Source organism: Mytilus trossulus, chromosome 1 (assembly GCF_036588685.1).
Source record: "Mytilus trossulus isolate FHL-02 chromosome 1, PNRI_Mtr1.1.1.hap1, whole genome shotgun sequence".
NCBI classification, from domain to species: domain Eukaryota; kingdom Metazoa; phylum Mollusca; class Bivalvia; order Mytilida; family Mytilidae; genus Mytilus; species Mytilus trossulus.
Genome location: NC_086373.1, coordinates 108,678,919 through 108,823,097, shown reverse-complemented (window position 1 = coordinate 108,823,097; position 144,179 = coordinate 108,678,919). Strand labels below are relative to the sequence as shown.

The following is a 144,179-nucleotide window of genomic DNA, read 5'->3' as shown; positions in this document are numbered from 1 at the left end:
GTCCCTTTTTTCAAATAAACTCCACACTTCCGGTTAATCACGGGAACCACCATCGTATAAGGTGTCATACCACCAATTAAAAGTCCCTATCTGTTCAACCAAATTTTACAATTTTCATAGCTTTCTAAATATTTTACCTTAAGTTTAACTTCATAGAAACCAGGTATATCCTGAATCACACATGTATCAGCTTTCTACATGCCAATTTTCAACAGGTGTTTAAAATCATATAAAAAAGAAAAGGTCTTCCGAAAAGAGGTACCGCTAAAAATAACCCCTGGTTTTCTGGAAATCTTAAATTAGTATACTATGGAGTGCATTAATCCTCAATTTTGAATGCAAACTCATAAACAAGTAAATTTTAGCTCAAAATGGTCTTAGCATATTTCTCTTTCACCAAAAGTTTCTTTTCTGCCAATTTGTTGGTTAGTTTAGGTAAACAATGACATCAAATGCACTATTTTTTGTCCAAGTAGGCCTACTTTCACATACGTTCTAAATTTGTAGGAGTAATTGGTGGTATGACACCTATAATAGAAAAGCACCATCGTATAATAAAAAAGCACCTTATAATAAAAAACCACCTTATAATAAAAAACCACCATCTTATAATAGAAAAGCACCTTCGTATAATAGAAAACCACCATCTTATAATGGAAAACCACCATCTTATAATAGAAAACCACCATCTTATGATAGAAAACCACCATCTTATAATAGAAAACCACCTTCGTATAATAAAACCACCATCTTATAATAGAAAAGCACCTTCGTATAATAGAAAACCACCATCTTATGATAGAAAACCACCATCTTATAATAGAAAACCACCATCTTTTAATAGAAAACCACCATCTTATAATAGAAAACCACCATCTTTTAATAGAATACCACCATCTTATAATAGAAAAGCAATAAAAACGACATATAAGACAGCTATGGCGTTCCATAGTTATATATATATTTTAAAAGTTTATATGTTGCAGTTCTCATTTTGTTATACTACTACTAGATTTCCCTCTCAATAAATGTATACGAATACGACAGTTTTATTTTTGATTCGGTTAACATATAACAAGTGAAAGAGACAACAACAGCTATGTAGCTCTACAATGGGCACCTGAGAGAGGAAGGCCAAAAACTACATGGAGAAGAACAACAGAGAGAGAAAGGAACCAACAAGGATGGACAAGTTGGAACGTAGCCAGAACAGCGGCAAAAGATAGAAAAGGGTGGAAAAGCAGCGTGGAGGCCTTATGCGACTTCTGGCGCGGAGAGAATTAAGGTTAAGGTTAAGGTAACATATAACAATACACACATAAGTTCTTGCGAGCTGTTTACCAAATATAAATAACATATACATAACATTAAAACACAGAACATGCAGATAAGATATATAAGTTGAAAAACCGGCAAAGCATTACTAAGCTATACATATATACCAAAACTGTAGCATAACTAAAACTTGAAGCACAACTAAAGTTGAAATTGAATACAAATAAAAATATAGCACACGTGTTAAAATTAAGGCATACTACAAACATTTAGACCAATGACTAAAAATATGAAATAAAATTGAGAATGGAAATGGGGAATGTGTCAAAGAGACAACAACCCGACCAAATAAAAAACAACAGCAACACATTTTAACCTGTACTATAGATAATTAAGCTGATCTGTAACAATAACATCTCCATGCCTTATATATCATGTACTGTAACTACGACGCTAGATTAAAACTGACGAGGAAAGGTAACACACGACCACCGAAAGCTTTATTTCTGTAGAGCCCAGGTGGTCGTGTGGTCTAGCGGGACCATCAGAGTTGTATATACATGTATATATGTACAACTCGTCTAAACATCCACCCAACAATGTTAGATCTGTAAATTTGCTATATATACGAGTCTAAATTGAAAACTACCTTCAAACCTATGATTGCGTTGGATAAAAACCGCAATTTTTATACGTGTGCATGTATAACAAATTTCGTTGTAGAAGGGTCTAAAAACAGCACTAACAACATTTTCCAAAAGACCAAAAAAGTGAAAAAGTATATTTAAACAAAACGCATTTGACTAACAGGTCGAACAACTGATGTTCTTTAACCCTGTTGACTGCCATTGGCAATTGCCAAATAAAATTGACCACAAGATGTAACAAAATGGATCTTAATATAAATTTAATACTAAACAGAAAGATTTTTACTTGTGGCCACGATGTTATGCCACAAACATAAGGTGTCAATATATTTTTAGTACACCAGATCCGGATTTCGACAATAAATATATATATTATTTTCTAGATGTTTCTGTCGTTTTTTTTTAATTTTGAACATAACTGTTTTTGATGCAGATAGTGAAAGCGTTCCGGAAAACAACTTTCAACCAGTCAGCGGAATTATATATCTATTTTTGATGTATATATTTGCAGATTTAAATGGAAATTGTAGTAAACTAGAATGCTTGAAGTAGATATACAACAGGGATTAAGATTTGACTCGAGGTTCTGTGTATCCACATTATTTGTTCATAGTTATCAAAGGTAACAGGCTTATAATTTGATACGCCTCTCCTTACTCTCGTGAATTTTGGAGGGATTTTGCGACCTAAATGGTTTCATCTGAACCAAAATTGATATTTTGGATTACAGTATAATAATGGTAACTATTTGATAAAACTCCTGTACAGCAATCATTTTTATATTAATCAAACACTTTTTTTAATTTGCAAATATCTTTCACCACTAACCACTGCGTGGTTTTTAATGCGTGTGATTGAACAGCTTAAAACCACATATCAGTTTAAAAATTTAATGACACCTACGGACTAGAAAAAAAATGTATGCACTAATATTGTGTCTGAAAATCGATATTAATTAATAAAGGTGAATACATTTTGAAACATAAATTTAAATGTATTTTTTAAAAATAGGTATATAACCATATGGTTATCTCGTGACAAAACAAATTCACAAACATTGTTAAATTTTTGAAATATATATACTTTATAATTTAGCTGTTTTAGCTTTTGACACCAATGAATTGTGTAAATTGAAGTTGTATGTTTAATAGTGAGTAATAAATGCATTATTGAACAATAAATTTGATAGCTTTACAACTTCAAAACAAATATGATGTATTATTCACGATGTTTAATAAATCATAGAAACTCCTACACTTTAATATTAATTTTTATTTTAAATAAATATTCTGATTGTTTGATAAAAAATGTCTTATACAAATTATTTGTAACTGCTACGCCTTTAATAGTATCTGTGTAGGTTAATTGGTATTACAGGTTATTACAGACAATATACAAGACTATTGTAAGTAATTGATTAGTGTCCGTGTTTTTATCCTCCCCTTGTTAATTTGGTGATTTGTTTTACTTCAATATGTTTGTTTCTTGTCAGCATATATTTTTTGAATAAATGTACAATAATTAATTCATCAATTTAGAAAAGGTTAAGGTTTAGCAAATATTGTAACACCTAACTTAAAAGGATCAACTATCAGACACTGCCAAAGAAAAGTAAACAGCGTAAACAAATGATAATTTGTCAGCTTTAAATCTAACACGGTGCATAGTAGCAACAGTCCTTTGTTATTGGGAATATAATGCATTCACAATAAATAACAAGTAAATTGAAAATAGCGCAGAGTAATAATGCATACCCCCAAAAAATATGAAAGAAACTGATAGCGGAAAAAGTAAGGAAATATAAAAAGCCAGATCTCAGTATTACTGAAAAGAGAAAAACAGGAAATATCAGTAAACACAAATGATCCCAAATCAAACAAACGGAATGAAATCTTTCATATACAGTGCGGGTTCATTACACTAGCATTTTATGCGACTATTATACAAGTGAGAGGTTCAGCTAGCTATACAACCGGGTTTAATTTCATTTTTTCTACAAAAGAAAATGCCTGTCACAAGTCAGGAATATGACAGTTGTCCCTTCGTTTGATGATATTTGACCTTTGATTAGGGACTCTCCGTTTTGAATTTGCCTCGGAGTTCAGTATTTTTCTAATTTTACTATTTAATAAATATTTTCGCTATATGATATTAAGTTACAGTTGGATCTCATAAAACATGTAACATAACACAAATAATTATTATAAGCCTTCCATATAGTTATCAAAGGTATCACAGACTTATAATTTGTTTATAAAGATTTGGTTTTCGGTATTGATTTAAAACCGAAACATCGAATTTGACAAATGAAATAAATATTGGTAACACTCGGCTAATTAAAAAAGGAAAATTACAACACTTGAACAAGATTTTTGTCTAATTTAGTTATTCTTTTAACTTTGTGCCTGCAGCATAAAACCCCGAACATACTAAAACAAGCAGGTTCATTTGTTTCTATTGTATACAATTATGTAACAGCAGTGGCGTAGACAAAACATTTCCCATTGCGGCGCTGCAATACACTCACAAATGGGACAACATCCTGTCTCCAGAACGAGGCTAATCCGGATCTGTAAGCTAGCAGTTGCGTCTTCATTGCCTGAATATTAACTTACGCAACAAACGAAAAAGGAAATCGCACGGATATTTGTTGAAGCGTAAATAAAAGTGAACATACCTGTAAACTTGCCGGCGAATGAACGATGATCTTAGTATATTAATTTTGTAAATGACCTCAATAACATTAAAACAGAATAATTAACTTGCTGAATTTACAATGATAAAGGGTAAGTCAAATATTAATTTTGATTTTGATATTTTCTTTATATTCATTATTACCTTTTAATGCCATCGTTCTTAAGTCATTTTTTATTGTTTCTTTGACATGAATGTTGGTTTCATATCCAGTTAATATATGTATCTATACAGTGTATTTAAGCTATTAAATAAAAAAAATAAAAAATATTACTAATAAATTGAATTAAATTAAATGCCTGTACCAAGTCAGGAATATGACAGTTCTTGTCCATTCGTTTTTGATGCGTTTTGTTTTTTGATTTTGCCATGTGATTATGGACTTTCCAAATTGATTTTCCTCTGAGTTCAGTATTTTTGTGATTTTACTTTTTGAGAGAGAAGGGAAATATATAAATAGACTTGAGAATGTTAACATAATCTACATGTGACAAGATACATGTTTTGTGTGATATGTTTATAGGTACATTCTGCATGACATGTTAACGCAGTCAATCGGATGTACGTTATGTTCATAAAAAAATCCAAGCTTAAAAAACAGTCAAATTATAAGGAACTTGATCGAGTGCTTACTAAGGCTGTAGTTCTACTATACTCCTTCATATACACGTTCAGTCCGACAGTTTAAACAAATGATATTGCAACAACTTGTTAAATAATCACTAACGAATAAAGCAAGAAAAATGGCAGCGCCCTTTATATTCCTTATATAGAAATGAAGGTCAACAGGTTATGTACATGACACTATTAATTATACCTTTACAGAAAATAATAGTAAGTCGGTCTCGACATATTTCTGTCATATCTGTCCTTTGTATTCGTTTTCTTCTTCAGTTTGAAGGCGTTGTCTACAGTTTAGTTATTATAATGCTTATGCTTTTTGAAAAGTAAATTCTGAATTAAGTATTAAAACAAACCAAGGCTTCACGTCACATCTCATCTGTCTACGCACAGAACAGATAGACATGATAGAGTGTAGATATTATCTAATTCAAATGAAATTATTGATGATATAATAATATTTTTATGACAACAATAACAAAAAAGTGTTATTATAATTATTATTATTATTTTTCATTATTACTATTATTATTTAATTATTTTCATTATTTTTATTATTATTATTATTATTATTATTATTATTATTATTATTATTATTATTATTAATTATTATTATTATTATTATTATTATTATTATTATTATCAATTATGGAAAATCCTACTTTCTTAATGATAAGCATTTTTCTCATTCCAGTGCTTGAAGGTTAATATTGATGTTACCCATGTCAATAATGACATATTTTATTTTCTACTTTATGTGTTTTCTTACATTCTGATATAGTCAGCCAACACCTACTAATTTTCATTGTAGATATTTGTCCTAAAAATAGACATATTAAATTACCGCCTTTGTTTTTATCAAAAAAGAATTTCGTCTAAAACAAGCCCCCCCCCCCCCCTTTTTCGTGTTAACAAATAATATGCGTTACCAACGATTTTTTTAAATCATAAGAAGACAGAAAAATATGTCCTTTTATTTCATATTATGATTACTCTTTTTTATTACTTGAGATGGGAATGGACTTCCTTGACGAATACCTTTCATGTAAAGTAATTAATTTTTATAATAAAAATTGTGAGTACTATGAAGTCAGGGTTATAATTTCATCACATACAGCATGGTTTTTTTTCTCGTTTACTTGATTGTTAATACAAATCTTTGTTTGATTAAATATTATTCAGTCTGTACAAGAAAAAAACCTTCTTCTGATTGACAAGTAGTAGACAAAATTCATGTAGATATGTCAAAATCTGAATATAATTATACCACGTGATACCAAATATTACCTTTTATATTGTTATGGTGTCTTTCAGAATAGAAGAACAGAAAAGATAATTAAGAATGATAGACGTACGTGTAATTGTGATCCTTGTTCTCCTTACCTGTCCGCTAGTTAGTATGTCACCCTTAAGAGGGGAAGGTGAAAATGGTGAACAGTGTCCGGGTAATTATTGCTCAATGTTTGAAGGAATTTGTAAAAATGGTGGTACTTGTATAAGTATTGGATGTAAAGGTGAATGTGAGTGTACAAAAGACTTTACTGGACATAATTGTGAAGTTCCAATCACCGCTTTAACAACATTAGCTCCAAAAAAGGAGACTGAAGCTCCTAAAAAGAAGGAAACAAAACCGACTACTGACAATACAAATGAAAAAATGAGTGTCATATTATCGTTATTCCGTATGATGTCTCATCCAAGACCAAAAGTAACGAATCATATCGTGAAGAAAAAAATTGTCATTAAAGTGAGCAACAAAAAAGATAGTGATAAGGATTCACATTCAATTGATCGCACACGAGAAAATTTCCCATCCAGGTTTGAGCCACTATCAGAGAAGAAGCAAGACGAGTCATCAAACGACAAAGATTCTTCAGATCGTCAAAAGGAAAGCCAAAGGACGAAACAAATAAACAAAAGTAACACCCAGGATAATGGAGGTGAATCCGAAAGCAAATCGCTTATCACAGAAAAGGTCGACAAAACAATAGTTTCTACAAGTGAATCTGTTGTAAAGAATGACATTTTTACGGTAGCAAAGAAAATATCTGATAAGCATACACCAGAACTATCTTTAACGACGTCGAATACATTAAAAATCATAAACACTACCCCAACAACAACGACGCAATCAACTTTTGCTGCAATACAAGAACAAACTGTTGCGCAAGTCAGCCCGCTTTTATCAACAACAAATTCAGGCTCAATAACAACAATTCAAAGTACCCCTTCATCAATAATTACAACTCCTGATAAGGTCGTGATAGAAAAACGTGTTAATGAAGACACGCTGACATTTAGTGGAAAGACAAGAAAAGTTGTGCCAAAAGTATTCCATGCACCGCAATGGCGATCTCTCTCACAGGAAACAACAACAGTTAATCCAGATGTTCTACTAGATGGAAAAATAAACGAACAACAAAATCATTCGTCTTTGAATAATTCAGACATTCTGGCACACTTGGCAAATGCTGGAGATAAAGTTTTGAGCTCGACAACCTTATCGAATATGTATCTTACTCATACACTTCTGAGTAAATCACGAATTTTTGTTTCGACTGTTCCAAATAAGACAATAAGACCGGAAAGCACTAAGAAACCTTCGGTAGACAATGCAAGTACACAAAGTCAAGTTCAAATTAATGGTGGGGAAAATAAACAATCAGCAGTAAAGGAGAGAAGTACTTCTATTGATCTGGCTAAAGAAGAAATTGCATTGGCTGCTAAAAGAATTGTAATTGCAAATAGTTTTGTGGTGACCACAACGTCATTACCAACAAAATCGATAAAAGCGGGAAATTTAGGAAATTTAGTCACTAGAACACAACCCCCTTACGTCAAATCAACGTCACATATGTTAAAACAAGGCACACAAAATATGTCAACTAAAACAAGTACAATATTACCAATAACGAATAATTTATCAACAACGACAAATATTGGTATTTTAGGCAACTCGCCAACAACAGTCATGATGTCCACAACGAAATCTCCGTCAAAACTAAGATTAAGAAAATCTCTTCTTTCGCACAATTCTGGGGATATTCAAAATCATAAACGGATAAACTACTAGAAAAAATGTGATTTAATGGATCAAAGAAATCGATTTCCATATGAATGACTGGTTGATGGAGACCAGAACAATAAACGTTATTTGTAATCTGTGATATAACAAAATGACAAATGTGACGGAAATCATTTAGTATGCAGCTAACTTTAGACAATGCTCGTTTATCTTCTGCATGTCTAGCGGGCCTAGACTTCGTAGATATATATATACATCTTTTTTCCATCACATTCCACATTTATGAATCCAAATATGTTTTGTGCAATCATAATAGTATTGTAATTGAGTTTTAAGACTTTTTTGCCAGGTATGTAATCATATTAAAACAGAAAACATTTATTATGCTCATGGCATTTGTTACACCACTTTTTTTAATATAGTAGTAATCAGTAATCCAAAATGCGTCTACTTTATTGTATATTAGGTTAAGTAGCTGTTCCTCTAACTGCGATTTAATTTTATTATCTTTTTAATATGTGAGCTCATTCCTGTTCAGGAATTGTCGAACAACTTTTTTTAATCTATAATAAGACACAAATGTAGCTTCGGACTAAATAGTTAGGTGTGGTATTTGTTTTTATTGGAGTCCTTTCCTTACATCATTGATAAGAGGCTAACTATTGAAGAAAGCCTTAATTCTTTGTAATGTGTATGATATATTATTATGATACATACTTGTCATACATGTTTTGCTAGCTATGAAACCAGGTTTAACCTTTTTTAAACCAAGCTACACTCTTATAGCCAAAATTGTACACGTATGTGAGATAGTAAAATGTCTTTACCAATTTAGGAATATGACTGTTTGATTTTGTCGGGATAATGGACTCCTCCTTATTTATTTACCTTAGACTTCGTATGGATCGGTCTGTTTGTTTCGTGAACACATTGTTGTCAATACAATGGAATTTTATGCAACTGACATACAAATGAGAGCTTTGGCTATCTATAGAACCAGGTATAATTCACCATTTTCTACATAAGGAAATGCCTGTACCAAATCAGGAATATGACAGTTGATTTCCGTTCGTTAGATTAATGTTTCTTCCAAATTTAAATTTACCTTGAAGTTTTTTACATTTAGAGGATTTTAAATTGTTAAATGAGTTCCATTATTTTTTATAAAAGATGACTCCTTAGCATGTTGGCAGTAAATTACGATTCCTAGATGAATATTCCCAACATACAGTATCCTTGTTAATTACAAGACTGCATTCGCATTTTGCTAACAAACGATGTGTGATTATAAATGAGTGTAGCATTCAATATTTATATAAACATATATATTGTAAGACATACATACAGTGCTATTTAGACGTAGATGGGATTGTACTCTATTGTAAGACATACATACAGTGCTATTTAGACGTAGATGGGATTGTTCTTTTTGTTCATTGTTGCTGGCAGCAATATAAATACATTTCATAAAATGTGTCATTATTTCTGATGTTAGTTATTTTTACTTGGCTATTTCCGAGTGTTGTAGTTTTTTCATGGTAATTCCACTGATTGTGTATATGAAGACGACAGTTAAGAGCAGTTTGGTAACTAAATGGACCATGGAGACGATACTTACCCTTCCGGAGCACCTGAGATCACCCCTAGTTTTTGGTGGGGTTCGTGTTTATTCTTTAGTTTTCTATGTTGTGTCATGTGAACTATTGTTTTTTTTTTTTTGTCTTTTTCATTTTTAGCCATGGCGTTGTCAGTTTGTTTTAGATTTATGAGTTTGACTGTCCCTTTGGTATCTTTCGTCCCTCTTTTAGTAAGACCAACAAACATCATCCAAATAGACCTCAGTACAAAACAAGAAAAATCACAAGCACCAACATTTCTACTTTAACCATAGAAAAATATCAGCTTTTGTCAGTAGTATATTATAGTACTACAGAAGGGTGAACACCCAGATATGATCTTAACGTTAAAAAACTTCAGTAAAAAACTTAAAAAATCATTATGATCACTGTCAATATTCCAGTGTTGTCGTGGAAACTATATAAAAAACAACAACAAAAATACCAACCTATAATAATTTTCATTTCTAATTAAGAATTACATCAAACTATATTGAAAACTACGATATTGAAGGGCGTCTGAAGGACAACCTTGTCGCAGTCAGCCTTTTATTAAAAGAAACAGAAAAGGCATGTGTAGTGCATAATAATTGGTTGATGAAAAAATCATGGTATACTGTATTTTCTTGCATTTGTAGTGTATTTATGTATTTTCATGTCTTAATCCTGTACATTTGACAGCCCATTGTATATTAAAAAAAAGAGAAAGCATGGGAGCATTATGTCTCTGGAAAATAGAAAACGGTTATGAAAAATGAAAACAACACGTTCAATAATTTATTGCGTTCGAAGCGCTTTTCTGGATTTACCTTATTCAGGAACGCTCAAAGCCCAACATTATGAATTAAGGCGACAAAAGTTAACGCATGTTCAAATTACTTCCATCGATTATAAAGAAAATAATCCAGGTAACATACAAAAAATGAGGAAAATGCTCATAAAAAATAATTCAATAACAATCAACCGAATAAACAATTTAGTAGGTAAAACATATAAATAAGAACCTGAACACAATATTCCACATGAACTATAAACCAGACACCATGGAATTTAAGGACACGAGAGAGTTAGTTTCAGTCAGAATACTTTTGAATTAAAAAAAAGGCAACAGTAGTAACCTCCAGCTTTATGACAATGATAACAAATATCGCTAAAACACTACATGACAGAAATACAACACAAACACACGCAAGAACTTTTATAACAGAGAAACGCACAAACAAATAATAACATAGTCAACAATACCAAAACACTGAATGACTCGTGTATAAAAATTTAACTAAATTATAGCACACATGTATTGATATTTATGTAGAGGCGAACATTAATTGGTATAATACCAAATCAGCTTCATGAAACAATAGTGTTTTATGCATAAACACATTAAAAGTTTGCTAGAACTAAAAGTTGGAAAACCAAGGGCATCTATAACAATTATATGAAATAATGATCAAATGTACATGATAGAAAACTGGTATTCCATTTATCAAAGTAAACAACAAGGTTCACAGTTTCTATAAATACTTGGCGATGATATGGACTCATGAATATTTTTGGAATTACTATATGATATTATACTTTACATCGTGTGTATTCATATACAGAATATCTATGCGAATATTGACCGAGTCATATCCTCTGCATAATCGGAAAGGTGAAAAGATAAAAAAAAAATGTATGTTTAAGAAGTTGCAAAGTGAAATTAATAAACAAGAGTGGTCAACAGAATTTCATTCAGCAGGCTCTCATTGAAACCAAACAGTATTTGATTTCATAACTTACAACCAACATGCTATTTACACAATAGTTTGATTACAATGATACATGTATGTCAAAGGTAAATTAATTATTTTTTATCTATCTTGTTTTAAACTATACAGTCGTTTGTGCCTGTTTTAGGGGAATTAATGATAACTTGGTTTACCTCGCACGATGTTTTGACAGTTAGGCCACGAACAAAGATGATTACCATTTTTGAGATGCATTTGTCATTGCATGATTTAGCATTAAGATGTCAATTGAAACTTGCATTGATTGACTACTAATCAGTTTTATCTTTGATCTTAGTTTATTAAATCTAAATTAACGAGAATGTCTTAATAAATAATTGATTTATATTACTGTGTATATTCATAAATATAGTTTGTATATTTAAGGGTGAAAAAGCTGCATATGATAGAATCGTTTTGTAATTTTCTTAGGTGAAAAACTGAAATTGATAATATGATTGTATGAATGCCAGCTTTTCCCATCAATAGATTTTTACATAAAAATACAAAAGTTTTGTTCAGTAACAAGTTATCCTGATTGTTTTACTCGACTACTGCTAAATCAGAATAAGCGAAAGACTTTACCTTACTTTAGTATTACTTCAACAATTTCATTTTATAGTCCCTAGGATTTCTAAAATAGTTATACAGTTTTTATTGTATTTTTTTAACATCACAGTAAAATAGGGTAACCTATTTTTAAAATGTCAAATTTCCTAAGTATAATGTGTGACCAGAACAAATAAATGTCAGTGTATTGGGTTCTACAAGTTGATTATGAGAAACCGGTATAACTATATCACAACCAGACATTTTTTAAGCACTTCTACTGTTCGAAAAAGAAAGGCGAAAGTGAATCAAACTAATAGGTTGAAAATAAGCTCACAACGCTATGGAAAAGAAAAAGAACACAACAGTTTAAAACATTGTAGAAAACTTGATATGATCAACACGAATCCTACCTAAAAGGTGTGATCTCAGGTGCCGAACATGGGGAAACAAATCCTGTTTTACCAGTGAGTAAGTAAATTATTTATTATATTGACATGTATAAATATGCCAAATTATAAAAAAATAATATATTATCATCCGGCCAATTGGACCTGCAAGTCACCTCAAATGAAATTAAATAATTATAAAACAATTATATCACATTTTAATCTTTTATATACGTAAGATGATTTCAAAAATATATAAACATTCAAATATTTGTACACAAAAATGTGGGCCTTCAATACGAAAATAATTTAAGTATTATACAGAAACTAACGTCTTGTATTAAATGCACGAACTACATATATTTTGGTAATTTTCTTATGTGGAGAGTTATTAAAAAGTTCAACTTTTCAGCATGATCCAAATCTGTGACATTCTACATGTGACACCAGTCGTGTTTCTCATATCAGTACAGTTACAAGTCTAAATCGAGAAAAAATGGACGGGATTGTGATTACAACAAATTGAAAATATCTGTCGTCAAATTTGCAACAGATATTCTATAACGGTCAACCAACTCGTGGTGGCGTCCTTTGAAGTTGACATTTATGTATCCAAAAAAAAATAAAAAAATTAAGCGAATATATATATACAAGTCTAAATTGAAAACTACGTTCAAACCTATGATTGCGTTGGATACAAACCGCAATTTTTATACGTGTGCATGTAAAAAAAAAATCGTTGTAGAAGGGTCTAAATACAGCACAAACAACATTTTCCCAAAAGACCAAAACAGGGAAAAATCATATTTAAACAAAACGCATTTGACTAACAGGTCGAACAACTAATGTTATTTAACCCTGCTAACTGCCATTGGCGATTTCCAAATAAAATTGATCACAACATGTAACAAAATGGATCTTAATATAAATTTAATACTAAACAGAAAACAATTAACTTGTGGTCACGATGTTATGCTACAAACAATAAATAATATATATATATATACAATGATACAAGTCCAAATTGAAAACTACGTTCAAACCTCTGATATATATATAAATATATGTATATATTGAAACCCAATTATTTGAATTAGACGTCAAATTTTCACTTAATCTTACTCCTTTGGTGGAAAAGGGAGATTGATTTCAAAATTCCTCAGGTATTTGGATTAGAATAGATTTTTTTTTTTAGATATTTGGGATTGATGAAGACAATAACAATCAAAACCAAGGAGTAAATAAAGACTCACAAAACCAAAGGACATTTACATCAATAGTTATAAATAATAATTAAGAAACAACACTGTCATGTTACCAGAACATTTTATTAATATACTTATTTTTGATAATTCAAATTTCCCGCATTTTTGCACGTGCTTTTACTGTGTAAAACACGTGTTATTTCTTATCAGTTTCATTGAGATTCCCACATGGCATTGTGAAGAAAGATTGTGTTTCGCTTTCGATATTTTCGATTTTCGTGCAATCTTTGGTAAACTACAGTGTAAGTTAATTTTTATATTATTCTATTTTATAACTTTAAGTAAATATTTCATATTTTTAATAAGTTTAAGCAATTAATTATCTACGTTTTCTTTGTTTGAACTGCCGATTAACGTGCACACAGGTCATGTTTGTTTACATCAGTATTTTGTATGTTTTGCACTATGTACACCGTTTATTTTAGAATAATTAATTATTTTAACGTTAAAGATAAAATATTATTCTTGCAATTGTATTTTTCTTATTTAATTTAAGCTAATTAACTTTTAGTAGTACAGAGTTGCTATCGGGTAAAAAATCTATGGAACGCCATTCGTGCCATCTTTACACCTGTATTTCTATTTTTATAATTTTTCACTTTATGGAATGCAATTAATGCCAAAGTTGTTTTACGTTAATTTCGCTATACAGTTCATGTTTGTTTATGTTTTGAACTTATAATTATTCAAAGGAATTTTTATACTTAAAAATAAATGTATGGAGGTCAATGAGTGTCATTTTGACAATTGTTTATTTTCTTGTAATTTTTTGGTGAATTACGGCATTTGAGTTTATGATTTTTATTTTTTCTATTTGTAGCTTTTTACTATTTGTATTATGAGTTTATCTGCAACGATGAAGCATATTAATAAAGAATTTGAAACTAACGTAGTTTGAAGACTTTACAGTAAAAAGACTGCATCCTTTACCACAGGATGAGCACAGAAACAGTAATACGTAAGATGGAAAAGGTTCAAGGCAAACTTTTTATCGAAACTGAAGAAGATGTAATAAACGCTGACGGTCAAGGCAACCTACCATTTATTATTGATGATTTAGTCAAAACACAATCACCAGAGGACGCAAGGTCAAAACGGGTGAGAAAGTTAACGTCTGGTGGGCAGGAAATGTATGAAAAAGACGTTGGAAAATACACTGCGGAGCTTATCCACTATAGGAAGAACTTGGATATTTTAAACAAAAGTTACTACTCAGGAGAACTAGAAATATCCGATGTTAAACTGTTACCAGACAGAATTAGAAAGGAACTGTCAAAATATCAACAAATTTCAGAAAAATTCATCGGCTTTCTGAACAGATACAGAACTGAAGAGAGCGCCCGGGAAGAGGCAACACAAAAATTAATCTACAAAAGTATTATGTCAAAGGCTAAAACCATGTTAAATGAGATCGACATTAAATTGCATCAGTCACACTCCGTCAAATCTATCGCTACTGGTAGACAATCTAAATCCTCTAGATCCTCCTCCGCAAGTTCAATACTAATTAAACAAAGAGCAAAAATGGATGCCGCTAAGACAAATCTACGCTTTGTTAGTCAAGAGGCAGAACTTGAAAGATTACAATTCGAGCTTGAAGAGGAAGAACTTAAAACAAAAGCAGAACTATTAAAGAAAAAAGTCGAAGCAAAGTTGAAAATGAATATTTTAAAATCAGAAAAAGAAGTTGCAATTGCTGAAGCTGAGTTTAATGCCGTCCGTGAAGAGATGGAGATGGAGGGATCACGTTCTAGTGGAAGATCTATGGCATCAGTTGTCGATCCTCGTCAGCACGTCGAGAGATATCTTCAGGAACAAAGGGAACTAATGAAATCCGGATATACAAACCCTCAACAAATGCACCCTCCAGAGCTCAACATTCACGCCACACCTTTTGAACCAAAGACCGAAGATATTAGACAAACAAATTATGAAATTAACAACGTTTCCGTGGCAAACGAACTCTCAAAGTTCTTATTAAAGAAGGATTTGTTAATGTCTCGTTTTATGAAATTTAACGACCAAGCAGAGTCTTATCACGTTTGGAAAGCTTCGTTTTCCAATATAACTGAAGAACTTAGCGTCAACGCGCGAGAAGAACTTGATTTATTGATGAAATGGCTTGGGCCAGAATCCTCAAAACATGCAGAAAGTCTGAGGATAGCCAATGCAAAAGACCCAGTAAAATGTCTAAAGCGAGTATGGGAGAGACTTGAAGAGAGATATGGCGGACCAGAAATGGTTGAAACGAATGTAAAATCAAAATTGAACAAATTTCCAATAATTACCAACAAAGATCACAAGAAGTTATATGAACTTAGCGACATTTTAACAGAAATTGAATCCCTGAAGGAGGACGACAGATACGCACAGTTATTGTCTTACTTTGATACTTCGTTAGGCGTTAACACCGTGATAACTAAATTACCATATGGAATTCAGAACAAATGGATCGATAGAGCAATGCGATACAAGCAAAACCATAACGTACTGTATCCGCCATTTCCGTTTTTCGTCAGTTTCATCAGAGAAATGTGCAAACAATTCAATGACCCAGGATTTGCCTTTAAAGAAGACACAAAACCTCAACAAACAAAATCGTATCCTAACAACAATAGATATAACAACAAAGTCACAGCTAGAAAGACTGATGTATCACAAGAAAAACAGTTTAAAACTACTGGTCCGACTGATAAACTTACAGAATGTCCTATTCACCATTCAAAACACTCTTTGAACAACTGTAGAGGATTCAGACAAAAAAGTATGAATGACCGAAAGAAAATTCTCCGTGAAAATAACATCTGTTATAAATGTTGCGAGTCAGCAACGCACATATCTCGAGATTGCAAGGAGTCCGTCACATGCAAAGATTGCGGAAGTAACCGTCATTCTTCAGCTATGCATATAGATAGATATGATAAAACAACAAGAGAAATAGAACCCGTGTCCTCTCATGGCGGGGAGGAACCATTGATTCAAACAGTAGAAACGAAGTGTACGGCAATTTGCGGAGAAGGATTTTCTGGAAAATCATGCTCAAAGGTGGTACTTGTCAAAGTTTATAAGAAAGACGAACCTGAGAAATACATAAATCTTTATGCTTTGATGGACGATCAAAGTAATCGTACGCTAGGCCGTACAGAGCTATTCGATGCACTGAATATAGACTCAGCTGTTCAACCTTACACTTTATCGTCCTGTGCAGGAAGTGTCCAGAAACAAGGCCGTCTTGCTAGCGGGTTAGTAGTAGAACCTATAGACGGGCGAGTAAGAATGGATTTACCTACTGTAATTGAATGCAACGACATTCCAGAAACAAGAGAAGAAATTCCAGTGCCAGAAATCACAAAATATTACGAACACTTGAAGCGTATTACATTACCGCCTATAGATCCTGAGGCACATATTCTCTTATTGATCGGCAGAGACTTGGCCGATGCACACCACGTCTATGAGCAAAAAACAGGAGCTCAAAACACGCCATTTGCACAACGACTCAGTTTGGGATGGGTCATTATCGGTGAAGTATGCTTAGGCCAAACGCACAAACCTAATTCGAAAGTAAACGTGTGTAAAACAAACATTCTAAACAATGGGAGGCCGACATCCTTTGAAGTATGTAAAAACGTCTTTAACATTAAAGAAACTGTCAACACACGCAATCACCAAGATACCGTGGAAGATCAGATTTTCCACAGAACAAAGGACGATAATAAGATTGGCATGTCCGTAGAAGACCATATATTTATAGACATCATGGACAAAGAATTTGTCAAAAGTGAAACAGGCAATTGGAGTGCTCCTCTACCGTTCCGGAAGAATAGACCTCGATTACCTGACAACAGATCTCAAGCATTAAGAAGGGCTAGAATGCTCGATCAATCTCTTCAGAAAAGTACGAGTAAGCGTCAGCATTTCATAGAATTCATGGGCAACATGTTTCGTAATGGTCATGCCGAAGAAGCTCCAACCTTAGAACAAAACGAGGAATGTTGGTATCTGCCTTTATTTGGAGTGTACCACCCTAAGAAAAAAGATAAGATAAGAGTTGTTTTCGATTCTTCGGCTAAACAGGATGGCATATCCTTAAATAATGTTCTACTCTCTGGACCGGATTTTACAAATAGTTTGGTTGGAGTATTGCTTAGATTCAGAAAAGAGAGAATCGCTGTAATGGCCGACATAGAGCAAATGTTTTACTGTTTTAAGGTAAACAGTTCACACCGTAACTATTTGCGATTCTTTTGGTACAAGAACAACATTCCTGGAGAGCAACTTATCGAATACAGAATGTGTGTTCACGTCTTTGGAAACACACCGTCTCCAGCAATTGCCACCTACGGTCTACGGAAGTGTGTTGAAAAAGAACCAACAGAGAACGATGTCAAAGAATACGTAAATAGGAACTTTTATGTGGATGACGGACTCGTTAATTTCACGAATGAGGAAGAAGCTGTCAGTGTCCTTAAGAGGACTCAACAATCTCTACTTGAAAACGGAAAATTGAAACTTCATAAAATTGCATCGAACAGTGAAAAAGTAATGAACGCCTTCAGTCCAGATGAGTTGGCTAAAGAGCTGAAAACCTTAGATCTAAACAAAGATGAGCTACCTATTCAGCACAGTCTTGGTATGAGTTGGGACTTGCAACAGGACTCGTTTACTTACAAATTATCAAATGAAGAGAAACCCATAACACGTAGAGGTGTGTTATCATCAATAAATAGCTTGTTCGACCCATTAGGGTTTATCTCCCCTGTCATTCTACAAGGTAGAATTCTTATGAGAGACATCATTGCCGAAACAACTGACTGGGACTTACCACTATCTAATGATATTCAGCAAAAATGGATCGAATGGAGAGACTCTTTAAGGCCAATAGAACAATTTTCGATACGAAGAACATTTGTAGAATCGTCATTCTGTTCAAGCTTGGACAAACAGTTACATATTTTCTCGGACGCCTCAGAACAGGCAATAGCAAGTGTAGCTTTTTTGAGAACATCTGACGCAGAGTTTTCTATCAACACCGGTTTCGTATTTGGGAAATGCAAAGTGGCGCCCAAACATGGCCATACAATACCACGATTAGAACTATGTGCCGCAGTTATGGCTGTTGAAATAGGAGAAATAATCTGTGAACATCTAGATATGAACTCGGCTGAGATAAAGTACTATACAGATAGTAAGGTAGTGTTAGGTTACATTAACAACCAGGTTAGACGTTTTCAAGTCTATGTTGCAAACCGAGTTGGTAAAATTAGGAAAGCTTCAAAACCGGAACAATGGACGTATGTGAATACTGATCATAATCCGGCCGATATTGGAACAAGACTTATATTCGCGGATCAGCTACAAACTAGTTCTTGGCTTACAGGACCCGCATTTTTACAGGAATCTGACACGCTTAGTCATAGTATAGCTACTCCGTTTCCTCTCATTAATCCTAACACTGACAAAGAATTGAAAACAGAAATACAAGTCATCAAATCTGTCTTAAAATGTGACAACCTTGGGTCACAAAGATTCAACCGTTTCTCCAATTGGTGGAAATTAGTTCGTACCATTTCACGCTTACAGCGACTTGCTAGTAGTTACTCACACAACAAATTAAAGGACAATTTGGAGTCAAACGAGCTTGAAGCTCATCGAAAAGCCGAAATTTTTATCATTAAAGAAGTTCAAAAGGAGGACTTTGGAAGAGAAATCGAGTGTCTCAGGAATAAAAGGCCTCTGCCTAACAACAGTTCCGTCTTATCGTTGAGTCCCGTCTTGGACGAAAATGGAATTTTGAGAGTAGGTGGAAGACTTCGTAATGCTAAAATCACATCAAAAGAAAAAACACCGATCCTTATTTCTGGAAAACATCATATTGCTACTTTGCTTGTCCGTCACTACCATAACGATGTACAACATCAAGGGAGACATCTTACTGAAGGTACTATTCGATCTGCTGGGTGGTGGATTACAGGCTGCAAACGACTGGTCTCATCTATAATTTTTAAATGCGTAAAATGTCGACGACTTCGAGGTTCGTTGAGTGAACAGAAAATGGCCGATTTACCAGACGTAAGATTATCGCCATGCGCACCGTTCAGTTTTGTTGGTGTAGATGTATTTGGACCATGGAACATAGTAACAAGACGCACTAGAGGAGGCGCAGCAAATTCCAAAAGATGGGCAGTGCTATTTACATGCTTGGCATCTAGAGCTGTCCATATAGAGGTGATAGAAGAAATGAGCTCCTCTTCTTTCGTCAACGCTCTACGCAGATTCTATGCACTTCGAGGCAAAGTGCAAGAGTTCCGTTCCGATAGAGGTTCAAACTTTGTTGGATGTACCGACGCCCTGCAAATCGATGCTTTAAACGTTGAAGATGGCGAAGTAAGAACACTTCTCAACAAGAATAGAACAATATGGAGGTTTAATACACCTCACTCTTCTCACATGGGTGGTTCATGGGAGCGAATGATTGGAATAGCTCGTAAAATTCTAAATAACATGCTTTTTGACGTGAGATACAAGAATTTGACTCATGAAGTTTTAACAACATTTATGGCAGAGGTAACAGCCATTATGAACGCCCGACCGATTGTACCAGTCTCAACTGATTCTGACAATCCTACAATTCTGACACCTTCTCTTTTATTAACTCAGAAAACATCTGATCAGGAAGATAGCTTTGAAAATATTACATCAACTGCATGTATGTACCAATCACAATGGAAATATGTTCAGACATTAGCTGAGATATTTTGGAAACGTTGGAGTAGGGAATATCTGCAAACACTACAAAAGAGACAAAAGTGGAAAAAGGAAGTGACAAATTTGAAACAAGGAGACATTATTCTTATGCGAGAAAAAGACATGGTTAGGTCCGAATGGCCAATTGGAACAATATTAAGAACATTCGCCAGCGAGAATGACAATCTTATAAGGAAAATAGAAGTGAGAGTTATTAAACAAGGAAAACCAGTTATCTATGTCCGTCCGATAACAGAGATTGTGAAACTTTTGTCTGAGTGATAATATTGAACAATATTTGAACTGTTGATATGTACATTGACTTTATTAGTTAAACATTTTAGATAGTAGTTACAGTAATGTACCTTAGATTTAAGTAGTTTAGTAAATTTTCTTTTTGAGATTTTTGTTAACGAAGTTATTTAGCTAAGACTTGAAGTCTTAAGTATTTTTGTTAAAACCTAGGGTGATATTGTTATATCAGACGGGGAGTGTCATGTTACCAGAACATTTTATTAATATACTTATTTTTGATAATTCAAATTTCCCGCATTTTTGCACGTGCTTTTACTGTGTAAAACACGTGTTATTTCTTATCAGTTTCATTGAGATTCCCACATGGCATTGTGAAGAAAGATTGTGTTTCGCTTTCGATATTTTCGATTTTCGTGCAATCTTTGGTAAACTACAGTGTAAGTTAATTTTTATATTATTCTATTTTATAACTTTAAGTAAATATTTCATATTTTTAATAAGTTTAAGCAATTAATTATCTACGTTTTCTTTGTTTGAACTGCCGATTAACGTGCACACAGGTCATGTTTGTTTACATCAGTATTTTGTATGTTTTGCACTATGTACACCGTTTATTTTAGAATAATTAATTATTTTAACGTTAAAGATAAAATATTATTCTTGCAATTGTATTTTTCTTATTTAATTTAAGCTAATTAACTTTTAGTAGTACAGAGTTGCTATCGGGTAAAAAATCTATGGAACGCCATTCGTGCCATCTTTACACCTGTATTTCTATTTTTATAATTTTTCACTTTATGGAATGCAATTAATGCCAAAGTTGTTTTACGTTAATTTCGCTATACAGTTCATGTTTGTTTATGTTTTGAACTTATAATTATTCAAAGGAATTTTTATACTTAAAAATAAATGTATGGAGGTCAATGAGTGTCATTTTGACAATTGTTTATTTTCTTGTAATTTTTTGGTGAATTACGGCATTTGAGTTTATGATTTTTATTTTTTCTATTTGTAGCTTTTTACTATTTGTATTATGAGTTTATCTGCAACGATGAAGCATATTAATAAAGAATTTGAAACTAACGTAGTTTGAAGACTTTACAAACACGAACTCCACAAAAAACCGTGAATTTAACGAGGTGCGCCGAAAGGGTACGCATTTCCTGCACCGTATACTGCACCCGTCGTGTTATGAACCGTTACCAAGATTTTAAAAAAACATCCTTTAAAAAAATGGAGTCCGTTTTAAAGTTATCCGAAGGTATACGCGGTTTGTATTTGTACAGTTATCTTTGTACTTCAGTTGGACACCTGTCTACATAAGATTGTAAAGTATGTTTTATTTCCTCACGATACCAATTTATTATAGTATGTACATGAATATTAAGAAAAATACAGTGTAAGAAGGTGTTTTGTCTGTACTTTAAGATATTTGTCAGTATCGGTTCAAACTGTTTTATACGTTAGCATATAAAGTTCTGTACATGCAACAGTGTTTTGTAATATGTATTATGGTTATAACTGACAGAAGTCGTTTATGCTAAATTTTCTCTTTTGTAAACAACAAATTGAGTCCCTAATCAAATGCCACAATCAAAAGCTCAAACACATAAAAAAAAAAGGGGATTACAACTGTCATTCGCCAAATGCGAATGCAATATTGAAAATTACAAGGATACTATTTGTTGGGAATATTCATCTTGAAATCATAATTCAATGCCAAAATTTTACCGAAAGATCTTTGATTTTTGATTGAATCACATATAAAAAAAATAATTAGAAAAATGTACAATACAAAAAATACCAACCTCCAAGGTAAATTTAAATTGGGAAGTCAAGTTTATCAAACGAATGGAAAATTAACTGTCATATTCCTGACTTGGTAGAGGCATTTTCCTATGTAGAAAATGGTGAATTAACCCTTGGTTTATATTTAGCTAAACCTCCCACTTGTATCACGGTCGCTTAAAATTCCATTATATTGACAACAATGTGTGAACAAAACAAACAGATATTCAAGGTAAAAATGTGAAAAATAGGGGTCTAGTAGTCATCATTGTGTTATAATCATTAAGGTATAAAAACGAACAAGAATGTAAACAAAGCAAAAGAAAAAGGCATATATACAAATCAAATAAGCAAAAAACAAACATTAGCACAGTAACACAATGACGGGATGTATAGTATCGAGCCACATCAAAGACATAGTTACAAAAATAGACTGAACAACAAAGGTCATAATTTACAAAGACAAATAAAAGAACATTATAGCACATTATTAAGATAAAATACAACATAGAATTTATAATTCAAAACCATCGTGTTAATTTTTAGTTTATATGCAATATTTATCAACAAAGTTTTGGTATCTTCCGATGATCGTTTTTAGAAAAGTGACGAGACTTTCTATGACATAACCGTGGTTCATCAACTATCCACTCTGACACTGGTAACGTTTAACAAAGTCTGAGTAGCAGCTGAAGTTTCTTGAATACCAAATTAGCTAGGAAACTAATATCCCATATACAGGTAAAATTTGAGTATGGCTAATAAGGTAAGAAAGGACCCGTGTCACTAGTTACACAAATGTTGAATGTAGGTAACAGTAGGTTTTCGATATTAGAAAATTAGTTCCAAATTACGAATACTTGTATAAATGTTGAAGAGCATTGAGGACCAAATTCCTAAAAGTTTTGTCGAATACAGCTAAGGTTATCTATTCCTGAGGTAGAGTTATCGTACAATTACCTACTTTAAGGGCTTCCGAATTGGATACTAAAAATTCAAAAGATCTTTGAAAGTACAAACAATCTTAGTTTCTTTTTTTCTGCCAATAGTATCAACATTTGACTTCTCTGCCCTTTACACCTGCATATTCCTTTCTAAACTAAAAAGACTAGTCCTGCTTTGTATCACAAAATAGAATTTCGAAGGTAGATGAAAATATCTTGTTTGATAAATGGATTAAACCGATCAAAACAATCTCTGAAACTGACATAATTAAGTTGCTTATCAACAGCATTTTTTTAATGTTTGGAGGACGTGTTTTCAACAAAATCATTATTGTCACTATTTAATATATTATTTTACTATAACAGTAGGTTATATGTATGCTTCTTCAATAAAATGTTCATTCATTGATTTAAAAAAAACCAATCAACACTCAAATCGGAACCAATTGTGATCAATTGTGTTCCTCTTTATTTCGACTTCATTCACTTCAAGTAAATGTATGTATAAAGCTAGGAATGTGACAGGTTTTGTTCACCTGCTCTGCTGATTAATAGCGTACGATTTTGTCAGTGTTTTTGGACTGTCTTTATTAGTCCCAAATGCATGTATTTGGGTTTGATGTTATATTTGTTATTCTCGTGGGATTTTGTCTGATGCTTGGTCCGTTTCTGTGTGTGTTACATTTCAGTGTTGTGTCGTTGTTCTCCTCTAATATTTAATGCGTTTCCCTCGGTTTTAGTTTGTTACCCTGATTTAGTTTTTTGTCCATGGATTTATGAGTTTTGAACAGCGGTATACTACTGTTGCCTTTATTTATTAGAATTTGCCTTGGAGTATATTGTTTTCACATACTTCATACAGAAGAGTCTCATGAAGAGTAATTAAAGCCAGCGTTATCCTTTAATTTCGCGTTCCGCAATTTAGATAAAGTACTAAATAGTCCTAAATAGTTCAAAGTTCGTTGACTATTTTGAATGTATCCAACCTTTAAACTTGAAATAAAGGATACCAAAAACATAGTTAAGTCTGCGTCGTATCTAGACAATGATGATGGTTATGAACAGAACTACGACAAAAGGAAGGATTTCAGCTTACTGAATGTGAACTATTCATGTAGCAAAATTCCACCAGTTGTTTATATATCTTCCAGGTAGTACGATATTCTAGAGCCTGTAAAATTGAGAATGGAAGGGGGGAACTCTTGTTATGATTTATTTGATAAAGAATTGCTGCTGAAAAGGAATCTTTTCGACCAAGGGATTCAAGTTGGGACTTTGAAGTTATCCCTTCGAGGGTTTTACGGACGCCGTGACGAGATGGTTGGTTGTTATGGAATATCTGTGTCACAGATAACCATGGACATATTCCAATTATCATAACCATACCCTGTTCTCTTTCCCTCAATTGTTACATACCGAATGAGACGACTTATTATCTGATTTACATTTTCATGAACAACAACGTTTGCAAATTATAAATCGTTTTTCAATGTCTCAAAACTCGGAAGGGCTCAATTTAATTTACTGCCACTTATTATTATCAGTGACTTACGATATGTATAATCAATATAAATTATTTAAAGCATGCAAATTTTAAAAAAAAAGTTCACTGTCAACAGTTCATTAGTTGCAATAAAATTCAGATCACATTCAATAATGAAAGAAGTAAAATCACAAAAATACTGAACCCCTACGAAAAATCAAAACGGAAATTCCCTAATCAAATGGCATAACCAAAAGCTCAAACACATCAAAAGATGGAGATACACACCTGTTCAGTATTTCCGCATTGCTGACCGACCAAGAATGAGTGTAAATGACCTACTTAATATTTATCTTGAGGACACAATGTCATCTTTAACTTTAAAATGTTTTACTTATAGTCACGTTCTAGTTATATAGTACATATCTTCAGAGTAAATGCAATTTTGCTGAATGCAATATCGTTGCATGATTAAACACTTTGATGCAAAATTATAATTGCGAATAAGCGAATTTTACGTGGAGTATTTTGAATATATGAACACAATTTCTAAAACAAAATAAAACGTTATATAATAACAGTCAAAGCTCAATCATTCAGTCGTCTTTGAGTGAGTCATCTCGGTTTCCGGATGATAATTTAGTGGTTTTTTATCCGATTTTAATCTTACTCAAGTTTTTGTAACTAAAATAAACCAAAATAAATGTAGGACATGACTTAAGCGACCATTATTCAAGAACTAAACACGGGGTTACATCAAAACAAAATAGAAATAAGTGGAGCAACACTTTTCATTTCATGACAGCTGCGCACGAGGTCAAGGTCATATCTATCTATGTTGAACCCATTTTTTCATCGAACTTTAGATAAAGGATATAACAGATACAGTTAAGTCTGTCTCACATATTGACTTACATCTAGAAATTGATAATGAGGGTCGGTTGAAAACAAAACTTCACGACAAAAGATCGATTTGGATTATGGACTTTCCAAAATGATTTTCCTCTGAGTTCAGTATTTTTGTGATTTTACTTTTTTTTTCAACTTCCCAATGTGAACTTTACATTTTTATGTAGCAACCTTCCAACAGCACCTGCATACGGTGTATTTATCTCCCAATCAAAACGAGATTCCCGTGCTTGCATTTTCTATCATGATTTCCTTGATATAGGGTTGCTACTCACAAGGAACCTTTTAAACCAAGAGTTCCAAATGGTGAAGTTGAAATCGTCCCTTCGTAAATTTTACGGACTTCATCACGAGTAGGTTGACCGTTATTGTATATCCGTTTCACAGATGATAGCGGATATTTTTCAAATATCGGGACTACAATCCCGTCCCCATTTCACGAATGAGACTTACCCAATTAAACTTATAACCGAGTTTGTACATAATGAGACACGACGGATGTCACAAGTGAAGCAGGATATGCTTACTCTTCCGGAGCACCTGATATCACCCCCAGGTTTTGGTGGGGTTTTTGTCGCTCAGTCCTTAGTTTTCTATGGTGTATTTTGTGTACTATTGTCAGTTTGTTTGTCTTTTTCTTTTTTAGTCATGACGTTGACTGTCAGTTTATTTTCGACTTATGAGTTTGAATGTCTGTCCCTCTTGTATCTTTCGCCTTTCTCTTATTTAAAACAGACTGAAATAAGTGCAGAGCAAGATTTTGATGAAAAACTCTATTAAATTGCTGTCCAACGAAAAATACACACGTCGATATGATGAATGTACCCCCTTTTCAACTGTTTATCATAATTCCAGGTAAGGGAAAAAATTAATCGCTTAGAAACATATATAACTCAGCCGTGTTAATAAAGTGTTTGTCCCAAGCTAAAAGCCTGTTATCCAGTTGTTTTAGTAGGTAAGTGTCTACATTTGTGTTTTTATTAATTATTTTTATCATATGTTAGGCCGTTTGTTTTCGTTCGTTTCACATGTTGTTAGGCCGTTTGTTTTTGGTTCGTTTCACATGTTGTTATGCCAGGGTCATTGTAACTGTTATATAGAAGCTGAACTATATTCTCGGTTCATGTCGGTACGAGAAATAGTTAAGGTCTACCCTCTGTATAGAGTTTGAATTTCTCATTACATACTAATAATATTTTTTTTACATTTACTCACATTTCTTTGTTTTCTAAAAGCTATTTTATATAAATTATGATTAATAGAAATAACATGTGTGGTATTTGTAAACGTACACTCTATATATATATTAAAGACTGCTCCCATGTCTATTAATCTTTTCAGTGAGATAAACCTATAACTAAGTATACCTGTACCTAATTTAAAAACTAAGTACACATGTTCTTTTGGTATTGAACCTTTCTGTTTATTTTGAATATAAAATATCACATGAATCGATTAAAGGCTCTTTTAATGGCTAATGTGTGTTTTACGCAAATACAACCATCACTGGTATAATCAAAGAGCTGATAGCTCTGAAGTGGAAGAAGGTGAATAAAAAGTAACTTGAATTACCATAAAGCAGCCCCACTTACCCAGGCTGCTTTGTTCCATTATTGTTAAAATGTATTTTTTTCTTCAAACAAGAAAAGGTCATAAGTACATGGATTTCCCATCCGTACAATCATTTTCTATGTTCAGTTGACTATGAAAATTAGGTAAAATCTTTAATTTGGCAGTAAAATTAAGAAGATCATATCAAGAGGAACACATGTGTACTAAGTTTCAAGTTGATTGGATTTCAACTTCATCAAAAACTACCTCGACCTGAAACTTTATAACCAGAAGCAGGACGGACGGACAGACTAGAAAACATATTGCCCATAAATGGAGCATAAAAATAGTAAGACTTGTTACATACCCGCCAACTTTTGAAAGTTCCCATATGGGTTTTTACTGCAAAACAACAATTTTAAAGGTTACAATTTTTAGCGACGTATTTTGCAAGATCTGGATTGTCTAGAAAAAGTGTCATATTTGTATGATGAACTTGCATGCCTTTTCCTTAAGTCTGTTTGCATGATTCTAGTTATATATTAAATCGGTAGAAAAAATATACATGAAGCTAGCAGACCAGGGTTTATTTTCCAAATTAAGAATATTAGATGCTTGTTGAAATTTCCAATTTTGAATAATGCACAAAGATGGACCTTTAACAGGTTGGGAACAACACTCCAAATGAGGGTAACTAACTGGAAGATCATCACAACCCACTGTAAAAAATGAGCACAAAAAAAGTCATTTATATTCATATTATTTGATGAAACTTTTCCCCAAGAACTATGCATCTATTAAGTACTGAATGGTCAAAACATCATGTTTTTTTTATCGACATAAATTTTGTCGTAAATGTAACCAAATGATGTAGAAATTGTGTGTTTTCTTCAAATTTCCATCAAATTGTAATGTTTATAGTTCCTTTATTGCCCCTCTATTTGAATAAAATAAAATAATAAGAAGAATCTGTTTCTTGTTTTGTTTTGTTTTTGACAAATGATTGTTCACTGCTTGCAAATGAATCATTATATTTATATATCTGATCTGTATATATTTTTGTTCATGTCTCCATCTCCTTATCATTTGTAAAGGTTTAGACAAATAAGAAAGAAATAAGCTCCACATGTATATTTGCAACATCGTAAATTAATTTAAAAAAATAACATACACTAGCACTAGTACTGCATGGATTTTAAGCATTATGAAAGTCATATTTGTAGAAAGCTTAAAAAGACTTAAAAACAGTGTAAAATGTCTTGCTATTTCTTTGCTTACACAATAAAATCTAATATATACTAACATTTACAAATTTAAATTTGAAGATTTTACTAGGAATTAATCTAACTACTAGACCTTTTATTAGTCTAGTTGCACATATTGTATGTTCACTTCTAGGCAGTCAGAAACAAATTTATCATATAAACTTCAATGTAATCCTTGAAAGGAGGTCTAGATTGCTAAAATAATTTATAAATTTAATTTTTTTTATTTGTCCAAAATCATTTAAATTCATTTAATCAACATCATTTTATGATTATTTGATTAAAATATTAATCATTTATAGTCTTTTTACAATTTACATTTTTGAAAGCAAAATAACTGAAAACAGGCTAAAACAAAGGGAAGTAACAAAAAAGTATTTCAATATTCCCAATACACATCGTTTTGATAACACAGAGGCAGTTAGCCGGAGGTAAACATCGTTGATTACCAGTATGTTTGACACCCAAGCTGTCAAGTGAAGCCATATAATTATACATCTTCTTTGATGTTCAGGTAAAATTTAACACAGGTGTCAATTACACCCGTACAGTAGTAAGAAATGATCAAATATTCATTCATGAAATATTTCATACACGGGAGTTTTTTCTCCTAAACGGGAGGACGGGAGGAGACCCCTGAAAACGGGAGTTTTGTACTCCCGTCGGGAGGTTCACATGTATGTTATACGAAGGGCATCTAATTCACATGACAAAGGAAAACCATGAATAAAGACAACACTTTATATATCCTTTTTATTTATATAAAAACAAAATCTTCTTGTCTGCAGGATTGCAAATTCGTAACTTCAAGGGCGAACTTGTAAACAGGGCGAGTTGTTCCGATACCAAATTCACGCATGCGTAATACAAATATCTACAGTTAAAACATCATGTTACATGTAAACAAATAACGTTCATGTGGATGAGATGAAATCTAATAATTTACATAAATAAAAGGGTCATATTTACGATAGTGATTGTTTTACAATCATAATTTACAAATTAAATGATTCAGATGCCTAATCATGTGTAAAAATCGGTGTCAGGAATCTTAAAAGTTGTTTTGAAATTGTAATACACGAAATGAATGCGGCATACGGAGACTCAATGCCAAGGGTCGGCCCCTTAAGTCTTCAGAAGACTTGACGTCTTCTTCCACTAAAAACAGTATGAGCCCATTGTTCATTTGCATTTACATACGCAGGAAAATTTGCAAATGTGCATATTAACTAACATGCAAGTTAACATTATTACCATGTGAACGGGGCTTGATTTTTTTTTTCGTCTGACTCTTCAATTTTGTAAGTTTGATACTTTTATGTTGCTACAAAAAAGGTTTTTTTCTAGTTTGGGAAAATTGTATAGTAGTGTATACATATGACAACCTTGCAGAACACCTCTTTTTTTCCTTTTGTCATGGATAGTTGATTCATTGACAATCTTACTTTATTTTTTCTTAATTTTAGATAAGACCTTGTACTACTTTGTTAAGGTTTATGACCCATTCTGTGGTCTAGACGGTGTACTTGAATTGGTCCAGATTTGTATTTGTTTTAACTTTAACCAATTTCTAAATTTAAAACTTGTTTTAAGGAAACGATTGATAGCACTGCATGCAATAAGGATGTGAATTTTCTATAAAATTTCACATTTATTAAGGTTTATGACTTCCAGTACGAGAAATAGTTACGGTCTGTCTACCTTCTGTATAGAGTTTGAATTTCTCAAAACATACGAATAATGTCTTCTTTTGCATTTACTAACATTTCTTTTATAAAAAAAATAATAGTGGTTTCATATGACTTATGATTAATAACATTTCAGGTACACTATATTAAAGACTGCTCCTTAATCCATAAATCTTTTCTGTGAAGTAAACATATAACTAAAAAGTATACTTGTACCTAATTTAAAAATTAAGTACGCATGTTCTTTTGATATTGAACTTTTCGGTTCATTTTGGATATCAAATATTACATGACTCGATTAAAATCTCTTTTAATGGCTAATGTGTGTATTACGCAAATACAACAATCATTGGTATAAAAACGTATGAACGTTTTGTAAATTTGCATTTAAATACGTGGCCAAATTTGCAAATGTGCATACTAACATGCAAGTATACATTATCACCATGGAACGGGGTTTAAGATTTATTTGTTTTTATCTTCGTTCTTTGAATAAAAAGACTCTACAAAATTTGTAAGTTTTATACTTTTATGTTGCTACAACAATAGGTTTAATCTAGTTTAGGAATACTGTATAGTAGTGCACACACAGGACAACCTTGTATCACTCATCTTTTTCTTTTTTTTCTGAGGCTAGTTAATTCAATGACAGTCGTACTCATGTTTTTTTCTTAATTGAGCCAAGACCTTGCCATTGCTTTATCAATGTTCAAACTTCTTTATAAGTGTAAAGGAAAAGTCTGTTTCAAAAAATTGAATAGATTCCCTTGTTGAAATGTATTCCATTTTCTTGATTCGAGATAAAGACATTGTATTCCTTTATAAATGTTCTAACTTCTTTGTAAAAGAAAAGATTGTCTAAAAAATAGATGAATTCACTTTATGAAGAGTAACGGTGTACGTGTGTGGGTTTTGATAACTTAATAGATTACCTTAACAATTGTAAAAATTCAATATACGGAGCATGGCGTGTAAGAATGTTTCAAAAAATGACAAATGACAAAATTATATTATTAAATAATATCAAATGTCTATCAATTTAGTCATTTACCACAAAGAGATATTACAACAATCGCCCTGATGTATTCTGATTGACATTCACTGACAGGCGATTATGTCTGAATTATCAAAATGAAAATCTTCTCACCGTTCAAAATAAGAATCACACGTTAATACTCCTACATATAAATGTTTGTCTTATAGTTTATGGTTATGGTATTTTCTAGAACTTATGGCCGATAAATATGAATTTTTACAACTATTTTAAATATGCAAAAAAATATGCATACGTCTTTTGAATTTCGATACAAAAATAAGGTTTGGAATATTTTAGTTGGATATAAAGTTAATACCTTAGAGAGGGATCAACGTTCTTTGGATTTTTTTAGAAAGAGACACAACGTTTTGTGCTCGATGAACTGCATTTTTCCATTAATAAAACATAATTGTTTCAAAATAATCTCACTTTACTATGCGTTTTACTATGATATATTTATTTTACATTGGCTAGAGGTATAATGGTATGATTGGGATCTCAAAAACCATAACTATCTCCGCTGCATGTTTGCGGCTGTTTCAAGTCAGGAACCTCCGGACTTTGTTAGTCTTGTCTGTTTTGTATTTTTGCTTCATCAATATGTTTCGGAGTTTAGTATGACGTCTATTTTCTCTGAACTTATTCTCATTTGTGTTTAGAGGCCATCTTAATCCCGACTCCAGTTGCGGGATTTTCTCGCTATGTTGAAGACCCATTAGTGGATTTGAGGTTTTTTCTGCTCTTTGCAGTCTTTGGTCGGGTTGTTGCCTCTTTGACATATTCCTGGAATCCCCGTATTTATTCTCAAATGCTTCACCACTGTCCCATATTAGGGGTGGTTTGGCAACAACAAACATTTTTACTCCGCTTTAGTTTGCAAGTGCTCGCCTGAAAAAAGTCAGGAGCGTGCAATTCATGGTTCCTGGTGTATGTACAGAACAATTTACATAGTTAGAATATATTCAGAAGGTAGAAAATTAAATGCTTATTTTCATGTACTTAACGTGTGAAAGGTTTGAATCATAGTCTTATATCATTTTCGCAGTGTAGGGAAACTTGTAGAAAGAAAAACATGTGTATCTTGCCCTACACAAGCGCATTGCGGATTGACTTAATGTTGGTCCTTTTTGGTTTCATCAGCACTTCAACGTTTGTATAAAGTGTTGGATTTCCAAACCTGTTTGTCCACGATCATTACTGTAGGGACATTACATGTTGAAATACGCATACGTTACACCTACGTATACAGTAAAATTTCTACCGTTAATGGTATTGCATATACATGACATAATTTAAAAGGGATTTCTTTATGGCCAGTGGAAAATATTTCATCCACATTCTAAACGATACAGATTATGAATAAGCACATAATTTTTATATCATAAATAGGGGATAAAAGAGGGACGAAAGATACCAGATAAAGTGTATGCGTACTATTACAGATATTTTAAACAAAGCGTACATTTATCTAAATCATTTATTTATTATTTATCTATTCATTTGTTATTGACAAAATATAATTCATCAACAGTTTTTTTTTCAATCCTTCGTTTGACTATGGCCCAATAAGAACAGGGACACTAACCATGAATATGGTCGTTATACGTCATAATCTAGTTCTCTCGTTTTACTTGGAATTAATTGTTTTTTGATAAATTAAATTATTCTATTTCCGGTTATAGTATTTACAAGAGAATTTGTTTATTTAATCGCCCAAAGACATGATTAATTGCAAAAAAATAATAAACTACCGCCCTCAAGCCGCAAATTGACACACGCCATCTATATAAGGGCATTTAGCGACTAGAGTGATTATATATAAATAACAGTATAACACAATTGTTGTAATTTGCGTAAATTTCTTGTAAAACGACAAGTGATTGAATATAAAGTCGTATTTTTTTCGAATACACAATACTTTTTACGTCAATAGTAAACAAAGCTATTGTGTGCTTAACTTTTGAAAGGACTGGTCAATATAAACTCTAGGATAACTTATACTATCATACTATGGAATCTCTTGGAATCATATCGTGCTATTTGACTCTATGTTGTTTAATATGCTGTATTTATTGTGGACCTGTAATTCCAGAACCTACAATTTCAAGCAGTAGCCTTTCAAATACAGAAAAGTCTACACCAGAACAGACTGCACCGCTACCAATTACTACAACAGAGCAGTTTAAATCATCCTCTCCTCATTCAACAAAACTTTTCTCCACTACGCTTGAGCCACAGAAGTGTAACGTAGATGGTTGTAGGTTGTTGCCGTGTGCTAACGGTGGCATTTGTCATAAAACATATGGCAACAATTGTCAGTGGTACTGTGAATGTACACGAGGATGGACTGGAGTTCATTGTGATAGACCCAATACACGATCAGTAAGAAAGTCAGTGGATCCAGTCAATGTCATAGAACAATCTAAGTCTCCGAACCGTCTTCTTAATATGTTGTTTGAAAAGTTTACTTAGTTCTCATCCTATTCTATCTGTGAAACAACGAAATCCAGCATGATTGTGCCAAAGGACATAATGACAAATATTGCCATTTAATATAAGTATATATTTTACTGTTGTTAATTTTGTATTTATTTATTGATAATTTATATTTTGTTATGATTTGTAATTAAAAAATTTGAAGAGACAAAACTAAAAAAAAGTCTGAAATAAAAATAATAAAAACATATATATTTTCTTCTTTTTTTCATTTTTATTACGTATTACGAATTAAAAAAAGCATTCAACCTAAAATGAAAACGACATGTGGAGGTCAATGAACCCTGAGACAAGTTGTAATTCTTTACCTTGAACTGTTCATAGATTGGGTTACATTTGACATACTACAAATGATCTACTATGGACACCAATTGGTTAAAGAATTTAAAAAAAAAACATCATATAAGCAGGAGAACACGCGCTGAATGTCTTGCATGCTTTACCTATCCTGATTGAATTGATGTTGAAGGTCTTTTTCACTGAACTAGTAGTCATTTTTATTTAGGGGTCAGCTGAGGCTCACCTCCGGGTGTGGTATGTTCTTGTTGCGTTGAAGACCCATTGGTCGGTTTGTTGTCTCTCTGACAAAATCCTTATTTTCATTCTCAATTTTATTAGTTATGAAGGTTTTGCTACAAGCAGCACATACAACTTACATTAGCCAATGAACTATAATAAAATCAACGGTACCAATTTTGTTGCACCAGATGCGCATTTCGACAATACATGTCTCTTCAGTGATGCTCGTGGCCAAAATATTTGAAATCCAAAGCATATATAAAAGATGAAGAGCTATAATCCAAAAGGTCCAAAAAGTATAACCAAATTCCTGAAAGGAATCAGAGCTTTGCATGAGGGAGATACATTCCTTAATTTATAATAATTTCTAATATTTTGTAACAGCAAATTTTAATAACACAAAAAATCCGTATTTTCATGCCAGTACCGAAGTACTGGCTACTGGGCTGGTGATACCCTCGGGGACTAATAGTCCACCAGCAGAGGCATCGACCCAGTGGTAGTAATAAAATCAACGGTACCAATTTTGTTGCACCAGATGCGCATTTCGACAATACATGTCTCTTCAGTGATGCTCGTGGCCAAAATATTTGAAATCCAAAGCATATATAAAAGATGAAGAGCTATAATCCAAAAGGTCCAAAAAGTATAACCAAATTCCTGAAAGGAATCAGAGCTTTGCATGAGGGAGATACATTCCTTAATTTATAATAATTTCTAATATTTTGTAACAGCAAATTTTAATAACACAAAAAATCCGTATTTTCATGCCAGTACCGAAGTACTGGCTACTGGGCTGGTGATACCCTCGGGGACTAATAGTCCACCAGCAGAGGCATCGACCCAGTGGTAGTAATAAAATCAACGGTACCAATTTTGTTGCACCAGATGCGCATTTCGACAATACATGTCTCTTCAGTGATGCTCGTGGCCAAAATATTTGAAATCCAAAGCATATATAAAAGATGAAGAGCTATAATCCAAAAGGTCCAAAAAGTATAACCAAATTCCTGAAAGGAATCAGAGCTTTGCATGAGGGAGATACATTCCTTAATTTATAATAATTTCTAATATTTTGTAACAGCAAATTTTAATAACACAAAAAATCCGTATTTTCATGCCAGTACCGAAGTACTGGCTACTGGGCTGGTGATACCCTCGGGGACTAATAGTCCACCAGCAGAGGCATCGACCCAGTGGTAGTAATAAAATCAACGGTACCAATTTTGTTGCACCAGATGCGCATTTCGACAATACATGTCTCTTCAGTGATGCTCGTGGCCAAAATATTTGAAATCCAAAGCATATATAAAAGATGAAGAGCTATAATCCAAAAGGTCCAAAAAGTATAACCAAATTCCTGAAAGGAATCAGAGCTTTGCATGAGGGAGATACATTCCTTAATTTATAATAATTTCTAATATTTTGTAACAGCAAATTTTAATAACACAAAAAATCCATATTTTCATGCCATAAAAATGAGGTAAAGGTCAGCCAGATAGACATATACGCCTCTCAATTATTCCATACACCGAATATAATAGAAGTTAACCTATATTTTGTAGTACTTGAGATTCGGAGTAGACCCTGAAATATTAACCTTGAGGTGGGGTTTTTCAAACAGTAAGCGTGCCATCAAAATTAGGTAAAAAAAAACAATGAACATATAACAGACGGAAATTTCGTAACATAAAGCATTTTCATACAAAGTATGAAGCATCAAGGTATAATATTTTCTGAAGAACAAAGCTAAAATACATAAATAGTTAAAACCGCCGCCGCCGTTGGTGTCTCGCATTCTGCGCATTTATCGCTGGCAGGCGTAAATTCCCACTGAGAATGATTCTGGTTTGAATTTAGACGGGCACATACACACAGTGATGGTTTAAAGAAGATTATTTATGCACGCGTTTTATCTCTATCAGCCAAATAACTGGTTTATAAAAGAAATTACAAAAAATACCAGCGCACAAAAAGCACACCTCATTTTAGGTATTGGTAGGCCATAACGTACGACAAAAACACAGGCACTAGTAGTCTAGTACTATAGGTAACGGTGGGCCACACCATACAACAAAAACATCGGTTCTGGTACTAAAGGTACTGGTAGGCCATACCATACGACTGTTAACACAGCTACTGGTACTAGATGTATTAGTAGGCCATACCATACGACTATTAACACAGCTACTGGTACTAAAGGTATTAGTAGGCCATACCATACGACTCTAACACAGCTACTGGTACTAAAGGTATTAGTAGGCCATACCATACGACTCTAACACAGCTACTGGTACTAAAGGTATTAGTAGGCCATACCATACGACTGTTAACACGGCTACTGTTACTAAAGGTATGAGTAGACCATACCATACGACTCTAACACAGCTACTGGTACTAAAGGTATTAGTAGGCCATACCATACGACTGTTAACACGGCTACTGTTACTAAAGGTATGAGTAGACCATACCATACGACTCTAACACAGCTACTGGTACTAAAGGTATTAGTAGACCATACCATACGACTCTAACACAGCTACTGGTACTAAAGGTATTAGTAGGCCATACCATACGACTCTAACACAGCTACTGGTACTTAAGGTATTAGTAGGCCATACCATACGACTCTAACACGGCTACTGTTACTAAAGGTATTAGTAGACCATACCATACGACTGTTAACACAGCTACTGGTACTAAAGGTATTAGTAGGCCATACCATACGACTGTTAACACGGCTACTGTTACTAAAGGTATGAGTAGACCATACCATACGACTCTAACACAGCTACTGGTACTAAAGGTATTAGTAGACCATACCATACGACTCTAACACAGCTACTGGTACTAAAGGTATTAGTAGGCCATACCATACGACTCTAACACAGCTACTGGTACTTAAGGTATTAGTAGACCATACCATACGACTCTAACACGGCTACTGTTACTAAAGGTATTAGTAGACCATACCATACGACTGTTAACACAGCTACTGGTACTAAAGGTATTAGTAGACCATACCATACGACTCTAACACAGCTACTGGTACTAAAGGTATTAGTAGACCATACCATACGACTCTAACACAGCTACTGGTACTAAAGGTATTAGTAGACCATACCATACGACTCTAACACAGCTACTGGTACTAAAGGTATTAGAAGGCCATACCATACGACTGTTAACACAGCTACTGGTACTAGATGTATTAGTAGGCCATACCATACGACTCTAAAACAGCTACTGGTACTAAAGGTATAAGTAGACCATACCATACGACTCTAACACAGCTACTGGTACTAAAGGTATTAGTAGGCCATACCATACGACTCTAACACAGCTACTGGTACTTAAGGTATTAGTAGGCCATGCCATACGACTCTAACACGGCTACTGTTACTAAAGGTATTAGTAGACCATACCATACGACTGTTAACACAGCTACTGGTACTAAAGGTATTAGTAGACCATACCATACGACTCTAACACAGCTACTGGTACTAAAGGTATTAGTAGACCATACCATACGACTCTAACACAGCTACTGGTACTAAAGGTATTAGTAGATCATACCATACGACTCTAACACGGCTACTGGTACTAAAGGTATTAGTAGGCCATACCATACGACTCTAACACGGCTACTGGTACTAAAGTTATAAGTAGGCCATGTTATTTGGATGGAGAGTTGTGTCATTGGCACTCACATCACATCTTCCTATATCTATCTACATACCATACGACTCTAACACAGCTACTGGTACTAAAGGTATTAGTAGATCATACCATACGACTCTAACACGGCTACTGTTACTAAAGGTATTAGTAGGCCATGTTATTTGGATGGAGAGTTGTGTCATTGGCACTCACATCACATCTTCCTATATCTACATACCATATAAAAAAGATACTTTGCACCTTTCCTAAGTCAGGAATCTGATACAGTAGTTGTCGTTTGTTTATGTAATTTATACGTGTTTCTCGTATCTCGTTTTTTATATATTAGACCGTTGGTTTTCTCGTTTGAATGGTTTTACACTAGTAATTTGGGGGCCCTTCATAGCTTTTTGTTCGGTGTGAGCCAAGAAGGCTCCGTGTTGAAGGCCATAAATTGACCTATAATGGTTAACTTTTATAAATTGTTATTTGGATGGAGAATTGTCTCATTGGCACTCACACCACATCTTCCTATATCTATTGGTACTAAATGTATAAGTAGGCCATACCATATGACAAAAACACAGGTACTGGTATTATAGGGGTCGGTAGGCTAATGCATATGACAAAAACGTGAACACTAGTAAAACAATTCTTATATCAGCCATTGTCATTACTGAGTATATTTTATCCGCTACTTCAAAACAGAAAAAAAGTCGTTCCTTAATTGCACAAATTTATTTACAAATTATATATAGCCGTAAAAAGGATAAAAAAAATAACAAGAATGTACTCAGAAATTTCCTACCTGCTTTACATCATAGTTGATCTTATGTTAGAAGTATTCAGTAATGTTTAGTACATGTATCACTCACATAGATTTAGCATAGGCATCGATCCATGGCAATGATGACAAAGTCAGATAAATCTTGCCAGACAGACATGTTCACCTTAAAATCATTCTATACACCAAATATAGATGACCTAGTTCTAATTGTATCTGAGAATGAAAACTTATTACTGACCAACAATGAACAGTGAAAATGAGACCAGTGTCAAAAGATACATGCCAGGCAGACATGTACAATTCCAATCATGCTGTGCATCAGATATAGTTGATCAATTGCATACAGTATCTACGAAACAGACTTAACCAAAAAAAAATAACTTTTACCAATAAACCATGAAAACGAGGTCAACATCAGATACTACATGCCAGATAAAAATAATGCCAATGACAGATGGTATCTTCTAAACAGACACGTTCACCTGACAATCAATCAATATACCAAATTCATTTGACCTAATACTTTTAGTATTCAAGAAACGGACCATCACACGAAAACTTAACTCTGACCAATGAACCATGAAAATAAGGTCAAGGTTAGATGTTCATCTACATTCCAGACAGCCATATACATTTTCAATCATTGATGTATTAATGACCGAGATTGTCGGACACGTAAAAATGATAAGTATATACTAATATATAAATCAATCTGGCAGGGGCTTTTGCAATTTTTGATTAATTAGATCGGTTAATCGAACTAATACAAATATTTCAGTTGGCTTAAACAACTGAAAAAAGGAGCATGTCGATAAATATTTAAAAAAAAACACAATGCTAGCATTTGACCAACACTTCAGTATAAACGATTAAAACATAGAAATACGTATTAGAAAGTTGTTGTTGTTTACTAAAACTCAAAAGAACGGCGTTAAGAATAAAAAAAACCAACAACAACAGATTAAGCTATTTACATCAGAGACATATACGTAGGGTTATGACGAATAAGACTTGCAATACTTTTACTTTTTAAAACCTTAAGTTTGTTCTAAGTCTTCATTGTTTTATGAAGTTTTCATTTTAAACGTTCAATTTATTTATATTGGTGTTGATTTGGACAAGCCGACAACATTCTTGGAGCATTATCAGAATTAACTTCGTATTGTTCGCGATATTGATCCAGTCATTAGACATGATTATAAACACAGTGGGAAATATAATTGATCATTCTTTGGTGCAGTCATAATTACAAGTACAAAAACAGTATGAATGTTAATGTCAAATAATTACTAGAATACAAAAATACCACAAATATGAATAAGGAAGTCTAGCACAAAAATAATGAAAATACAAAACTATATGACACACATCGGAAGGGACGTATAAACAACCGATACGATGTTCAAAACAACCAGTACGTGCAAACAAACAACTATGAAACTAAACATTGACAATCTCAAAGTCCCATTGAGTGGTAAAATGTTTTTGAAGGTCAAAATGTTCTGGTTATAATTCCGCCATCACCATCTACCATCACGAACAAGTAGGCAATCCAACATTCAACCTACTAAGACACAAGTTAGTTTCGTTTATTCATATTCTTGAAATGTCTGTTACATGGTGCTAGACGCTTTTCAACCATCGCTAAATCATATAGGTATGCCGTGTCCTGGCAAATTCATGCGCAGATAAATTGACACTGTATTTGCTGATCTAAATTTATACTTCGTGGTTTATAGTTGTTTGAGTTACAATCACCATATGTTCTTTTTTTCATATTAACCCTGAAGTATCTTGTAATTTAAAAGGGACGACTAGTGCTGTTCTTTCGTGAGATTAAAAATATCATGTACTATAATTTTTATATTGTTTAAGATCTATTAAGTGTGGTTTGACTTTTTGTTATTCTAAAGGAAATACTTTTCATGTAACAACATTTGTGGTAGCCTTTCAACACCGATATCCAAGTACTACACAGTACCTATTCAAATAATCCATATAAAGTAGTTCAAATGTATACAAGTCTTTGGCATTATTCAAATACACACGTGACATTTTCTGTAACACGACGGTATGAATGTTTCAATTGTGCACTCTAACCAAATTAACCAGAAAAATGACAAACTTCGTTGATATCCAATTCCTGACTTTCCGGTGCAAACAATCTGAATCACACGATGAACAACACGAGAAACGTGAAATTAAGGATGTTTGCTCCTTTATTTTTTGAATTTTTGTCAGATTCTCAGAATCCTCTGGTTTTATCCATGTATTATCATTAAAAAAAAAATGCCCACTAACCCCTACTTTTCTTTTCATATATTTATTACATAATTTTTAAAAAGCCATATTTCCAAATCTTATGAAATCCTTGTTATTTTTTTAATAGTTTGTTTTTAAAAACTAAAAATTGCCAATGTTAAGTGAAAGAAAAATCTAGAGAGAATTATTTCCCGTCAAATTTTCAATGGTTCATATCTTGAAAACAAGTTCACGGACCCTCCATTTTTTCTGCTTTTTTAGTTTGTTTATTTATATACTATCAATTTATAACAGTCTTTTAAAAAGCTTGCTATTTTTAAACAGAGTAGCAAACATCCTTAATATAATAATATTACACCGTTTTCTGGCGAGAGTTGTGTTGCTCGGTCTTTTGTAAACTCTTGTTTGTCATATATTTCATATTTTTGTGCAATCGCGTCGTCGGTTTATTTTCTACTTTCTATTTTCGCCTGCTCCTTTGGTAAATTTTTATCTCTCTTTTACCATGTTCTAGACTTAAGAAGGCTAAAAGTATTCATTTACCTGCCATTTTTGTAAGACAATAAAAAAAAATTTAAAAATATTGAATAGTTTGTGATTATTTATAACTGTCAATTAGCCATTCAATTCAGCAACGTTTACGTCTATGGTTCAGTATATGAATACACGTGCTACATTGCTTCAATGACCAACCTCTAATTATATTTAGGGGAAACATGGGGTTAGTTTAATTCACTTTAACTGTTCATTATCTTTATTAGGTTATTAAGTTCTAAAATGATTAGTACTGTCACAAAGTAGTCATAAAATTGAGAATGTATCAAAGAGACACATCTATTAATAAGAACATGTTTTAAATGAATTATAATATAAATGTATTTTTTAAAGGAAGTGATAACACAAACGTATATTTTTTTAAAGAATTGATATACAATGTGAAGTTTTGAAATCAGGAATTGGTCATTGTTACTTATTTAACAAAGAGTTCAGTAAACACAAAGTTCAGACAACACGTTTATAGAGTAACATGGCAATAGGCTAGATGAATGACCCACAAGACAATCCAGTTATCAATTACCTAACTGTAGATGACCTTGTGAGATTCATGTCACCAATAGTATTTACACATCTAGTTGACAGTGTACACAATTGAATAGCAAATATATAATGTCCTTAAATAGACATCAACATTCTTAGAACTTGTTAATATCTTATTCCTTTTCTCTGGTGAAAATATCTTGTACAAAATCTCAGTAATTATTATACATACTTCAGGTTTAACAAAAGAAAACCTGCATGTTATTGTAAAAATTCTATAATAACACAACAGAAGAGCGATAACAAACCAGGGCCCATATAAGGACAACCTCTCCATGGATTCGTTTGGGTGCTTATCAAAATAATGGATTTTAATAACTCACTGAAGCATTAATTCTGCCCATCATATCAAATGAACAATAGCTCTCTGAATACTCTGAAACACATACTGGAATTAATCATAGCATATGGCTAATGATCATCCTCTTGTCAGTCCATTACAAAAATGGACATAAGTTGATAGCTATAGGCGGATTCAGGGGCGCCTGGGCCCCCTTTAAGTGGGACAATTTGGTTGATTATATAGGGAATTACTGAAGTAGACATGCGTGCCCCCATCCCCCTTTTATGAAAAGTTCTGAATCAGCCACTGATAGCTCACTCGACCCTTAAAGTTGTCCAATCAATAGAAAGGACAACTCACTGGACGCATTAGGATGTCCATCATATCATCATATCAAAGGACATAACGACACAATCATCCTTTCGTTAGTTCATCAGTCTAGGCCAACATTGCCCGAAGGAGTTGCAACCTTAGCTTCAGATACATTATATAGTTATGACCTAGAAAGTAAGACAAGTATGATTTAATCATAGCAATGTTAAGCACAGGTAACATTTCAGAATTATTTGAAGGCAATTGATATAGCAAAGTTAATTAAACACAGAAACATTAATACTGACCAACATAACATAGGACGATGCAATTGAACATATGACAATTTATGTTACTCAACATAAGAACTGACAACATTTCACAGGGCTCTATCAGCTGCCAACCCTAACAAGGGCAATAACATAAAAAATTATGTTGATCATCATTATATTGATAACATCTCGAGCCCTTTTGGATATTCCCCCTATGCAAAACTTGAAGCAATAAGTCATCGTATCAATTAAACTAATATAACAAAAATAGATACAAAATTGTCCCTTCATAAGTAAATTGGCTATGAAATCAGCATGCTTACCTTCTATCACATTTGGTTTATGGTGGAGAGATGTTTCATAGACAACCATACTTCATTTATTTCTAAATATATGAATTGGGATAATGACTTTTTTTTGTAAATAAATAATATGATTTCCTTCATGATTTTAATGACCTTATTTATTCTTATACTGTTATGCAAACAAAATTGTTTCTGAATAATTGTGAAAAAAAAATAAAAAAATTGTCTTACTATAATATAGGTTGAAAACCTATTCTATGTTAAGTCATCCTCAGGATCATGCATGAAATATTTGTCACTGGACATAAAGAAACCAAAAATCAATCAGGTATGTTTAAAGAGTTATATAATCAGTACGGCATCAATTTCTAGATCTTCAATTAAAATCAATGATTGAACTGATATAAATGTTGTTTGTCATATGTAGTTTTTTGTTAAGCCTGAGACTTGTTGCAGAAAGCTCAACATAGGGATTGTGATCCAGTGGTGGCACTAGCTAAATTGTTAACGGCTGTAAAGTTTAGATAGTGGAAGACCTGGATGCTTCATACTTTGTATAAAGATGCTGTATGTTATGAAGTTTCCGACTGGAATATGTCCCTTGTCCTTGACCTCAATTTCATGGTTCAGTCCACATGGTTTAGTTTTCTTGGTCCTATCCATATATCAAATACTTTCAGCAATAGGTTTACTATATTTGGTGTTTGGAATGATTGTAAGGTGTACATGTCCAACTGGCATGTGTCATTTTTGTAGTTGTGGTCAATGTTAAGTATTGTGTTTTGGTCTTTTTTTCTAATACTAAATGCAATAGGCCAACTTTATCCAGTGTACAGAATTTTTTTATGAAGCACATGTCATTTTTGTAGGTTATATTTGACCGTAACCTCATTTTCAAGGTCTTGTTTTAAACTATATGCAAATGGTCAACTATACTGGTTGTACGGAATAATTGTAAGGTGAATTTGTCTGTATTGCAGTTATCATCTGACCTTAACCTCACTTTCGTGGCTCATTAGTTGATTTTCTTGATTTAGTCCATTTCTTAGAATCAATAAGTCAACTATATTTGGTGTATTGAATGATTGTAAGGTGTACATGTATTTCTTGTTTGGTTAATGTGACCAAGACCTCATTTTCTTGGATCATGTAAAGTTTATGTGATACTTGTAGTAAAGCTTTATATCTATGACTTTTAACATAAAATCAACTGTAAGTTATAAAGGCGACACATTTCAGCTTGATGTGCACTCTTAGCTAAAGATTGCCAGGCAGCCTTCTTTGCCAAATAGGATCTTATCCCATTGTCAATAACAATGATGTATATAGCTGTGTTTTGTATCTAATGTTCCATCCCATTATGTTTGTTGTAATAACCCTAGATGACCTTTTATTTACTTATCCTCTAGCACAGTAAGTTAACCCTACTGACCACAAATATCTGACCATGAGTAATTATACAGGACACAGCGCAGAATGAATCATAACAAAACAATTGATATTGTAGATCGTATTGTAAAGAACATTATTATACCATAACAATTTATAACATGACCGGCCAGCTTGTAACTTGTTTTAACATAATATTAATCTAAATTGTAAAATTAAAGTGATGTTCATTTTTTTTTGCAAGATTTAACCAATTTGTCAAAATGTTTTTAAAACATGAAAATAACAATTCCTCGACCGATTTAATTTTCTTATTATATAATATATAATTAAATACCCAATGATGATGTTAATGTCATTTACATGTTACATGTAAATATTACATATTCTCCAAAATGTAGGCATATCAAAATATGCAGTTTTAAATTAAGTATCAAATTTGGAGGATTTTATCCATAATAGTGCCTCAATTTATAATGCTTAAATATTTATTAGGATATTAAATATTGTATTTCATTAAGAGAAATTGTATATACAAATAGCAAAAATATACTTTATATATATAAACTTTCACTTTATACAATTTAGACAAAGATCATGAAGATACAAACTTGCTAGTACATTTGACAACACATTACAATTCTGAGTATATATTACATTTACAAACATAACTATCCATAGTTAACAAGAATTTAAATGTTTGATCTGATGTTATACACAACATTCTAGGAAATCAAGTACAAATTTTCTTCATTGTACATTCATCTTCATTGATTACAGAATATCTCTCTTCAAGATATTCACAATTCATGTATTTCAAGACGTAAGCAGAGCATAAATAATATTACCAAGAGGTCTGCTCCTTTATACACGTAATACAGGTACAAAGCCAGTCATATAATATCTGCGTAGCTTTATTTAAAGGAAATTCACCTGTAAACTGTCTGTCTTTCCTTATGTAACATTAATGCATGAATGAAATAGCCTCTCTATTAAACACGTCTTTTGTTATCAATACATCATGGCAAAAAATAAATTTACCATTTTTTCACTCACGTGACATATGCACTAAACAAGTTCATACTACTTTTACAAGCACTAATCACAAATTATAAAAAAGATTCATAAAACAAAATACTTAACTAAGCACAAATCAATTTAAAATACTTAACTAAGCATAAATCAATTTAAAACAAAATAAAATACACAAAATGATTTAAAATCATACAAAATCAATCATAATAAAAACATGACTAAAACATTTAGCTTAAATAAATGATTATCACTGAAATGTTTGACAGTCAGACTTGCTGTATGTATCCAGAAAACTTGACATTAATCATTGAACAATTAAAATAGGTCAAGGTTAGGTGAGCACTGATAGACATACAAATTTATAAAACCAATGATGATGGAAGTTTTTAACGACCTTGGATGGCTATACAGCTCTGGTACGGTTGGTAATATAAACCAAATATGGCTTACCATGCATTTATACTAACAGAAAATTGACAGAGAAAATAATCAAAGCAATGAAATTTAAATTTGTTTTGAAACATGAAAATGGGAACAAAATCCAAAAACATACAACAGGAATGAAAATTACTATTTTTTTATGAAACAAATAGTGAAGCTACTTCACATAATTCTTTAGAAACTAACCAAAGCTATTTGAACCACCAAATAAAGTGACCTGTTACTGAAATGAAAGTAAAAAAGACATAAATGTGATAACTTATATTCGTGAGAGTCATATAACCATATAATGCCATATACATTTACCAGATAGAAACTTCAGGTTTAGTCCAAAAATTAAATATAGCTTGTCAAGTTCTTCTCCTTCTTAACTATAATAGCATTATGATTATACATTTGGTTGAAGCAGTCTTTAACTGATTGGCAACTAATTTCATAGCCCAGACTTCACCCTTGGTTTGCCTATCAAAAAATGGAATAATATAAAATAGCGTCTCTCATACAATGCTCATGTCTATGCTTATCATATATACATACATTTTATTACAATAATATGCATTACCACCTATCCAAAGTGTTCGCTATTTAAACTGATAACAAATAAATGGAAATGGAAATAAAAATCCCAATGAAATAAAATACCAATCTGCTCAATGATTATAAATATGTCACATGTCTAACACATGATTAATTCTCAACTATAAATAGAAACATAAAGACCAGTTTGGCCTTGGAATTATGTTTTGGAAAAAGTTACACATTATACATATATCTTCTAAATTATCATTATGTCAGCCATTACTCTTAAATAAAAAATAACAGGAGATCTTTTGTATTCAATGATTATGAAGTGTCATCTTCATGATCTTATTGCAGTTAATTAAAAGTTACATAACAAGTGTTTAAATTAATGAACTGATTGATGCACAGTAAGCAGAACTTGACATAATTATGATCTTCTGATTAGTCTATACAAGGTACTTACACTTGTGCATACAGTACTGCAGTATACTGTTTTGAAGGATTTGAATTCAAATTATCATGAGGAATAATTATATATTTGGTTTTAATAGCGATAGGTTTCATTAATGATATAACATTTTGATTAAAAGTAGGAATACTACAACCAGTGGATTATTATTAATAACCATTCATAATTTCAACCTGATAATAATAATAAATACCGTGAAACTGTAATAACAATTGCCCAATTAAATGATGATCAGAATTAAAAAAAATCATTATGTCATCTTGAACTGGTTTCCTTTAAATAGATCAATCAAAAGTTTACATAGGTCAACATTTAAAACATATCTTGACCGGTGTCTAGGCTCCTATGTGAAAATGTATCATATACGTAGAAGACAAATTACACTTCTGAATACATATTTAAGGAATACTAGTAACCATGATATACTTAATGTGACATAAAATTCAATATTACACTTACAAATTTCAGTATTCCACACCGACACATTATATTTTAGCTTCTTAATCACCTTACCCTCTGTAAACATACTGTATCTGATCGGTATATTCTAATATCTTTTAATATATGTAGACTGGGTATTATAAAATATTAACCCAGACTGGTATCTCTGTATACATTTCACTATGTAGACTTGCATTATAAAATAGTCCCTGATTGGCACCCCATGTATACTTTTACTTGTATCTAATTATCTCATGATAAATTATCAAAGTCAGGATTCGATCAAGGGGAGACAACTCAAATTTACATAAGGTAAAACAGTATTGCTTATCATGTTGATCTGATCCTATGTTATACTAGTGGACAAGAATCCAGTCACACAAACTTATATCATTAAATATTTCCCCGTACAGATATCAACCCTATTCTACTACATAGTCATTGTCTGTCTGATATATGCAATCTACTTTTTATTTTAAAGACCTTTAGGCATAAAATATTGTCTCCGACTGATGATATTCACATAATAATGTAGACCTGCATCATAAAATATTGTCTCTGACTGGTACCCCCCATATACTGGTTCTCCTAACTCCTGTTGTAGGCCTGGCTATGCTGGAGAATGGATATTTGTTAACATCTACACTAATAGCCTGTCTCAGTTGTTGTAATGCTGTGTTCCTCAACATTCCAAACACATCAACCACGTTTAAAGATAATATGTTCTGTAGTTCCCTGAAATGATTTTTTTAGGTTCATAACTAGATCTCAAATATATAAAAGAGAAACTAACCTAATCATGAACACTAAACATTGATCAGTTAAGGTCAGAATAGAGTCATATGGACATGTTCCTATCATGACTAATCTATTAGCAAGATATATATAACAACTTATTATGATAACTTTACTTTTATTAATGAACCATGAAAATGTAACACACAAATATAGTGCCTTGAATAACTGATTACAGTAAATTTAAGCAGGAAACAAGTATACACTGATTTTTATTAATATGGTTGTTTGCTTAAAAAGTGTTATCAATTTTGTATCACAGAAACTTGAAATTCAGTTCAGGTGCTAAATAAATATTGCCTTTTCTTGTGATGTTGAACAAAACATGGTTTAAGAGAAACAGTATTTTTTTTTACATAAAACTTGTAGGTTTTGTACACTTGTGGGTACTGCCTTGAACTGTGATTGGTATTACTTTCTACTACAATTTATTTATCATTTTTTATACAGTACAAAATAAAACTTATCAGAAGTGCATTCTGGTTTAAATTATGAGGTCTAAAGTTGAATTTCTTCTCCAAGTTTGATGCATGATCTCTGGTTGTACCTTTGAATCTGTTTAAAACAGTTAAAATACTTACGGTATCGTAGTTGGAGCTATGCGATAACACCTGCTCAATGCTATGTATTCTAATCTCTTCAAATACTGAGTTAGATAACGAATGCTGTTACAAGTAATAACTGTTGAATCACTTAAATCTAGTTCTCTTAATCTGTAACATCTTTTTACTAACTGTAAAATTTCTGTAAAACACAAAACAGAGAATGGCTTTTAACATCTCAGTAAGGAAAAGTTAGACTATTTTGTTTAAGAATTTAACTTATTTGGCCTAATATTTCCCCCTTAAAAAAATAACTTTGAACACTGAACCTGATAATTGTTCTTTTGTGGTATTTTATGAAAGTGTCTCTGTGTCTCTCTTTCGTGCTGTGTCCTTTTAGAAAATAATTAACTTATATATAATGAAGTAAATATATATACAATTTATAACACAAGAGGTGATCAATAACAATGTGCCTCTTAATGCAATATATGTATAAGTATACATCTGAAGACAATGTTTCAAATAATATTTATGAAAGATACAAATGAGATGTGGGTACAAAAAAGAGCTTGCTACAAAAAAAGAACTCTTCTGTAATAAATTAATCAACTCTAATATATAACTTTTATATGGACAATGTCTCTTCACGCAAAGGTTTTTTTTTTCAGTTTTGTTCCAATGTTATAAAATAGGAAAACTAGGAAAACTAAGCTGTCAGAATAAAACCTACAAACCTTCATCTGTAATGTTCTCTCTACAACCACTGATATTGAGTTTTTCTAAAGACTGAGGTAAACAAAGTGAAAGATAAACTACACTGTGTCTATGTATACCTGTCCAAGCAACATTCAAGGACTCTAATCTGAAATTATAGGATGACAACAAGTGAATGGCAAATGTAAAGTAAATTGTGTCTGTATACCTGTTAGGGCAACATTCAATTACTCTAATATGACATTATCAAACTTTGTTTGACCCTAATTTATTCTGTTATCTTCCGGTTTGCTGGTGAAACAAAGAAAACACTTGTTTCTAACATGCAAAAATGCAAATGCAAACTAATAAACCAATTATTAGGTTGTCTTCCTAATTGTGTTGTAAAATATAAGCTGCTCAACTCAATATGAAGCCATTTTGAACTTGTTTGCTGCGCTCACTAAACAAATAGCTCCATATTGTGATTGGCAGCTGACATTTTACAATACAAGTGAATGGCTGGTGTGAACTACAGTGTGTGTGTTTATAAAATAATTTGATGTGGTTAGATTGCCAATGAAACAATTCTCTATCAAAAACATGATTATGTAGAAGTAAGCAACTGTGAAGGTCATGTTCAATGACACTAATTCTGAAATTATCAAGAGACCATGTTTTTAAAATTAGTGGATGTCTGGTTGGTGTTAGATACTTTTTTGTATGGTGAATTGCCACTATAGGTGGCAACCCCATATGCAAGTGCTGTCTGTGTGGAACAGTCATTTTTTCAAACAACGGGAGAAATTAATCTTCAACAATTATTACATAAAGAGACAGTTATATATTGTAAATCTATAAAGGTGTTGTGGACAAAAGGAGATTATCTAACTTTTATATTCAAAACAGATAAACTACCCCAGCATATCAAAAACCAATTCAGAAGTTTTGTAGCCTTGAAAACTATCAATGTCCCAAATTGTGTATGACTACCGTTGCATTGGGGTGAAACACCTTAGTGAGGAATAATTTGAACATTTTATGCGCATTATTTTCACAAGAAATGACTGTATCAAGGACATTCAATGTCAGCACACCAATGCTTATAAGTGCCTAAGTGGGCCAGTGGTACCTCAGTGACCAAACATCTAGTGGCAGTGCCATTGAACCAATGGTTGTAAAAAAATATCAAAAATACCAGAAATACTGTAAATTCTTTATAACTATATCATGTTGTAGACAAACAGAGATATCTCTCCTTTTACAGTTATTATGTAAAACGACAGTAACATATTATATTACATGTACTCTTGTTATGACACCTGTTTCACCTCATACATGTATTACATGTAAAACATGATCAAAGGGAGACAACCTACCTCGTACAGTTATTACATATTGGCATCAATCCATTTACAGTGATTCCTTCACACATACTCATGTTGATAACTTCTAGGTTCTTGTTCTCAGCTATATAACTAAAACAAACATAAAGAGTGATGTTTACAAAATTATAATATGAAGATAATTAATTGTCATTGAAGGTTTTTTTAAGCATTAACAGTTAATATTCATTCAAATATTTTTGTAGATAGAAATACATATTGACTTGTAATTTTGAACACTAAGCAACAGTCTAATCAATTGACTTGAAGAATGGTTAAAACTTCTCCATATTTGCAAACACTTTTTCATTTTGGATGCCAGACCAAACCCTTTTTACACTGAATAATACAGCCCTATTCAGAGGATGGTTTAACGAAAAGTTGCTGTTTCACAAACATCAGTAAAACTTGGTTGCAAGTCACTCATCAGTTCAATCAATCAAGCAAGTTCATTGGTAACATCTACTTCTGCTAAATAAATATTTTTCCTGAGGGTTTTTTCAAAAGTTTATCTGGCAGGTTCAGGAGGCACTCATATTTATCAAATATGGGCAGTTGCATTTTCCTTAAAATTTTGTTCAGTTATAGAATAAAATTTGAATTATATGGTGGCCAGGGTAGTAAAAAGGTTCCTCCCATGCTATCAATTCTGTAACAGAAAAAATTCTGTGATAAACATCTTGCCCAACTAAATTTAAAATATTCTTTTACTTACTGGCAAATTTGATCATTGAGTGGACAATGTTCTAAACTGAGCTTTTTCAGATGAGTGCATACAGATAATAATTCTTGAAGTACTGGAGCTGTAAGGGATGCCATACTTAAATCTAAAAACTGTACTCGGCTTAACCTATAACAAAATCAAACAAATACTGTTACAGAAGTTGTTTACTGAAAATATTCATTCTTATTATGCATTAAAAATGGTAATAATTGTCGTTTGTTGAGGTGGTTCATATTGTTCTCCTTTTATATATAGATTTTCCTGTTCGAGTGGTTTTACACTAATAATTTTAGGGGCCTTTTATTGCTTGCTGTTTAGTGTGAGCTAAGGCTCTGTGTTGAAGACCATACTTAGGCCTATACAGGTTTACTTTTTATAAATTGTGTATTGGATGGAGAGTTTTCTCATTGGCACTCATACCACATTATTTTCTTAGTTTGAACCTTAAATCAATCTGATTAGAATTATCTTGAACAACTTACCTTGTAAAACTGAGAACCTTTGGAGAACAAATAAATACAGGACCTTCAATCTGTTAAAATCAGAGAATAATTATTAGTTACTTACATCAAGTTTATCTACAATAAATTATTCACATTTCGCTGTTTTACATTTTTATAATATTAAACAGATGTCATGGAAATTTACTGTTATATAAAAAAGTTAAACAGTTACAATGCCCCAAATGATTATTTGGTTAACAGGAAGTTGCAAATTGTTGAAATTATAAATGCATCTCGGTAAAGCATGTTCATATAAAGCCATCTTTGCTAGACAAGGGTTACGGTCCAATCTCCTCCTTTCCACGCTAGGTGGATTGGAACCAACATTTGTGATTAATATGAGGCAGGCATTACCTCTATTTGGGGATGAAGTCTGTGTTAATTCAGTTTTAATTCAAGCATGTTGATAAAAGAAACGTCAATACTGTAACGTTTCCATTATTGGTTCTGTTGTTAGGGATTTAGTTGTGACGTTATTTAAGTGATGATGTCATATTTAAGGTAAATAAAGAAAGGCTGTTATCAGGTAATATTTTTTCATATCAAACAATTATTAAAAATGATTGGGTGCTGAATTCCTTCCTATATTTGTTGATATGTTGATAAAAATACATTTTATTCAAAGTCTCATACAAACAAGACATCTGTGCGCAGATGCAGACCAGAAAAGGAATTAGATCTGAAAAAAAAAGTTAACGATTTTCCACAAAATATTTTTCATTGATTTTTCAACATAATTTGAGACTTCGTCCCCATATAATGCTACGCCATCTACCTGAAGATAAAAGTCATGCTCATTCCAGTTATTATTACTGACCAAGAGATTTACAGAATATCTGGAAATATACATGGGAGTTTGGTCCAACAAAGGTTTTATGTCAGAATTGTAAATTAAAGCATGAATTTACCTCAGATTTAGCCAATCTCAGAATCTGTACTCCACGTCGCAAAACATTTCCTAGTACACCTGGTGCTAAGGTTCTATTTGAAAGATCAATTCTTTTCCAAAGGTGATCATCAGCACTAAAACATATTCATAATGTCTATAATTATCTTATAAATTAAAGTATCAAAATAAATCTTAAATACATTTTGTACTAGTCATTATGATTGTTTTTGTAAATGGTAAAAATGATAAACCCTGATGAAATCACTGCACAATAAATGCTGTAAAAGGGCAGGAACTACTTTCCCTTTCAGATCACCTGAGTTCATTCTAAATTTGTTTGTGCAACTTGATTCTTGTTTTTCCTGTTTAGAAATAAATCACCAGTTGTTTGTCTTTTCTAGTTTGTGTTTTGTCACATCCTCTTTCTTTGACTTAGTTTTTGCTTCTATGCAACACTTAACTGTTGACTTTGACCAGAGTAAAAATACTTTTAAAAAAAATGTCTTATTAAATCCTTGTCTACACAGTAGCTTACACAAGTCTACTCCATCGATGACAAACCCGAGCACATTTTGCTAAAGTAAAACGCGGTAGCCATTTAAATACGTTTAGGACAACTTCATCTGACAGTTCTGCAAAATAATCTGAAATGAAAAGAAATCCTTTTATGGTAATGTATGTTTCCATTGTAATTTATCCCAAACATCAAAATATTTCATATTTTTTCATTGTATACCAGATAAGAAGGATATGACTAACCTTTGAGGCATTTAGGTCATGCAAACATGTCATAGCTAGTACATTTATTACATACAAAAAGCAAATTCTTTTAAGGGGAAAAAATCCCTGTGAAATAAGGTATCTAGGGATGCTTCAGGGTCATTATAAGGATTTTTATACATACAGAAATATAGACACTTTCTGATCACATGCCATTAGATTTAAAGTCGTATTAAAACCAGTTGTCTGATGTAAGAAAACTAACAATCACATACCATACTGACTGTCTTCTGCAACATCATCATCATCATCGTCGTCATGGCAAAAATGAAGAAACTTTTTGTTGTTTGGTGTTGACAAGGGAGATATAAGTTCTATATCATCAGATGTGTAACTGTGGTTAAGGTTTGGCTTCTGGCTTGGCAGCAAAACTCTTGGAGCCTACAATTAAATCAATAACACAAATTTAAGTGTGATTGTAATTGAATACTTTAATAAGAAACTACTATTTTATAAAAGTTTATTGATTAATGAATTCAGTCAATTCACTCACAAAAATGTGTGAAAGAAAGTCAAGTTGACATGTACAATGTTTACAATCAGCTCTGTGAACATAAACAATATTACTTTTTATCAATTAACTACTCTGTTATTGAATTTAATATGATGATGAATATTGCCTATGTAATATAAAAGTTTCAACTCGGCCAATATTGATTTTTTTAATATTGGCCGAGCTCTGGTTCGACCAATACAAGATTTCAAAACATCTCTAATTGTAAGATCAAAAGTCATGATACAAACTTAAAGTAATCTTTGTATTTGACAGTAAACAGAACTGACAGAATTGCAAATGTTTTGGTTAACAATTATGAGGATTAAACACATTTTTAGAGAGGTAATTTAAGAAAAAAATCATATCAGTCATAGATTTTTTGTCATTTTTGCATGGCATGGGCCATTATACATGTATATTTGTTTATTTTTATTCTCCGTGTTTTCTTGATAAAATTTGAATATAATGACGGACAAATCTATGGCTTTGATGAATTATTTCTCAAGTTTAACCTTGTAAATTTATATTTTTTATAAAACTCTTCTCTATTATATTTAGAATTTATCATACACATGGAGCGACTGGTTTATCTTTGTTAACTGTAACAGCTGGTGTTAACTCTAAGGCATAACAACTATCAGAACTCTCATCAGAAATATTCTCTACACCAAGTTCACTGTAAAGTCTCTCGGTTTGATCTTGGCTCACTGCCCATTTTATTTGTACACGTCCATCATTTTCATCTGTTAACTTCTTTTTTCTGTAAAAAAAATTATAACTTATATTCATATGTTTATAAACGAAATTAATGTTTTTCAACAGACTTGGCCATTTTAATTTACAAATCTTGTCCAAATGAAACATTGTTGTAAGAACTGAAATGGAGAATATCTGACATGAAATTTACTTATTCCTGGCTAACAAAAGCACTTTATCATGAAAAACCTACAATGTATTTATCAAATTAGCTTTTGTTATTTAATCAGAAGCATAACTTAAACACACGAAGAATAGATCATAGATATATGAATTGTTTTTCCCAATTTTGGGCCCTTAATGCTCAGACTTTGTAATTTATTGGACATCTTTAAAACTTGGGCATTACTGATGAGTCATATGAAATCAAAAGATGCATCTGGCATACAAAAGTATTAATCCTGGAATCTATCTATACATGTATCTAATTAGTTTACTTAAAAAAATTATCTAAATACCACCTATTTCATTTACAAACCAAACGGCATAAAATTTAACAGGTCTCAATTTCTTTTCGATATCAATCTTAGTGTTCTGGAAATTATAATTCCTAAACTTTAAGAATAGTTTGTAAATTTTAATTTTTACTCACCCTGAGTACACAAATGTATATATATTAAAAACTGTGAAACCATATGAAAATCAAAGGACATCTGCATCATGCATGGAATCACACATGTACCTTATTTAATCAATATTTTTTATGTTTCTGGAAATGGTTTGCACCAATGTCCAACAAGTGCACAAAAGGTAAAAACATTTTTATATATGTGTACACATGTATGCAAAATTTTCTAATTTAGCTGTTAATGAAGATTTAAATACAAAATTTAATACACAAGATGAAAAAATGGCTTTGATGTGTCATAGGAAGGAATCACAACAAAAAATTCAAGACATCATTAAGGCCGTAAAAAAAAAAGATATGTGTTTCCGGTAACATCATTTAGAAAAATAGGGTCGGTAGGTCGGAATTCTTTTTTTTTTTTTGACATCGTAAATGAAATCTGGAAAATTATCATGTTTTTTCGAAGTCCGGATCCGTAATTAGTTTCAAAAACCGGAAGTGTGCCATTTGCAATGTTTTTGAAGCACCTGCTGTGCAAATTTCTTGGATTTTAACCTATTTGGAATACCTTTTGACATTAATAAAATGTTTTACTGGCTTTCTATGCAAGAGGAAGCAAGAGAGAAAAAATATTATGTCATTTATCAGAAGCCTGTGTCAAAAACAGGGTCGGTTGAAATTTTTTTTAAATTTTTTTTTGGAAGATCCAATAAAAAAGTTAGGGTCGGGGCTAAAAAACAGGGTCAGTCAGGTTACCGAAAACACAGATCTTTTTTTTCTCTACCTAATGTGTGAGTTCAGGGTCTAGTGGTTAAGACCAATTGCTACAGTCATGACAGTGTAGTCTGTGAATACACAGAGCTAGTCCTACATGTATATCAATAAGAGGATATTTGCTTGTCCTTTGAATAGATGGGTCACTTGGAAAACTGCCCAAATATGAGAAAATTTGTAAGAGTTCTTGGAACCCAGTGTCTCGCCTACTTTTGCTGTAACTCCCAGGCTCAACAAAAATGAGTTAAACAATCAACAAAAATATTCCTCTTGATACTATCTTTTTATTGTAAGAAGCTTCTGTCAAAGTTTGGTAAAAATTTCAGGATAGTTTATTAATCGAATAAATGTTTTAAAAACTTTAACTGCAGACTGTATATAATGTTAATTGGAAGAAAAACTAAGTCCATTTATAAGTAAAATACAGATACACAGGTACCAAATATTAACACAATTTCCTTTCTAGATACTAGCATTTGATTATAAACAAGCTTCTGTCCAACTTTGGTACAAATTTAAAATAGTATAAAAAAGTCATTAAATTTTTAAAAAATTTAACCAGAGTGATTGTGTTGTTACCTGGCAGAAAACCTAAGTCCATTTAAAAGTATAATATGGAAAAAATGATTTTTTTTTTTTTTAAATTTACTACTGGATACTATCTCATGATCATTAACAAGCTTCTGTCCAAGTTTGGTACAAACCCAGGATAGTCAAAGAAAGTTATTAAAATTTTAAAAACTTTAACCATAGTGTGAATGTAATGTTTCCCCGCAGAAAAACTAAGTACATTTATAAGTAAAAAACAGAAATAATGGAATTTTATTTTTGCAAACTTTACTTCTGGATACTATCTTATGATCATAAACAAGCTTCTGTCCAAGTTTGGTAGAAATCCAGTATAGTTTAAGAAAGATATTCAAATTTTAAAAACTTTAACCACAGAGTGAATGTAATGTTTCCCCGCAGAAAAGCTAAGTCTATTTATAAATAAAATACAGTAAAAATGGAATTTTATTTTTACAAAATTTACTTCTGGATATAATCTTATGATCATAAGCAAGCTTCTGTCCAAGTTTAGTAGAAATCCAGTATAGTTTAAGAAAGATATTCAAATTTTCAAAAACTTTAACCACAGAGTTAATATTTGTGGACGCCGCCGCTGGAATGTAGGATCGCTTAGTCTCGCTTTTTCGACTAAAGTCGAAAGGCTCAACAAAAATAGAGGGTGGCAGGTAGATGAAACTTACATAAATAAAGAGATAAATGACCAAATGGAAAAGTGAAAAAACACTTACCAGGTACACTTCAATCAATGTCAACATAGTATTAATTGAATGATAATATATTGCTATAATTTTTGTACATGGATATTAGTTTTTTTTTATTACACATGTTACATATCTTTTTTCTATGTATTGCATTATGTTATTGTTTATCACAACATTGTTTGTATGCTATATGCCCTCCTGGGGCCATAATTTGGTAAATAAAAATATTCAGCTCTAGAACTTCAGAAGTAACAAACCAGAACATCCATTACTGACTGACAAAATTTTACTTTTTTTTTATTTGGACAAGCTTTAATGGCCCACAGCCCAGCTTGTCTGGCAAAAAAGCTGATGGATGTCAGAGTAATCTCCATTAGTTAGCCTTCTGAAGTTCATCTTTTCACCTAACCATAACCATGTGAACTCTTACTATGAGTATGGCGACCCTTAAACAGGTTGGGAATGTTATGAATATGGTATACTCGGAAATACATATAACTGGTCTTACTATTACCAATGTACATTCGGACAACTACCACTTCATATTAAGGAATTCCGGCATTCCCCATGGTATATTTTACAGTCATTACCCAAGACGTTATCCTGATCAGACGTCCACACATCGATGAGCGACCAAATGACTCAAGCCTAGGATTGTTAAATCTAGGTAATATAACACATACACATAATCCTATAAGATCATATATTTTACAGTCATTACCCAAGACGTTATCCTGATCAGACGTCCACACATCGATGAGCGACCAAATGACTCAAGCCTAGGATTGTTATATCTAGGTAATATAACACATACACATAATCCTATAAGATCATTACAGGAACAAACCCTCTATATGGTGATTATACCTGTATAGAGGTGTAGTATTCTGAGGGTTAGTTTTAGGTAATCAGACAGACCATCTAGAGATGTCCGTAGCTCTTCCCAGAAACCATCCTCTTCTGGTTGAACTAATGGTTTATACAGACAACTATTCACACTAGGAAGAGCAATCGGCCATTCCTGACTGCAGAAGCGACCATCTAAGGTATATACCGTCTTGAGATATACTGGGGATCACAACAGAGGGATAAAATTATGCCCCTATAGAGAGGTATTTACGTTTAGACTGGGGGTTTGTTCTCAAACTGTTAAAGTAAAAGAAGGCCCAGGGGGATGGATGAGGCGTTTGGTAAATTTCAAGTTTCTGTCATTGAACAGCTGAAGACGATAAAGTCAGATCCTCCGCAAAAGATGCAAGTCAAAAGTTTAAAATATATTCCTTGTAACTAAATTATGTTGAAGAGAAACGCTTTTATGATTAAGCATCATGAATTAACCTTTGTTTGGTCTTTTTGTTTTCTTTAGAGTTTTCTTCAGAATATTTTTTAGGTTGTTTTGTTTTCCCCATATTGAAGTTGCCGCCAACAAGTAACCGGAAGTGTGAATGTCAATGAGGAATTATAAAAAAGGTCCTTCATCCCGTAAATGACTCCTTGAAATCTCGGTCCATAACATACTCGGCCTAAAACACATTTGGCATCCCGAATTAAATTCGGTCTGTAGTAAAAAAAAAAAAAAAAAAAGGACAATCACAAACTCGGACTACTACGAGATATAAGCATGTTAATGTATTTTAATTTTTTTTTATTGGAAATTAATTAGCAGTACCTTATTTTAATTTTTTTAGAAGTTTTATTACGTATGTTCATCTCTGAGGAACCAAAATTTTCTAGATCTATATTTTTGTTCTTTACCTGACTTTTAGGTTTATATGATTGTAAACAGATTGTTGGTGAAGTAAACATCATATGGTGGTGCACTTTCTTTTTTACCACTTAAAAGTACCCAATTCTGAATATTTCCAAAATTTTCATCAATTTTTGCCCCCCCTTTTTTTTTTTTTTTTTTTATATGTGACTTATATTCCAGCGTTAGTATAATAGTCCAACACTATTATCTCAAAAACAAATATTCAGAGTTTCACATTTAATTTTTTTCACATACTTTCAATAAATATGAACTGAGTGGACCAATATAAATAAATTTAACTTTAAAAAAAAAAGGTAAAGGTAAGGGTGAATATAAGAAAGTTCTATAAAAATTGGTTGCTTTTTCGTGTCAAATTTTCTTTACTGACAATTTTGTTAATTTGGAATTTTTCCCTTCTTTTTTTTTAGAACAAAAAGCAAACCAAATCATTTCAGCTTCTTTGTTAAAATGATTGAAAATATACATATCTTTAAAGAATTTTGAAAAGAAAAAAAAATGGATATTGGATGTATAGGTTTCTGGTAAAATCCATTTTCTAAACGTTTTAGCTAACTAGACCAATTTGATAATTAATTTAACAAAAACTTCTTATTGTAAATACACATTTTTTTCACGGAGTTATTAAAGTTTGATGATGATATTTTTTAAATGCATTAACAGTTTCTCCTTTTGTCACATTTTTTTGAATTAATTCCTGAACAAGATTTCAACGATGTCGATACTGAAACGTCAGAAGAATACATTCTTATTTGAATGATTTATTTTCAACATTTTATAAGCAAGAAATATAAAATCAATCAAATCAAATATATTTTACTGTAAAGACCCCTATTACAGGCAGGATAATCACAAGTTAAAAATGAATATTATAGTTGTTGTCCATTCGTATGATGTGTTTCAGCTTTCGATTTTGCCATTTGAAACCAAGACAAAGGCATATATGTTTCAATGGTCTGATCCAACCCAGACTACTGCGCAAATGTATGGAATCCATGCCAAAAAGAGCAAGTGAAAAGGCCCGGGTTGAAATGGTCCAGAGATGCGTAGCCCGTTATGCCACCAACCGCTATAGGAACACCAGTAGTGGGTTGCCTGTTAGAAGAGCTTGACTTGGAATCATTGGAAAACAGAGGGGATAAATTACAGCTAACATTACTCTACAAAGTGGTTAATGATCTTGTGGATATACCATGCGACACTAACTTAACACCCATGTCATCGAGAACAAGATCATCACATACCAAGAAGTTCCGGCAATATTCAACCAAGACTAATGGCTACAAATACATTTTTTTCTCTCACAAGAACAGTGACAGTGTGGAACTCACTTCCAGCAACTATAGCTGAGTCTTTCTCCTTGGTATCATTCAAGAGGGGACTTTCAACACTTTATATCTAACCTTCACAGTCCCCCGTTTGCCAAGTAAGTCAAATGATGGACTGGAACTATGCAGACATGATTGTTTCCCTGGTACCGCCACGGAAGCAGGATTGGTTCAGGCTAGATGAACGAAAAGAAAATGTGACCCCCTTTTTTCATATACATTGCTTTATTATTATTTTATTTTTTTCTGTCATACTTTATAGTCGATGGTATATTCTTTTGTTATCCTACAAAATTACTCTTTTTCTTGCACCCACCGACCGGAAGCGTTGAGTATTGGTCAAGTTTGACAGATCAACTTAGAATGTAGATTGGGGAGTTTCCGTTTTGAATTTTCCTCGGAGTTCAGTGCTTTTGTGATTTTACTTTTTTGTACAAATGATTACAATGATTTGAATACAATAAAATATATGATTACAATGAAGAGAAAAAAATAGACACACAATAAATCGGAGCAAACGAAATGCAGATCGGCGCACATGCAAAACACCGAATTGAATGTATATTTATAAGTTTAATACGTTACATTAGATGTAAAAAGAAATGTCAGACAAATTTCAGTTGACAATGAAAAGTTGACTTATTTTTTGCTTTTATTTTATTTTCTCTTATTTTTGTGTCCTTTTTTTAAATTATTTATCATTATGTACGACTTATTTGTACAATGTCATGAAGAATCGAATAAGTAGCAAGTTTGGGAAACAAGGACACTTGTAATAAATGTTTATCTTTTTAATACTGGTTAATGTCATCAATCCAGTGTGTACTGGCTGGTCATAATTGCATTTTCTGTTTTCTCTTTCTATGTTTTTCCATCATCCAGTTTCTATTGGAAATTTCAATTCACGCCTACATATTATCTAATGAATATGCAGGAATATAGACAAGAACAGCACGTGTAGCCATAAAGTAGAGTTGTAGATTTGTAGCGTAAATGTATAGATGTAGTTTTGAGAATAGAAAATAGTATAAAATATAGTTATTTTAATTATTATAATCTGGGCAAGTATAAAAACACGGATCTATCATAAAACCCTGATATATGATATAAAGATGGTATGTAAAATTCGTGTAATATTCGTGTAAAATGTAAAAAAAAATCGAAAAAAAATGAAACAAAACAATCTTCACGGCATAGACCAAGTTTGTTTTAGTCCGAGTTTGTGATAGGCCGAGTTCGTTTCAGGCCGAGTTAACCAGAGTAAATATTCAATGTTTTATTTATAAGTTTTGTATAGAATTAAGGGTTCACCGCACGGAAATTATTATTCAATTGTTAACGGATTGGTAATGATTGATATATTGTTTTTTTTTATCACAATAAATAATATTTGAAATTAAATATCTAAATATGTACATCCAGGTTTTAGCATTACAAAGTTTGAAAAAGGGCCAGTAACTCTGCGTAAAAATAAGCATGTTTCGTAAGAATGATATTTTACCGTGAATATTCTGCTTATGTAAACGACAGACTCGCTTAAAAAGATAAGGTAGTCATCATAAAACCGGCTATAGAACAGAAGCCTTTATAGAACTATAAATTATTGGTGAGTTAGTTTCTTTCAAAATTTCAAGGCATATTTCTGAAGTTTGTTTTCAAGGACATAACACATGATGCCAAGTCGTCATAAATTTGTAATAAAAGGCAAGTGTTACCTGTGACACACTACGTTATAAGATTATTTATGTGTTACCTTTAACGAAGTAATTAATTGTAAGTAGTATTTGTTTGTTTTTCATACAACCACAGGAGTTTGAAATCCTATCAATAAGGGGGTAAAAATATACCAAAGTCGACTATCACAGTAGAGCTTTGAGAGAAGCTCTACTGTGATAGTCGACTTTGCTATAGGTTTTTGGTATATTTTTATCCCCTTATTGATAGGATTTCAAACTCCTGTCTGTGATACAACCTTGTCAGGGTCAAAATAGTCAGGTATTACTTTGAAATTCAATGAAGTCCAATGGCTGTTTAGCCAGGCCGTGGGACTTCAGAGCTCCTCCCATATCAGGGTCAGGGAGGATGATGAGTCAACCGACTCTTTACGGATTACCCATGTAGATATAAAAAAATTGGATATTTGCCCATTCAAAATAGATGCCAAGATGGGCTGCTTCGTCCCTTCTGGTGCCATTGGACAGCCTTGTGATTATATAAATCGGGTATCATTTTTTTCATAATTTTCTTCATTTAATTTTATGTAAGTTTCACCTACCTGCCACCCCTTATTTTCTCATATTTAGACAGTTTTCACAGTGACCAGAAACAATGAAGCAGCAGATCTATTTTGGAAGGGCAAATATCAACTTTTTGATGTGGGACAAGCTCTGACCTTCCACGGCCCCAGCTTGTCTGGAAAACAGTCTTTGAAGGTCAGAGTAATGTTGGAACAAGGTCAAAATTTAAACTGATTGATATTTTGACTTTTCTTACTTTCTTCTCCTAGAATTAATTAATGTTAGGTTGGGAACCAATTAAAAGTTTGAATGTATGTGGTTCCTGTTCAACTAAAAAATACCAATTTCAGGAGAGAAAAAACTGTAACAAGCTTGTTTTCAACTATTTATTGGTTATCTAAATGTAGGTACTAAATATACCTTATCACTATTTGTCCGCCATTATGGACATCACAAAAGATCTCGTAAAATTTTGATATCAGAAAAGAAAATATCTGTTGCTTCAATGAAAAAGTGATTGTTGTATGATGTCAAAAGTTTAAGCGAACAGATCCTCAGGTCAAGCAGGAATAGAGATAATTTTAAAAGGTGTATTTATTATTCAAGCCAGATGTGAAACTCTCAACATTAAGTTATTAATACAAAATTACTTGATTATTGCACATCACATTAAAATTTAACAAGTGTTGACACTGAAAGTATGCATTATTTGTGTTGTAGCTTCAAGAGTTGGTCAAATTTTCAATAACTCTTAACACATGTAACAGTTTATAGCATAATTTACCTTGGCACCCAACCATGAAGGTATAAGATGTTGTGTGTTGATTTATATTTACGAAAGATGTCCTTGTACCAATGATAACATTTATCAAATGTTTTGCAATCACTATGAAACAAACTATTGGGTAAACAAAGAACAAGAATGTGTCCAAAGTACACGGATGCCCCACTCGAATCATTTTCCATGTTCCATGGACCGTGAAATAGGGTAAAAATCTAATTTGGCATTACAGTAAAATTAGAAAGATTATACTATAGGGAACATGTGTACTATTAAGTTTCAAGTTGATTTGACTTCAATTTAATCAAAAAATACCTTGACCAAAAACTTTAACCTGAAACTCCCACTTTCATTTTGTGTGTTAATTGGACTGTGAAATTGGGGTCAAAACTCTAATTGTGCTTTATTTTAAAATTAGAAAGATCATATCATAAGCAACAAGTGTGCTAAGTTTCAAGTTGATTGAACCTCAGCTTCATCAAAAACTATGTATACCTTGACCAAAAACTTTAACCTGAAACTCCCACGTGCATTTTCTATGTTCAATGGACCGTGAAATTGGGGTCAAAAGTCTAATTTGGCTTTACAATTAGAAAGATCATATCATAAGCAACAAGGTACTAAGTTTCAAGTTGATTGGACTTCAGCTTCATCAAAAACTACACATTCTTGTTTAAATTATGCCTCTGGTCAAGGTTTAAAACTTACTTAATGTTACAAATATTTCATATCAAAGATCCATGCTTAGATATCACATCATTTGCATTCTCAATATTGTATATGTTGTATTTCCACAAGAAATTTTTATCAGATGACAAGTTTAGGAATTATGAGTCTTTGAACTAAGGAGAACTGATGAGATTTGGTTTGCCAAGAAAAAAAGTAAAGCATGGCATAGGTGTGTGTGAGCATGCTCTCAAAAGTTTTTTAATTGTCTTTTATCTGTTTTTACGTGTCATGCATACATTTGTAGCCTTTACATTGTTTTTTTCAGTAATGGGAGCAGCTAATTGTAGTCCAATGGATCAGGGTAAAAACATGAATGCATATCCTAGTGAATGTCCTATGCACCAGGAGCAGAAACAGTCTTACCCTAGTGAATGTCCTATGCACCAGGAGGAGACAAAGTCTTACCCTAGCGAATGTCCAATGCACAAAGAATCACAAAATGATATTGATCCATTGAATATGGTAATAAAAACTTTATAAACAGGACTGATTTCGAGAGACCAAATTCTTTACTTTAGTGTAAAGATACACATCTCAATATTTACCCAGTTATTAGACCCAGGCCAAATCAGAAGGTCTGATATGGGTTGCTTATTGGTCTGATATGGGTTGCTTATTGTATCGAAGAAATCCTGTAATGATCTGTCTTTATATTATTATTTTCTGATTTAATAACACACACAAAAATGGTTTAATAAGATATTCTCAAATTCTTTTGAGTGCACACCCATATTTGTAACATAGTTAAATACAAAAATATCATCAAAGTCATGACTTATTTTGGACAGTTCCAATCATAACCCTGTGTCATATGCTTTTTATGAATGAGTATCTCAAGGTCATTGAACGATTGAACTGATATGTCAAATATATACACATTATAGAGAAAATTTAAAATGTAGGGAATGATTTTGAAAAGATAATGTCTGAAATGAAGAGTAAAACTTTGTCATGAAATAAGTTCTGTACTTCAATGATTTCAGATGCCACCACCAAACCAGAGACCATCACCAGATCAGCCATTTCCTTTAGCCACAAACAGAATAATATCAAATATACCAAAAGCGGGAACAGATGAGAATTGGGTTTATCCTTCACAGCAAATGTTTTGGAATGCCATGCTAAGGAAAGGTAAGAGATCTAAATAGATGAGAAATTGGGTAAATCCTTCTCAGCAAATGTTTTTGAATGCCATGCTAAGGAAAGGTAAGAGATCTAAATAGATGAGAAATTGGGTAAATTCTTTTTAAGCAAATGTTTTAGAATGCCATGCTTAGAAAGGGTAATAGTCTAATAGATCTAAAAAGTTGATAACTGAGTGTATCCTTCACAGCAAATGTTCTGGAATGCCATGCTTTGAAGGAGTAAGATCAGCAATTTGAACAGGTGAGAATTAGGTTTAGCCTTCACAGCATCTGATAAAATGCCATGCTTAAAACAGTATGAACATAGGAAAAGTGGGCATGTAATATGTAATAAGGGTAACAGGAATTACCAAAACTAATTGGATAGTACAAAATAGTACAAACAGATCACATAACTGATTACCACTCAAATCCTTGCAAGCCAGGTCAAACATTATTAAACAACAATTAGTCTAGATAATCTGACTTGGTACAGACACACACTGTGGTTGGGTTAAACCTGTTTTACATGTTATCATCTTATAGACTTAATATTGTAGGTTGGAGATGGAAGGAAGAAGATGTAGCAGCAGAAGACATGAATCACATTATACAAATACACAACGCCAACAATGAACAGGCGTGGCTGGAAGTGTTGAAATGGGAGGCATTACATGCAAGGTAACATAATGTATTCATCACACATTTTATGAAACCTACTTAAGTATCATAAATAATCAATGAGCTTTGTGGTCAACATCAGTGAGACAGAAACCAAACAGTTCAACTTAACAAAAATAGCCATCTACAGAATACTATCACATCAGCAACAATAAGTTAACAACCTTCCTGTATGATCAGTTCTAAGAGTTCATTTTCAAATTACCGGTAGTAACTTTTCATTCCAGAGAATATAATTTTTCACCCTTCTCTCTGTTAAGATATTCTGGTCCCTGGTCAAGTAAGAGTAAGTGAAAGAAGTAAATCAAGCTTAAAATTAGTGCAATTTAAAGAAAGAAAAAATAACTGTGTTCTGATGATTGTTATGTTCAGAAAAAATTAATATGGTTTACAAGATTTTAACTTGAAAAAAATACATGCATCAAAGAGGTAGATTATAACATTTATTGCCAGTTTTATAAGATGTGTGTCGTTAAAATCAGCTGAGGTATAAAATTATGGACAAGATGCTAGGTAACATCTAACAGTGAAACAGCAACAAAACACTACAAATTATAATAATAGCCATCTTATATTATAGAGATTACTTTAAAAAGACAAACAGCCACACATGATTTGTCTCAAGTTTAAGAAAATAGTTTTATGCCATAAACAGGCTTATATTATAAAGGTATAAGAATTGTAGGCTACTTTTGTTATTTAGAACTCTGCTGACTTGAAATTCATCATCTGTCAAAACTAGCTGAATTCTTGATGTTGAAACATAGTTATTTATATTAATTTACTTCAGTCGAATTTTTAAGAGTCAAATTTTGCTTGACTAATTCTACACTACAGTCCAAAGGTACCGTATATCAAACAATCTATTTTTTTTCATTCAAAAGAAAATTTCACACCTGTAAAAACTTGCAGCTTGAACTCAATATCTTCACCACACTTAATTAAAATACAAAGATATCTTGAAGACTTCAGATTCAAATAATATTATCAAACCTAAGCTTATTCATGTTTATATAACTCTTAACTTCCAATTTTATGTCCATTGTCTATTAAACTTTTAGCTGATGATAGTATCATACAAAGTGATCATCCACGGCATAAATGAAATTAAAACGTTTATTTCTGATCTTTATTTCAGTCAATGTTCTGAACCAAAATTAAAAAAGTTTGGTGGAAAAGCAACAGAGTATTCACCTAGAGCTAGAATCAGGAACTGGCTAGGGTAAGATTATACATATGGTTTACAATGAAAACCGTACTATGTTTACAAGTAGTCTTTCAATTTACTAGTCCCTATTTCAATGAAATTTCAACTATTGTAAGTTACTGAAAATTACCCTTTTAATCTAGTTAAGAGGCTTAATACAGACATAAGGCACTGGACATTTACTAAATATTAGCATTTTGTTCTAGTTTAAAGGATTTCTGGAGCAATCTCATCATTTGAGAGTTACTGAAAATAAACACTTGCTCTAGAAAGGAGGTTTGCTTGAGAAAATGAGATTTCAATACCTAGTATTGATAAAGCAGCTCTTAAGAAAAGATTTTTAAAAAATGCAAGAAAAAATGTTATTGTTTCATTTGAGATATATTTAAAATTATTAGTTGGGATGGTAAACCTTACAAAATCAGAAGTAAGAAATATTACTGGCTCTGTCATGAAAAATATATTTAACAGTTAATCTTTAATCAAGGACCAAATACAACTTATAATTCACATTCTACTTGCTAGGAGTAGAAAGCTCATTAAGTGCAATTGTTGAATGGAATACTTATTATTGTAGATATGATCTGCCCTTTGATCGCCATGATTGGATAGTAGATAGATGTGGTAAAGATGTGAGATATATAATTGATTATTACGATGGTGGAAAAGTACAAGAAAACTATCAGTTTACATTACTGGATGTTCGCCCTGCCTTGGATTCATTTGGAGCGTTCTATGACAGAATGAAAGTAGCAGGTATTCGCTGGAGAATGGATATTAAATACAAACTTTTTGGGGGTGATTCAGATACCAGTATTGATCAGGAAGCTACCAGTCAAACAAAGGAATCGACGTAATGATATTATAAACTGTGATATTTATGTTTCAGTGTGGTTGTTCATATTGTAAATAAATTGTACATAATATTGTATCTTATTTTGCATTTTATGTCTTTATCTTCAAAGTAGATCTTAAACACAGTTCTGAACTTCCTGAAATTCTGTATCAGGTTTCATTACTCATCAACAATCTGTTTACAAATCACATGTAATTTATATTCTTGCACATAATGACCTGTAGCAATTATTTATCCCAATTTTTTATGGAATTACTGATCATAGCACCATAGGAATAATTATCCATGTTCATGTGAGCATAGGTTATTGTGTGATGCTAAGTTTCTCCTTCTGTGAACATACCAGTAAGCACAAAGTTCAGGTTTAATATAAATTACAGAAAATGAATATATATTTATGTTAAGTGAATAAGAATCCTGTTTCATACTAGACTGACACATTAGACCTAGATTTTAAATGTTCTACCACACCTTAAGTCTGCAGGAAGACTGGCTTACTCTTCCCATTGTCACTATGAGCTGACCCGTCTCTGCTCACTCCTACAAGCTGTGGGCCTAGCAATGCAACAGCAAATATATGTATTCATTTTCAAGTCTTTGGTTTGACCCTGCCAGGTTTTTAAATCATGAACTTTTAAAAGTGCTCCAGGCAAGCACTCTACTAGAAGAATAAAACTCAGTCCAAAATATAGTATATGTATTGCTTATACATGTATATCAAAGAAACAAACCTTTTATAGCTTGCTATAGTGTAATGGTTTTACCCATTGTTGAAGGTTGTATGGCAACTTATATTTGTCATTGACAATCACCACATTTCCTATTTTTTATGCATGAAAACTTATATACAATACATTGAATCTTGACCAATTTCAATAAACAATGAAAATATAGCCAAGGTCATATGAACCCTGCCAGACCAATCTAATTTTTCACACAAAATAGTTGACAGAAAAGAAGGTCACAGTGAGATAAACTCATTCAACATCTTATTTTTAGCTCACCTGGACCAAAGGGTCAAGTGAGCTTTTCTCATCACTTGATGTCATATGTCGTCATAGTTAACTTTTACAAAAATCTTCTCCTCTGAAACTACTGGGCCAAATTAAACCAAACTTGACCTCAATCATCATTGGGGTATCTTGTTTAGCGTTTAGTTTGGCGACCCTGCCAACCAACCATGATGGCCACCATGGCTAAAAATAGAACATAGGGGTAAATTGCAGATTTTGGCTTATAACTCAAAAACCAAAGCATTTAGAGCAAATCTGACAGGAATTCACTTGTTTATCAAGTGAAGATCTATCTGCTCTGAAATTGTCAGATGAATTGGACAACAGGTTGTTGGGTTGCTGCCCCTGAATTGGTAATTTTAAAGAAATTTTGTTGTTTTTGGTTATTATCTTAAATACTATCATAGATAGAGATAAACTGTAAACAGCAAAAATGTTCAGCAAAGTAAGATCTACAAATAAGTCATCATGACCAAAATAGTCAATTGACCCCTTAAGGAGTTATTGCCCTTTATAGTCAATTTTTAACCATTTTTCGGAAATCTTTGTAATCTTTTACAAAAATCTTCTCTGCAACTACTTGGCCAAATAAAACCAAACTTAGCCACAATCCATATTGGGGTATCGTGTTTAAAAAATGTGTCCGGTGACACCCCAAACCAACAAAGATGGTCAGCCATGGCTAAACATAAAACATAGGGGGTAAAATGCAGTTTTTGGCTTATATCTCAAAAACCAAAGCATTTAGAGCAAATCTGACATGAATAAATTGATTATAAGGTCAAGATCTATCTGCCCTGAAATTTTCAGATGAAACGGACACAGAGATAAACTGTAAACAGCAATAATGTTCAGCAAAGTAAGACCTAAAAATAAGTAATCATGACCAAAATGGTCAATTGATCCCTAAGGAGTTATTGCCCTTTATATTCAATTTTTATAAAAATTTTACAAACATTTTCCACTGTAACTACTGGGCCAAGTTCATTATAGATACAGATAATTGTAAGCAGCAAGAATGTTCAGTAAAGTAAGATCTACAAACACATCACCATCACTTAAACACAATTTTGTCATGAATCCATCTGTGTACTTTATTTAATATTCACATAGACCAAGGTGAGCGACACAGTCTCTTTAGAGCCTCTAGTTGTTATATTTACAATATTTTTATACACCAGTTTTGAAACCAAATAAAAAAAAATGACACCATAGGTTTATTTCTTCCTATTCATGGTTCTGATTGTTTGGCTATTGTTTCATGGATATGCGCTTCAATCTATGCAGTGCCATTCAAGAGCAGACACTGAAATGTCTCACCTGCTTTACTTTCATGATTGATAGTACATGTATATTGAAAGTCTGTTATATTAAGGTTTCACTATAGATTTCACTTAAACTTAACCTTTATATCAATGATTCTTATGAACAAGAGTGCACACACTGAAATGCCTCGCCTTATTTACTAATCAATGATATCATGTTGATAGTCCTTAATATAAAGCTTTATTACAACTGTCACATAAACTTTACATAAACAAGAAAACCAAACATTGACCTTTGAACCATGAAAATGAACCATGCCAGACAGGCATGTACAACTAACAAATCTTCCATATAACAAATATAGTTGACCTAGTGCTTATAGTTTAAGAAAAACAGACAAAAAACACAAACACTTAACCCTGAGCAATGAACTGTGAAATGAGGTCACGGTCAAATAAAACCTGCACGACTGACATATATACCAAATATAGTTGACCTATTGCATATAGTATTAGAAAAAAAGACTGAAAGTCAAAACCTTAACTAAAACCACTGAACCATGAAAATGAGATCAAGGTCAGATGACACCTACCAGTTGGACATGTACACCTTACAGTGCTTCCATACACTGAACATACAAGACCTACTGCTAATAGTATCTTAGATATTGACTTGACCACCAAAACTTAAACTTCTTCACTGATCCATGAAATGAGGTCAAGGTCAGGTGAAAACTGTCTGAAGGGCATGAGGACCTTGCAAGCTACGCACATACCAAATATATTTATCCTATTACTGTAAATTCAGAAATTATTGCGTGCATTTATTATTGCGATATTGTCATTTTAGACTTAAATGCGATTTTAATTTTTACGATTTTCAGAAAAATCCTGTTAAATTCATATTAAATATTTCAAAATGCGAGTTTAAATTATTGCGTTTACAACTCAGTCGCATTTTTCGCAATAATAAAAACCTCGCATTAATTTCTGAATTTACAGTACTTATAATAAGCGAGGAAATTAACATAACAAAAAATCTTAACTTTTTTTCAAGTAGTCAATGAACCATGAAAATGAGGTCAAGGACATTGGACATGTGACTGACATTTACTTCGTAGCATAAGGCATCCATCTACGAAGTATGAAGCATCCAGGTCTCCTACCTTTTAAAATATAAAGCTTTTAAGAAGTTAACTAATGTCGCCGCCGTAGCCGCCAGATCAATACCCCTATGTCAAACTTTTTGCAACAAAAGTTGCAGGCTCGACAATAAAATCAAGTTCAATGAACCAGGCCAAACAGACACTTTTTAACCATACCAACAACAAATATAGTTAACTTATTACTTATAGCATCTGTCAAACACACTTTATTACAAAAAGTGAACATTTACCAATAAACCACACAAATTAGGTCAAGGTCAGATGAACCCTGCCAGACAATAAAAGTATAACAGAAAGACATAACAATGAAAACTTAACATTTACCAATGAAAATGGGATCAATGTCAGATGAACCCTGCCAACAAACCTGTACACCTACAATATTTCAATACAACAAATGTAGTGACCTTATCGTATTAAAAAAAAAATAGACCAAACCACAAAAACTGAATATTTTCCAATTAGCCATGAAAAAAATGTCATGAGCAGATGAAACCGGTCAGACAGATGTTTACCTTACAATCCTTCCATATACCAAATAAAGTTTACATTGCTTATAGCATCTGAGATACAGACTTTTGTTTTACATTTATCATTTCAGGGCCTTTTATAGCTCACTATGTGGTATGGGCTTTGCTCATTGTTGAAGGCTGTACATTGACCAATTATTGTTAATTTCTGTGTCATTTGGTCTCTTGTGGAGAGTTGTTTCATTGGCAATCATACCACATTTTCTTTTTTATATTGACTACAAAATTTCGCCCTTGATCACTGATCTATGAATAATGAAATGAGGTCAAAGTCAAGGTCAGGTGAACCTTCTTAACCTTGCAATGATACCATATATCAAATATACTTATTCTTACACAACATTGGGATATTGATTTTGTAATACCTCAATTTACTAGGTTCTCCTTTACTAATGAACAGGGTTTTAAATAGACACTCCAGAACTATATTGAAAATATGCAGCAAACAAGTGGAAAACTTAATATAGACAAAGAATTCAAAAATATATTTTTTTATTAAAATTAGAAATAAATACTATGTAACAACAGATGTCTATTGCCTTTTAGGAGCAAAGATTTTTTACAAAAATAAAAAAAATAACTAATAACAATTTGCATAAAAAGAAAATCATGTGGACATTATGAACATACAAATATACAAAATCACACAAAATATACAGATATACAAACACACAAAAAATTGGACGGACTATGAATATTCACAAAGTTTTCTCTGACATTTAATTATGCAGTATTTAATTAGTTGTATAAAAATGTATTTGTTTAGATTCTATCATAAAAAGTTCAATATTAATCAAAAATACCAAAGTCTTTGTATAAAATACTGGTAAATAAACGCACAGCTAAGAACAAACTATGACAAAGGCCATTTATCTAAAATATAAGGATATATGTGAAAGAAATTTTGATCAGTTTTCAGAATTCACATATACTTAACTCCAAGATACCTTACTTTAAAAATAGGTGAACATAAATTTCAAGAACATCTTTAATTCATAATATGAATTGATAAATCAAACATTCATTACAAAATACAGATTGTCTGGCTGGAATTATCTCCCTTTAATTGACAGTGGATTTTTTTATAACCATGAAGGTTACAATGACAGAGATGATGTCATTAAAAAACATTTTTGTTTGAGCAGCGTCATTAAGATTTACATATATTTCACATTTAACATAACTTTCTGTATAAATGATGCCTCAGTCTATAGTGTCTGACTGGTTGCCAAATCTTTTTAAAAAGTTAACAGATCACTATAAAAGATATATTGTCAAGGTAATAAGCAAAAATTTAAGGGGATATTGTTCTTTAACATGAATTCTCAGTAAATTATATTCTGCAAGTATTTCATATCATGTTTAAATTATTTGCATAAAAAATTTTTCTTGCTTTACTTTTCTGATGATTTGACACATTTTGCAATTAATTCTAACAAACGAGGAGTTTATCTCATATAATCTTTACATTTCATATGTTCAACAAAGCTTCTGAAAACTGACCAAGTGTCACTTTCTGGACAATCAGTACAAAATATTTAGATGTGTACACAAAGTTAGTTGCACATTATTAATGCATATATGCAAATCAAACTTTAAAAAAAATCTACTGCTTAATTTTTATTTTTTTTATCTGAGTAGTTGATTACACAAAATAGGTATACTCCATCTTGTATGTTGTAGAAATTAGTAATGTTCTACCATCTAAAATGTGCAAAAATTCTCAAAAATTTGAACATAAAGTGAATTTCACAACTCAGTTTGAAGGCTTTGGGTTGAAAAATCAATTATATGAAACAGATATCCTCTTTTTCTTGGCCAACATTCATTCTTCTACAAGCTTATTCAAAAAGTCTATTGTAGAGTTTAATGATGGGAGCTTTAATTGACCTTCACTGGCTATTATAAACGGCCCATCTCATGGTCAGTAATTGCAGTGAATAAAAGACATTGAAGGTAATTATAAAGTTAAGAAAAAAATCCTCATAAATAAAATTTATGGCATCAACATTCCTCAGTTACTCTCAAAAACCATAACTCAAAAACTACACTTGAACTGTTAGTTTTTATTCCAAACATTTAAGTGTAACTGTCTCCAAGTTTATAGTATTATTAATTTAAATAATGGCTCATTATAACATTACACTTTTAAAAATTATTTTACGTGATCACCACATCTGTATTAACACTACAATGTTCGCGACAAATAAGGTTAGCATCATGCAGAGTTACAACTCATCTTTAATACTGGTATGCTGAGTTGCAGTTTTTTCAATATCTGGTACCTTAACCTTTTCTTCATTCTTTGGAGCTTTAGGCTGTTTTCTACCAGGCTGTTTTTTACCTTTTACAATAATTTCAAATCTTTTTTGTTCAATTTCCACAACATCTTGCATGTTCATGATAGTAAGATTATTAGATTTATTATCCCCTTGTAACTGATGTCTAAACTGATGATTAACCATAAACAAAAACTGTAAAATATTGGGATAATTCATTGATCCCATTATTTGTGGTCTATATTCTATAGCATTAAAATTTATTTTCTCTGTTGGACCTGCGTCTGGAGTTACTAAAATATACAATGAAGGCATGTCAATAATCTCTTCTTGTAGTCCAATGGCTCTCATGTCTTCAACAGTTGGCAAAACAAATCTAGCAAAGTTGAAATATTTCTGAAATCGCACATAAATTGCTCTGATAAAAGATGGTGATTCTTCTTCATCTGAAAATAAATAATAATATTATCTCTGTGTAACTAGACTTAATACAGATCACATTGAAAGGGCCTAAATAATTGAATTATTGGTTGTAACTTGTAGGTGTCTTTACATCATGTGTTTGTGGTAAATACTACAGGATATGAACATTTAATTGACATTGGGAAGGGGAGATAATCTGGATTTACTTCAAAACAGATCATAGATAAAAATTCAGAAAAAACTTAAAGTATGTTTAACTCCATCAATAGAACTTTTTTAAGACTTTTAAACATGCAGAGAGAATAAAAGCCTTGTAACAAGTAACTTAAAAAAAAAATAAGGATATTTTATAATTTGCATATGTGTCCACAGTCAAACAGTGGCAAAGATTGAAAGTACTGTGATACTTGTATTATGTTAACTGGTAAAATATATAAATTAGTTAAAATAATCTTAATACAATACTATTTCTAAAACTATTCAGGGGCGTAGCTGCCGTTAGGCACTTTAGGCACGTGCCTACACATAATTTTTCACAAATATTTTTTTTTCTTCCAAAAAAATAAAAAAATTTGTAAGGGTTCCGCGGAACCCAGTGTCTCGCCTATTTATGCTGTAAATCGCAGGCTCAACAACAATGAGGAAAAAAATCAATAAAAATATTCCTCTTGTTACTATTTTATGATTGTAAGAAAATCTAAGTCCATTTAAAAGTAAATTACAGAAAAAACGGAGTAATCTTTTTACAAACTTTACTTTTGAATACAATCTTATGATCATATATAAGCTTCTGTCCAAGTTTGGTACAAACCCAGGATAGTTTAAGAAAGTTATTAAAATTTTAAAAACTTCAACCACAGAGTGAATGTAGTGGTTCCCCACAGAAAAACTAAGTCCATTTAAAAGTAAAATATGAAAAAAAAGAATTTATTTATTTACAAAATTTACTTCTGGATACTATATTATGATCATAAACAAGCTTCTGTCCAAGTTTGGTACAAACCCAGGATAGGTTAAGAAAGTTATTAAAATTCTAAAAACTTTAACCACAGAATGAATGTAATGTTTCCCTGCAGAAAAATCTAAGTCCATTTATAAGTAAAATAAGGAAAAAATGAAATTTTATTTTTACAAAATTTACTTCTGGATATTATCTTATGATCATAAACAAGCTTCTGTCCAAGTTTGGTAAAAACCCAGGATAGCTGGAGAAAGTTATTAAAATTCTAAAAACTTTAACCACAGAGTGAATGTTTTGTTTCCCCGCAGAAAAAACTAAGTCCATTTATAGTAAAATACGGAAAAAATGGAATTTTATTTTTACAAAATTTACTTCTGGATACTATCTTATGATCATAAACAAGCTTCTGTCAAAGTGTGGTAGAAATCCAGTATGGTTTAAGAAAGTTATTAAAATTTCAAAAACTTTAACCACAGAGTGAATATTTGTTGACGCCGCCGACGCCGACGGAATGTAGGATCGCTTAGTCTCGCTTTTTCGACTAAAATCGAAGGCTCGACAAAAATGATAAACAACGTTATCTGTAGATGAACGCCAAATTAAGTTCTCAAAACTCTTTGATTATCGAATGTCAAGTGCACACTAGTCTCTCGTTCTTAGTGAATGGAATGTTGGATAGAAATGAATGTTATTATGTTTTTACCTTATATAGAATCTATAAACTAGAACTTAGTTGGTTCAGATCATTTCACTTCTATCAACAAAAACTTGAATGAACCTCAACTTAGACACATGCATGAGTGTTTTACTTTAATTAGTTGTTAGTTTTCAACTAGCTTTCCATTTTGCCCTCACCCGACTTGCCAATGTTGGTTGTCCGTTTGGCTGTGCAGGATGTATAAATACGCAGTCACGTTAGGTCAAAATGGGGACATTAAATCCGATGCCTAGTTGTAGAGAGAATGCCACTCTTTGGAGAGTTCGTAGTTGGTCTACTCAAAGGCAGAATTTCTGCTCTTTTCCAATAATCCCTCATTTTCAAATTTCCAGACCTTCGTTCTGGACGATACCTATTACAGGACCTAGCTCCCTGTTGTATGTATTTATTGTAAAAAAAAAAATTGTTCAAATTCCTAACCCGGTAGGGATTTTACAGTAGACGGGATACTAGTAAAGAAATATGCATTTCTTGAATTTTGTTACGATGGTATGAACAGAACAGAACTGTGTGTATGTGTTTGTGTGGCTAGGGTGTAGGTTTATAAGAATAAAAAAAAAGATTAATGATTATTTTCCAGCCAAACTGATCGTTTTATTATATAGAAATATTAGTGTTTACGTGGATTCCTATTTTTTTTAATGAAGGATCGTCACAATATTTACTATTAATTAAGTTATACGTATATATCAATCAGAATGGAATAGATATGAAAATACCAAACAGGGTGTACTGCTTCATTAAATGGATACGCTGATCTACGCTGGGCAGTGCATAATGTGAGTTTTTTATCCATATTTCTGATTGTACTGCGTTACCTAATTCACTAGTCAGATTACTCATAATTCTTCGAACTTTTCATCATGTATATAATAATTATCATGAATAAATAACCAGTAAATTTAATATTTTTTAACATAAAATTATACAGCTAAAATGCTTAAAACTGTTTTCCGTCGGGGCGCTTCGCCCCCCTGAACCCCCTACCAGGGCTCTGCCCTGGACCTACTGGGGGCCTTTAGCAGCCCCCAGACCCCCTGCCGATTGGTGCCTACAGTTGGCTGAATACCTAGCTACGCCCCTGCTATTGAAAAGACACAGTTGATTTGGGAGCTAGAACACATATATTGTATACTAAAATATCTTATTCAAACTGTCCATATTTGTATTGCATAGTATCTCATGGAGAAATAATTAAAAAAATATATCAATGCCTCACTAATTACTACTCACAATCAATTGCCAATTTGTTGGTCAAGGGTTCAAATTATTATTAATTATTCCTTCAAGCTTTCTAATAAAAATTGTAAAAAAATGACCACTGTGACAATACAAATTCTAGATCTGTAGCAGTTATGTTCATGTAAAATATGTTTGACAAAAGCAAGATCTTCTAAGGCGACTACAACCTGTTCATTCACTACTGTGTAAACCAGGCATTGACAATTTTGAATGTTAGTAAAATTACAATGTATGCTTACTTGTGAAAAATACTGCTGGAAATCTTGAGGGGTTTGTTGCAAAACTCTCAAATAAGAAATCTTGGACATCTCGACCCTTGATCTTTAATGAAGTATCTTGTATACACTCAATTACAGCTAATCTTGCTTGTTCTGCATTTTTCACATATTTCCAACTGGTTTTTTTCTTTGCTGGTAAACCATATGGATAAACACGAGCTAGATTATCTGTACTATTTTCGTATTTCTGAAATGATTAAAATGTTATCAACAAAAATTTTATAAACCATAAATGAAATAATTTTTGTATGGCATCCTAGGGAGTCTAAGGTCAAGGTCAAACTGTACATCTTACAGTCTTAGTATAAAATCTTTCCTTTATTCCAAATAAGATATCGTTTTAGAAGTCATGCACAAAAACATAGAAAATTTGAACCTGAGATTTTCTTATTTTGGACAAACATTACTCAAAGTCTCAAAGAATAAAACTATAAAACCTAATTAACACTTCATGACTTTTAAGCATGTCCTGAATTTTAATAATTATATCAAGATATCATTTGTTATTGATTGTGTGAGTTTACCTGTCCTTACCAAAATATAGCCAAAAGTCTTAAGAGTGCCAATACAATAGAATGCTCTATATAGCATTAAAATGAAGTTATTGAAATAGAATGCTGCTTTTTTTGTTTTTCTGATGGTTGACCATGAGCACATTCAAATTACAAATACCTAAATTATATGATCATTAAATTCTTTAATAGTAGTGGCTGATCCAGAAATGTTCATAAAGGGGGAGGGCCAACTGACTGCCTTAAGATCGGGCCCACTGCAGTGATCCTTCAGTGATTCCCTGTATAACCAACAATTTTTTTTCCACTAAAAGGGGGGGGGGGGCACCCTTGATTCTCTTTATTGAACAAGTGACAACTAGACATGAGTATAATGGTGTGTTGCATTTCATATTGCAAAAGTAATACAGTACCAAAACACCACAACCAAGCTCACTAATAACATTAAATTTTATTTAATACACATGTAGAATGATTCTTTTTAAAACAGCAATTATGAAAAATAAACATTTGAAATTCAAACCATTCTGACAATTTAAAGCCAATGATAAATATATATACATATTGAATAGTTGTCTCATTGGCAATCACACCACATCTTCTTTTTTATATGTAGTAAAAGGTGGTAAGGTTACCGACTAATATTGATTACAATAATGTCAGTTTTGCATGTGAGGCAACTTTTAAATGACAAAACAATAATTGGGATCCTGGCCCCCTACCCATGAGAACCTCTAATAATAAGGTATCAGGTCTGTTTGCTCCCAATACACTTTTGCACCCTACACATTCACACCCAATGTCCTTGATACTATCTTATGATCATAAACAAGCTTCTGTCCAAGTGTAGTTTCTAAAAATCCAGCATAGTTTAAGAAAGTTATTAAAATTTCAAAAACTTTAACCACAGAGAGAATATTTGTGGACGCCTCCGTCGCCGCCTACACCGACGAAGGATTGTAGGATCACTTTGCCTCGCTTTTTCAGCTAAAGTTGAAGGCTCAACAAAAAAGGTTGTCAGAATGTTTATCTTTTTCATACTGGTTAATGAAATCATAACAGTGTGTACTGGGTGGTAATTATAGGTATCTGGGGCCGATCCAGCCATTATATAAGGGGGGTTCAAACTAAATGTTCCCATTCAAATGCATTTATTGTCCAAATAAAAGGGGGGTGTTCCAACCCCTGGAACGCCTGTAGAGTTCAAATGGACTTTGAGTGCGAAGGTGTATGGTGCGAAAGGGAACATGATTTGGGCGTGACTGTGAATTGGCGCAAATAAACCCAGATTCATCTATTAATAGTATCAACTTCAACTCTTTCAGTGAACATACTATTTTCTTTACAAGCTTTTCTTCAGAATTGATGTCAACCATTCCAAACCAGGCTGATCCTCTCAAAGATGCTGCCATTGTTTTCCATGCTCTTGGTATTGATCCTTCATGGAAAATTACTACCCAAGGATCCTTATTTTTCATGACACTCTCTGTAAAGTTATCCAGTGTTAGTGGGAAAATGTCCAAAAACTTCTCACTTGGAGGCAAAGGAGTTTCTTGTGATGGAATGTCAAAATGCTTCGTTTTAACAATTGTTTCCATGCCATTAGCACACGAACAGACAACAAAGCTTAACAAAAGTACAGACATTTCAAGATGAATTAAGGTTGACGTGTGATAGCTTGGTTGGAAACTGAAAACGGAAGTAAAATAGCTCAAGACTGGTTCCAATAACTCTGACTCTCTTCCTTTGTCCTGTCTAATAGTTTGAATCCAGTTTATTGTGCATTATATTGTTTTTAAGGTAAATCCAATAATTAATTTAATAAAGTAATTATGCCATTAATTTTACTGATTATTTTTAATTTTCTTATTGTTTGTAATGAATAACTGCTATCATTTATCTTTAAATGCGAAAATAATGTAAAAACTTTTACCGCCATTTTGAACCTGAATGAAATAAAGAAAGCGTGAAAATCTAAAATTTAACATGGATGGGTAGGTTCATGTGTCATTGATTAAGACTTTCGGCTTAAAATTGCGAAGATATCTCCCCCCAACCAAAACAAAGCAGATGTCTGTTGCATTGTAGTTGTCATAAAGAAGTTCAAAAAGTGTTACAAAATGTAAACAGTCCCATCATTTTAGGCACATGGTTTTGCTTCCTGTTTCATTTTACTAAAAAAAGAAACAAAAGGAGACGGTGGTTGTTTTATTGTTTATTTGAGTTAACCTGATCATAATGGCAGTCAAATATTTTTCAAATGTCATCTATTTTCTTACTTGAAAATGGATTCTGTAAATCCACCTTCACCCTCACAAAATAAAAATTTCACAGATAAAATCAAATTTTTCTGAAAAGTCAATGTACAGATTCAAAAATGAGATCAGTATTAACAAGCTTTTTAAATCATATACCTAAAACATTATAATACAAATTATATGAGACACCAAGAAAATAAATATATAAGTAAAGCTCCATATGATTTTAAGAAAGATGCATGCACACCATATGCAGTTATCTTACATCTTATACCCGCTTTAGGAGTAAAAGATCATTTGAAACATAGCTCTTTGAATCTAGGTAAGATGAAGACAAGATCAGAAAGAAAACTTTATTCTATTAACTTAAACATGGTATCCTAAAATATTTTTTTTCAAAGCTTTTGACATGTTTTACCACAGCCTACATATACATGTACCTCTACATTAAGAACAGTATTATGGTATCAAACATAAGGCAAGCAATTGGATAAATCTTACATAAAGTAGTGGTTGAAGGCAAAAAATCAGATACTAAAAGTGAAAGTAGAATCTAGAGCACCATAAGGATCATGATTAGTTTTGTGACTTAGTATCATTTTTTTTAAATTTATGTAAAACCTACATTACTAGAAAGCCTCCACAAAACAACGTAGTCATTTTGCCAATTTTGTCACACAACTTATGCCTTAAACTTCAAGAAAACCTGGACAAATTGGCAAAATGTGAAAAACTTTTCAAATAGTCTACATGTAGCCCCCAAAACAGAATAAAAATAACACAATGGATTAAGACTGCTAACTTCAAGGCCATATGCTGGAGCATGAATAAAAAATAAAACAACCTTTACTGAACTATTGCACATGATCTGGATTGAGGAGAACATCTTATAACATCACAAGTAAATACAGACATCTTTGATTTTTTTTACACTGAAGCCTCCACATCAGCTCATAATCCAACAGACATGCTAACAAAACATTTGAAGTCTTTCAATTGGGACCCATATCAGCAAAACCACATGAATAAATTTTGAAAATTATTCAAAGACAGACTGTAAATAAGTACATGTTAACAACAGCTACTGACAATGACTGATCAACTAAAAGACAAAACCATACAGATAATTTCAAAGATCAAATTGAAATTAAATTTTTTAATGCAATTAGACATTGTGATGAGGGTCTCCTGATTATTTGGACATCTTTTTGGTGATTCTTTACTCTACATTAGATTTTAATTAAAGGGCTGAGATATTGGGCTCTAATTTTGAACGTGACATTCGATTTGGTGACAGTGATTTGAGAGACAGATGACAATTTGAGTCCATCAAATGTACTGGATAAATAAAAAATACAAACAAGAAGAGGGGCTTGACTCATCATTTGTTACAACTGAGTTTAAATAACCCTGTAGCCATGCTCCAACAAGATCAAGTTTTGAAGAAAAAAAACAATTTATAAGAGGCTTCTGTCATGTACAACATTAATAAATCATACCTATTAGATATACAATGTAGATATCAACATTTGTAAGGAAACACCATGAAGAACTGAAACATGCACTTAAACCTAAATTTGGATATTGCTTTTAGTATTTTTGATTTTTAAAATTTCCCTTGTGACATTTTACAAGAACATGATCACAGACATGTAGTTCTGTGATGTCCAGTATAAAATGGTGAATGACCCATACCATGTACTCTTTGTAAAGCCAAAGGGCTGAATAACGCAAAATGGTTAAGATTACTTCATGAGAATTTTATGCGAGACATTAATGTTCTTGATACATGATGATTTCAGTAGTAATATTAATGTAGCAAGCAAGAAAATGCTAATTACAACTTCACTATGTTCTGATCTGAATAAGAATTATGTTCAAATTTCAATGTTGTCTTTAGTGTGTTTTTGATAATCAGTCTAATAGAAGTCACCAATTTGACCTTTTTGCTAGTATTCCACATAATAAATATACCTACAAATAGTTTAAAGAAGGTCTACTAGAAATACCCTTCCGTATTACAGAAAATGATTTGTTTATTAAGAACAGACATAAGACATCTACAAATAAATTAAAATTAGTTTATATAATACCATTTGAATTGTAACAGTCACAACTTGCAAGTGTAGGATATTTCATATACATTGTCAAATTCAATTATTTGGTGACATGTATTTGGTAGATTTATCAATATAGAATTTGATGTCAAATTAAATGTACATTACGTGTATCAGGATCACTAATTTAAGCCCACATAGTGTATGGCTTTTTGACCTGTCTTTCAGTGTGTAATTGCAACTCCTCATGAAACTTAGCTATATATATATATAGACAATAAGAACTTACTATGTAGATATGCATTTTATGAGGAAATTACATTGTTTCAGTTTATTACTAGGAGTTATACCCCTTTGAACATTTGTATTTTGACCTTAGTATACTACTGCAACAGATAGTAATCACAACTGCTCTGAAACCTCAAAACATAATTTCATGAAACTTTGTAGATAATTAGGACACAGGGTTTTCACTAGGAATTTTTCATGGTGAGTCCTGGGACTTATTACTTTTGGAAATGGTGAGTCCCAAAAGATTTTGATGAGTCCAGGATGCATGTAATTTTTTGTGTCATAATATAATGAAATACGACAAAATACAACTTAGACGATGCTTAGACAATAATGTTCTTAGCTTCTAGTCTATCTGTTGGTCCCATGTCCTACATGAAAAATGGAGGTGACAAAGGACTACCAGCCATTCAATTCTTGATAGTTCTCTCATGTGTAGAATTCTTGCATTTTTTATAATCAGGGATGTCATTAGAAGCCGGCAACCGGCGAAATGCGCCGGGTATTTCTGCTTTGGCGCCGGCTACTTCAAAATTGTCAAAAATAATATTTTCAAAAAATTTTCAATTTTCGATGAAACGATCATGAATTGATCATGATAGAAATTAAGACATAAACAATTCATTTTCTTAAGAACAAAGATTTAAGCATTGACTTAAAAGTGTGAGGCAGATTGTTTAATAAAAAGACAACTTTTTATCACTTCCGCAAGATTCAGCAGTACTTGTTGACAAGAGAAGCGTACATCGATCTAAGTTTCGGCGGCAAAATAAGTTTGTTACTTCATTTGAACGTGATGAAAATTGTCTCCGGTTAATGTGTAATCCATTTATTGCATTAAAAACGTCCTATTCCTTTCCAAAAAGCTTGTCAAACATCGTTTATTTTTGTAAATTTTCCCGGGACTTCGTCCGCCATTAATGTGTAAACTAGAGATCGGAAACGGACCAGCTATGACCGCAATCCGTACTTTTACAATAATAACTACGGCCCATATCTACGACCCTCGAATGGAACAGCTGAAACAAGGATTTGTATAGTTAGACTACTACTATACAAATCCTTGGCTGAAAGAAGAAATTTTATCCCAAATGGAAAAAGTACGCATTCGACACAATTTTACAGACTTTTATGTTAGATTACTTCATAAACATGATAAACAAGAGTTTTTTTCTTATTGAATTGTAATTTTTATATTATAATTTCTTTCCCTTTCTCAGTGTCATTAAAAAAATCTTTTTAGTGCTATATCTTGTTAGTAGTTTCTAACTAGAACCTTAACTTAAATAACTTTGAATTTGGACTGTTACTTTAATTGTTTACTCAGATATAAATTGAACAATATAAAAAGAACATTATTCACATATGACCCTTTGTACTATACATATTGGTAGCAAATAACAAACATTGCAGCACAATGTTCGAAGGAGAACTTCTCTTTCAAATCTCACCACTCCTCCCTATCAGTTCCAGAAAGAGAAGTCACTATGATTATAAAGTAGTGTAAGCCTTGCATTTTCATTCAAGGATATACTTTGACCAGGTTCTGGAATTTCTGTCAGATGTTTGATCTTCGTTGTTTTCCCCTATGATAGTGCAGGGTAAAATATGTTGACCCATGACCATGATGACCCCATTTTTCCTTTCTTAAATATGAGACTCCAATTAATAACTCATAAAAAGTCATTTTAACACCAAAATTTAAGCAGATCTTAGATTTCTTTCTTTCCTTTTGTTTGCTTCTTAACTAATGCTCTTCTGACTTATAGTATCAATTTTGAATTCTAGATTAATGTGATTTAACCAAAGTGCATTTTTTTTTTGCCTGAAACAGTCCATTGAATTAATCATTTGATTTATTGTGATTAGTATTTGAAATTATTAATACTGAAAAATGTTTTCTATGGGTTAGAACTATTTGAATAATTGCATGTCTACCATGTCTACAGTTGTATTAAAAATATTTTCAACTAATAAAATCAAATTTCCTGAATATCATTCACCATGTCTTAAAGAGTAACGCCTTCATCATTTTCCTCAAAGATCTGCAAACAACTTCAGTAACTTGTTAGCTGAAAGTCTTGATGATATTTATGTGATCAACTTTATAGAAAATATGACCATCTTGCTGCTCATTTACCTTATCATCATTATAAAAATGGTGTTTGCAAAGAACAAAATTAGAGTTCAGGAGCACCCCAGAGTGCAGGATTTTGCACCATTTTAAAAAAAATTTCTGGGGGCCTTGAGCGGCCCCCAGACCCCTCGCCGTGAAGGGCTGCCACTCAGCGTGAAGACTGGACCTATGATCATAATTATTTGTTGCTAATGGTCTTTATGTATTTAGGGACTGAAAGTCTTTCATTTATCCGATTGTTCTTCTAGTTGATGATAGTTCTTACAACTGAACAGTAGATGAACTTTCACCTATGCAGGTGGTACAGGTATAAAAACCAATAAAAAGAACAACCCCGGTTATAGTTATAGTTGATCTTGTTATGTTTTGTGGGTTTAAATTTGTTGTGGTGTTTTTGTATTCTTTTCTTTTTTATGCCTCACCTTTAATTTGTAGAGGGGGCATTAAGTTTCAACCTTGCTCGTCTGTCCATCCCAAAATTTGTTTCTGTTCTATAACTTTAGTTTGTCTCAACCAAATGATATGAAACATATACAATGCTTATCACAAAATTTACCACAAAACAGAGATCAATTTTGAATTATAGTGGTGTCACTTTTTCCATTTTAGGGTTATGACCATTTACCATTTTTATACGACCGCAAAATTTGAAAAAAATTCGTCGTATATTGCTATCACGTTGGCGTCTTCGTCGTCTGAATACTTTTAGTTTTCGCACTCTAACTTAAGTAAAAGTGAATAAAATCTATGAAATTTTAACACAAGGTTTATGACCACAAAAGGAAGGTTGGGATTGATTTTGGGAGCTTTTATCCTAACATTTTAGGAATTAGGGGCCAAAAAGGGCCCAAATAAGCATTTTCTTGTTATTTGCACAGTAACTTTAGTCAAAGTAAATAGAAATCTATGAAATTTTGACACATGGTTTATGACCACAAAAGGAAGGTTGGGATTGATTTTTGGAGTTTTGGTTCTAACAATTTAGGAATTAGGGGCCATAAAGGGGTCCAAATAAGCATTTTTCTTGGTTTTCGCACCATAACTTTAGTATAAGTAAATAGAAATCTATGAAATTGAAACACAAGGTTTATGACCACAAAAGGAAGGTTGGTATTGATTTTGGGAGTTTTGGTCCTAACAGTTTAGGAATAAGGGGCCCAAAGGGTCCAAAATTAAACTTTGTTTGATTTCATCAAAAAATGAATAATTGGGGTTCTTTGATATGCTTAATCTAAATGTGTATGTAGATTCTTAATTTTTGGTCCCGTTTTCAAATTGGTCTACATTGAGGTCCAAAGGGTCCAAAATTAAACTTTGTTTGATTTCATCAAAAATTGAATAAATGGAGTTCTTTGATATGCCAAATCTAACTGTGTATGTAGATTCTTAATTGTTGGTCCTGTTTTCAAATTGGTCTACATAAAGTCCAAAGGGTCCAAAATTAAACTTAGTTTGATTTTAACAAAAATTGAATTCTTGGGGTTCTTTGATATGCTGAATCCAAAGATGTACTTGGATTTTTGATTATGGGCCCAGTTTTCAAGTTGGTCAAAATCAGGATCTAATATATCAAATCTTTTCAATTGCACAGTATTGCCCAATAGCAAGAAATATCTTATTGCACAATATTGTGAAATAGCAATTTTTTTTTAAATTAGAGTTATCTTTCTTTGTCCAGAATAGTAAGCAAGAAATATCTAATTGCACAATATTGTGCAATAGCAAGAAATTTTTTAATTGAAGTTATCTTTCTTTGTCCAGAATCAACTTAAATCTTTGTTATATACAATGTATATTCACTTTTTACTACCAACTGATAAATTAAAACAATCTTTACCATTCAGTGATAACAAGCAGTTTTTTTTACATCTTAATATTTTATGATGTATTTAAATGAGTAGTTATTTTTGCAATCTTCATTAGAAATTTTAATTGAGATCAGTTTTGGAATAAGGGAAAGGGGGATGTGAAAAAAAAATTGGGTTCAATTTTTCTCATTTGAAATTTCATAAATAAAAAGAAAATTTCTTCAAACATTTTTTGAGAGGATTAATATTCAAAAGCATAGTGATTTGCTCCAAGAGATAACAAAAATTTTAAGTTCATTTGAACACATTCATTCTGTGTCAGAAACCTATGCTGTGTCAACTTTTTTATCACAATCCAAATTTAGAGCTGGATTCAGCTTGAATGTTCTGTCCATACTTGCCCCAACCGTTCAGGGTTCAACCTCTGCGGTCGTATAAAGCTGTGCCCTGTGGAGCATCTGGTTAAGAAAAGGAAAATTTCTGAACTCTGTTTCTATTCTCTTACTTAATTTTACCTCCTTCAAATAAAACTTTTACACAATGCTTATTACCACAATGTATATACAAATCATGCATTTGAGCTATGCCCCATTACAAATGTAAAAAAAATGTTGAATTGTTTCATTTTCTTTCTCGAACTTAAGTTTGTCTCAACTATAAGTTATGAAACTTTGTCACAATGCTTATTACCACAAAACTCAGATCAAGTGCAAATTTAGGTGACACTTTTACAGTTCTTGACTTATGTCCCTTTATAACTTAATATCAGTGGCCAAGTGGTCTAAGAAGTTTCTACTGTATTCACTAGCCAGTCAACACTAAGGTTGTGAGTTTGAACCCTGCTCATGTGGGTGCACTCGACTCCAATCTTAATTGACTGGGGTTGTAAGTTTCTCTATCAAAGGACGATAGTTTCTCTGGGCACCCTTGTTTCTTCCACCAATTAAAACTGGCCGCTACCAAATAACCATATGTGGTGTTAAAATACCCAAAAAATCGATCAATCAATATTAATACATCAAAACTCAGATCAAGTACAAATTTGGGTAGCATCACTTTTACTAGTCTTGAGTTATGTCCCTTTATAACTTAATATGCAAGCAGGGGCTTCATCTAGATGTTTGTCCCATGGACAAATTCTCCATTTAATTGCTAAATTTATGGTTTAAAATACATATTATTCTTAAAATATTTAACCAAGTATTACTTAAACAAAATACACAAACATACACTAACCAAATTAATGCATCATATCTAATTTCGTGTTGGATATCATTTTGCTACTTCAACAAATTTCTACAATTACCAGTTAATTTGTTAAAAGACTTAAGATTGATTAGTAATCAATCCTCAACTAGGAAGAATGGAGTGTAGAAATTACTCCTGTAATTGAATTTGATCAGTTCTAATTTGTTAATTATTCTTTATTTGTGGTGAGATAAGTGATTGATTTTATGTGATTAGTTAGTTCTTAACTATATTTTCCTACTTAAAAAAGTGATGACATATTTATTTCTCTTTTCAGCGACTACCTGATGCCAGGGATAAAGGTATGTATTACTAGAATGCTCGTGTTTTTAAGCAGTAATTAACCATAGTTACGTATACCTTGTTAGGTATTACACAGATCAATTTCTTGTATGTTGTCAGTTGTGTAAATATTTGACTAACTCTAAAAGTATCTTAATTAAAGTTAACAATTGACATATTATTTCTTTTGGTATTGTATTCTATATTTGAAGTAACTTCTGTCTTAAACATAATACGGATAACAGGCTCACCAGAAATATTATACAGTACAACAAACCACCAAAACATTTATGAATCTCTTTCATATCTTTAAATGTTGCATTGTTATTGTCTCGTGGACCCCTCAACTTGCCCCAAGGCCAGTGGATTTTAAATAAGAATTGCATGTCTATATATTTCTCAATCCTTTCCTGTTCCTTATAACCCATCTATAAATGTAAATTCTCAACTGAACATTATCTTGTGTAAATGCTGTATACATTTGGTTTGTTGTATTTTACAGTTTGAAAATCACTTTCATTTAGACTGAAAATTTTAATGAATTTATCATGGCCAAGTTGTCGGTGCCATATAGTTATACCCTTGTCTGAAATTCCGTCATTCTGCAACAAACCATTATACAGAGTTTTTCTCAAAGCATCTTCAGATATTGGGCTGAATTTAGGTATGTGAGTTAACCATGATGAGTAACAGATAAAGTTTAAGTTTCATTCCGCTCAGCTAATTTTTGCCAAAAATTAAGGGTTTACAACTTTGAAAATTGTGGAAAATCACAGTTATACAGACATTTTTCTATACGCCTCCAGATTTTGAACTGATTTTTGATATGTGAGACTACCGTCATGTTTGTGGTCACATGTGTTATTGAAATTGCAGATTTTTCAACTTTTTGAGACAGGGCCATTTGTGTCGCATCTAGTTTTTAATGTAAACAATTTAAATTTGTTTGACAATCACTAGTTGTATCATGGTAGCTTGTTTACAACTGAGTTATGTGGAAGGTGGTATGACTGAAGACGAACACTGTACTTGGTTTTACTGTCAGTGTGTTCAATATTTATAAGTGAAACTGCCACATTATACATAGACGGGACGAAATAAGAGGTTGCCTGTTGGTCAACGGTAATTTTTATACATATTTTATACATTAAAAGTTTAACTGAAATTAGACTTCCACAAATTTGCAGATTTAACATTGTTGTGCTGATATTTAAACTAATATTATTGAAAAAATAATAAGCTTTTTAAAGAGAATGTTAAAACTTCATGGATTACTTCCCTTTGATTGATAATTGATCCATTACAGCCCTAAATCTTGATTCGGTTGTTTTTTTAAATATTAGAAAGCATATAGTTTCCTTGATTATTAAGACTAGCTACTTACTAGTGATTTATTAATTGAAATAAGCCTGCTCATGTTCTGTTTTTCAAAACTTTTGTTTCAAGATTATAACGATACAGCGGAAGTATGTTTTTTATGAGTTGTAACAAAGACTTACTTTGCATAAAAGACAGGTTAGGTTCCAATTTTTGGGATGTGACTTTAATTGTTCTAGAGTAATGCCCCTTTAGGCCAGGATTTTTTAATTTGTTGGTTTACGGATCCGCCGACCTGATTTTGCCGATTTCCAAAATAAAAATAAAATCGAATTTTCAGGCTTTTTTTTTATTCTCGCCGACCCTAACAAATGCATTATCCCTGAAAAATTATTAAAATATCCTTTTTTATGAAATGAAATGCATTAATCACTAACAGAAGTGATGACACTTTCTGTTGTGAAAAATGAAACTTTCAGTTTACGTTTCTAAAAATAGACAAATCAATTATTAATGACCTTGAAATGTCGTTTGCGCAAATAATTTTGCGGAACGAAACCTGTGTTTAAAACCAATTACACAGTAAGTTCGTTTCCCTTATTTGTCACCAGTCCGTAAGATGCATGTTCTCATATAAATAGACTTGTCCAAATATGGACAGGTGGAAGTTCAAGACATCAAGTTAAAATGAATTTTAACAAATCATTTGATATTTTCTTGTTTTATAGATAATAAAAAAATATCGTTCATTTGGATAAAAAACGGGAATGCATGACAACAGATTATTTAACCTGATATTCTCGCTTTTCCAGTGGACGAGTCTATTACGTTTTTGACACGTGTGTTGAAACTTATTTTCGTACGACGTTTTTACTTCTTTATTTTATCAGTTTTCGTGCTTATTATTTTTCACCAAGTTTTGATTAAAAGCTAAGTCAAATAACTGACGTGAATCTGTTTTTCTTGTTTGTGAAATGACGATTTAATTTCGTCTTTGTCAGTGTACCCCCCCCCCCCCCCCCCCTTTTTTAACGCGAAATTATTAGACAATGTCATGCGATGTTTACAGCTGAGCAATAATATTTCATCAAACTAAAATTTAAGAACGATGAAAAAATAGTATGATAAACATATTATTAGAAAGGTGAAATATTTTTTTTATTTTGCATATCAGTTTTCTGTCTTGAAAGATTTTTTTTTTTTTTTTTTCCGACCGACCGACCCGACTTTTTCATGGAGAAAATCCGTAAACCAACAAATTAAAAAACCGTGGCCTTACAAATTGAAAAAAAAATGCTGCATTTTCCAAGTCTGTTTTTTAACTTCAGTAAGCCTCAACCAAATGTTCTGAAACTAATTCACAATGCTTTTTACCACAAAAAAAAAATCAGATCAAGTTTGATTTTGATTTGTCACTTTAACTATTCTAGAGTTATGCCCCTTTAGAAATGGAAAAATTGCTTAATTTTCTGTTTCTGTTCTCTAATTTAAGCTTGTCTCAACCAAATTTTACGAAACTTAAAGTATATACAATGCTTATTACCACAAAACTCAGATCAAGTACTAATTTGGGTAGCATCAATCTTAATGTTATTCAGTTATGTCCCTTTATAACTTCATATGATTATGGAAGTGGGGCATAATCAGTGTCCCAAGGACACATTTCCCATTTTTTTCAAACTAGACATTGCATTGCATGTGGAAAGAGGATACATTTTTTTGGGGGGGGGGGAGTCAAAGCCCAAGGTCACAAAAGCTATTAAAATTTCTTGGAAAAAAAAATGTTTTTTGGTATTTTTGAATAATATGTTCAAGTACCGGTATTACTGTTATATATACCAAACTTGTTATGAGAATGGTCAATGAGATCAGGAAAACACCTTTCAATACTGAGTCAGAAGTCAAGTTCACAGCAGCTATAGGAAAACTGAAATCTTTTGCAGAATTTTTGTTTCCGTATGTTCGTTTGAACAATTTGTTCAACTATTACAAATTTAGGAATGCCCACGTATATGAAAAACCTCAGTTTGAACTTGAGGTCACCAAGTCAGAGGTAAATGCTGCAAGAACAAATCCCTAATGTTTGCAGCACGGTTAATGCACCAATGGTTCTTCAATAATTTTTTAACCGGATTTTTGTGACAAAAATGTCGGTTATTGATTTGGGGATGCTCAGCGGGCGGGCGGCAATCTAATGTTGTCCATGCATTAACTCATGAACTGTTCAACCAAAGCTTTTAAAATTTTAATATGTTGTTACTGACAACCAAATGAAGATCAAATTCAATAATGGCAATTTTGACTTTTACCGTTCCTGAGTTATGGTTCTTGAAAGATTGAAAAATGGTGTTTCCAGTCGTGTCCGTGCATTTACGCATGAACTATTCTACCAAAGCTTCCCAAATTTTAATATGTTGTTACTGATGACTAAATGGAGGTCAAGTTCTATAATGTCAATTTTGATTTTTTACCGTTCAGGAGTTATGGTTCTTTTGAAAGATTGAAAAATGGTGTTTCCAGTCGTGTCCGTGCATTTTCTCATGAACCATTCAACTAAAGCTTTGTAAATTTTAATATGTTGTTACTGATGACAAAATAGAGGTCAAGTTAAAAAATGACGATTTTGACTTTTACCGTTCAGGAGTTATGGTTCTTGAAAGATCGTAAAATGGTGTTTCCATTCACGTTGTTGCATTTACTCACGAACCATTCAATCTAAGCTTTTCAAATTTTAATATGTTGATACTGATGACAAAATAGAGGTCAAGTTTGATATTGACGATTTTCACTTTCACCAATCATCAGTTATGTTTCTTGTGATATTGCACACAAATAAATGCTAATAAATCCGGTTTGCTGTCGTTGTGACAGCCTCTTGTTATAAGTTAATCCATTGTCATTTGTGCCTGTCCTATATTATTAATTGGCCTGTTTAATTTGATTATCTTGCCATAACTACATGTTTATATAGAAAAAAAATATGTTATGGGTATGAGTTTGCACAACTTTTATTCTTAACTATTTTCTTAACAAGTACTTCAAAAGGTAGGAACTCATAACTGCTGTGTCAATCAAAATTGGGAATATAAAGTTTAATTTTGTTTGAAAACCTGCCTGATTTTCTGCACTTGATTATTCAGGTATAAAGTATAGGCCTCCTGTGACACTACCTTCTCCGAGAGATAATTATGGGAGATTACAGTGCCTTTCTGGTATTATTGCTTTGGAATTATTCTATGAAGACATGTAAAGGAATAAGAAATTAAGGTTATAGGCAATGATACTTTCTGTGTAATGATATTTGGAAAGTAATTAAATTCTGCCTGAGGCCGAATTATGACAATCTTTTAGGATCGTGTTTTGATGGTTGGGAGTATCAAATTAATGAATTGCTTTTCAACAATAGATTGGTATAAAATTCAATATTTCTACGATTAATTATTTACAATACTCTATGGATTTTGTGTTAGGTAGTAAATGGCATCAAATGGGTTTTCATAAATAATAGAATACTCGTAATGGATATTGAATTTTATTTTCGTTGATATTTAACTGTCTGACAAGCCATTTTTCCTGTCCTATGATCGATTCAGTGAAAACTCATACAAATTTTCAGGTGTAGATGTAATTTTTTTTAACGTGCCCATTCAATTATTTTCCCATATTTTTTTTAACGTGCCCATTGAATTATTTTCCCAAAGTGTTGTCCTAAAACCTTAAGCAAACATTATGTTGAAATTGGAAGTAGAGTGAAATGTTTGTCATAATTAAACAAAGTGTGTGGTTTTATGAAATATTGATCGGGTTGATATTTTCATTTGTACTTAGATATAAGCCACTTATGTTCCAGTCCATCTCTACTTAATTAGTAAAAAGTACTTACACGGGCCTACACATTGCTTGTCTCAACCCATCTTATTGACTGACACCTCAATGTGAAATGCTTTAAAATTTAGTTTGTGTTTTACTTTATTTATAGATTTTTAATATACATGAGTAGAGTTATTTACTTTTTATATTTTATGGATATTTCAATAGATTTAAATAAAAACTTAATGTGCATAAAGAAGTAAAACAGTTGGAGATAGATGTGCACCATGCAATAAATTTTTTGTTGTGATAGGAAACCCAGTCAATATTATAATCAATGATTTGCAAAAAGTGTCACAGACAGTTGTTAACACAATTCAGCCTCATTATAAACCATCTCTTTGCATGCAGACTTTCAATTAAAACAAAATAAGTTCACAAAAAAATTCTATAATGTTATTTTTTATTGTTTCCTGCAACTATTTCCATATTTTATTCTCCTAAAAAGATGACAGTTGTAGAAAGAGAACTATATTCCTCTTAAGCAAGTGAAGTAAACTGATAGAATAATTGTTAGGGAGAGAATAATTGTTTGGAAGGAAATATAACCATAACAGTTGTTGATTTTATTTTCCAGGGGACAGTCCTTTCACTTATAACATTTAGTACTGATGTCTATAAACAGTAGTGTCTATCCCTCACTCATTCTGGAAAGACATTTTGCATGAATATTTTTGTAATAATACTGGAGCAGGCAATTATACAATGGCTTTCATTTTATAATTGTCTTTAATATTTGATTGCAAAAAGAACTGTTTTTTGTGGAATCAAATGAGACCAGACAACTGGATATGGCACACAAACTTACAATCTAGAACTTTTTTTTCTCAGTTTGTTCACTCTCCTCTCATTTTCAAGTGACAAGTTGATGGTTTATGAAGATTCCATCTCTCATTGGGAGATCATTGGACGGGTTTGTCTTTACATCTAATAGTGTTGACATTCTGAGTCCCTCTGGAATCATCGATAACATCATAGTAACTTCTCATTATTGGAATGTTATCTTTTAGAATCAGAACAATTCAGCAACAATCTAGAGAACAGTGCACTACATTTTAAAAGCATGGGTTTCACATGCAAAATTGTGAATGATATTTGAATAGTTGGGGACATTTTTGAGTTTAGTATGTAGATCACAGCCACCTATATATTTTTTGAGACAAGGTCACTAGTTTTATGATGATTGTCTAGCTGTATGATGCAATATACCTGATACCTGAAGTGCCAGTAGTTATAAAACATAGTATGATTTCTACTGAATAAATAACATTGTTCTCATTGATAAATCATTACTCTTTACATTATACTTCAGAGATGGCATGATTTGTAATTTATATTTTATAAATCTGTTGCATGTCTCATTTATTCATTTAAAACAATTCATTTGTGTAAAACTCAGTATTACATTAGAAAGACATGTGTCTTTTCATGTGAAAAACAAATTGAAAATAGTTGATGAGAGTTGGAACTCAATCAAGATCAAAGACTGGAAATAATGATTTTATTTGATGAGGATATATTTGTTAAATTTTCCCCTTAATAGTGTTGACATTCTGATTCCCTCGGGATTCATTGATCACATTATGATATGTACTTCTCATCAATGGATTGATCTTTATCTTGGATTGTGATTGAGTTCCCTCCCTTGTGGACTAGGATAGGCAACATTCATTTGCCTTTGACCAAACAAGTTGAAAATGAAATGCTAGCTCATACATGATGTGCAACAGATTGTGTGATGGAAGGCTACATTGTTTGGTATCGTGTAATTAACATCGTAGTTAAGTATTGATGAAGTTTTGTTTCAGGAAACCCAGCTGTTTCCTCAGGATACTATCAATTTTCCTGTAAAACATCGTTATCATGTTCCGATCAATATGCCATGGTACTTATTTACTCAAAAATAAAATCACTTGACAAGGACATGATTATAAATTTAGATTTTATAAAGCTTTTTTCACTTCCTAGTATTGTTTTTCCCCTTCTATTTAAAGTGTTCCCATTGTATTTGGAGTGATTTCTGAAGTAATATTTATACATTGTAATCCATTGAAATAAATATTGATGTAGAATTATACCCCACACTGTGTGGGTATTTGACTTAAGTGTTTTAAATTAGCAACCTATGGTTCTCTTTATATGGAAAAAGTCCTATACCTTTTGATTTTGCTGTTTAGATTTCTTGATGTAAAAATCATCAGCATTTAGAAAGTCACTTGTTTTATAGATCTTGTAACTGCTTCTGCCTTCAGTGTTAAAATCAAAATGATTTGACCCATAATATGAGCTTTAGTGTAAAAGTCTAATTAAATTCACCAATGATCTTAGTTTTAGTGTGAAATCTAATTGAGTTCACTATTAAATTATCTGAGTGTCAGTTTCAATGTCTTATTAAGTTCAACAGTGATCCGAGTTTCACTGAAAAAGGTCTTGTCTTGTCTTGTGATGTTAAAACACCAACAATCAATCAATAAATGTTAAGTCTAGAAGTGGGAGTATAGTACTACATAATAACTTTACACACCAATAAAAGTACATGGCATCATTATGGTAGCCATCGTAACATTGGATACCAAAATACACATAAAGCTGACACATTTAATTGCAACATACTTCTTTTCAATCTCTTCTTTTTAAAAAAGTATTAAATCTATTTAAATGTAAAACCTTTGGAATTAAAAATGAATTGGTCAAGTGTTTTAAAGAGAAGACATATTTGATGAATAGATTGGGTTAGACATAGCCATGAAATAACTTATTAAATGTAACATGAAACCATGACAAGTATCCTCTAAGGTCGGGAGACATAGTTTACACGTAATTACCCAAATTTTCCTTTATAGATACAGGATTCGGTAATAAGATTTTTTGGATAGTCTTATTCATGTTGAGTCATGATTCAAACCTTCAGAGAAAAAAAATTATACAATTGATTGAATGTGTTTTAACACCTCAGAGCATTAAATGAAAACTTGCAAATACCCAACAGAAATGATATACCACTATAAATGCTGGATATTTGAGGATATTTTTTTATGTGAAAACTTGGGTGATTTGGGGCCAAAAGTTTATGTGGTTACAGATAATAGTTTGAACAGTTTTGGCTGGCCTGCCATCACCTAAGCTGCAAAGGGTGATACATATGAAAATGACAGTTGTAATACAGCAGCAGTGTAAACTAGTTATAATAAGTTTCTTACTGTAATGATTCACTGACTTGCTATATATTCGACTTTCAAGTTTTCATGATTCAATTTGTGTTTACATGTTTTACAAGTGTGGTGGGTCACTCACCAAAGAGCACATTTTATAATGATTAGATATAAGAAGATGTGTATGAGACAACTCTCCATCCAAGTCACATTATAAGGCCTTTAACTCAGAGCCTTTGCTCACACCAAACAGCAAGCTACAAAAGGGCTCCACAATGACTAGTGTAAAACCATTCAAACAGGAAAACCAATGGTATAATTTATATAAAATAAAAAAAAGAACGAGAAATACTTATGAACCACATTAATAAAACTACAACAACTAAACAACAGGTTCCTGTCCCAAGACTGATGCAAACAAACACCGCAGTTCCAATCAATTCAACCGTCGCCAGTTTGATTCATATTACAAGGGAGGCAATAGGAGCTCTAGTTACAGTCTTCTATATTGATCACAGTGATTTGTGGAGGATTATAATAAGACTAGTGCTGGATATCTATACTATTAAATGAGAAGACCTCATTTTGTATGTCACTTCACTTCCTCTAGTTCCAAACCAAATGTTATGAAACTTATACACAATGCTTATTACTATAAAAAAAAACAGATCAAGTTTCAATTTTGGTGGCCTCACTTTTACCAGGATGCTTCTTTACAAATGGAAATTTTGCTGGAATTTTTCGTTTCTATTCTCTAACTTAAGATTGCCTCAACCAAATGTTATGAAATGTATATACAATGCTTATTTAAGTTATTACCTCAAAACACAGCAACTTGCCAAGTACAAATTTGGTTAGTGTCACTTTTACAGTTCATGAGTTACCCCGGTATGTCCCTTTTTAACAGTATATGCAAGCAGGGGTATCATCTGGTCACAGACCTCAATTAATTCCTCTATCAGTTCTTTATAACATTTTGAATCATTAAAAAAATTGCACCATGCACTTTTGTGATTTTATGTGTGTGTGTAATGTATAGTCCTAGTCCAAATATATATCCAAAATTTAGAAAGATTGAACCAATCACTCTTACAAATTTAGCCAATACACATCCATACCCCTATTGGCAAGTCAAGGGATGTTCCAAAAACTGTAAATATTAGCTTTTTGCACTTGGCCTAATCATTCATTCCATATCAAAATCAGTTTAGATACAACATCTAAAAAATTATTTCACCTCTCTTCTTTCATTTGCAGCGAAATCTAAGAAATGAGTGAGGAAGGGAAAGAAAAAAATTAAGGAAAAATGCACTCTAATTAAAAGAAACTATACTCGTGGACAACGAAAAGTGGGGTCATTAATTATGGTCTTGGGCCATCTGTGTCCAATGAACACATACCCAATTTATTTTTCTTTATGCCCATGTGGAATTGACATGGTTGACAATGGTGGCCTGTAATCTGTGTTTATATCACATTAAATTGGGTATGGTCGGGAAACATGTGACAGAGCTTATATCACATTATCATTGGGTATTAATGGAGACTATGACTTGTTTATGAATAACTTCCCTCAATTCAGGACGCATTGCTGAACAGGAAAATCTCTTTTTAGTTTTGACTATATTTTTATTGACTTGCATGATTTTGTTTTATAGATAATTTTGACAGAGATCGGTTAATCTTGCATGATTTTTATAGACATTTTAAAAAAATAATAGTCTGTCATAAAATTTATATATAGTAAATTGAAATTATATGTGGCTAAATGTTTCTTTCAGTTATTAATTCCTATTGATCTGTCTCTTTGTTCTTGGTTGACACAAGTCTTTATACGTCTCATCATATTGACAATAAGTGATATCAAAGTGATCAGTGATATAAAATGGTCATTTGATATTGTCATCAAAACTCATTAAGTCCAGGTACTAAATAGGCATCTTTCATATTCCAACTGTGTTGTGTGTACAAAGGTTTTGTGTTGAGATTTGAATATGAACTTTTGAAAATTTGTTGATGGCATTGTGTGAAAAGGCAGCATCCTTTTTAACCTAAAACAAAGCAACCAAACGTTGTTTAGTGTGAAAAAATAGTGCAGGATGTTATCTATTTATCAATTTTGCAACAAATCAATAACAGAAAGACATTATATTAAATATTTATACTTTCTTATAAAGGAGAAATTAAAAATAAAATGTCCTTTACAAAGATGACAACTGAAATCTGATCTTTGGACTGGTTGTCTAGAGATGCCTGAAATGCCAAACATTCCATTTGTAACTTCACCTGCAAGACTTGTGTTTTCAGGATAAAGTTGATATTATAATCCTTTTTGAAGTCAGAATTCAGCCTTTACATACCTCTTAGTGACTAATTTCGGAGGCTTCTCCAGGCACGAAATACACTAAAATTTTGGACCCAACAAATAATAATAAATTCATTTAAGCCAATCGAGAAGAGAAACACTTATGAACTGTATCAACAAATGACAACCACTGAACATAAGGCTCCTGACTGAGGACTGATGCATTCAAATGCATTGGGTTTTAAACGCTTAATAGACACCAACCTTCACCCTAACCTGAAACAATAGTGTAACATAGAAAGACGCAATATATACATTATATATGAAGATAAACATTTAAAGTAATTTTTAGAGGATCAAAACTTTTTGTCTCAAAAAAAGAATAACATTGAGAATAGAAATGGGGAATATGTCAAATAGACATGAACCTGAGAATATGATTAAGTTTAACATATTTCCCAGCTCTGTTAGGATCAATCAAAAGTTTAAAAAACAAAAGCTTTTAATAAGGGAATTGTTAAATTCAATGGCTATACAATTATATTATAAAATAAACACCCTTAGGGGACAATGTCACACACAATTGTAGAGATGAAAAGGATAATTATTGTAATAAAGACAAATCTGTTATATAATCTGAATAATTACATGTACTTTTTAATTAGTGGTAAATATGTTAGTGTTCTAAAAAAAAAATTGCTTATCAAAATATTAGTTTAATATGTTTAAAAAAAAAAAATTTGGCTTTATGTTTTCTGTTTGATCTATTGAGACACAGAATTACAACTTATATATTTTAGGATGATTATAAACTATTTAACATATATGCATTTGAGAAAAAAATCATTTTGAAAAAATCACATTTGTTTATGAGTGCATGCATTTCTTTGAGTTTTTGTATAAATAATTTCTCTGACTTATTAGGAATTGACAATGTCGCCTCTGGCACTAGAACTTGGGTGTTCACAGTCAGTGCTCTAATTGATTGAGTCAAAGAGAACAATCTACATGTAGCTCAGCTAGTAATCACTATCTACTAAAGGGAAGTAATCCTGTAACAAATATCTTTTAAATATTGAATTTGTAGTTTTATAAAATGCTTTTAAACAAATTCAGACCAGTATTACCTAGTTTTGCCAAGTACATGAATAACTTAGGGACGACATCAAAAGTCCAATGTAGGATAAAAAACTTAATTCATATAGTTTTTTAACTGACCCCCCTACCCCCCTCTTAGCATAATTTGGGAAAAGTTGATTAACCCATATGGATATATTTAAAATCGATGTAGGATAAACAAAACTTGCACCCAGTTTAACCCCCACCCCCAAACTATTTGAATTAAGTTTTTTATCCTTCATTGATCTTTTGATGTCGTCCCTTAGTGAAAACCAACTGAAATCTGAGTTTTCCCCATTTTTATACGACCGCAATTCAAATTTTCGTCGTATATTGCTATCACGTTGGCTGCGTCGTCGTCGGCGTCCGAATACTTTTAGTTTTCGCACTCTAACTTTAGTAAAAGTTAATAGAAATCTATGAAATTTTAACACAAGGTTTATGACCACAAAAGGAAGGTTGGTATTGATTTTGGGAGTTTTGGTCCCAACATTTTAGGAAATAGGAGCCAAAAAGGGCCCAAATAAGCATTTTCTTGGATTTCGCACTATAACTTTTGTTTAAGTTAATAGAAATCTATGAAATTTTGACACAAGGTTAATGACCACAAAAGGAAGGTTGGGACTGATTTTGGAAGTTTTGGTTTAAACAGTTTAGGAATTAAGGGCCAAAAAGGGCCAAAATAAGCATTATTCTTGGTTTTCGCACAATAACGTTAGTTTAAGTAAATAGAAATCAATGAAATTTAAACACAATGTTTATGACCACAAAAGGAAGGTTGGTATTGATTTTGGGAGTTAAGGTCCCAACAGTTTAGGAATTAGGAGCCAAAAGGGACGCAAATAAGCATTTTTCTTGGTTTTTGCACCATAATGTTGGTATAAGTAAAAAGAAATCTATGAAATTTAAACACAAGGTTTATGACCATAAAAGGAAGGTTGGTATTGATTTTGGGAGTTTTGGTCCCAACAGTTTAGGAATAAGGGGCCCAAAGGGTCCAAAATTAAACATTGTTTGATTTCATCAAAATTGAATAATTGGGGTTCTTTGATATGCCGAATCTAACTGTGTATGTAGATTCTTAACTTTTGGTCCCGATTTCAAATTGGTCTACATTAAGGTCCAAAGGGTCCAAAATTAAACTTAGTTTGATTTTAACAAAAATTGAAATTTTGGGGTTCTTTGATATGCTGAATCCAAACATGTACTTAGATTTTTGATTATGGGCCCAGTTTTCAAGTTGGTCCAAATCAGGATCTAAAATTATTATATTTTAAGTATTGTGCAATAGCAAGAAATTTTCCATTGTATGGTATTGCACAATAGCAAGAAATCTTCAATTTCACAGTATTGTGCAATAGCAAGACTTTTCAAGTGCACAGTATTGTGCAATGGGAAGAAATATCTAATTGCACAATATTGTGAAATAGCAAAAAAAAAATAATTAGAGTTATCTTTCTTTGTCCAGAATAGTAAGCAAGAAATATCTAATTGCACAATGTTGTGAAATAGCAAGAATTTTTTTTAATTGGAGTTATCTTTCTTTGTCCAGAATCAACTTAAATCTTTGTTATATATAATATACAATGTATATTCACTTTTTACTACCAACTGATAAATTGAAATAGTCTTTACCATTCAGTGATAACAAGCAGGTTTTTTACATCTTAATATTTTATGATGTATTTAAATGAGTAGTTATTGTTGCAAACTCCATTAGAAATTTTAATTGAGATTAGTTTTGGAATAAGGGAAAGGGGGATGTGATTAAAAAAAATGGGTTCAATTTTTCTCATTTGAAATTTCATAAATAAAAAGAAAATTTCTTCAAACTTTTTTTTGAGAGGATTAATATTCAATTGCTCTAAGAGAAAACAAAAATTTTAAGTTCATTAGAACACATTCATTCTGTGTCAGAAACCTATGCTGTGTCAACTATTTAATCACAATCCAAATTTAGAGCTGAATCCAGCTTGAATGTTGTGTCCATACTTGCCCCAACTGTTCAGGGTTCAACCTCTGCAGTCGTATAAAGCTACGCCCTGCGGAGCATCTGGTTCCATCTAGGCTAGGCAATACTTGCCAACCCTGTATGATTTTCATCTCCTTTTCTTGTTTTCAGACTCGAGCCTATCCTGATATGCAAAACAATGGTGATGATGATTACAACTACAGGTCATTCAGAAAGGTAAGCTCACAGTTACTGTTCTAACAGAAAAGTAGGCTTATAGTTACTGGTCTAACAGAAAGGTAAGCCAACATTAACTGGTCTAACAGAAAGGTAAGCCAACAGTAACTGGTCAAACAGAAAGGTAAGCTGACAGTAATAGGTCAAACAGAAAGGTAAGCCGACAGTAACTGGTCTAACAGAAAGGTAAGGTGACAGTAACTGCCAAACAGAAAGGTAAGCTGACAGTAACTGGTCTATGACTAGTTCATTATAAGTTGAAATTGTTGGAAGGTTACATCCAAATTCATTGAATGTGTAGCCAAAGGTAATATATTTGGTTAGCTTGCTTGTTAGCTCAACTGTGAAGTCATTGTTAGGTTAGGTAAACTACCCACTTTTTAAGAGTAGACTAGTCTGACAGATAGCCAATCTATCTGTCTGTTGAACTAGGCTACTTCAAAAGAAGGGTAGTATACCTGACCTAATAATGACTTCACGGTTCAGCTAACAAGAAATCAATTACCTTTGCCTACACACTCAATGAAATCTGCAGTAATGATATTTGGTATGCAGTCTTTGGGGTATTTGAATAATTTACATGTTGATTCTTAAACCACTACATTGACTTCTTATGTATTATTGTGCATTGCTGAATAAATTGTGAATCACAAATGGAATAGACATGTTTACTATAGATTACAATATCAAATATATATTACATGTATTCTTGTAGATATATGTGTACATCAATAATAATAGTTTGAAAAAAGTATTGTTATATATATATATATTTATATATTCTGTATTTTTCTGTATATTGTATTTGTTTGTGTCTAAGTCAGTTTGGTTTATTCAGTTTTTTAGTCTGGACCTCAGTGGCCAAGTGGTCCTAAGTAGTTACTACTGTAATCACTATCCAGTTCGAACCCTGGCTGTGCAGGTGCAATCAACTCCAATCTAAAATGACTAGGATTGTCAGTTTTCCTATCGAAAGGTCATTGGTTTTCTCTGGGCACTTCGGCTTTCTCCACCAATAAAAACTGGCCACCAGGAAATAGCCCAAATGCCTTGCTAATAAGTGGCAGTAAAACACCAAAAAGCTAATCGAATTAGTTTACTGGTACTTTATGTGTTCTTCCTCTGCTTATGGACAATTTTTGGATAAACGTTTTGAGTTTATTTTGTCAGTACCCATGCTAATGCTAAATGTCCAGTTTATGTTGTCAGTACCTGTGTTCATGGGTATTTTTGAGATGATTTTTTTTAGTTTATCAGCTCCTCAGTTCGTGGAAAATATTGGTATTGTTTCCCTCAGTTTGCTTTAAGAGCTCATCAGTCCAATATGTTGAAAATTTCATCAGTTTAATTTATGAGCTTCACTAAAAGTGGACAATTTTTTTATAAAATTCTTTTGTTTACTTGATAAGCTCTATTAATATTGGAAGTATTTGGGATAAATTGCTACTTTTAAACGCCCGTCAAAATTTTGACAAGACGTATTATAGTATAAAAATGTGTGGCATTAGTCTGTCAGGCGTCCACATGTCGCACTGTAACTTGAGAACCGCTTACGGTATCTGAATTTCTTAAAACTTATCATAGTTGTTTCTTATGATGGTCAAATGATCTGTATACTTTTGGGGAAATTTGGATTCAAACTTTTGAAGTTACGGGACTTTATAACTAAAACAGGGGGGTATATTTTCACATGTCGCACCGTATCTCAAAAACTATTTATGATTATTGCTTAAAACTTTACACACTTCTTAGTTATATTAATCTAAAGATCTGTAAACTATTTGGTGATAATTCAAAATTTTATTTTGGAGTTATTGAGTTTTTTGTAAAAAGAAAATGGTTTTTTTTTTCACATGTTGCGCTGTATCTCAGAAACTGTTTATGATTATTGCATAAAACTTCTCACACAAGACAAAGGGTGTATCATGCGCTCATGGAGCAACTGTGTATTACTCTATGAGCTCCATTGTCCTGGGACAAAAATTTTGATTAATGATTCAGTTGAAATCATGTGCTCAATATTGGGGATCTTTAGTTTACTTTATGAGCTCTCTTACTCAATGACAAGATTGAGATAAATTTTCTCCATTTATTTTATGAGCTCCTCTGCTATGTCTATCTATTGACAAGATTAAGATAAGTTTCTTTAGTTTACTTTATGAGTTCCTTTGCTCAAAGATAATATATCCAGATGGATTGTTATTTTATTGGTGCAATAATTGACTGAATATGTATCAAATGTTTGGCATTTAAACCAAAATCTTGGACCTTATATATTGAATTGAATTTTTACTTTTAAACTGAAATGTTTGTTTATGTTGGAATTTCCCCTTTTCCATTTTAGACATAATAAACCAACAAGATCAAAAGTGGGCAATTTTCCCATGAATTTTAAAAATAATATCAAATTAAAATAAGGAAACAAAAATAAAAAGTTGTTTTTCTTTTAAAAAAATTGTAATTATTTCACACTAAATTACAATGGCTTCAATTATAAAAGTTCATTGACAAAACCTTTCTTGTGATATGATGGAGTATTTATTTGTTTATAAAGAAGTTTCACACTTACAATCTGAAGTCACAATTGCCATTAATTGGTTTATTTTAAGTGTTTATACAGTTGTGTTCCTGAAGAATAATTCCATAGCTAATGACTTAATTACATCTGAAGCTCCAACAAATGTCTAAATTGAGTCATTTATTTTCTACTTTACCATTAAAAGTGTTAGTAGTTCTATGTGACTGTGAAAAAATGTCATTAAAGATGGATAGTATTGTCACACATTGTGTAAAAGAATCTGACTCTAATCAGAGGATTGATTACTGGATAGTGACAGTATTTCCAATACACAATAAGTCACAAGTTTGATAAAAATCTGAGCACTCTGGGGCAAAGTAAAAATTTACCTGTCAATGCAGGTACTATTGATTGAGCAAAGTTTGTCTCTATTGTTTGATAAAAGTACTGACTATTTTATTTCCTTTCTAGATAACTGTTTATTGAACACCTTAAATCATTGGGTTTATTATACTGTTGTAAAATTGGAAGGTGAATATAAAAATTGCATGAAATTATTGTAGTTTGATTTTGTGAGGAAATGAGGGATTTATTAAGTGGTCACATGATCATTTGATTGTGTTTGTCATGCTATGAGTTCTATATGTCAATATTTGTTCAAATTGAAAGCTTTTAATGTGTAGCTGAGGTATGCAGTTGTTGATTGGCTAATGGGAGTATAGACAATAAATAGAACAGCCTATGGGCTATTAGACTTGTGACATACAACTTGTAGAAGAGTTTAGAGTCAGTTTAAAACTGTGAAGACAGGGACAAGCCAAGCTTGACCGTGCTAAATATGATTTAAATTGTCACACTATGTACCTTTGTTACTACAACTATCCCGGATCATTAACGCCAGCAGCAGTAGCACAGCCGCCCCAAACGCTAGCTCCACCTAGCCTTAGTGAGCCTCTTCTTGTGCCAGTTTCGCAGTCGTTACCTCAGTCTTTACCTCAGCATCAGTCTCCGTATTTACCCATCACTATCTGTAGAAAGGTATGTACCAGGTGTTTTACTTTTACTTTGATTTCTCTTATGAGGAAACTGAAAGTAGGAGAAACTTTGAAATACTGTGATTTTTATTAGTTTTTGAAAATAGATAAATGTTATTGAATTTTGCATAATTTATCATTTTTATCATTTTTATTAAGTTTTATTGATATATTTTCAACAGCTGAATTGAAAGAATGAAATTCATGTTATAGTTATTAAAAATGCAATTGTATTTTAAAAGTTTGTGCCTTCTTAATAATTCATTATGTTTAGTGGGGGGGGGGGGGGGGGGGGGGGGGGGCATTATTTTTTTGTAAATTTATGTTGACAGGGTTTTTATTCATGACCTGTGACTAAATTAGAAGACATTAAATCAGTCATTGATACGTATCCTGTTGAAATAACATTCATAAATTATACAAAATGAATCTTTAACTTTAATAGGGATAGTTTAAATTGAAACTAAACAAACACGTTTTTACTACAAAATTGTAAGTGTAAACCTTCCGCTTATGGAGTAACCAAAGTATGTTGTTTTACACACGTACATGTATTATTTAACTTTTCATATTTAACTGTGTAAGAAATGTGATATACTCAATGAAACATGTTCAATATTAAATAAAAATTGTCATCTCATTGTGTGTACAACAGGATTTAGAGACTTTCTTTATATCCGTTACACAAAAGCCTCTACATTTGGTTATATTTTAGTGAAGAGAATATTTATTAAAGTACTTTCGAAGTTCATAAACATTTAAGGTGTTACAAATTTGTAATGTTGGTTTTTTTTTTCAAATTACAATCGAAACTTGATTTATTTTGGGGTTTTATTAAAAAAAAGTGTCACAGAAAAATGCTTACAGATATAATTTGTTATTTTAATTGAAATAAAGTTGCAGGTCATACCCACATGCTTGTTTAATGTGATTGCGCAATCACAATTGTAAAAACATGTGCATTTTGTTTATATCTGACAAAAATCTTGTATTATTTGTAGCTTGCATGTTTAAGACTGGCCAAAGGGGAATAAGATCAAGGTGATAATTCTTTCTTCTTTAGGGCAATATTTGTTTGTATTGCCCCATTAGCTTTTTCACAGTTTTTATAATGAAATATTTGTCAACTCTTTCAGTTGTATAACTACTCTTTAATTAGCCAGTTATGTCAACTTTTATATTAATTTCCATGGTGACAGATAGACAGTCTTTGTTCAAAATCTTAATATAAGGTCAAAATATTTACTTTTTCTGAGGCTGTTTTTAGATTAACCAACTCAATAATAACCAATTTTCTTTTATTTGTATTGGAATTAGTGGTCCTGAATTGGGACCTCATTCTTTGAGTGGTCACTGTAAAAATAAAACACTTAATCCCTTTTAGTGTCACAATGAAATTGTTTTTACTGGGGATCGAGATTATTTTCTATAAATTGATTGTTTTTCCAGTTTCATTTTAAAAACTTAATTACTAATTTAACTGGAGTACATTTATTCGACACATAAAAGACTGCCTCTATTGATATTTTTAAGTATATAATTTTCTCTGTGTGCAGAAACTTTTGAACAAGAGAAGTGTTTACATTTCTAACAATACACTGAAATTAGTTTGTCATGTTTCATAAAGGTATCAATAAAATAGGAATTTTTCATAAATGTCCATAACTTTTGTTAAAAATAAAAAAACTTAGTGTATAAATAAAAAAGTTGTTAAATTAATCAGATCAAAGATAAGCCAAATAATCCAGTCAGGATGTAATTTTAAAAATTTATCTGTGACAATGATCAAGTGTCAGATTTTACTTAGTAACTTTACAATGTATTATATCTTAACAATATTCAAGGTTCAACTCCCATTTCCTTTTCTTTTCACTAAGGAAATTATAAGGATTATATCTCAAGGTATTTTTTTTACATATAAATAGGCCTCCTCAAAATAATTACATTAGCCTTCATTATGAAATAGTCACAGGGTGGGTCGTACATATCCATTCTGACTTGTATGAGGAGAAATATCATTAGCTCTAAGTTCATGACTTATAAGGGTGTGAAAACAACACAAGATCTATTACGGAAATGTCTACAGATAAACCTGTCCTTCGCCATTTTACCTATATTTCTACTTGAAAGCATGCTCTTTTCCTTCATTGCTTATTTTATTTCTGCACATGTAATAGACAGCTAAATTAGACGGAACAAATCTTAATTGAACTTAGGTCATTGAATTATATCATAAATGGTCATTTTGAATCTGTGTAAATTGCAGATAGAAGTCTTTATCATGAAAATTGAAAATAATCGAACAGGTTGAGATAAGAAGTGTCTTGTGGAAGGTTCGTGGGAGATTTATAACATCAATAATTTACTAAGTAAACTTGTAATATCCCTGGTTATAAATCCAGCATACCCTGATTGTTAAGAAGAACCAATAGAGAATCATATGTTATAGATATCAGACATAAGATCACCTGTCGTCTGCTGTTGGGTCCTGTCATTGGAAAATCTCTGATGTTTCATTTGAAAAATAAATGACTAATCCAGGATTAAGATTTTTTGAAAAAAATTAATTGTCCTGAAATTCTATTGTTAGGTAAAAGGGAAAAGTAGAATCGATGTTTAGGAAGAAATACTCTCAATAATGGTAAAGGAATTCATTTCCAGCAAATTTCTAAATTAAAATCATTCCATCTTTCACTCAGAAGTTTCTAACATCAAGGTACACCAGAATAGGCTCTACACCAAGACAGCTGACAACATCACCTTAGACTGTCAAACTTTAGTGGTAACTTTATCAAAGATGAACAGTATGTCTTCACTAGTTTTCTTGGCACTCAGCAGAAAATCCTGTTATTCTGACCTCTAATACGACCTTTGTTTTTCTTCTGGCATCTGAATGTTTATAGTGTAGTCTATTGAAGATGGTTGTCTGTAATCCAGAAAACTACATAAGATAACATATTATAAACAATGAAAAGGAACTTGTAAACAAATCACTTGGAAACTCTTTGTTGTGTTATGGATTAGAAATGCTATGCTTAATAATGTCTATTCACAGTTATACGACTATCTTATACCCTGTCAACTCTCCTGTATAACTGTAGAAAGGAGAATTATCTTGCACCTACACCCTATTTGTTGATTGTAAATCCTTGGTCCCTTTGTCAATTAAGCTTTCTAGACCTTCAATGTACAATGTTTCCATTCAGTTGAGCATGTATCAGTGTATTTCTGAGTATCAAAACTCTCTTTACATGTACTGTAACTGATTAGAATTGGTTAAACTAATGCGTCTGTTGCATTTTACTCCAGTCCATACATTTTTAAAGCAATTAAAACTGAGCCTTAACTGTATTGTTCATGTGAAACACAACAAAAACAGTTAAAAAGCATTCCCTTCATAGAACTCTGGTGTTATGTGTTTCATACTCTTCATTCTGAGTTATAATTCTTCAGTCTTATAAGTCAAAAAGTCAGTGATAGCTGTTGGCTTTACTCAGGGACCAATGCTATAACTTTTGATTAAAAAACTTGTCACATTTTCATCTTGGATGTCTCTCAGTATCGCCCAATTGAACTAGATTTGACAAGAATCGTTTTTTTTAAAAGTTCTGTTAGTTTAATGACGGAGAAAAACATGTCTTCTAGATATGAACCATGATTGTGAATGTTCAATATAGTGTAATGAAAGTTTTAAATATGAAATGGTCAGATCTGAAGGATACATTTTTGCAGTTTTATTGGTAAAAGCATAAGAATATTATTTTTAAGATCTGAAACTGTTTGTATAGATGCTCTCGTGAGAAAAATTAAATAATCTCTCCGTCAGGAACTGTAAGGGTTTTTCGTGTCAAGTTTAAACAGCTAGGATCAAAAGTTTGTCTCTGTCTATTTTAGGACTATAAAAAAATATCAAATTTGAATATTACACGACCCAATAAATTAGTGGCCAATAAAAATGTCAGGGACTCTCTGTTATAAAACTGGTATATGGAGGTACATTTGAGATATGGGACCAAATTTTACAGATGACCAAAAATTTAATTACATAATTACAATGGGACCCAAACTTTGGTGATGATCACACATATATTTTGAATGGGAGAACAGTTTCACATGTTTGAAGAACTTCTATAAGCTAGGATTCTTTATATTGTAGTATGTAATAGGGTTAGTCAGTGAAAAAGGCTTTGAGAGAAAAGTTTATTTATTTAACAAGAAAATTGCGATGAAATGAAAGTTAAAGATGTACATAATATAAACAGAACAGATATATCTGTTTAAGTGAAAGACATGTGAAACAAACATCATGGAAGGTGGTCAACCTGCACTATCATCAAATCTTAAAAGCTAAAAACTTCATCAATTGATAAATATGAGTTTGAATTAAAGCAACACTTTTATCATATTTTTCTGTTTCTGGTAAATGAAACTTTACAAGAGTTATGACAACATTTTTAAAGGACAAAGACTTCTGTCCATGAGATAATGGTCAAATTGAGCCCCCTGGTCCATATCAGGACAACATTTTTATTAGGGGATAATGGCCACTTTGATCTGTATCATAGAACTATGTATAAATTTGTCTGAATTAACGTAAGGAATGAGAACAAGTATAAAACATATTAGATGTGTACTGTAGATAAAATGTCTGCCATCAGATACAATAGGATATGACCTTGTTATGACCTTGCTCTATTCCGTGTAACACTTGACAGGGTTTACAGATAAGCACACTTCCTCCCGGAATAAGTCTGTTTTCCTGCTTTACGAGATAAACAGGAAAAGCCTTGTCATTGTTCTTTGTGACACATTGTTTCCCACCATTGCGATCTTCCTTTTCTGTAATTACGCATCATACTAATTTACATACACAATAAGAGAGCAGGATGAGACCACTTTACTAACAATATCATCAAATACAGATTAATTAGATATTATTTGTTTCCCTGGCAAAAAATACTTACAGAGAATACAGCATTCCTAGAATTAAAAAAAAAAAATGTACTCAAACCACTTTTCACATGGGAAGTTAATTCCAAAGTTCATTTAGTTGAAATACTTCTGGAAATATTTGAAGTTTAAAATTTGCAGTACAGTATATAACCAACAGTCTTTTTAATTTGGCATTCTTTCCATGCACCAAACCGTCACATACCCAAATTTTGTTATATTGCTACACTACATTTAGAGGTTTAAGCTGATTCATGTTGATTTTTAGATTTGTTCATGTCCCTTCAAACTAAGGCTATATTACTATTGTTATGGTCATCAAGTTGAAGGTGCAGTTTTAGCTGAATTTAAAAAATTTAAAGTAGAGAAATTTGTCAATTCAATAGTGGTGGATTTCCCTCTTGTGTCAGGTCCATGCAGTACAGAGGCCTTGAACTTCCAAAAACAGTGTAAACCAGCAAGATATACCTTAGACACACTTTAGAAAAATATACTAACAGTTGCAGGTCCAAGTAAAGCCAAATACTGAGAAAGTTCAAATCTCTTGGTTCAAATGGACTTCTGAACTGTCAAGTCTACCTAAGCACTTTTAAATTTCATGTTTTCTCTAGGAACTGCTGCATACATGCTACATCTAAACAGCAATTATTAGCATTTCTTATTCATAGAGTAAGCAATCTAAAAAAATTGAAATATTTGCACCATATGGCCAACTTTGGGGCTGCATCCAGTCAACCTAACCCACCCCTCTACCCATAGACGTTGCTCCAAGATCACCTCTATTATTTTTATCAATCTGTATCAGCAGCAAGGTGTTTCTAGGGTGTATATAATTGGTTTGCAATTAAAGGAAAACTAGAAACTATTTTTTTTCTGACAATTCAGCTTGTTTCATGTAGCAGAATTACTATGAAAGTTATAAGGGGTCAACTTTTCACCTCTGTTTCAAAAATAAACTGCTGAGTGATAGCATCTCAAAATCTGGGAATGTTTTTAGTCATCCCCTTATCCTCTGCATTTTATTGGTGCTTAAAAATATATTTTGTAATCAGGTTTGACATAGTATGTTATGAAATTGGAAATTTCAGTCTTTAAAATCTGATTTAGAGCAACACAAGACTTACAAAGGATGTTTTTGGTCTTCAAAATAAATATAAAGCATGCAGTGAAGTCCACATTTTGTGCTGGTCTTCATTGGTCTTAAAGTTAGATAAAGTCACATATGATCAGCAGGTAGAACCATATAAATAATGAATCTAGTGTTTAATTGTTCACTTTAGAATCACAGAAATTAAATAATGTTCTATAACACATGACCTGTGGTGGGTTATTATGGAGTTGACAAGTGATACTTATAAACTGTTACATGCTGTGTTTTCATTAACTGAAACCTTATAATGGTCACACTTTACTATGTTGCAATGAAAACTGTTAAATGGAAATGATTCTCTATCCCATAATACAAATATAAAGAAATCAATTTGTAATAAACACCTTTCTACTGGTCTATGGCTATCAACTTTCACACAGGACAATCCAACCCCAATGTAGCTAAAAAAAAACTATATTAACTTAATGCTCATAAAAGAGCAAATTATATTTTTGGACAGATTTATGTACAAGCTAGCCCATTTAACAAGTGACAACAGTGGGACAGTTTTAAAAATTTATACAAAGTTGTATGAGTTTGTAGTTCAGACAGCATGCTGCTGCAATAGGCCAAGCTTCCACTGGGCTTCAACTTGAAATTTCAATGCCAATATATTAACAGTCAAACCTTCAAGTATCATCCTGATACTGAAATAGGACTTTAATTGGAGATAATATCTACTCACTAGGGGTGATCTACTATGGCTGATTTATAAAATATGGCCCCCATCAATAAAGTGACAGTGCTAATGTGTACTCTACACTTTAACTTTGTGTGATAGGTAATGTATACCTTTGAGTGGTGTATAGCTAGATCTTTACAATAATAACCTCAGTTTTGGATTTAAAAATCTTTTAATTTGTCTGACCTTGCCAAAATAGTCATTCAGTTAAAAAATGTCATAATTGACATGTATAAAAAAGAAACAAGACAATTTGATATTTTGAATAGAATAATTGCTATTCACCAGGCAGACTGTATTTGTTGGGCTAGCTCCCATGGTTTTAATTAGAAATTACAACATGATTTCTCTAGGGTATGATCACACTTATTGACATTTTAGACTTTTTACAAAATCCATTTAATAATGTACCATAATTCAAATATATGGATTGGATCATTATTGTTTCCTAACTTTCTATTATGTAATACATTATGGTATTACTTATGTATTATTACTGAGCAAATTGCGTCCACAGACTTTATATTACTGAAATAGAAAGAAGAATGTTTTTGGTTCCAAATTTTGCATTTACTTTTAAAATGTTGAATTATTATTCAAAATTCAAGGGTTATGTCCCCTACATAACAAATTGTATTTTATCTTTTATAGAATGTTAATCATTGAATTTTATCAGCATTTTACTGATACAAAAGTGTAGGAGGATTCTGAGTTATTTATTTATTAGTTTTGGCACATTTTATATACTGCTGTTTAAGATTTTTATCATGACATTATAAATGATGACTTTCCCCCCTTAAGTTCTAGATTTTGAACTATTCAGCCCCACCCATTTTCCACATCATTCAGAACAGAATGCAAGACATTGATTTTTTTGTCGGTTATCAGTAGATAGATCATATGTAATATAATAAACATAATTTTTAATATGGGATATTGTCATGTCATAAATACCTGGATCAAGATAAAAACAAACATTGATAGCAAAGTTTCGTGTCTAATATTAACAGTCTTTACTCATATCATCTTCAAAAAGTATTAATTCCACACGTTCTAAACATTGATAAAATAATGAAGTAAATATGAATATGGGAAAGCCGTGTGTTAGTTCAAACATTGACAATACTTAAACAAATGGCTGTTGTCATAGTGAAATGGTTTAGATTTTAAATGTTAAATATTGATTTTGAATTTTTATCCGTTTTATGTCTGTAATGATCAATCATTTAAATGGTTATAATTATCTCCCAAAAAGACAAGTACTTGCTAGTAAATGTTAGTACATACTGGTTTTTACACATCACCAACTTTACCCCAATTTATGCAATTTATTAAAAAGTCATATATACCTGAATAGCAATAAAATTGTTGTTTTTATAATAAAAGTTGTAGCTTATCTAATTGGTTTGTCTATGAAAATGCTTTCATCATTTCTAAAGTTTTTTTTACCTGTACAGGTGATATATTGTTCATTAGACTCTTAAAGAAAAGTTAGAAATGTCTGTATCAAAGTATTTATCTGAAAGAAATATGAATACCTATTAATTAAAGAGTTTATAAACTAGGTCCTTGTCAGAAAAGAGGAATTTCCATAAACCTTCACAATAATATTTTTTCCCGCAATTTTGTGCAGCTATGCTAGTTTGACTTGTATCATTTTCTGTGATTGTCAAGTTTGAAGTTTCATATTTGTAGTATTAATATTATTAAAGAGAAATACTTAAACACTTTAATTCTAGTAAGCTGATGAACAAACAATATGATTGTTTTAGTTCCCTTTGCAAAAAAACTTGGATGGAGAGATGTCTCATTGGCACTCATACCACATCTTCTTATATCTATGGAAAAGGTAAATAAAAATATGTGCAGCAAAAAAGTGCATAACAATAAGTGTTTCAGACACCAAAAAAAACAAAATTAAAAATGATATTGCACTTTTATAAATAAATGCAAATTACTGGTAGTGTCATAGTACTAAATATAGGAGCACCTGCCGTGGACATAATATATCTATAATACTGGCTCATATTTATGTTTTCCTGGGGCTGTAATATTATCTGTCACCTGTTACTGAGGTCCAGATGGTGTCTGTAGACCTCAAACAATTGTTCAGCTAGTTAATGTAGCTAAATAGGAAGACAAAGACAATGTACCTTAAATAGTCAATTTAAATTTTAACTACTGGAAGGGGAGATAAATCTGTCAACCTTGTCCCTTGTCAAATCTACACTACTCAATTTCTTATATATTTGTCCAATGTCAAATCTGAACTACTCTATTTTCTATTATTTTTAAATGAGGATCAAATTGATTCCTGAGGAAAAAAAACTAATGCTCATAAGATTAAAAGAAAAACATGTCAGGACTTCTGTTGAACAAATACTGCATTTAATTTTTCAATGAAACTTGAGATTTCCTATTTCTCACCAATGTCTACCATGTTCCTAGTAAGACCACTATTTTGTTAGTAGATAAACAATAGCATGCTTACTATTATATTCCTCTATGCACTTGCTTATACACAATATTGTGCTTTTCATGTCTTCTTTACCATTTATTTAGAAATAATTAAAGATTTCTTTTGGTATAAGGTCAAAATAAATGCTTACATATCGGAAATAGGAATTGAAAAATAAATTATTGTGCAAAAAACTATCTGTATGCTAAATTTTGCAGAAAACTAGAATAAGAATGACTATGAACTGAGGTAGAAGTAAAAAAATATTTTATAATTTATTTTTTATTTCTCTTTAATCTTTGTGATAGCAGTGCAGAAAAATTAATCTCTGTACAATAATATCATTTTTATTGATTTCCAATTATTCGTATACATCAATTTAAAAAAAATCCCCCCTCCCAAAAATTCAAAATGAAAATAATTGAAGTAAACCAGAAACAAATGTACTTTCCCCCCATGTAGGATTTGAACTTCTAATTACACAAACTGCATGAGGATGGTATGACTAAGTTATTTGAGTATTTGTGAAATAAACAAACTACAGATGTGAAATGTATGCGCTCTTGTAAAAGACTTGCTGACATAGCCAGCAGATTAATATTCCACAGATAATAACGTGCCAAAAAAACTCTCCAAGGGATCAATTATACCTGTGTTTTCTATCCAGGTGAGGAAAACATTGCTTTATCAATTGATACTATGATCTGTTAATTAGGAAGACCAATATCACAATAAATTCAGCTTCCAGGGCGGGAAATCAATCATGAGGGGGTGGCTAATGTAACGTGTTATAATGTCATTGGTAACACACAATACATAGACCGTAGTATTTAATATTAGCTTTCTGTTTTCTTCAATGTGTTGAATGCATGAATGATTTGCTATTGAGTAAAGTATAATATACTATCAGATCCTCGGGATATGTTGTAAAGCGTTGATCGGCTATCAAGACAATTACGATACCTCTCTCTCAGCATCTTTTTCTTTATTTCTCGGATCTATTCCATTCTTTCATTTCTCTGTGAGTATTATTATTTAATAATTGTTAAGTGTATGTAATTAATGTCATTTGTTTGTCTTGAGTGACATGGTCATGTATAGTAACATTCCTTGTATTAATTACCAGATTAACATACTATACACAAAAGTCTAGTGACAAAATAAGAATAGATATAGACCAACAGGTTAGACAAATTTATAAAAAAAATTGTAATTGATTTTTATAGCAAATGTAAAACATATTGACTGAGAATTAGTGAAGTTCATTTGAAATGTGCATCTAATATGCATAAGTATATTGACCAAGAAAAAGGAATGGCAGCATCCATATTATTTATCCAAAGAAATATGCTAAAATTGTTTCTATGAAAGTGCTGATGTGATACCAGATAATTCTCCATAAATATCATGTAATGAAGTAATATATCTGTTACCATGCCAACACAGAAACTGTGAAAATGACACACATTATTCTGCTTAGGAATGTTGTATGATCAAGATAATTGATTATATACAAGTGGGGTGGATGCAGGCTAATATGTTAGAACTTCAATGGTTCGGATGACGAGGAATCTTTAGTTTTAATGAAGGGATGTACTGACTGAGAGTAAGCTTTCATTCCGTATTTTATATCCGATTTATAATCTGTTAATACGTTAGCTAATGTCTTTGTCCTACTAAGTCTTAATGCCCAAGTATTAGATGTATGCACTGAAAATTCATAGTAGAATTGGCAGGGTTTTATTTCATTTACATGAATGGCAAATATTCAATACACTTTTTCACACCTCTAATAAATAGACCCATTTGATCATAAAAGCATGACCGTTAAATGTAGAAATTGAATGTTCAAAATTTGATATCTTATAAAGTGGGACGTTATTAGGTTTATTAAAGAACATGGTCAACTTTAATATTATTAACATTTTTTGAAATGTATTGAATTTATTATACATGACATTTGAAATTACTGGATGTTTATACATTATCAAGTTGATAGTCAGTAAATGTTCGATCACTTTAATGTTCTATTACTCATGGCTATACATATTGTAATGTAATTTGTTGCACTGTGTGGATGCGTAAAGGCCCCGATTTTCAATAAAACATGAATTTTTAATGCCGCTTACAATATCCTAGTGTCATGTTATCTATTTTAATATAGGATATTATATCTGACTTTTTACAAGAGCCCCTAATTATGCAAATTACCATTGGTAGTTAAGTAAATTAGATTTCATCTAGCTGATTAAAGCATATTTTACTGGCTGCCTATATATAAAGCAGAATAAATAATTGCTCTATTGCTATCAAATTGATGAACTATATAGGGTCTTCAAATTTTCTGGATTTATTTCAAACTTTGAACACTGGTAAAAATCTACAGTTTATTGCAGTAGAGAAGTGATTATGGAATCCTTGGAATTTGATGTATTATTTAATGATGTTTTTGGCACTTGTTGCAACTTTTAGCTACAGGTCATTTTGATTCAGTCTATAAACCTTCTGACCAATGATACAAGAGAGACATGTGTTACTAGGAATATGAATCATAAAGTACCACGATCACTTTCATAATTTGATTTTTTGGTATCATAACACCATATTGCAGTGAAGTTTTATCATTCAATTTATCAGTTGTTGAAATGCTTGATGATTATATCTGTTTGTAATAGCCATTGGAGTGTGACTGTAATATTTCTATCTTCTTTCAGAGACCTTCTGACGATCTGATGTCTAATTCTCCTGTAGTGACCAACGGCACTGGACTTAGTCCACAACATATGTCTAATGCTGGCGATAATGAGGCAAAAAAGGTAATGTACAATTTTATAAAATAATAACACATATACAATGTATAAATGTTTGATTTAAATAGCATGCACTTACAAAAAAAATGTGGTAGGAAGACTTCAACATGTGCCAATTCAAACTGTTCTTACACAGTGATCACTCAAGGTGCAAATTGCTTTTCGTAGTTTATTTTGTAGAATTGTTCAGCATATTTTTAATCATATTTAACTGTTATGTAATAAGAATGGCTTGCTTCGATCAAAATATGCAAATTAAATTTTACTTTTTTGTGAGCAACCCAATGGACGTTTCTTCTAAGCCTGTTTATGTATTATAACAAATACTGCTGGTTAAGGTTAAAAAAGAATTCACAAAGAATGTGTTTGGTCAACTTGTATGAATTTTAATATCAATAAAACAAATATTGTGTTTATGACTGTGTACCTCTTTTGATCTCGGTCCTGGGAAATTCTTTATAAATTGTTAAGACCTTAATTTTCGTTTTAAAAAGTTCAAAAGACCTTATTTTAATCAGCTTTAAAAGTATTAAAAGTTATAGCTTAATTCTTAATTGGATTTTAAAGTTTGGTATCAGTAAGAAGTTTACTTAGTTACTCTATAGACACTAAAAACCTCGTTTAAGTTTGCTAGTTGTTAAAAATAATTTGCATTTAAATTTAATTGAAGGTGCTATACATTGCTTACTAGTTATGGCATGTTAGGCAGATGTTTAAAAACTTTTCAGATTTGTAGATTTGAAAATAAAAAATATATCTGTCAAGGTAGAATATGATACAGTCATTATAATGTGTTTTCTGTCAACGATGTAATTAACGGCATTCCATACGTAAAGTACAGGAAAGATATTAATATATTTATAAAAACTAGTTTAATTAATGCTTGCACTTCAAATCTTTTGAGGGGGGTCTTGTCTTTGGTTATTGGAAATAAAGAGGAATACATTCTATAGATATACAGGGATTTACCCACATCTTTTCTACATAGAGGAATAATTATGCATCATACATATATAGCTTCAATAAAATTGAGAATGGAAATGGGGAATGTGTCAAACAGACAGCAACCTGACCAAAGAGCAGATAACAGCCAGAACTTCCAACTATTTATTGTACCCACTTCTGACTCTGGAGTTTATTATTGAACTGATTACTTTTTCTGTGGAGACACATTTTATTACTTGGTCAAGTATGAGCAAGCAAAAAAAGTAAAAGCAATTTGTATAAGTTGAGGAAAAAATGTACTGATGAAACAATTTATTTCCCACTGAAATTACAGCACTGTATAGTTGCTCTTTCTTGACCATGACCACAGACAAACCTCCCAAACATTGGAGGTTAGAGGGACAGAGACAAACTCCATTTATACACTTTGAAAGAAAAGGTTTTGGGAAAGGTTTACCACAGTATTGAATTAATACAGTTATATCTAAGGGATATTGAAGGATAAAGAAAAATGACAGGAATCATGTACCATATGTTCTGGAACCAGAGAACATGGGAATATGTACCATGTGTTCTGGAACCAGAGAACATGGGAGTATGTACCATGTGTTCTGGAACCAGAGAACATGGGAATATGTACCATGTGTTCTGGAACCAGAGAACATGGGAATATGTACCATATGTTCTGGAACCAGAGAACATGGGAATATGTACCATGTGTTCTGGAACCAGAGCACATATGCATATGTACCATGTGTTTTGGGACAGAGAACAGAGGAACATGTACCATGTGTTTTGGGACAGAGAACAGAGGAACATGTACCATGTGTTCTGAGACAGAGAATTTAGAAATATGTTCCAGTTTTTGTATCTTCAATGCAAATCAGCCATAAAAAATGTATTATGTTAGAAAATAATACATACCACATATTTTGTTTTCTTAGAGAAATTAGATGAAAATAACATGATAAAGATGAAATCAGATCCTTAAAACATACCCTGAAATATGTTCTCAATGCTCTCTGTAATATATGACCTAGTGTTATCAAACTTATCCTGTTAAATCAGTAATCAAGTGCACATGAACACCATATACTTTTCAAAAATGCAAAATCTATCTTGTATTCAACAAGGGGACGTAACAAATAGATATTGGATACTGTATGGCAGCCTTGCATTGATTGACAAATTCTATAAGATGTTCTAGTTAACCCTAGATTAGTCTTCATTAAATGCATTGTGTATAAATAAGTTTAGTTGTCACAGAATAACTAGCATGAAGACTTCAGGAAATGTTAGTATATTAACATTGTACCTGTTACATGTATGTATTTGTAACAAGTTATCCGAGCACCCGTTTTTGTCACGAGTTATACAAGCACCCTTTTGATGGATTGGAATGTCAGGAATTAGAAATCAATATGGCTGTTTTAAAAGTCGTAGGGTATCATGATATGATACATATTGTCAACGCTGCGATGGTATTGATCTATCCTACCTATCATTGTTATTACCAAGGTGATACTACTGAAACCCACTTCATAATTGATAGAAATTTTGTCCCAGAGGAAAATTGTCATTAATCTTAATGGCACCTAAAGCTTTTGTGTCTCCATTGTCATGCAGATGATTGGTTGTTTTGTGGTTGTCATAGTGATTTGGTTGACACATCCTACAGATGTCCTGGTTCTTGTTTTAGTAATCCATTAGCAAAAACATAAACTGAAGCTTAATCTATCTATTGGAGGAAATAACAATTCTTTATTTACTGTATTAATAATCAGGCTACACAAATGTGGAATTAATCTCGTATTGTTAGATAGGAAGTTTTTCTGAAAAGATTTATTGAACTTGCTATGTAATATATATGTAGGGTATTGTCCAAGTACAAAATCATTATAAGTTGTTATATTAGAAATACATTTATGGATAGTAGTTACAATAAAGTATGTTTTAACGTAATTATGCTAAAATGATCAGGACAGGAGATTAAAAAATGAGCTAAAACATTGGTTGGTCTTTAATGTTACCCTAGGGTCAAGTTGACATGTCTTCCAGGAATACTCAAACATACTCACTGATAGGTTCAAATATAAACAGCTCACTGATAGGTTCAAATATAAACAGGATAAACCAGCAGTTTTATTTCTCTAATTTTGACCTAAGTAAAACGACTAACTTTTGTTTTCAATCATTGAAGCAATCTTGTCCTGTTTCAAGTTGTTTATGGATTAAACTGTTTTCAAGCTTTTTATTTACGAAATTTCTAAGAACATATCTAATTTTTTTCACACTGTATTTTTGTCAAAAGTTTTGAGTTAAAACAGGCAAAACAGACTGCAGTCTGTCCAGACTGTTTCCCTTATTGAATCCTGTTTATAACCCTTCAAATATCAATAAGTGTTTGTAAGTGCTGTTATGTTTGATCTTCAAAATTTATGGAAAGGTTTTGAAAGGAAAAATTGTCAAACACATATTCAAATGTTTGCTCGACCTTCTCAATAAAAATGGCTGTATATGGAAATGCCAAATGCAAATTATTTTTAATTTTATATTGGACAAGTGGAAGTAATATACTACATAAATAAGTGTTATTTAGATTAAAATGAAAAGATTATGTCCTTATAATTAAGTATTTCATTGTAATCCTTCCTGCTTAAGTACACACACTTAATACACATGTATTTAATATGTACAACATTTCTGTTTTGCTACAATGGGCACATGATATAAAATATCATATAAAAAATACAATGCATTAAAAAAAGTAGTGACATGAGATATGTGTTTGGAGGGGAACAACAATATAACATGTAACATTTGTGTCTGACAATGGACAACATGTACCATCTTTATTATGTTGTGGCGTTTTTTAATGGCCAGGTTTTGTATTGGGATGAATTGTGAAACCTCAAAAGAATTGTATCATCTGCATGGACATAGAATTGGTTTGCCATTGATTGAAATGGAACAATACACCAGATGGTACATGTATCTATTGATAAACTGTCTCCCTAATGTAACAGTTGGGTACTAGTTTATCCTCCGGTTATTATCAAAACAAATTTATTGTCAGTTTTATGATGAAAAAATTATGTACAATCAACTGCAGTGGTAACATAATGATTATCTAACGAACAAAAAAACAAATCAGAAAATGAATCGTAGCTTTTCCATAACCGATATCAACTGTCAATGTATTCAGCAGCTGTAAGGCTTCCCTTTTATACACTGAGTTGGTATTCATAATAAGGTAACTTGTCCATGAACTACATTTCCAGTGCTTTTAACATACAAATTTTAAATATTCAATTAAATAGATTGCAAAGTTCAATAATTTGTAGATTTGACAATACTGTTGTATATACAGCCTACACGTATGGGGTACTTTCTATCCATTAATGTTAAGTGTTGACATTAAAGATAACGTAAAGCACCTGAGATTGTCATCCTCCGTCGCCTACCCTTATCCCACACAGGTGAATGATTCTTACTCGTATATCATAATTTACTTAATAGAAGTAATATTACACGTGGCTATTCATAACTCACCTAAATTGGTTAACTATCTAATGCTTATATTACTATATACAACATTTAGTGACAGCTTCCAATTCTTTGGCAAGGACATACTTACTTTATTTTTGTCATAGGTAAATTACATCAAGCTTTTAAGTGTATTACATCAAGGTTTTATTGCATTTCGTAAAGAAGCTATAATTGCAATGATTGGTTGTGAATACAGAATTTGTATTTCCTTCTCCCAATGAGATGTCTGAGATGTCGTAAATGAGACAAATATTACCATGTACCAGATGCTAACTGATCTCAGCTGTGTTCTATGTAAAAGTATCCTCTTTGTTTTCTTGGTTAATCAAATAGTCAAATTTCATTTTATATTAATGAAAATTTATTGATATTTTGCAGGTAAAATTAGATGCCAACAACATGAATGGGCCATCACGAGTAGTCCATCTGAGAAGTCTGCCACCAGATGTCACTGATGCTGAGGTGGTCCAGCTTGGGATACCTTTCGGCAGAATGACCAATGTTTTGTTACTCAAGCAGAAAGGCCAGGTATGATCTTCCACTGCTTGTTAAAGCAAATTTCCTAATGCTTGTAGAGTAAGGGCTTGCTTTATTTGTATAAACGTTAGCTCAAGCTTAGTAATTTAGACTGACAACTGCAAACAATATAGGTAGGCAAAGTTAAGATTGAATGCTATCCCAATTACAATTGTACAATATACAAACAAAGCAAACCAAAATCTGACTCTACATGTCATTAAAAGTTTCATGAACTGGTTTTGTTTATGTATGTGATTTTCTTGTTTTGTCATCAATAGGTGTAAGCAATGAATTATGTGTACATTGCTGCATATCTTTAAAAAGTTTTTTTTTTTTTTTATTAATTTATTCTCAAACCACACCTGTTGCAGTATTAATTTAAAACTTTAACTGTTATTTTAATTTAAGTTTTAGCAATTTAAAACTTCGTAATTTTTCAATATGTATGCCAAAACTATATTGCAAATGCTCAATTTTTACTTGAATATATCTGTAAATAGTTTTAATAAGCTTTATGTGTTTAATTTTATTGTAAAGAAAATTTTATTTTTCTTGTGACAATTATTTGCACATTATGCATTTTAAATATTCATGCATCAAAATGAAGAGATTTTAAATAGATAGTGAAGTCTTGATAATTGAACATTACAAATTAAGTCGATTTATATCAAACTCAAAACTTTTATATATTAAAAACATTTTAAAGGTAAATTTCTCAAAGATTTATTAAATTTTAAGTTTAGATAATGTACACAAAAATCATTTTCTAAAGAGATCCTCTAAGAAACTGATTGTGAATGTTTGAAGTTGAGTATATAGAATGAAGTGGGTGTATTAGGCTCAAGTGGTAATTTGTTATATGGGGTAATCATTTTTTCTGGTTTACCAATTCAAAATTAAATAAATTAAGTACAAGATTAATTCTAAAAGTCATGAATCGTGAATATTCAAATAATATTTGCCAATGTTCATTAAAAAATAAATAAATTCCTTAAAATAGCTTTTGTCAAAATATATAAAATGTAAAGATAATGACATATGAGTGAATCACAGTTCTTACAAGACTGACATGGGGTTTTAGATGTTATATATCTCAAGTGACTTGTATCACTGGTCAGTTGTTGCCAAAACTGATAATAATGTTATCTGGAGATTTAAAGTCTGCCAGACACCTAACCACTTCAGGCCACAAGTAATAAACAGACTTATTTAATAGATAAAGATGACCACAATTTACACCTAATATTTACTAACCAATGTAACTCTTGTTTCAGGCTTTTCTGGAAAGATGACCATCATTTACACCTATTATTTACTTACAAATGTAACTTTTGTTTTCAGGCTTTTCTGGAGTTTGAGGATGATCAAGCTGCAAACAATTTTGTCACATTACATCAGGAACATGCACCTCAGATCAGGGGCCGAACAGTGTTTGTACAGTTCTCTAACCATAAAGAATTAAAAACAGACCAAGCTCACTCATTTCAGGTCAGTCTAATAGAAAGTCACTGTTAAGGAAGATAGTTGACCAGTACAGTTGACATTTACACCAGTTAATTTTGTTTTACAACATATTTTAGTGATGTCAGTTTGAACATGATTAACATTGGAAAATTGACCAATTTAAATGATAGAAGGTCAGTGTAGATCAGTGGATAGGAGCAAATATGTATGATCTTGTATAGTGTTTCGATGGTCTTAATAGCGTAGCAAATTTTTGTACGCCTTCTCAAAATATAAATATTAGTCCGAACTTTGTATAATGTCTGTGATTCTTATAACTTGAGCTTATCTTGGTACTCTTGCTCTTGATAGAAATGTTTACCCTAAAATCAATTAATGTTAACTAGAAGTTAATTTGTGCTGGATTCCTCAGTATTGAATGATTTATAAAGCCTGTTATCATTCAAGCACAACACACAGTTTATTGCTTTTAGAAAGCAACATATTTTGTAGGCTATTTTCTGCTTACATGGTTTACAATAAAATCAAAGGCAATGTTTATTTGATGTCGGGAATAACTTAGATATGTATTGATTAACATTAGTTTTGTTTTAATTGATTAACATGTTTAGTTTTGTGATATGACATTGTTCCTTGTAAAATCTCGTCATTGTTGGAAACGTAAACATTTGGATGTGTATTTTGTTATAATTAAGTTAGCTGTATGGGATGAGATAACGGAACTGAAGCTTTTTTTTGTGTACTAAGTCTGGAGGTTACAAAGTCTGTGTAAACAGTTAAGTTATTGGTTTTCTGCTGTATGACATAATGCAATAATAAAGATTGATCAAAAGAAAATGACTTATAACTCATCCGTTTATCTCTAACGACTTGGATTCAATTATTAACATTGTTCATTTAAACATTTTCAGCTGTTTCAGATTCTGTTTTGAGATCTTTAACCTTTATAAATTGTCAAAATATGGAAGAAATTTTCCAAATTAAACTTTTCAATAAAAGACGTTATTTGAAGGAGCCTTTACTTAATTTTATTTGAGTGAATGTCAATATCTTTACATATAAATATTACACTTTAAATTAGTTTGAACTGAATGCACCATATAAATGTATTGATTAATGGTATGCTTGGAATGTTACGATGGTTCTTGAAATATAATTAAATTGATAAATTGTTTATGTTTTAGAATGCTACTGCAAAAGCAGCGCTCCAAGCAGCTCAGCAAGTGACAATGGGCGGAACAGACTGTGAAAAGAAAGTACTCAGGGTTATAGTGGAGAATCTGGTTTATCCGGTCACCATTGATGTTTTACATACGGTAAGAGATAACTGTTGTTGGCAAATGTTTTGATGAGATGATGGAGCAAACAAATTCTTCAAAAACAGCAGCTGTTCAAAAGTACAAATATTAAGATTTAAATCAATTTAATAACAAACAACTCCCACTAAAAGGTTCACTCTGATTTTCAGCATCCATCAAAATATGTGCCATCCATCTATTATCAGAATTATTATTGACTTGTTGTTAGATTTTCCCAGAGCATCCATCATATTAGAATAATGTTTTAACCTACAGTAAATGGTAGAACATTGAGTTTATCTGGTCTCCAATTATGTTTAACCTAGAATGAATAGCAGAAAATCTGGTTAATCAAATTCCCTTGCTGATTGGGTAAATACATTGTACCAATATCCACACAATTTCATCGTGTTTTCATGCTTTAATATTAAACAACGTTATTTCTTTATTTACAGATATTTTGCAAATTCGGAAAAGTACAGAAAATGATCATATTTACCAAAAATAGTAAGTTTTTTTATTTTAGTCTCATTTTAATGACTAGATATATACACATACCATACTATTAATACAATTGTCATCAAGTTTTCTTTGAATATATTCAGTTGCATTAGTCTTCATATCTCGACTAAATATTCACTTATATGGTATACCTCAGTAATAATAAAATAAAATTTGAGAATAGAAATGGGGAATGTGTCAAAGAGACCCCCTAACATATTTGCAAATTGTAAATGATACCAGCATAAAATATGACAACATATGAATCTGATGAAATGAAATGTATAAGTCTATGTTATTATTTTTTCAGACACATTCCAGGCATTGATACAGTATTGTGACAGTATCTCTGCAAGCTCATCAAAATTAGTAAGTGTTGCTAAAAACAGATATATTAGAACTTTCAATGTATTTAAAAACATCAAAATTAGTAAGTGTTGATAAAAACAGATATATCACAAAACTTTCAATGTATTTAAAAACAGCCTTTGCACTTAATCAGGATGCTGATCACAAACATATTATATAACCAGAAGATTTGTAGAAACATATGTCAGAGTCAATAAGGTGGATAAATGTTGATGTTTTTACATGAATGATGTATTTTAACTATCATTATAAACTAAAGGTCAAAATTGAAAGAACTGAATAGTCATCAGCTCAGAATAGTAATAAGAAAAATAAGAATATTAAGATTTTTTTCTCAGCAAAAAGGGATAAGGATGTTAAACTTGTAAAAATAGGTGCTGTTATAAGTTATTACATGTAATCAACACTACAGAAAGGTTAAATTGTCTCTACTGGGCAAAGGTAGACAACTCATTTCCAATTTTATTCTCAAATCACTTTTTTCTTCTTTTCAAATTTCGTAATACAATAATTGTTTTTTTCCATCATATGTTTATTTTCTGTTTTTAGTCGTTGGATAATCAGAACATTTTATTGTTTTTTCTATAGAATGTTTATTTTTTGTTTTTAGTCGTTGGATAATCAGAACATCTACAATGGCTGCTGTACGCTGAGAATAGACTACTCCAAACTGAACACATTGAATGTGAAGTATAACAATGATAAAAGTCGAGATTTCACTAATCCTAATCTTCCATCAGGTGAAAGTGGTGGCATGGATCCAAACATGTATGGAGGTAATTGTCGCATTTTGTGGGTTTTATTAGATAAGGGCTAGATTTGCTAGAAATATTTCTATCTTTCTCATTATTTGCTGTATACAGTATTAAATAACTCTGGATTTTGTATTTTTCTTTCTTTCCATGTATAGAAGACTACCCAAGAGAGAGAAGTATGCCATCGTTTGTTGTGTTAAGATTTTAGTTATTCCATGTATTAAATGCATCTGAATCCATGAAGCTTATTTAGTTTTGGAGCACGTCCCACATTTATTGGTTGCATGTTAAAAAATCACAAGCAATCATTCACAAACACTCAAATATATTGGCTTCAATTGTATATGTACATGGAATACTTGTTTATGTTTGGAGGAATGAAAATAACGCTGGTATTAGGATGTAAGGTTTGCTAAATGGACTAACTGGTGCTTAAAGTTATCACCCCTTGTAAGGCTTGTCCCCAGCAACATGACTAAAGCAGAGAAAACACAATACTGCCTCAAGACTTATATTTTAGTTACCTCCCTAAATTGGGGATTAAAAAATTTATCTGTTATCAATATTTCTTTTTTCCTGTCAATTTAATGACTTGTTTAGCATAATAATTGTAACTTCTTATGGAGTCTGAAATTATCATATTTTTATGGTAAGAGAGATTGGGTATGAGGAATCTAAAAGTGGTTTTGCCAGAACACCTCAAATGAAAGATAAAAATAGTTTCAAGCTATTTGTAGCTAACATGGGACATTGATAAATATTTTATTATACTAATAATAAAGACACTTCAGTGATCATATATTTGATAATTGAATATTTGTAAAAGAAATAAAAAAAGGGAAAATTCAAAATTAATTTACAAAATTTTAGTTTTGTTAGCTATTGAGGTAACATTTTTAACTAGGACCGTTAGAAACAAAAGTTTACGGTCAATTTGCCAGATAATTCCAGTTACTTTTATTGTGTATAATATAAGACTTTGTCTTAACAATGTAATGTTGGAAGTAAAGTTAAATTAGTTTTTGTTTTAACGTTGGACTTGTGCTTCATGTGAGATTTGCTTAACAAGTGCTTTTTGCTTCAACTGTTGGCCTTTATGATCAATTAATCCCTATAATGTATGAACAATGTAACTATGACAACAGGATATAACAAGATAAATGTCAGCCAATCATTGAAGACTACAGATAGAATTCAAGATGGCTGCTTTGTAATCAATATATCAACCTTACCAACCACTCTCCTGCTTACTTAGGCACATCACAACATTGCTTTTATATTTAGCTTTTTGGTTTTGAGTTTATTTTCTAGTTAATATGAATTATTTGTAGTTTTTAATAATCGCATGATAATATGTAATTACTAAAGGTGCCCCGAGTATAGTGACGTCAGCATATATCCCTGGTGTTGGACCAGCTCCACTAACGGCCTATGGTGCCGCTGCAGCTGCGGCAGGAGGCTCACCGGTTTATGGTACAGCAATTTCACGATTTATCTCTCTCTCTATTTCTATCTTGACAGCATGCGTCATTTTAGATGTTTTGTAACATATAGCAGCTTTCGATAGAATGCAGACTTACTAACACATATCTCCCTCTTTTCCTGTCATCCTTGCAATGTTATGCTGCCAAATGGTGATGTTCACAACCATACTTTATCACAGTTCAATATTTCAGTCACTTGTTTTAAAATTCACAGCTAACATTTGTCAAATGTTTTTCAATAAAGTGAATTATTACAGATATCTATTGACTTCAAAAATACTGTAGGCAGTGATAGTTATTACAAAGTTTTTGTTATTCTCAGAAAAAAGCCCATTATCTTAGAGTTATCTGTACGACCTCAAGATTTGCATTTTAAAATTTTAATTAAAAAAGAAAATTTGTCAAAATAACGTAAGAGTTTTCTGTGTAGAGATTGATGCACAAGAGTAAGGATGACAACATATGCTTCCCTTGTAGTGCAGCATATCTTAGCATGTATTTGACACGATAAGCTTTTCATGTCATTTGACTGTGATCTTACTTTCTTCTCCTACAGCTCAGAACTATGGAGGGGGCATGTCGGGTGGTCCAAACTTTGGAGGGGGCATGTCAGGTGGTAAGTCTATCTTTCTTCTATTTCTCTGATGACAGTTTCATATAAGCACAGTGAACTATAGCAAGGTTTGGCTTTATAGATTGATAAATGATCTCTTCAATCTGCATGATATAGTGAAACCTGTCTATAACCAACCATTTTCAGATTGACCAGGTGTCCACATTATATAGGTTATATTGCTGAAGAGCAGGGTAGTTTAAACAGGTTTCATGTAGTATCATAAAATGATGCAGATGTGATATGTGACAGAAAATGGCCACTTTCAGTTTAGATTTTATGTATTGTTATAGCTAGTAGAAGAAAGATTAGGTCCAATAAAAATTACTTGGTTGTTGAAAATTGCTTCCTTAAAGAAAGAGTTTGATGTTGCTGGCTTTAGTCTTATTACACAAAATCAATAATTCCAATTTCTTAAGTTACAATCAGATGTTTTAGAAGAAAATTTCTACAGGTGAAGATAAGATTTATTTTTACCTGAAGAAAAGGATTTCTTTGAATTATTAAAAAGAGTGAAATATTGACTTGTTCTCAGTGCTTATATTGAAACTGTCTCATCTTATGTGTCTTATTATATATATAGTTTGATCTATCGTTAATGATATGTTATTTGTCTAGCCATTTATTTTTAAAAGCCCCTTATGTATACGAGAAAAAACTGCTTTATACTATACATCAAATCTGGTATATTCATCATTGTTAAAAAAAAGGACTTGGGGGAGTTATTTAATGTACAAAATATGAAAATATACAGTATTAATGTAGTATAAATACAAATAAAAAGAGGGGCTGTATTTATTGTATATAAACCAAAACTATTAAAGATATTCTAGACAAATTGCATGCTTATTTTCTGATTGATTTATGTCATCTGATTAATGTAATTGTATCATACAAATATTGATAGTTATTCTATATCATCATTATTGATTTGCTATAAAAAAAAAAATCTGTTAGAGCCTAAAAGTGGTTATTAATTATATAGACATCCATCATGATTGCATCAGCAGGACATCACACAAATCCCATTTATACATCTTTATACAGGTATCCAGCTTGTTTCTTTTTACTGTGGATTAATGTTTTTTCATATATTGATAAAAATGAATTAAAATTATTTCATGGCTTTAACAAATTAAGCCTACTATAAATTTGTCTGTTTTTGAACGTGTGTAAATTAGTCCTCACTCAAAATCATAAAATCTACAAAAATAAGGACCCTATTATACTATGGATCTGCAAAGTATTTACCAGAGTTATACATAATAATCTCATAAGAAAATGAAACATTTGATGAAGCAAGTAAAACAATTGACAAGATCTGATGAGATTTCTAGATTTTTAATGACCTGTTTTAATCATAAAACTATGTAATGTATTCATAAAAAATAAATAGTGCTATGAATGACTTTATTAGATAATTTTAGAGACGGGTAACCATGAAATAATCCAATATGATATTTGCCAATGTTTAGATGTTTGGTTTTATTAATGAATTTATTTAAGTATGTGTGTTAATATAACTGATGTAGTAACTTGTTTATTTTGTAGCTCAGATACCAGGCTTAGGCATGGCTCAGATGGCTGGACCACGTGGTATGGGTGGTATGGGAGGAATGGCTGGGATGGGCGGTATGGGAGGCATGGGAGGCATGGGGATGAACGTGCCCATGGGTATGAACGTAGGCATGCCAATGATGGGACAGATGGCACAGATGGCAGGACAGGCAGGCAATGCCGTACTCCTCGTATCTAACCTGGATGAACAGGTTTGTAGACATATGTAACCTCTCTATGCTAAACATTTCTCATGTGTGCAGTATAACTAGTTGTCTATAGGGTTGTATGGTATAGGTCAATATCCAGGACAAACAAATACACATGTTTTTGCTAGTCCAGAAAAGTTGTCTAGCGTTTAATTTCGGATAAGTAGTTGAAAACAAATCAAAATATACGATATTAGATAGTTATAAATATCAAAAACATAGAACTTCTTAATTTAATAATTAACCACATAAACCAATAAAAAGGATTCCTTTATGCTTTATTTTACATTAAGGGAAAGATAAAACATGTGTATTTGTAACAGTTCAGGTTATAATTGTAAAAGCACAATCAATGTTCTATTTCATTATATGGGTTATATCAGATTAATATATACAATCTTTGCTTGAAAGGGTTATAGTTTAAAACTTGCTGTATAAATAGAGCAGGTCACTATGTAGGCCTCTAGAGCGGTCACTTTTTAAGTGTCAGATTTCATGTAGAAATACTATTGATAGAATTCTTACCACTGCATCTTTATAGTTAATTCTTTGTTATTGTGAAACTCCTGTTTATTATGTTTTCACCATCTTTGCTTAAAGTATAATTCCTTCATTAAAAGTTAACTGCTTTACCTTTTACAATATGTTAATCCACTAGCTTATTAATTCCTCAAATCCTCATGGAGGTTACACAGTTGATTTTCATTTCTTCCTGGTTTTTCTGTAAATTTACCCCCCAAAAATACAAATTAATTGTAAACAGGAGTTTTAAATAATAGATGCAATTACTCTGTGTTATAATAAAGTAATGTGACATTGGCATGTTAGACGAGGCATGGTAACCCAGCTTTATTATTACACAGATGCTAGGGCATTTTAAGATAAATATGTTAATGCTGTCAGGTTCTAAGTTACAATGTCAAATAGCCTCACTCATTTAGAAAAAATGAATTGGTGAAATTAAAAAAAAAGTTAAGTGTTATTTGAATTTACAATATTAGTATATAAATGTCTTATTATTGTGTTATAGTTCATCTGTGACTTAGAACCTACTTCTGAATTGATGTTCAAACCCAGATTATGTTAAAACTGCTTTTATTATGTAATATTTTCCTTTCTGTGCTAAATAATATCTTTACTTTAGTATTGAACTGTGTTGTTATTCCTGAAATTCTCTTTGGCCTTTTGGAAATAGTATTAAAAGCTAGTGGTGGTTTATATACTGGGTTTATGTATAATTAGCATGTAACATCTGCATGATTTATTTTGTGATTTTAATGATGATGTATTTAACTAATCATACACTGTAATGTTTATTGTTAATCACCAGATCGTTTCAGGTTTAATACAAGATTAATTTTTTCCCGTTTTTTTCTTTTTTTTCCTGTTCCCACTTATGCTGATCCATGTGGATTCTTCTCTTCGACACTGAATCTTCATCTGTCGCTATACGTCTGCTTCCCTTTCAACACTATAGATGGTCACGCCCGATGCTCTCTTTACCCTTTTTGGTACGTTTATAAGCACTTCTTATTTTTTCATTATTTCTCAGTAGATTAATTATAGACTTAGCAATAAACTTTTTTCCTTTTCGATATTTATATCAGAAATTATATTCATGCATATGCAGATATCAATATATATACTAAACAGTTATTTTGTTCAGCTTAATGATAATTGGATCTTTTTACTTTTAACTTTTATTGCTTGTTTTTTTCATCTGCCAGTATAATTTTAATTCTCTGCGGTCCTGCTTTATTTTGTTTTGAATGACGACATGTTTTACTGCTTTTCAATAGGTGTATACGGGGATGTACATCGTGTGAAGATTTTGTTCAACAAAAAAGATAACGCACTAGTCCAAATGGCCGAGCCACATCAGGCACAGCTTGGTAAGTTATATATATATACATTTGTTATCTATTGAAATACTATAAAATTTACTTTAGTATTCTTATTTAAGTTATATAAATAAACATTTGTTATCTATTGAAATACTATAAAATTCACTGTCATATTCTTGTTGATGCAAAAATTATATCATAGTAAATATGGCATTGATGAAATTTATCCTTTTAATTTCAATTAACATTCTAAAAGTTACATATTTTACACCTGATCTTGCCTTTTAACAGAAAACCACAATAACAAAATTGATGATTGATGGCCGCTTCACTAAATGTCCAGTGGCAAATATGTACTTCTTACATATATTCAAGACTTAAACAAATTATCAACATGAACAATAAAAAATTTACATACTTTTTCAATAATGATACAAATTGTGACACCTATAAGAGCCTAAAGTAAAGTAAAATTACACAATATGGCGGGGGTTAATGGGTTTATTTTAAAGTTCATATTACAAAGTTTTATATTTGTCTCATCTTGATATAGCATGGTGCTAATGAAGATGTTTATAAACTACATTTATTTTAAAGAAAGAACACATTGTAAACATCTAAAGGCAAAATATCGAGAGAGAAAAACTAAAATTTGTACAGATACTACCTTTCTCTTATTGTATTTATTTTCTACTTCTATGTTCATCAATTTTGTTAAAATGTAGTTTTTTTAATAAAATAATTTGATGTATTACTATTGTTATCAAAACTGTTTATTTCTTTTCAGCAATTGCTCATTTAGATAAAGTAAAAGTTTGGGGAAAACCAATCAGAGTAACTCAGTCAAAACATGCAGTGGTACAGATGCCCAAAGAAGGACAACCCGTAAGTTTACCAAAACCTACTTTATATTTAAATTTTTTTTTGCATTTATTCTTGTTGAAAGTTTGAATCTTCTTTTCAATTGTGTGATGGTTTTGAAATGAGAAGATTGAGGGAGATTTTTTTTAAATGCTATGCATTGTGGGGGACATAGAAATACCAGGAGTACGTCTGTAAGTCTAGTACAGTAAGCTGTCTTGGCAGAAATAATTCTTGACAATTATTTTTATGATCCTTGGAAATAGTAAATATGGAAAATAATATTGTGAGCTATCTTGTGATTATATTTCTTCTTAAATATTGATTAAAAAATTAAAAGAAATTGTTAGTAATTGCCATTGGGCAGATTAAATATATTGCAACATGAGGGACATTGGAAAACTGTTTTTTGTCAAAAGAAGATTTGAAAATTCTTTTTTTCTTTTTTTCAGGATGCTGGTTTAACAAAAGATTTCACAAATTCACAACTTCACAGATTTAAACGTCCAGGTTCTAAGAACTGTCAGAACATCTTCCCTCCATCAGGGGTACTTCATTTATCAAACATTCCGTAAGTACATGTTTATCTGTCAGAACATCTTCCCTCCATCAGGGGTACTTCATTTATCAAACATTCCGTAAGGACATGTTTATACAGTGTAGATTGATTTGTGTGTAGTTATTCTTAAATATTAACTCTCATATTTCTCAATATTTGTTAGATGTATGATTTTTTAAAAACTCCATGTGAGTGTAATCATTTGTTTTTGGAACCCTTCAGTGAATTTTATTTTTCTTATTTTCTCATTGAGATGCATTTAACTGGACATTCATTCAGTGATGACACTGTCGAAAAGAGTGCAGCTTTCATATGTGTAGCATCTCAACCCATAAATACACCTGGAATAAAGTTGCAGCAAAATTCTCTATAGCATTAATTAGCAAGAAATTCTTTATCATTGAAAATAATTGTTTTCAACATGTTATTCTGAGGAATAAATAAATATAACTTTTTTTTTTGCCAAAGTTTTTGTCTACTTTTGTATTCAAATAAATATACTTATAAAATAAATGTCAAATTTTTCATTTCAGAGCAAATGTTACAGAGGAGGAATTAAAAGAAGCTTTCCAACAACATGGCAATGTGGTAGCATTCAAGTTTTTCCCGTAAGTAATGATAATAAAAATATCTGTTTGCTTTTAAACTGATGCAGCAAATATTACATGTATTACCAAGGCTAACATTTTAATGATGTGAGAATTTACCTTGCTAGCTCATAAGATAACAGTCCACAAGAAGATTTATTACTCAAACCACACACATTGACCCCAGAAGACCAGCCTTCGTTCTTATTCAAAGTAATGTGCTTGGCCAAGAAGCATTTTAAATCCTTAATTTGATTTAAGCCACAACCTTGGTTACTGCAATGAGCTATGTCAAAGTTACTGTCAACAAATTTTTAGGAATCATGCATGTTCTTAGAATATTTGTGTCCAGGTTCCTGTCTAATATTGATTAAATATGACATTTTGTGCACAATTCTTAAATTGTTTTCTCTTTATTAACAGCAAAGACAGAAAAATGGCCCTGATACAAATGGACTCACCTGATGAATCAGTCACAGCTCTAATCGTAAGTTTAAACGCCATATGAAACAGGCATAAAGATAATTGCAAGTGTGTTTTTATACGCCCGTCAAAATTTTGACGGGTCGTATTATGGTATACACATGTCCGGTGTCCGTCCATCTGTCTGGCCAGCGTAAACATGTCGCACCGTAACTTGAGAACGACATATCCAAATTTCATGAAACTTAATATAGTTGTTTCTTATGATGGTCAAATGATCTGTATACTTTTTGGTGAAAATTAGATTTAAACTTTTTGATTTACGGCACTTTGTAACTAAAACAATGGTGTGTTTTTTTCACATGTCGCACTGTATCTCAAAAACGAATCTTGATTATGGCTTAAAACTTTAAACACTTCTTAGTTATATTAATCTTAATATCTGTATACTTTTTGGTGACGATTCAAAATTTCATTTTTGAGTTATTGAGTACTTTGTAAAAAAAGGGGGAGGTTTTTTTTACATGTCGCGCCATATCTCAAAATCGATTTATGATTATTGCTACAAACTTAAAACACATGTCTTTGTTATAATAATCTTAAGATCTGTATACTTTTTGATGATGATTCAAAATTTCATTTTTGAGTGATTGAGTATTTTGTAAAAAAGGGGGAGGGTTTTTTTACATGTTGTGCCGTATCTCTATAACAATTTATGATTATTGCTTAAAACTTTACACACTTCTTTCTTATATTGATCTAAAGATCTGTATACTTTTTAGTGATGATTCAAAATTTTATTTATGAGTTATTGAGTATTTTGTTAAACAGGGGAGGTTTGTTTTACATGTTGCGCCTTATGATTATGGCTAAAAACTTTACACACTTCTTTGTTATATTAATCTAAAGATCTGTATACTTTTTGGTTTTGATTCAAAATTTTATTTTAGTGATATTTAGTTTTTTGTAAAAAAAAAAAACAGGGTGGGGGGGTTTCCTGCCGTGTCTCAAAAACTATATATGGGTATTGCTTAAAACTTTCTCAGAAACTATTTATGATTCTTGCATATAACTTCCACATAAGACGTCGGGCGTATCATGCGCTCATGGCGCAGCTGTTTATTAACTTCATGGAATTTTGTATGCCCTTGACACGAGGAGCAGGGCATTCAGTTTAACTCGTACATCCATGAATAATTTCCAGTTCTCCAACATTAGCTTGCCTCAACCAAATGTTATGAAACTTGTACACAATGTTATTACCACCTAACAAATATCATCTACAAACTTGGACAGTTCTAGAGTAATGTTCCTTGGTGAATATTTCTAAATTTGCCATTACTCTCTAACTTAAGTTTGCCTCAGCTAAAGGTTATGAAACTATTACAAAATGCTTATTACTTCAAAACACAGATCTAGTTTGAAATTGGGTGGCATCACTCTTACTGTTTTCAAGTTTTGTCCCATTGTAAATTGAAATTTACGAATTTGCTGTTTATTTACAAGCAGGGGCATCATTATCCCATGGACACAATCTTCATTATAATGTTTAGTAGTACAACTATCACTTACGAATAAAAAATTGTCATCTTTTAAAATGTTTTAGGAGGACTTTTATTTAAAATTTGAAGTGTAAGAAAAATAATAATATTTGTTCTATTTTGTAGGCTATGCACAACTATCCACTGAGTGAATCAAATCACTTACGGGTGTCATTTACAAAGTCAACAATCTAAAGAGCATCACCACTGTTTAGAGTTTTCCCACTCACAAGTACCAAGATGGAGGAGAAGTGCCTTTTGTGACATTTGTTATTGAACTGTTGCCATGGAAATGGCTAGAAAATGTGCAATGATCTCATAACGGGATTGTAGTTACATTGGCAGCAATACAGTATATACAAAGTGCTCTGACCATATGTTTTGTTGCCAAGGATATTTTTGTTGTCATAATTTTTATAGTTATTTTCCATCGCCATTTGTTTCCCTGTTGAGAAATTTATTGTTTAGTTGTATTACGTAAGTTTTTTTTATGTTGTTATTGTCCCAGGAACTACATATGATTTATCCTCAGAAGAAATCCATGCAATTTATTTTCATTGATATCATTTTCAACAGGGAAATAAAACCTATTTGTTTTGGTACTATCATACTTTATATTGGTGATAACTCTGAACAGTGAAATCTGTTTCTCCAAAAACTTAAAGGAAATATTGTAGTATTAGATTGGACCAAGACTGTTTGTGTTTTTGGTGAGACAGATTTAAACAGTTATAGAAACTAGTGTTAGCTCATGAAACCTCATTTTACTGTTATTTTTGCATCAGATTCATTGTTAAAGAATTATAAAGGTTTGGATATATTACATATATTTTTGCATTTTTACAAATATATTCAGTGGGGACATGAACCAGGGTGGGACATATTTTGTTATTTTGTTAATGTCCTTGTGTGAGCACAGGTCAAGGTCATGCAATATAGAACAGTCATTGTAGGCCTTCAATTTAGATGCACTTTGAAATTATAATGATTGAAATCTTGCAATTTTGTAATAATTGTGTGACCTTGACCTGTAAATTGATATCAACATGAGGTGCTTGCTTCATGTCATTCCAATATGGTTCATGTTTATGTCGTGAGATTACATGTTTTTTTATGTTTTCAAGTCAATCAAGTTCTGAATTTATGTAATACAATCAATTATGTTAATTTTATTGTTTATTTTTTGTTAGCAGTAATGTGACATGACAGTTATCTCCCCCCTTTTCATTTCCAACCAAAGATTTGAAGCAGTAAAAAATTATACAAAATTGACCAAATACCTCTTGGGTTTTATTTTACTTTTTGTAGAAGTTTTTTGTTACAATTACTGGGGTCTTTACATAGCAAACATTTTTACCAGTTGATAAATATTTGGCAAATTAAGTTTATTCCATATTCAGGTATATTTCATACAAAATCTGAATAGTAGAGTTCCCATGACAATTTAAAACTTTTTAGAAAGGAGTAATTTATTTGTTTTATCAATTAGAAATTAGAAATATCGAAATGCAAAAGATCTGTTTTCCGATCCATTTAAAAGTAAATCGTGTGCCTATCAAATATGGGATCATGTTTTTGTAACTTTTTTTATGAAAACTGAAGAAATGTTTGTTTTTATTTATTAAACTGCATCTTCCATTTTTTGAAGAGCAGGAATGTTATGGCTTTGTTACCAACTAAGTCATTTATTTTTTAAGATCTTGTATAATGTATGAAAAAACATTTTGTAATAAAACATCTAAATGACCCTTTTGTTTTGTGATTTGGTGTAAATAACTTTTTGTCTGTCATCTATTTGTAACTATATGTTTGTCTTTTCTCTATTGCCTTTGTCTGCCTATCTTTTGATGTATATTTTCTGTTTTATTCTTGATTTCCTGATACTAATGATATTTCTGCTAAATTCAAAATTTACTGTACTAATTTAATCTTTTGGACGATTTCTATAGTTCTAACATTTTTTTCTAAATTCAAACTTTCTCTTTATATATTTTGTAATTTTAAAGATAAACTGACTGTTTTGATACCTTTTTTTCAACTAATTGCCTTCAGGAATGTCGTCTATAATTGAGATAATAATGGCTGACAGTGGTAATTGGAAATGCTATTAACACTTTACCACTCTGTATTGTAGGATAGCTTATATCATTAAACTTCTTAGATGTGGGAATCTCTTTCATCTTATTCTTTTCTTTTTACCTATAAAATCAGTATGTCTTATAATCTTGTGGTCGAACAAATCAGTTAACTATTTGGATTCAATACTTGGCATTTGAAGTGTGAATATACAAATTTAACTGAAAAATATTCATGAAATCAGATTCATGTGAAATTGTATAAAAAATAATATCAAGATTATAAGACCTCTGATTATTGCACTTGCTTTATCCAACTGCATTCATTAATCTGAATACCAATTCTTATGCACTCAAGCTACGCAGTGGTTTGGGTATCTATTCATTCTTGTTTATGAACAATATGTGTTATCTCTCAAGTTTCCTTCCTGTAATTAACCATAGCCAAGAATCTGTCAGGCAGGTTGAGATGCATGAGTTATCTCCACTTGAGTATATATTTCCTCTGGTATTTCTATCATGACAAGGTTTCCATATTTTATGTTCTCTCAGACTACATAAACTTCAGTAAGAGACAAGCAATCATGATGCAGATAATACAATGGTGGACTAATACCAAGGGTTGTATTGTTAAATTGACAAAGGAAATAGGGAAAATGTCAAAGAGGCAACAACCCGACCAAAGATCAGAAAAATAGCTGTAGGCTACCAATGGGTCTTACACATACATTTTTTTTGTTATGAACAACAAATTACAGAGTACAACTGACCATAACTGGTCTTTTGCTGATTTATTATTTCTATGCACTTACATTAATCAACAATGCAGTTTTCCAGAAAATGAATGTGTTTGTATGAAGGAATGCTCCGGCCAAAAGTTATATTAGAGGCAACAGTAGTTTACTATAAATGCTAAAACTTTAGAAGCAAAACCACATTAATGAAGGGCCTACAAATGTTTGAGCATGCATGCTCATAATATATCAATGAACACAATATTCAAAACAAAGGGTCTCATACTACAAAGAAATATAAAGTTAAAAAGAAAAAAACTCTGGAATTCATAAATATGAAATTAAAAAGAAAAAACTCTGGAATTCATTTAGTTTGTCAAAGATCCTTGTTTGTTGTCGTCCATCTATGTCAATTTCAAGAGAAGGAACTTAACACCAAGTATTGTTAATGGTTTCATTAGTGTTTCCTAATATGAAGGTAGCTCCAACATGGTCAAATTGAACATGTGACCCTAGTTTTTGTCGAGCCTGCAACTTTTGTTGCAGAAAGCTTGACATAGGGATAGTGATCTGGCGGCGGCGGTGTTAGCTCACTTCTTAAAAGCTTTATATTTTAGAAGGTAGAAGACCTGGATGCTTCATACTTTGTATATAGATGTGTCATGTTACAAACTTTCCGTCATTCACATGTCCAATGTCCTTGACCTCATTTGCATGGTTCAGTGACTACTTGAAAAAAAAGTTAAAATTTTTTGTAATGTTAAATTCCTTCTTATTATAAGTAATTGGATAACTATATTTGGTATGTGCGTACCTTGCAAGGTCCTCATGCCTGTCAGATAGTTTTCACTTGACCTCAACCTCATTTCATGGATCAGTGAACAAGGTTAAGTTTTCGTGTGTATACACATATGTACTAGTGATAGTTAACCAGAACTGTATACACATATGTTCTAGTGAGAGTCGACCAGAACTGTATACACATATGTTCTAGTGAGAGTCAACTAGAACTGTATACACATATGTTCTAGCAAGCAAGAGTCAACCAGAACTGTATACACATATGTTCTAGTGAGAGCCAACCAGAACTGTATACACATATGTTCTAGTGAGAGTCAACCAGAACTGTATACACATGTTCCAGTAGGAGTCAACCAGAACTGTATACACATATGTTCTAGTGAGTCTACCAGAACTGTACACATATGTTCTAGTGAGAGTCGACCAGAACTGTATACACATATGTTCTAGTAAGAGTCGACCAGAACTGCATACACATATGTTCTAGTGAGAGTCAACCAGAACTGTATACACATATGTTCTAGTGAGAGTCAACCAGAACTGTATACACATATGTTCTAGTGAGAGTCAACCAGAACTGTATACACATATGTTCTAGTGAGAGTCAACCAGAACTGTATACACGTTCTAGTGAGAGTCTACCAGAACTGTATACACGTTCTAGCAAGAGTCAACCAGAACTGTATACACATATGTTCCAGTGAGAGTCAACCAGAACTGTATACACATATGTACTAGTGAGAGTCAACCAGAACTGTATACACATATGTTCTAGTGAGAGTCAACCAGAACTCTATACACATATGTACTAGTGAGAGTCAACCAGAACTGTATACACATATGTTCTAGCGAGAGTCAACCAGAACTGTATACACATATGTTGAAGTGAGAGTCAACCAGAACTATATATACATACACATATGTTTTAGCCAGACTCTACCAGAATTGTATAAACATATGTTCTAACTGAAGTTAACTAGAATTATATACATATTTAATTTGCTCTAATGAAAGTCAACCAAAACTTTTTACACATTTGTTCTAACTAAAGTAATCAGAGCTTTATACATATTTGTTCTTACTAGAGCCAACAAGAACTTTTTACACATGTGTTCTAGCTAGAGCCAACTAGAACTGTAACATAGGTTCTGGCTAGAGTCAATCAGAACTTTTTATACATATAGATTCAATAAGAACTTTATATACACATAGATTCAATAAGAACTTTGTACATTTATGTTCTAGCTAGAGTCAACCCGAACGTTATAGACATTTGTTCTAGAAAGAATCAAACAGAACTTTATCTTCACATTTGTTCTAACTATAGACAACCAGAACTTTAGTTTAAGCAGTATTTATTAATGAAAAATTACAAGATATATATTACAATGTTACATAAAGTTCAATAATGTATAAGTCATTCCATGATGTATTATTATGTCAACAACATTTCGTGGTGCGTAAAAAGGATTCACCTAAAATCATGACTGGATAGTACAACGGACCAGTCCACATCAACTACGACATCAGACTTATAAAAAGCAGACCTACAAACGGTAAAGATATCTTAAGAGTTTAAATGTACAGGCACAACCTGTGGTGGAGTTAAACCAGGTCTCAGCCACACCCCTATTTTAATATCTAGACTATATGATGTAAACATAAAATTCGCAATAAAAAAAAATCATCCTCCTGATAACAGGATGACCAACAAACAGACTAGAAGGAGAAAATAGGACACACAATTTGGGAATCAGGTGCAATGTATATGTAGTAGGTTCTAGGTGTTAGGAATACCATGACCCTATTTTACACTACTCAATTAGGGAATCAGGTTCAATGTATATGTGATAGTTATAGTGTAGGAGGAGTATGATACTATCATGACCTCATTTTCGCTTTGAAGACTTTCAAAACCGACAGAACAAAAGTATGACAAACAATATATATATATCAGTTGCACATATACAATTAAACAAAGAAAGCAAGTCTGAGAGTTCATATTAATATGTATACACGCAACACAAAAGTACTATAAGGCCTCTTAAACACACACATCGAGGCATGCAATTATGAGGTTTAAACACAAAACCAAAGTAAAGTGGTTTGCTCTATAAATTTATGGGGTCAGACCCATAATCCGACAGTCCCATAATCCGACAGTCCTGTAGTCCGACTGTCCTATAATCCGACAGACCGATAGTGCGACAGTCCTTTAATCTGACAGCCCGATAGTCCGACTCACAGTCACTTGTCTCTGAAAAACATGTCTATAAAGACATGGAACGATTGTAATTTATTTTTTTACGCAAAAAAAGCATGTGTCAAATCGATCAGTAAGACGTCTTCATACCTGTGAACTGACCCGTATCTTGCGGGTGTGACCTAAGAAAAATAAATAACCCAGGAATTCTGAAAATGACCCGATTTCACTAGGTTCAAAGGCTGAAAGCCTTCAGACTGATTTCATAAAGGTTGCCATGCCGGTAAATTCGTAATTCTCCTTGAACAAGGAATTCAACTAGCTGTGTAAACTCAAATTACCTGACCCATTTCAGTGCATGGCTTCACTTGACAGCTTTGATGTCAAACACACGCACTGTTGATTAACAGTCATTACATATGCTTTATTTCGTTAATAATTGTGTCTTTTACAGTTGTTTTAAAATAATAATTTGACTTTCACCTTTCAATATACTCCTTCGCCTTGTTTTAAAAAAAATTAATTTAGCTTCGTGTCGGACCATTGGACTGTCGGATAAATGGACTGTCG

The 144,179-nt window shown here is 31.9% G+C and overlaps 6 protein-coding genes and 1 long non-coding RNA gene across 15 annotated transcripts; 4 read left to right on the top strand and 3 right to left on the bottom strand.

The window, feature by feature from the left end:
- The first annotated feature begins 4,442 nt into the window (after positions 1–4,442).
- LOC134697024 (serine-rich adhesin for platelets-like) lies at positions 4,443–9,135 on the top strand. The gene is made up of 2 exons (XM_063559044.1): positions 4,443–4,708; positions 6,552–9,135. Exon 2 carries the CDS (start codon positions 6,580–6,582, stop codon positions 8,308–8,310), a length of 1,731 nt encoding a protein of 576 aa, XP_063415114.1. The 5' UTR covers positions 4,443–4,708; positions 6,552–6,579; the 3' UTR covers positions 8,311–9,135.
- Positions 9,136–13,898: 4,763 nt separating this feature from the next.
- LOC134697017 (uncharacterized) lies at positions 13,899–21,957 on the top strand. Of its 2 annotated transcripts, XR_010103054.1 has the most exons (3): positions 13,899–14,092; positions 14,671–21,289; positions 21,868–21,957. XR_010103054.1 is itself a non-coding variant. In XM_063559027.1 (2 exons), exon 2 carries the CDS (start codon positions 14,787–14,789, stop codon positions 20,877–20,879), a length of 6,093 nt encoding a protein of 2,030 aa, XP_063415097.1. In that variant the 5' UTR covers positions 13,899–14,092; positions 14,671–14,786; the 3' UTR covers positions 20,880–21,829. The 2 variants fall into 2 exon arrangements, 1 of the variants encoding a protein (XP_063415097.1); XM_063559027.1 differs by lacking the exon at positions 21,868–21,957 and having other exon boundaries at positions 14,671–21,829.
- A 23,048-nt stretch (positions 21,958–45,005) lies between these two features.
- LOC134696958 (S-phase kinase-associated protein 2-like) lies at positions 45,006–59,434 on the bottom strand. The gene is made up of 11 exons (XM_063558929.1): positions 59,325–59,434; positions 55,188–55,377; positions 54,337–54,502; positions 53,877–53,985; positions 53,361–53,475; positions 52,432–52,481; positions 51,941–52,075; positions 51,220–51,318; positions 49,882–50,009; positions 49,184–49,346; positions 45,006–48,542 (listed from the first exon to the last, which is right to left on the bottom strand). The coding sequence occupies exons 1-11, from the start codon at positions 59,393–59,395 to the stop codon at positions 48,350–48,352; spliced, it is 1,419 nt and encodes a 472-aa protein (XP_063414999.1). The 5' UTR covers positions 59,396–59,434; the 3' UTR covers positions 45,006–48,349.
- Positions 59,435–62,834: 3,400 nt separating this feature from the next.
- On the top strand, positions 62,835–68,777 carry LOC134696948 (holocytochrome c-type synthase-like). The gene is made up of 6 exons (XM_063558921.1): positions 62,835–62,855; positions 65,095–65,291; positions 65,813–65,960; positions 66,514–66,634; positions 67,773–67,856; positions 68,419–68,777. Exons 2-6 carry the CDS (start codon positions 65,097–65,099, stop codon positions 68,696–68,698), a joined length of 828 nt encoding a protein of 275 aa, XP_063414991.1. The 5' UTR covers positions 62,835–62,855; positions 65,095–65,096; the 3' UTR covers positions 68,699–68,777.
- A 4,369-nt stretch (positions 68,778–73,146) lies between these two features.
- LOC134697005 (uncharacterized) lies at positions 73,147–80,862 on the bottom strand. Its single transcript, XM_063559008.1, has 3 exons — positions 80,419–80,862; positions 78,534–78,759; positions 73,147–75,396 (listed from the first exon to the last, which is right to left on the bottom strand). Exons 1-3 carry the CDS (start codon positions 80,728–80,730, stop codon positions 74,900–74,902), a joined length of 1,035 nt encoding a protein of 344 aa, XP_063415078.1. The 5' UTR covers positions 80,731–80,862; the 3' UTR covers positions 73,147–74,899.
- Positions 80,863–80,996: 134 nt separating this feature from the next.
- On the top strand, positions 80,997–139,543 carry LOC134696967 (polypyrimidine tract-binding protein 1-like). 8 transcript variants are annotated; one of them, XM_063558951.1, is made up of 20 exons: positions 80,997–81,078; positions 89,161–89,185; positions 103,051–103,116; positions 118,623–118,724; positions 123,591–123,740; positions 125,073–125,219; positions 126,380–126,511; positions 126,949–127,000; positions 127,305–127,363; positions 127,974–128,139; positions 129,487–129,591; positions 130,159–130,218; positions 131,767–131,984; positions 133,459–133,492; positions 133,781–133,873; positions 134,613–134,710; positions 135,139–135,257; positions 135,779–135,853; positions 136,256–136,319; positions 137,923–139,543. In XM_063558951.1, exons 1-20 carry the CDS (start codon positions 81,071–81,073, stop codon positions 137,989–137,991), a joined length of 1,842 nt encoding a protein of 613 aa, XP_063415021.1. In that variant the 5' UTR covers positions 80,997–81,070; the 3' UTR covers positions 137,992–139,543. The 8 variants fall into 8 exon arrangements, with proteins under 8 accessions (XP_063415021.1, XP_063415029.1, XP_063415040.1 ...); XM_063558996.1 differs by lacking the exons at positions 80,997–81,078; positions 89,161–89,185; positions 103,051–103,116 and adding exons at positions 106,446–106,672; positions 107,670–107,709; XM_063558959.1 differs by lacking the exons at positions 80,997–81,078; positions 89,161–89,185; positions 103,051–103,116; positions 129,487–129,591 and adding exons at positions 106,350–106,672; positions 128,274–128,294.
- Positions 99,183–106,263, bottom strand: LOC134697010 (uncharacterized). The gene is made up of 2 exons (XR_010103050.1): positions 105,686–106,263; positions 99,183–99,555 (listed from the first exon to the last, which is right to left on the bottom strand). It is a non-coding gene; the product is annotated as an uncharacterized LOC134697010 (long non-coding RNA).
- Positions 139,544–144,179: the final 4,636 nt, after the last annotated feature.

Coding starts and splice junctions, on each gene's coding strand:
- LOC134697024 (XM_063559044.1), top strand. CDS start 6,580: ATGATAGACGTACGTGTAATTGTGATCCTTGTTCTCCTTACCTGTCCG.
- LOC134697017 (XM_063559027.1), top strand. CDS start 14,787: ATGAGCACAGAAACAGTAATACGTAAGATGGAAAAGGTTCAAGGCAAA.
- LOC134696958 (XM_063558929.1), bottom strand. CDS start 59,395: ATGGGGAAAACAAAACAACCTAAAAAATATTCTGAAGAAAACTCTAAA. Junction 54,503..55,187: donor ATAAACCAGTCGCTCCATGT/GTATGATAAATT, acceptor ATTTAATTGTAG/GCTCCAAGAGTTTTGCTGCC. Junction 52,482..53,360: donor TGAGATTGGCTAAATCTGAG/GTAAATTCATGC, acceptor TGATTTTAACAG/ATTGAAGGTCCTGTATTTAT.
- LOC134696948 (XM_063558921.1), top strand. CDS start 65,097: ATGGGAGCAGCTAATTGTAGTCCAATGGATCAGGGTAAAAACATGAAT. Junction 66,635..67,772: donor TGGGAGGCATTACATGCAAG/GTAACATAATGT, acceptor TCTTTATTTCAG/TCAATGTTCTGAACCAAAAT. Junction 67,857..68,418: donor AGAATCAGGAACTGGCTAGG/GTAAGATTATAC, acceptor TTATTATTGTAG/ATATGATCTGCCCTTTGATC.
- LOC134697005 (XM_063559008.1), bottom strand. CDS start 80,730: ATGTCTGTACTTTTGTTAAGCTTTGTTGTCTGTTCGTGTGCTAATGGC. Junction 78,760..80,418: donor AAAAGCTTGTAAAGAAAATA/GTATGTTCACTG, acceptor TAATCATTTCAG/AAATACGAAAATAGTACAGA. Junction 75,397..78,533: donor TCCAGCAGTATTTTTCACAA/GTAAGCATACAT, acceptor ATTTATTTTCAG/ATGAAGAAGAATCACCATCT.
- LOC134696967 (XM_063558938.1), top strand. CDS start 106,493: ATGTACCTTTGTTACTACAACTATCCCGGATCATTAACGCCAGCAGCA. Junction 125,220..126,379: donor ACCAAGCTCACTCATTTCAG/GTCAGTCTAATA, acceptor TTTATGTTTTAG/AATGCTACTGCAAAAGCAGC. Junction 136,320..137,922: donor AATCAGTCACAGCTCTAATC/GTAAGTTTAAAC, acceptor TCTATTTTGTAG/GCTATGCACAACTATCCACT.